This window comes from Lytechinus pictus, unplaced genomic scaffold (genome assembly GCF_037042905.1).
Source record: "Lytechinus pictus isolate F3 Inbred unplaced genomic scaffold, Lp3.0 scaffold_19, whole genome shotgun sequence".
Classification (NCBI taxonomy): domain Eukaryota; kingdom Metazoa; phylum Echinodermata; class Echinoidea; order Temnopleuroida; family Toxopneustidae; genus Lytechinus; species Lytechinus pictus.
In genome coordinates this window covers 4,993,826-5,138,004 of record NW_026974140.1, presented here as the reverse complement: position 1 = coordinate 5,138,004, position 144,179 = coordinate 4,993,826, and the positions used below count along the sequence as shown (strand labels likewise).

Genomic DNA, 144,179 nt, shown 5'->3' with positions numbered 1-144,179 from the left:
AATGGATCGACGCCCCTGGTTCTCGAACACTGTCGTGAACAAAAAGTGGGCATGATAAGAGCTTTTACCCCTCTGCTAACTGACTTGAAATAAAGTAAATCGCGAGTTGAATATCCTTGGAAGAATTGGACAAAGCAAAACTTACTGCAATCTAAAATAATTCTGTTCATTTTATTCAGCACTCCTTGAAAAAGCACGATTCAGTAGTGATGGCAATTCACACAGCATAATAAATAATACTCCATGTAATGCATCCATCAGTGACGGACCATTACTGATTCACTGACTAGCAATAACCTAAGATTAAAGCCCACACATCTTGAACAATTTGTACAAAATAAGCAGCACACATATACCCACCAACACAAATAGAAACCAAGCGAGCAAACACCACACACTCACACCCACCTATCCTCTCACTTCCACTTACCCACACACCCTCACACACGTACACCATCACACCCCCCCCACACACACACACCCTCACATACACACATATATATATATATATACTGTATATATATAAACCCTTCAGAAAAGTTAGGAAATCTGACTTTCATCAATAATAATCCCTCCTCGGTTTTAATGAATATTAATGTGTAATTGATACCAATGAATAGATCATCTAATTCTCTTTAAAATGATACCCTTTCAATATTGTGTCATTTTTGCAACTTTTAAATTTTGACGTTGCCCCACATTTCAAGGCACTGCACCTCCATGTAAACCATAATCATATCATGTAGGGTATCATTTTAAAGAGAATTAAATAATCCTCTGAATGATATCAAATATGCTTTGTGTAAACTTGGAAGTTTTGAGAAATTATTGGCCAAACTCAGATTTCCAAAAAATTTTGAGGAGTTTATATATATATATATATATATATATATATATATATATATATATATATATATATATATATATATATATATATATATATATATATATATATATATAAAAGAAGAGGGCCCTTTGCATAACGTGTATTACAGCGCGTCATGTTCTATGTACACTTGTAAATAATTCAGCATCAACGCAAGACGTAGCTTCCATGTATCTCTTTATTACAAGCTTTCGGCCAATGGGGCCTTCATCAGGCCTATAATGCATTGAAACAAACAGAACAAACCATACAAATAAGGTCGAAATAACAAAGTAAATGTGTAACAAAGGGTACAGAACAGAAGGGTTACACTAAGATAACAAAAATAACAGAAATTAACAACAGAGGGGGTTGAGTACAGAACAGAAGGATTATAGTAAGATAACAAAAAATAACAACAGAGGGGGTAATGACTTGAACGAGATGGTGGAATACAATAGAAACGATTGGGAAACTTAAGTGTGTGAAAGGACAAGGTATTTACCGGCATTGAAATTAACTTGGGATTCTGTTCATCAGGAGGAGTAGTGAGTCTTGTGTAGGTAATACTGTGAAAAAATGAGGATAATGTTTCAAGTAAAATGATAACTCGTTTCAATATTGTATCTTGTATTTGGGTACATAACTATATTGATCCGTTTACATAGTATTCAAGTAACTGGTGATACAAGTTGTAGTTTGAGACATAAAAGGGTACATTGTCATGCGCGGGGAAATATATACGTGTAATTTATATTGATGTTTGAGCGGTAAGCAACATAATAAACAAAATAACAGATTAAACATACAGCCATCAGGAGCAAAATAAACATACAGCCATGAGGAGCAAAGAAATTGTAATAATCAATCAAATAATCAGATATAATCAAGTGATCAAGATACTAAAAGCATACCAAACTGTATAGGGGTAAAGAGATGTGGCTATTAAACTATATGAAGTGGCCTGTTGGGGCGGGTGAGACTGTAAATTAAACAATGAAATAGGTCGAAAAGGTATGTAACGGGTTTAATAATTACCAAACATTATTATGCATATATATATGAATATGTATATACACAAGATCAGATATTACACAAGATCAGCTCCTGGCTGAAAGCCCGGAAAACATTGCTATGTATAAAACATTGCTCTGTAGGTAACTACTTTTGTATTTGAATTTATCTGATCTTGTGTAATATATACATATTCGTATATATATGCATAATAATGTTTGGTAATTATTAAACCCGTTACATACCTTTTCGACCTATTTCATTGTTTAATTTACAGTCTCACCCGCCCCAACAGGCCACTTCATATAGTTTAATAGCCACATCTCTTTACCCCTATACAGTTTGGTATGCTTTTAGTATCTTGATCACTTGATTATATCTGATTATTTGATTGATTATTACAATTTCTTTGCTCCTCATGGCTGTATGTTTATTTTGCTCCTGATGGCTGTATGTTTAATCTGTTATTTTGTTTATTATGTTGCTTACCGCTCAAACATCAATATAAATTACACGTATATATTTCCCCGCGCATGACAATGTACCCTTTTATGTCTCAAACTACAACTTGTATCACCAGTTACTTGAATACTATGTAAACGGATCAATATAGTTATGTACCCAAATACAAGATACAATATTGAAACGAGTTATCATTTTACTTGAAACATTATCCTCATTTTTTCACAGTATTACCTACACAAGACTCACTACTCCTCCTGATGAACAGAATCCCAAGTTAATTTCAATGCCGGTAAATACCTTGTCCTTTCACACACTTAAGTTTCCCAATCGTTTCTATTGTATTCCACCATCTCGTTCAAGTCATTACCCCCTCTGTTGTTATTTTTTGTTATCTTACTATAATCCTTCTGTTCTGTACTCAACCCCCTCTGTTGTTAATTTCTGTTATTTTTGTTATCTTAGTGTAACCCTTCTGTTCTGTACCCTTTGTTACACATTTACTTTGTTATTTCGACCTTATTTGTATGGTTTGTTCTGTTTGTTTCAATGCATTATAGGCCTGATGAAGGCCCCATTGGCCGAAAGCTTGTAATAAAGAGATACATGGAAGCTACGTCTTGCGTTGATGCTGAATTATTTACAAGTATATATATATATATATGAATCAATGGATACGAAAAAACAAAATGAGATGCAATAATCACCGATAAAATAATGCATTTATGATAGCGATTCTTAAAAGAGTGTATAGGCTGAGAAAAAGTTTGCTTGCCTCAAGATCACTGTCCCCGGTAGGCCTAATGACCTCCAACGAGAAAGCGTCGATAGATTCAAGTTTTCATCATTTCTTCATACTCTTTTACAAATCCAAATTTCAAAAAAGCAAATGGCGCGGTAGAACATCGTCCTTATCGTCATTATCTTGAGCATAGAAACAAATCACGTTTTGGGGTCTAATCCACTCTCTTAAATCTTCGTATCATTAAAGGGGAATGAAACCTTTGGAACAAGTAGACGTGTGTCGAAACAGAAAAATCAAAGAATAAGAACAAAGAAAGTTTGAGAAAAATCGGACAAATAATGAAAAAGTTATGAGCATTTGAATATTGCAATCACTCATGCTATGGAGATCCTCCTATTGGCAATGCGACAAGGATGCGTGATGTCACATGTGAACAACTTTCCCTTGATGGACTATAAAATACCCTGAAAGTGTCTATTTTTGCTCTTTCTTAGGGTAATACAAACTCTTTATCCATGATGTGATTTAAGAGGCAGTTTAAGTGAAATATATACTTAAGTAATGGGGAGAGAGGTTCACAAGTGACATCACGCATCTTTGTCGCATTGCCAACGTGAGGATCTCCATAGCATTAGTGATCGCAATATTCAAATGCTCATAACTTTCTCATTATTTGTCCGATTTTTCTCAAACTTTCTTTGATCTGTTTCTTTGATTTTTCTGTTTTCACACAAGCTATCTTGTTCCAAAGGTTTCATTCTCCTTTAAATGCATGATTCTATTGTATCTCAATTGGTATTTCCGGGGTTATTTTGGTCTCAAAATGCCTGATCGAAATGACACAACAAGGAGTTATGATTAAATAAATTGATCATTTGTTTATTCATTTATTAATTTACTGATTTCATTGATTTCTATTATGATTAATAAAGAACGTAAATGGTTTAAGTACTTGGTCGGCAGACAATATGTTACCTAGATAATCAGTAAAGAAAATTTGAAACATGGGATGCATCAGTGGTCAACTTTGGGTCCCATATTTTATTGTTCATCAATAACTTTAAAAAATATTAAAATTCTAAGATTTCACTTGATACAGACGATACCGTTTCTTCCTTAATTTCCATAACTCTTCTGAACTTAAACAGCATTTACAAAATGACCTTGATTTAATATGCAAGAACAAAAATTACAAAATATATACCTCTGCGAAATTAATTCTAAACAAGCATAAAGGCACACGACAGTGTATGCTTCATACAACCGTAACTTGGCAGTCGGGTGAGCAAAGATTGAAATGACATTGTTTTCAATAAAAATATCCATATAATACCTCCAATTACTTGATATCTCCCATTACTGATGCACCTTTAACTATTACAGTTCTCTTTTCGACCTTTAACTATTGTATCCGCTATTGTCATTAATATCAACAATTAATGAAAAATATCAGCATTCAACACGAAAGAGAATATAATAACGAGAATATTGATATGCTTCATGACAGTATTAATGTCTTAATTTGGTTAGATATAGGGAAAATACTTCCAAATGTATTCCCCGACATTGCGATTAAATGACACCAAAAAGCAACCTCCGTCACTATATAGTCACACTAGTGATACCGACTTCAATGCGCTCGCTAGCTTGCATAAATGCATGTCATGAGCGTCGCGATAGAAAAGTGTATATTACATATATATGGTATGAGGGAAAAAGGCGTTTTTTCATATTTAAGCAACTTTTATGTTAATGAAACCTCTTGGAAAAGTTAGAGGAGGGATTGCTCTGCAAGTCGCAATCAATTACATTCGGACACCTTAAAACATAGTCCCGCAAGAGCCTGTCGAAGGTACCCCACCCTTATCCGAAGCTTGACTATTAAAATATCTTACCTTTTGGAGCCCTCAATGTGGCAAAATGATGCTTCGGTTAGGTAAAAAAACTACTTTTATTTTCTTGAAATTACTTGCAGACGAAAGAGTAAGCTTTTCTCTATCAGCTACATTTAAATAAGTGAGGGCACAACACAGCCTACCCTCTCAGGGGGCTGCCCCAAGTCACCCACCCCCTTTTTTGCATTTTGCCAATTTCTTGGAAAATTCGTCATTTTGGAGCCACAACGATGAAAAAAGTGTTTCTACTATGTAGTGAAACCACTTTTATCGTTTTAATCACTTGAAGTCAAAAGAGTAGACGTTCTTCTATCTGCTACATATAAAGAATTACTGGAAAATCGAAGCCACCCCCGTCAGTGGGATGCCAAAAACACCATCCCCTTTTCCCGTATTTTGCAAATTTATGGGAAAATCTGCAAATTTGGAGCTCCCGCTGAGGCTAAAGGGTGTTTCTGCTAAAAAGCAATCCATTTTCATTGTCTTAAAACCACATGGAGACGAAAGAGTTGCCTTTCCTCTATCAGTTACATATAAAGACGTGCTGGTACAGCAAAGCCTACCCCCGTCAGGGGCTCCTGAAATTACCCACCCCTGTTCTGTATTTTTCCTTTTTATTAGAAAATCTGCGAAATGGGAGCCCACACTGAGGCAAAAAGATGTTTCTTCTATATAGCTAATCACTTTCATTGTCTCACAACCACTTGGATAAGAAAGAAGAACATTTTTCTATCTGCTACATATAACGAAATGCTGCCACATCGAAGCTCTTACCCCCTCAGAGGGCGGCTGAAGTCACCTAACCCCTATTTCGCATTTCAACAATTTATTGGAAAATCTGTCAATTTGGACCCCCCACTGAGGCTAAAGGGTGTTTCTGCTAAAAAGCAATCAATTTTCATTGCCTTAATCCACTTGGAGACAAAATAGTATGAATTATTCTATCAGTTACATATAAAGAGGTGCTGGTACAGCAAAGCCCACCCCCGTCAAGGGCTCCCGAAATTACCAAACCCCTTTCCGTATTTTACCTGTTTATTAGAAAATCTGCGAATTTGTATCCCACATTGGGGCACAAAGATGTTTCTCCTAAATAGCCAAACACTTTCCTTGTCTTAAAACCACTTGGATGCAAAAAAGTAGTATTTTTTCTATCTGCTACATAAACGAAGTGCTGCCACATCGAAGCCTACCCCCCTCAGGGGGCAGCTGAAGTCACCCAACCCCTATTTCAGATTTTGCCCATTTCTAGGTAAATTCACCGTTTTGGAGCCCCATTGAGACAAAAGACGTTTCTGCTTTGCAGAAAAGTAACTTTTATTGTTTTGTAACTCGTGGAAGACAAAGCGGTAGGATTTTCTCCATCAGCTTCATTTGAAGACGTGCTCGCACACAGAAGCCTAGCCCCAACAGAGGCTGCCGAATCCCCCTACCCTTTTGCCTATTTTCCCACTTTATTGAATAATTCGCAGTTTTGACCCCCTCGTTCAGGCAAATTAGCATTCCTGCTATATAATGTAGCCAATTTATTTTTCTGAAGCAACTTAAAGATGAAAGAATAGGCTTTCTTCTATCAGCTACATGCAAAAAACGTGCTGGCGCATCGAAGCTACTCAATTCAGGGGCTGCTGAAGTCACCCCACCTTTTTGCCTATTTTCCATCTTTATTGGAAAATTCGCAGTGTTTAGCCCCGTTGATGACAAAAGGCATTTCTGCTATGAAGTAAAACCACTTTTATTTCTTTTAACTCCCCTTGGCTTGGGGATGGAATAGTAGGCTTTTTATACAAAACAAGTGCTGGCACATCGACGCCTACCCTCTTCAGGGGCTGCCGAATATTAAGTCACCCCATCCTGTTTGTCCATTTTGTCTAATTATGAGAAAATTCGTCATTTTGGTGTCACCGTTGAGGCAAAGGGCGTTTCTGATATAATAGTAAAGTCACTTTTATTTTTTTCAAACCACCTGGAAATTAAAAAGAAGGGTTTTTTAATATCAGCTACATATAAAAAGATGCTGGCACATCGACGCCTACCCTCTTCAGTTTCTCCAAATTGGCAGATTTCCCCCATAAATTGGCAGAATACGGGAAGGGGGCGGGTGACTTCAGGAGCCCCCTAAGGGGGTAGGCTTCCACGTGCCAGCACTTCGTCATATGTAGCAGATAGAAAAATACTACTTTTTCCTATCCAAGTGGTTTTAAGACAATGAAAATTGTTTGCAATATAGAAGAAACATCTTTTTGCCTCAATGTTGGCTCCCAATTCGCAGGTTTTCTAATAAAAAGGTAAAATACGGAAAAGGAGTGGGTGATTTCAGGAGCCCCTGACGGGGGTAGGCTTTGCTATACCAGCACTTCTTTATATGCAACTGATAGAATAAATGCTATTCTTGTGTCTCCAAGGGGTTTAAGATAATGAAAGTGGTTTGCTATATAGGAGAAACATCTTTTTGCCTCAATGTGGGCTCCCAATTCGCAGATTTTCTAATAAAAAGGTAAAATGCAGAAGAGGGGTGGGTAATTTCAGGAGCCCCTTACGGGGGTAGGCTTTGCTGTACCAGCACGTCTTTATATGTAACTGATAGAGGAAAGGCAACTCTTTCGTCTCCATGTGGTTTTAAGACAATGAAAATGGATTGCTTTTTAGCAGAAACACCCTTTTTCAGGGTGTTTATTAACATTGAAATATCTCATGTCCCTGAGTAGGAATACATTTGGAAGTATTTTCCCTATATCTAACCAAATTAAGACATTAATACTGTCATGAAGCATATCAATATTCTTGTTAATATATTCTCTTTCGTGTTGAATGCCGATATTTTTCATTAATTGTTGATATTAATGACAAAACGGAAAGATATCAATGCAGCAAATTTTTGCCTAAAAACATGGAAATTTTGGCATAAATTCTTATGTTTTTCAAAAAATATTAACCGGACTGTCCAAAAAACGATTGCAATCGATTTCTACTGTCTAAATCATTGTGAAATGCGTATTCATTTAATATTTTCCATTGTTTGTGCACAAATATGAAAATAATTGATTTTCATGAAAAATCCAAGATGGCCGACAAAAAGGGGGTCCTCTTGGCCTTCCGTACAGGATATGACCCGGCAGCAACACATTTTCTTGACCACTGATATCATGCCAACATGTTGGGACCATCAAACCTTTTGTACCCGATCAGCTGAATAAACTCCCCCAGCCCCCGGACTATATGTAAACAACCCATATATGTAATACAGTCCGACCTCTCTTATCCGGCCTCCCCTTATCCGGATCTCTCTATTATCCGGACGCACTCTTGCCGAGATTTTTTTTTTTCAATCCAATCTATCATGTGAGGAAATGAGATTTCAATCTAAACTCAATCCTATGCGCAAACTCTCTTTGATTACATATATTTTCCAATATAGTCTACCTACAACAACAATATTTTTAATGAAAAATTCTTCCCCAAATCACCGAAAGGACTTAGACAGTAAATCAGGGCGCATCGCAAATATTTCAGCACGTTTTCTTTTTGTTTCCCGGGAAAATCAACGCATGTCTCGCTAGCTAACGTTAGGCCTCAATACGGACAGCGCCATCTATCATGTTTGAGCCTACAGTCAGTATAACAATGGCCGACATTGCGAAGCTGCGATACCCGCTGCGATGATCTAATTGTAAAACTTAGTTTTCATTGAGTCTCTCTCTTTCGTGGTATGCTCGATGTATACCTCAATCATTTTAGCAGGTAAATTATCCAACAGTTTTGGCCATCGACCGATATAATTTCCGTAAAAAATACCGCCTATAATTTGCACTGACACTGCAGTGAATACTGTCTGTATGCCCAATACAATAGATAACATGTAGCTACCGCCGTTGGGCCGGGGAGGCAGTAGCTTCGTGTATTTAATATTGGGTCTCCCAGATCCGGATAAATCCCTTATCCGGATTGGTGCTGGTCCCAACGTGTCCGGATAAGAGAGGTCGGACTGTATACACTTTTCTATCGCGATGCTCATGACACGCATTTATGCGTGCTAGTCACACCAACAAAGGCAAGACAAGACCGATTGAGTCTATTGTACTCTTTTGAAAGGCAAGCTAGCGAGCGCATTGAAGTCGGTATCACTAGTGTGACTAGTGACGGAGGTTGCTTTTTGGTGTCATTTAATCGCAATATCGGGGAATACATTTGGAAGTATTTTCCCTATATCTAACCAAATTAAGACATTAATACTGTCATGAAGCATATCAATATTCTCGTTAATATATTCTCTTTCGTGTTGAATGCCGATATTTTTCATTAAAGAGAAATTCCAGTAGTTGCAGTAAACACTGATTTCATGAGAAAGTCTGTAAAACAAGGCTTAATTGTCAGTATATCATCGAGGATCTAGATCTGGTACAGTTACATAAACTGAACTTTGTGAAATCTTGAAATTTACGCTGAAAAATGTACAGGCTGAAGATCCCCAACACAGATAAGCGCACGTGGGACAGTGTATAATTATTGCTTCGAATGTCGGGCCCGACGCTCTACCCGAATCCTGTGCTTATTTGCTGATTTCTCAGCAATTACACAATTTCTTCCAGAAACCTTTGGCACATATGTTTTATTCATACAAACAGACACTTTGGTGGTCATTTCAGTGGATTCAGTACGAACTCATTTTGATATCGTTACCAAAACTAGCATTTACCTTTAATTGTTGATATTAATGACAAAACGGAAAGATATCAATGCACATGCAAATTTTTGCCTAAAAACATGGAAATTTCGGCATAAATTCTTATGTTTTAAAAAAAATATTAACCGGACTGTCCAAAAAACGATTGCAATCGATTTCTACAGTCTAAATCATTGTGAAATGCGTATTGATGATTTAATATTTTTCCATTGTTTGTGCAAAAATATGAAAATAATTGATTTTCATGAAAAATCCAAGATGGCCGACAAAAAGGGGGTCCTCTGGGCCTTCCGTACAGGATATGACCCGGCAGCAACACATTTTCTTTACCACTGACATCATGCCAACATGTTGGGACCATCAAACCTTTTGTACCCGATCAGCTGAATAAACTCCCCCAGCCCCCGGACTATACGTAAACAACTCCAATGGGTGGAGTCGGCTCATCCGGCCAGCATCAGATCCTACCAAGCATTTCATGGGCCCAATTTTCTGGGGACAATATAGTGACTCTAATATGCTTGTGCATGGGTCCATACATTTCTTTGTCATACTTGATTCTGGATGTACTCGTCAGTAAGCTTCAATGGCGTGAATAGACCAGCTCGGAGTTACTTCGTGGACAATTTTGGTCGAATGACCTTTCATTTCTTTCATTATGATAGGCAGAATTCAAAGCAAGATATTACTTAAGCATGCCTTACAAGTCATAGCAGGATGAAGAAATTGAATAGACCTGGGGCCCGTAACACAAAACTTAGCAATGATCGTAGAACATTTTTCTACGATTGATTCCATTGACTACAGTGTACAATCAATCATGACAATCAAGCGTACGATTAATTGCTAACCTTTGTGTTACGGGACCCAGGTGTCTAGAATAGCAAATAAATGAACACTCAATAAAGGTATTTGTTGCATTTTTACCTTGAAGGCATATATCTTATCATGTTGTACGATATACTTGGCAAACTGTGAAATACCAGTCGTTCGTGGACGCATTTTTGTTTTTGTGGATGTAAATGAAAAACACAATTCAAAAGAATATATGAATAATCAAGACATCAAAGTTGGTGCTTATCTCATGAAATTTTAAACCACCATGTCACTTTAGTACACATTCGTCGGATCTTGCACAGAATCTTCTGATCATGCGCAGAGTAGAACTACGAACTGGCTTAACCATACACCAACCAGAGGATAAGAATACCTGACTGATGTGCAAGGTACACAACGTTTGCTTTTATCGACGGGGCAATACAGTAGACTCAAAATATAAATTTATCGGATATTACACCTTTTAATTAATGAGTTGACGTCGATCCTCGGACATCATTGTAAAAGCAAAGTAAGTATTCAATAACAGACACTTAATTTCTTCATATATATCATGTTATTCCTGTTTACAATGAGCATCTGAATTTCCGTGACATTGAATTCTAGGCACGAAATACATGGAAGGGGGGGGGGGGGGGGTAATACAGATATCAACTTCATGGGAATTACTCTTTGGAGTGAAATGTTTGTGCACAATGTGAAAACATGTTATCATGGTTAGAATACAATAATGTTGAAATATATCTATTCAGGAAAAACACAAGATCAGTGTAAAAACACTGTTTTACATCAAGGTCCTGAAAAGGTTAAAAAGTTACATCAAAATTCAAAAATCAAAGAATATAATATAAGAATACGATGTATAATGTATTGGTAATATGTGTTAAACTTTGATGTATATATATGTATATACATACCACTCGGTAGAAAATGCAATGATAACCGGTATCGAACTCATCAACAACGAGTCACACAACACTATCCTCCATAGGGAGTCATTTTGGATACACAAACTTGAAACGCTTCACCCGCATGGTATAAATGTTGAGGAATAGAGAAGCCCTGTCCCAATTTACGACTTATACTTATTTACGATACTAAGTTATACTTTGATTCGTATCAAACCTATTTGGTACGACAATGACAAGACATTGTTATCATCGGTATATTTTTTGTGAACATATATGTATATTTTGTGAACACATCTATATTTTTGTGAACATATATATTTTAATTAATGTACTGCATTACAATTTGTAATCGTATCTGGTCATTTGCTTGTATTTAATGTAACATTTCGAATTTCACAGACATGGCCATCTTATTTTACCGGCGTGATAACAATGTATTATTTAATTACCTATATAATCCACTTCGACCATTATACCTTTTCCGTTTCATTGGAATGAAGTTAAGTCACGCGAATTCTATATCACACCAGAAACCGAACACACGACACTGCACACCTCCAAGTCAGCCCGAAAGACCCCAAAGACCCAGGTAAAATTACTCCACATTAAGATACATATGGGCATTTTCACAGTAACTGACATTACACGGCACAATGTTTTCACACCTTTCATTGTGTGTATCTCTAAAACAACAAATAATGGGAGTTTTCTTTTGATAGAGTTAATAAAGTGAACCTTGCTGTATACTCTGATACTAAGTTTTCCTATGTAACCACATTTTTTAACGCATCAGCAAGCAAAAATGTGTCGGTAACTGACATCACGCAAAAGGGCATGCAATTTCAGGGTGTTTATTAACATTGAAATATCTCATGTCCCTGAGTAGGAATACATTTGGAAGTATTTTCCCTATATCTAACCAAATTAAGACATTAATACTGTCATGAAGCATATCAATATTCTTGTTAATATATTCTCTTTCGTGTTGAATGCCGATATTTTTCATTAATTGTTGATATTAATGACAAAACGGAAAGATATCAATGCAGCAAATTTTTGCCTAAAAACATGGAAATTTTGGCATAAATTCTTATGTTTTTCAAAAAATATTAACCGGACTGTCCAAAAAACGATTGCAATCGATTTCTACTGTCTAAATCATTGTGAAATGCGTATTCATTTAATATTTTCCATTGTTTGTGCACAAATATGAAAATAATTGATTTTCATGAAAAATCCAAGATGGCCGACAAAAAGGGGGTCCTCTTGGCCTTCCGTACAGGATATGACCCGGCAGCAACACATTTTCTTGACCACTGATATCATGCCAACATGTTGGGACCATCAAACCTTTTGTACCCGATCAGCTGAATAAACTCCCCCAGCCCCCGGACTATATGTAAACAACCCATATATGTAATATACACTTTTCTATCGCGATGCTCATGACACGCATTTATGCGTGCTAGTCACACCAACAAAGGCAAGACAAGACCGATTGAGTCTATTGTACTCTTTTGAAAGGCAAGCTAGCGAGCGCATTGAAGTCGGTATCACTAGTGTGACTAGTGACGGAGGTTGCTTTTTGGTGTCATTTAATCGCAATATCGGGGAATACATTTGGAAGTATTTTCCCTATATCTAACCAAATTAAGACATTAATACTGTCATGAAGCATATCAATATTCTCGTTAATATATTCTCTTTCGTGTTGAATGCCGATATTTTTCATTAAAGAGAAATTCCAGTAGTTGCAGTAAACACTGATTTCATGAGAAAGTCTGTAAAACAAGGCTTAATTGTCAGTATATCATCGAGGATCTAGATCTGGTACAGTTACATAAACTGAACTTTGTGAAATCTTGAAATCTACGCTGAAAAATGTACAGGCTGAAGATCCCCAACACAGATAAGCGCACGTGGGACAGTGTATAATTATTGCTTCGAATGTCGGGCCCGACGCTCTACCCGAATCCTGTGCTTATTTGCTGATTTCTCAGCAATTACACAATTTCTTCCAGAAACCTTTGGCACATATGTTTTATTCATACAAACAGACACTTTGGTGGTCATTTCAGTGGATTCAGTACGAACTCATTTTGATATCGTTACCAAAACTAGCATTTACCTTTAATTGTTGATATTAATGACAAAACGGAAAGATATCAATGCACATGCAAATTTTTGCCTAAAAACATGGAAATTTCGGCATAAATTCTTATGTTTTAAAAAAAATATTAACCGGACTGTCCAAAAAACGATTGCAATCGATTTCTACAGTCTAAATCATTGTGAAATGCGTATTGATGATTTAATATTTTTCCATTGTTTGTGCAAAAATATGAAAATAATTGATTTTCATGAAAAATCCAAGATGGCCGACAAAAAGGGGGTCCTCTGGGCCTTCCGTACAGGATATGACCCGGCAGCAACACATTTTCTTTACCACTGACATCATGCCAACATGTTGGGACCATCAAACCTTTTGTACCCGATCAGCTGAATAAACTCCCCCAGCCCCCGGACTATACGTAAACAACTCCAATGGGTGGAGTCGGCTCATCCGGCCAGCATCAGATCCTACCAAGCATTTCATGGGCCCAATTTTCTGGGGACAATATAGTGACTCTAATATGCTTGTGCATGGGTCCATACATTTCTTTGTCATACTTGATTCTGGATGTACTCGTCAGTAAGCTTCAATGGCGTGAATAGACCAGCTCGGAGTTACTTCGTGGACAATTTTGGTCGAATGACCTTTCATTTCTTTCATTATGATAGGCAGAATTCAAAGCAAGATATTACTTAAGCATGCCTTACAAGTCATAGCAGGATGAAGAAATTGAATAGACCTGGGGCCCGTAACACAAAACTTAGCAATGATCGTAGAACATTTTTCTACGATTGATTCCATTGACTACAGTGTACAATCAATCATGACAATCAAGCGTACGATTAATTGCTAACCTTTGTGTTACGGGACCCAGGTGTCTAGAACAGCAAATAAATGAACACTCAATAAAGGTATTTGTTGCATTTTTACCTTGAAGGCATATATCTTATCATGTTGTACGATATACTTGGCAAACTGTGAAATACCAGTCGTTCGTGGACGCATTTTTGTTTTTGTGGATGTAAATGAAAAACACAATTCAAAAGAATATATGAATAATCAAGACATCAAAGTTGGTGCTTATCTCATGAAATTTTAAACCACCATGTCACTTTAGTACACATTCGTCGGATCTTGCACAGAATCTTCTGATCATGCGCAGAGTAGAACTACGAACTGGCTTAACCATACACCAACCAGAGGATAAGAATACCTGACTGATGTGCAAGGTACACAACGTTTGCTTTTATCGACGGGGCAATACAGTAGACTCAAAATATAAATTTATCGGATATTACACCTTTTAATTAATGAGTTGACGTCGATCCTCGGACATCATTGTAAAAGCAAAGTAAGTATTCAATAACAGACACTTAATTTCTTCATATATATCATGTTATTCCTGTTTACAATGAGCATCTGAATTTCCGTGACATTGAATTCTAGGCACGAAATACATGGAAGGGGGGGGGGGGGGTAATACAGATATCAACTTCATGGGAATTACTCTTTGGAGTGAAATGTTTGTGCACAATGTGAAAACATGTTATCATGGTTAGAATACAATAATGTTGAAATATATCTATTCAGGAAAAACACAAGATCAGTGTAAAAACACTGTTTTACATCAAGGTCCTGAAAAGGTTAAAAAGTTACATCAAAATTCAAAAATCAAAGAATATAATATAAGAATACGATGTATAATGTATTGGTAATATGTGTTAAACTTTGATGTATATATATGTATATACATACCACTCGGTAGAAAATGCAATGATAACCGGTATCGAACTCATCAACAACGAGTCACACAACACTATCCTCCATAGGGAGTCATTTTGGATACACAAACTTGAAACGCTTCACCCGCATGGTATAAATGTTGAGGAATAGAGAAGCCCTGTCCCAATTTACGACTTATACTTATTTACGATACTAAGTTATACTTTGATTCGTATCAAACCTATTTGGTACGACAATGACAAGACATTGTTATCATCGGTATATTTTTTGTGAACATATATGTATATTTTGTGAACACATCTATATTTTTGTGAACATATATATTTTAATTAATGTACTGCATTACAATTTGTAATCGTATCTGGTCATTTGCTTGTATTTAATGTAACATTTCGAATTTCACAGACATGGCCATCTTATTTTACCGGCGTGATAACAATGTATTATTTAATTACCTATATAATCCACTTCGACCATTATACCTTTTCCGTTTCACTTGAATGAAGTTAAGTCACGCGAATTCTATATCACACCAGAAACCGAACACACGACACTGCACACCTCCAAGTCAGCCCGAAAGACCCCAAAGACCCAGGTAAAATTACTCCACATTAAGATACATATGGGCATTTTCACAGTAACTGACATTACACGGCACAATGTTTTCACACCTTTCATTGTGTGTATCTCTAAAACAACAAATAATGGGAGTTTTCTTTTGATAGAGTTAATAAAGTGAACCTTGCTGTATACTCTGATACTAAGTTTTCCTATGTAACCACATTTTTTAACGCATCAGCAAGCAAAAATGTGTCGGTAACTGACATCACGCAAAAGGGCATGCAATTTCAGGGTGTTTATTAACATTGAAATATCTCATGTCCCTGAGTAGGAATACATTTGGAAGTATTTTCCCTATATCTAACCAAATTAAGACATTAATACTGTCATGAAGCATATCAATATTCTTGTTAATATATTCTCTTTCGTGTTGAATGCCGATATTTTTCATTAATTGTTGATATTAATGACAAAACGGAAAGATATCAATGCAGCAAATTTTTGCCTAAAAACATGGAAATTTTGGCATAAATTCTTATGTTTTTCAAAAAATATTAACCGGACTGTCCAAAAAACGATTGCAATCGATTTCTACTGTCTAAATCATTGTGAAATGCGTATTCATTTAATATTTTCCATTGTTTGTGCACAAATATGAAAATAATTGATTTTCATGAAAAATCCAAGATGGCCGACAAAAAGGGGGTCCTCTTGGCCTTCCGTACAGGATATGACCCGGCAGCAACACATTTTCTTGACCACTGATATCATGCCAACATGTTGGGACCATCAAACCTTTTGTACCCGATCAGCTGAATAAACTCCCCCAGCCCCCGGACTATATGTAAACAACTCCAATGGGTGGAGTCGGCTCATCCGGCCAGCATCAGATCCTACCAAGCATTTCATGGGCCCAATTTTCTGGGGACAATATAGGACTCTAATATGCTTGTGCATGGGTCCATACATTTCTTTGTAATACTTGATTCTGGATGTACTCGTCAGTAAGCTTCAATGGCGTGAATAGACCAGTTCGGAGTTACTTCGTGGACAATTTTGGTCGAATGACCTTTCATTTATTTCATTATGATAGGCAGAATTCAAAGCAAGATATTACATAAGCATGCCTTACAAGTCATAGCAGGATGAAGAAATTGAATAGACCTGGGGCCCGTAACACAAAACTTAGCAATGATCGTAGAACATTTTTCTACGATTGATTTCATTGACTACAGTGTACAATCAATCATGACAATCAAGCGTACGATTAATTGCTAACCTTTGTGTTACGGGACCCAGGTGTCTAGAATAGCACATAACTGAACACTCAATAAAGGTATTTGTTGCATTTTTACCTTGAAGGCATATATCTTATCATGCTGTACGATATACTTGGCAAACTGTGAAATACCAGTCGTTCGTGGACGCATTTTTGTTTTTGTGGATGTAAATGAAAAACACAATTCAAAAGAATATATGAATAATCAAGACATCAAAGTTGGTGCTTATCTCATGAAATTTTAAACCACCATGTCACTTTAGTACACATTCCTCTGATCTTGCACAGAATCTTCTGATCATGCACAGAGTAGAACTACGAACTGGCTTAACCATACACCAACCAGAGGATAAGAATACCTGACTGATGTGCAAGGTACACAACGTTTGCTTTTATCGACGGGGCAATACAGTAGACTCAAAATATAAATTTATCGGATATTACACCTTTTAATTAATGAGTTGACGTCGATCCTCGGACATCATTGTAAAAGCAAAGTAAGTATTCAATAACAGACACTTAATTTCTTCATCTATATCATGTTTATTCCTGTTTACAATGAGCATCTGAATTTCCGTGACATTGAATTCTAGGCACGAAATACATGGAAGGGGGGGGGGGGGGTAATACATATATCAACTTCATGGGAATTACTCTTTGGAGTGAAATGTTTGTGCACAATGTGAAAACATGTTATCATGGTTAGAATACAATAATGTTGAAATATATCTATTCAGGAAAAACACAAGATCAGTGTAAAAACACTGTTTTACATCAAGGTCCTGAAAAGGTTAAAAAGTTACATCAAAATTCAAAAATCAAAGAATATAATATAAGAATACGATGTATAATGTATTGGTAATATGTGTTAAACTTTGATGTATATATATGTATATATGTATATATATATACCACTCGGTAAAAAATGCAATGATAACCGGTATCGAACTCATCAACAACGAGTCACACAACACTATCCTCCATAGGGAGTCATTTTGGATACACAAACTTAAAACGCTTCACCCGCATGGTATAAATGTTGAGGAATAGAGAAGCCCTGTCCCAATTTACGACTTATACTTATTTACGATACTAAGTTATACTTTGATTCGTATCAAACCTATTTGGTACGACAATGACAAGACATTGTTATCATCGGTATATTTTTTGTGAACATATATGTATATTTTGTGAACACATCTATATTTTTGTGAACATATATATTTTAACTAATGTACTGCATTACAATTTGTAATCGTATCTGGTCATTTACTTGTATTTAATGTAACCTTTCGAATTTCACAGACATGGCCATCTTATTTTACCGGCGTGTTAACAATGTATTATTTAATTACCTATATATTCCACTTCGACCATTATACCTTTTCCGTTTCACTTGAATGAACTTAAGTCACGCGAATGCTATATCACACCAGAAACCGAACACACGACACTGCACACCTCCAAGTCAGCCCGAAAGACCCCAAAGACCCAGGTAAAATTACTCCACATTGAGATACATATGGGCATTTTCACGGTAACTGACATTACACGGCACAATGTTTTCACACCTTTCATTGTGTGTATCTCTAAAACAACAAATAATGGGAGTTTGCTTTTGATAGAGTTAATAAAGTGAACCTTGCTGTATACTCGATACTAAGTTTTCCTATGTAACCAAATTTTTTAACGCATCAGCAAGCAAAAATGTGTCGGTAACTGACATTACGCAAAAGGACATGCAATAAGCCTGTTCACGGTTGTAAACTGCGCACGAGCAGAAAAAGGTCAATGGAGACAACCATGAAGGTGGCTTTCAAATTCACTGACATATAGGCATTTGTGATCTGATGATTATTCATGTATTCCTTTCAAAATATTTATCACATCCAAGCTGAAGAGTAATAAATAGAGCCTTCATAATCACTGGTATTTGACAGTAGCCTAAACAATAGTCAAATGTGCCAAAGGCAGACAATAAAACAGATTTCCAAACTTTATCCCTGATGTACTATTCTAGTCACCTGGTCTATACAATGCTTTTTGTTCTTAGAATTTGAATACTCTACCGGTAAAGCTTACGCAACATCTACATTTGAAAATGATAGTGCTTATCCTAATGAAAAATCACAAACGTCATTGGAGAAAAGTTGATCATGAGCTAACCGTGAACTGGCTTATTTCAGGGAGTTCATTAAAATTGAAATATCTCATGTCCCTGAGTAAATAGAGTTATAATTTGAATATGTAAATATACCTCCGTTACTAGGTTAAGATGTGTCAAAATATTAAACAATTCGTTTTTGTCTTTTGGGGGCTATGATAGTTTTTCCACAACCATGCTGGTAACTGACATTACGGTAACTGACATTACACTTAATTTGCCATAGAGATAACTAATGGAAGTCAAATGTGTGGAATCATTGCATTGTATCTTTTGTGCAGGGCTTCACATGAAAGTGAGCTTGATGTGGAAGTATACCCGAGTTTCTAGGAACATTTCAATGAAAAAACTTTTTCTTTTTCTTAATTCCTTTCTTTGATTTGAACATTTTTATCATTACTTGTCGGTAACTGACAATATACATTAACATTTACCAGTGCTATATGATTTTAAAAGGCATAATTTTCTTGGTACTTATATGTAAGGCTTTTTAAAATCATAAAAGTTTCAGAATACTTCACATTTTTTATTATCAAAAGATAAGAAATGTATGTTTTACTTATTCGGGGGGGGGGGGGGTGGGGGTCATAGCAGCTACATATTTTCCTATAGTAATTTAATACTGCATTGACTGTACACATGCATTTTTCTGGCTATACAACCATAATAAATTCATCAGTTTTATATTGACTTTTAAACCTTTTCCTTCTCCAACCTCCCCTCAAAAAAGGCAAAACGAATAAGGGTCTCATCCCCTACGCTACACGTACCCCTCCCCGAATCTCATGCAGCCATGTAGTTTTATTGATTTCTATTCTGGTCAGTGCAAGCAATGCTTGTTCATATCTGTCGGATTTCAATTCTCTTCATAATTTGTTTAATAATTTTCATTGCTAATTTCTTTTTTAAGCTGTCAACAAAAAAATAAACTCCAGCTTATAAACTGAAACTGAACTATTTGAAAATTAGAAGAAAAAAAACAGTTTTAGTAGATCCATGCAACATTGATCAGAACTGTCAAATTTCACTTTTCATCTATACTTGTAAACCAAAAACAAAATTGTATCACACATCCACACTACTAACAGACCGTGTATAAAACAAGGAATTTACTTTTAGCAAGGCAATGCTCAAAAGAATCCTAGAAACTAAAAAATGGACCCTGGAAATCCCCTTCATCACAATGTTAAGCTCAAAAAATGTTGCAGATTTAGGCAATAGGTTGGGAAAAGTACCCCTACCCCCCCCCCGAAAACCAAACAAAAAATTGTCTGATACAAACAATTAGGTACTTGGTAAGTGCATGTACAAAACAAGTTCCTAGTAATTTTTTGCACGATGGGAATGCAACTTCCTTCATAATTTCATATAGTATTCCTTGTGAACTATACCTTTTAAAAGCCAATAGCAAGCTCCTTCTGGTGTGACTTTTAAAGTGAAAGACTTAAATAACAAGTATACAATATTTCTTCACCATAAAATTGACCACATATTTGCATTTCAATATTGGTAACCAACGTTTTATCATGGTAACTGACATTACATCTCGGTAACTGACATTACATTTTCCACTTGGTAACTGACATCACATATATTTAATGGTACCCTATGGCTTCATTGTTAATTGGTAATCTTTAATTTTGGTGTAGAAGGGAGGGGTGTTACCTAGAGAGGAAATCTACCAAGTTTCATATAATATATCCTCTTTTCCAGGAAATGAGAAAAAAAGTTCACGTTTTCGGTAACTGACATTACATAACATATCACATACTTCATCAATGTTTTTTTTATCAGATTCTTTCTGTGGGATTTTAAAAAGTGTTATAATAGCAAGCTAAATCACAGGCAAAAACAACATGATCAAACCTGTTCTTTAAAAATCTGTCAAAACAAAATATGTATCAATATACTAATTTCAACACTAATTTGTATCCATACTTTGGCAGCCCTTTTGAAATAAAAAAATGGCTGCCAGAGTCGGAAAAAATGTTTGTCTCAGAAACTTCAGGTCTTGTTTTATTAAAAAACATAAAGCATTTTACATGAATATCAACTTGATTTTTTTGCCTCTGTGTCCATCTGTGGTGAAAATGCCCATATATATTCACATGTATATATTTGTATATGTGTATATAGGTGTATGTATGTATGTGTGTGTGTGCATATGTGTGTATATGTATGTGTATATATGTATATGTGTATATATGTATATATATGTGTGTATGTGCATGTATGTACTTGTATATGTATGTAGATGTATGTCCCATATGTGCATATATTATATACGACGTTGTTGTTACATATGTTATTATATCTGTACATGTATATGCCCATATGTCCATCTGTTGCTCCCTCTATACTATTGATATGTTTCGTTCGTTTTGTTAACATAGAACCCATGAAGAAGGCCTAAGGCCGAAAGCTCGGATTAAATTGTGGTCTATCAGCAATGTCCAATCGTCTTGTCGTTTTTTTTCGCCTATATGTATTTGGTGCAAGACATAGTAGTAATGTTAACGAGTAGATGCCTGGTTACACATGTATATATATGTATACAGTAATACACACCCACCTTCTTCCTTACCCACACAAACCCAATATTTCTTTAGAAATTATAATTATTAGACCACAGTTTAAGTGAGTTTAGTAGGAAAGTAGTCCAATATTTAATCTGGGCCATCACTATGAGCGCCTTCGGACGGCGTCTGTGCTTTATATGGTTGACCATGCAAAAAATCACAATCAGATGGTTATTTTTTTTTACACGTTTTTGTTCATCGTTTACTTTTGGAGGAAAGTGCGGGCTGGAACCCCCCCCCCCAGCCCCCCTCCTCTCGGGTTCCGCGGACACTAAATCAGTCACTGAAAAGTGGCTTTCCCAAAAGAAGTTGAGAAAACTGGATGTGTCATGTGACAACGGGTGGTTTACTGACTACTTTTCTGAAAAAAATGTCATATACTGCGTGTTTCTGTAAGGTGGCCGCCCCATGGAAAAACGCAGTATCTACATTTTGCACAACTTGAGATATTGAGCATTTTATGTTTTATCAATGCCGCTCAAAACCATTTTACTTCTCAGTATTGATTTAATATCAAATTGTAGAGTACATAATTTATGTGCCTATTTCAGGCCCCACCAAAACAAATATTGTTGATTTAAAGATATGAAAGAAAATGTCGATACTTTAGGGAATGTCGAAGCAAATGCTCGGTTTCTTCATGGAAAAACGCAGATGAAAGAGAATTTCATTCAGTTTTGTCATCCCTCATTTACTCAAGTCTATATATTGCTTCATTACCATGAAATAATGTACCAATGTGTAATTCAATAGAAAAATTATAGCTTAGAAACACGGAGGACGCCCTCTACCAACAAAGGCGCCCTATGCAGTAAAGACCCCCTAAAATCTTGAAAATGGTAAAAATTACGCAAAAAAATTATTGTAAAGTTTATAATTCACAAGTCTCCTGTGTCGCTGTGTTGATCTATTTTACCTCTCTTTGAGGTTGCACCTAGATTTTTTTAATGTAATACTAGCTTAGAAACACTGGGGTGCTCTCTACAAACTTTGGCACGTACCCTCTGTAGTAAAATTCCAACCTTCTCGAGCCAATACGGTAGGCACTTATGATGACAAAGTACGCCGAGGGTCGATGAAATGTGCAGCTCCTACGTCACTCTCAGTGGGACGGTTCGCCGATGAATATTCATTAGGTCGTGGTCGTGTGTGTACTGAGTGTGCATATACCATAGAGAGTTGTCAAATGGTGTGTGTGTATAAAACCACGTAGGAGGTTATTTACAGTAACAGAGAATGAGTAGTAGGTCCTATAGTGTAGAAAATAAAAGTGTATAATGAGGTTTTACAAAAGATAAAAAAATACAAATATATGGAGAGGACAAAGTGAGATGAGTTGAGGCAAGTGTACAGTGAGGTTTATCAAAGAATGTATATAATGATAAAATATATGTAGAGGACAATTTAAGATGAGCTGAGGCAAGTGTACAGTGAGGTTTTAAAAACAATCGATATTATAGTCTATATAGAGGAATAATACAAATATATGGAGAGGACAATGTAAGATTAGCTGAGGCAAGCGTAATAAATTGAAATTGAAATTGAAAAGGTTTTATTAAAATTATTGCACTTTGCAGCCAAAAGGCTGAATTGCGTACAATTTACAGGTATATATACATAGAGTGTACAGATTTGAAAACATCAAACTAGAAATGGTGACGAAAATATAATGCAACTTAATATATTATGTATACTAAAAGGAAAAGATGAAGTAAAAAAAAAATACAAACACTGAAAGTACGTGGTGGTGGTGGAAGGATGCTTATTGATAAACATCTTTAATTCAAACAATAAGAAACTTAGTTTTAAGCAGGAACAAAAACGAAAGACAGGAGAGTGTCTGGGGACGAGCGAGCAGTCAAGTCCAATGCACAGCTCCAGCCAAGGATTGCTAATCCCACACCATTCAACCTGAGCAACGGAATTGGTTATTCAAGTCCATCGCTCGGGTGGAACTTTGTAGGGTCAGCTAACTTCACCGGAGCTATGCATTAATAGGGCCGACAAACAATCACTTTCAAAACAAAACACACTCACCTTCATACCACGCTCCTCATTCGTCCAACGACCATAAAGACACTAAGTCAAACAACTGGACTCACCCACCCAGCAGTCACCCCTGGCACATTGCACTCATTAAGCATACGGGTTAAAAAAAAAGGGTATGCGGGGGGGGGGGGGGGGGGGGTGAGTGATCGCTCGTCCCAAGAATCCGTCCTGCTCAAACCTGAAAACATTTACTTGAAATATAAAGGATGACGTAGTTTTGTAAAATGATATAAATGTCTTCCACCACATACAGAAATATTGATAAAAATGAGTGAAATATTGGTATAAAAAACCAAACATCGTTTCCTTTTAGTTGTTACAATGTGAAATACATGCATTAAAAGCATTACAAAAACACCTGTAAACCTGTTCAATTATGTTTGAGTTTAAAAAGTTCTAAAAATTGTAAAATAGTAAAATTTTCGTCACAAACTTATGAACTAATAATAACAAATTGCTATCAGGCGCGATATATTAGCATAACACGACTTGCACAGCAGAGGTTTGTGTGTATATCAACCGGGTAACTAAATAACTAGTCAAGATCTGAACGCCGGCAGTCGTTCTTCGGCGGAACCCCACGGCCACCCGTCCCATACGGCGCGAGCACCAAACCCGCCCAATCCTCCCATCCCGGGGGGGGGGGGGGGGGCACTCAGTATATAATGCATAGTGGGTATGTGCCGCGGAGGGGACCCCCATTTTTACACTCAAATTTCCGTTCCAAGGCATAGCATTTTTGTCTCATTGAGAAAAAGAACAAAGAAAGCCGCTCCAAAGCATAGCATTTTCTTCTTATCGAGAAAAAAGAAGAAATAATTCCGCTCCAAAGATTCGCATATTTTTCGTTACGCCGTTCCGGTCGCATTGATCTGCTACAAGGACCCGGGTAAAAGGAGCTGCAATTTTGGTGAAAAGCGGCCGCAGAGCGCTGTCCGACCATCGCCTCACCGCGAGCGCACCCGGCGGAGGCCGCGCTAGCTGCATGCACGCATGCCCGTTCCATAGGGATGCATACGCACTCATCACACGCTGGCGATCCGTTCCAAGGACCCCCGTTTTCACAAACATTTGTAGTTCCGAAGCCTGTTCCGAGGACCCTCCTTTTTACAATTAGCCCGCTCCAAGGCCCCCGTTTTTTGTCTCGCCCGCGGCACACCCCTACCACTTTTTTGGTCGAGTGCCCCCCCGGGCCTCCCACCCCTCGCTCTCTGTCACAAGAGCGAAAAGTAGGAGGGCGAGGCTCCTGTGCACGTACCACGGGGGACCGGTGACCATGGGTCTCCCCAATGCCCAGCAACCAACAATCAGATCCTGACTAAGGAACAATACAAGCTTATTTCAAATTACCGTTTAGTAAATTTATAAAGTAAGATAATGGACTGTTTAGAAAACATTTGGTTTTCACAATGAAACTGACGATATTTAGGTCTTCTCCTCAATGAGTAATCAACATCGTTGTTGAGAGGTAGCAAATGGTTACAAAGTGGACTGTTGGCAAGGGATACAGCAAAGTTCATACATAATTGTTTTCGTCTTTCAGATAAAGATTGTAAAGAACACACTTCTAAAGCATCGGTATAATTAGTGTATTCTTCACCTCGCATAATTCTGCATGCTCTTGACTGAATACGTTCTAATCAGGAAATTTGGTTTTGTGTTAGGTTTCCGTTAAAAACTGGTACTCCAAAATCCAAAATTGGCCTAATGTAACCCTTATATACAGTCATTAAATCGCAAAGTGGTAATTTATACGTTTTGAGACAACGAAGCATAGAGTTTTTTATTACTACGACGTAATAGGTCTGAAATATGACTATCCCATTTTAAGTTCGACTGAACAATTATACCTAATATTTTAGCTTCTTGCACTGTTCTCAAGCATTCATTTCCAATGAAAATACGACTTTGATCAACAATATTTTTAGAAAAAGTTATATGCATGCACTGATATTTAGATGGATTAAGTGTCATGTTATTGCCAACAGACCATTGGTTAAATTCAGTAAGCGTATTTGGAAGTTTGGATGGTTGTAATTGTACGCGACTTTCAACAAGTGTGAGATCATCAACATATTTAAAATATGGAACTTGAGATTTTATACATGCATCATTAATTATTATTAGAAAGAGAATAGGCCCAAGTTTTGTACCTTGAGCTACACCTGCATGTGACACTGACCAATCTGAAAACTGACCAAGGTACTTGACTCGTTGTCGTCGATTTTCGAGGAAGTCCAAAATCCAAGAAATAAGACACGGTCTAACTTCAAGGTTAAGTAATTTTTTTGCAAGGATATTGTGATTAATTCTGTCGAAAGCTTTTGAGAAGTCTGTAAAAATGAGTGTTGATATAGATTGGGATTTTTCTGCATTTTCATACAATTGGTGAAGCAATCGAACTAGGTAATGATTTGTTGATAGCCCTTGTTGGTTTCCAAATTGGTTAACATCAATGTGATCTGATATAACTACTAATAACCATTTACATATGAACGACTCTGCTATTTTTGCAAAATAGCTAGTTAATGCTATTGGTCTTAAGTTCTGCACTGTTACTGGTAAACATTTAGGAATGGGTATAATCTCAGAGCGTTTCCACTGACATGGTACAACAGACCGGTAAAAGGAATTGTTCAAGATATCAGTTAGTGGTGAACACAATTCCAAGGCGAACTCACGAATGATTATAACGGGTAAGTCATCACTTATACCAGATTTTTGTTGGTTCAAAGTTTTCAATTGTTTATATACTTCGTAAGGTTGTACAATAGGGCAGGTTTTCTGAGATGGTAAAAAAACAGGTAATTCATTTCTATTTAAACTTTGTAGATCACTTGCCACGTTCAAGAAATGAGGTTTTACAAAAGAGCAAATAATACAAATATATATGGAGCACAATGTAAGATGAGATGAGGCAAGTGTACAGTAAGGGGTTTTAAGGAATGTATAATGATAAAATTGGCCTATATGTAGAGGACAATGTAAGATGAGATGAGGCAAGTGTAAAATGAGGTTTTATAAACGATAGTATAGTCTATAGAGGAATAATACAAATATATGTAGGGGACAATGTAAGATGAGATGAGACAAGTGTGAGGATTCATAAAAGAATGAATAGTGGATACAAATATATGTAGAGGACAATGTGAAATGAGATGAGGCATGTGTACAACATTAGGTTTTAAAAATAATTAATAGTATAGAGGAAATAATACAAATATATGAAGAGGACAATGTAAGATGAGGTAGGCCAAGTGTACAATGAGGGTTTTTTTTTCAATTGTAACACAAATATATTGAAAGGCAAGTGGAGGTGAGGCAAGTGTACAGGATTTTGAAAAGGTCTGCAGTCCACCCCAACAAAAAGTTGATCTGAATAAAAAGAGAAAAATCCAACAAGCATTACACAGAAAATTTCATCAAAATCACATGTAAAATATGAAGTGATGACATATTAAAGTATATCTGTATATTATAACACAGATTTCTTCCTTACGTTCCGTAATAACCATGAAATTAATCATTAATGTGAATAGGAATAAAACATGGACATTAATTTATCACATAAAAATACACAAATATTTACTGCAAAAGAAATAACAAACGACTGGGTAAGACAGGTCATTAGGACGATTACATGAAAAAGGTCTTGGAATGTTTAAAGGGATGATCTGGATTGAAAATATGATATAAATAGATACAGAAAAATCTGACAAACAAAACACTAAATATTTGATCAAAATCGGATAAGGAATAATAAAGTTATGGCATTTTCATGATTTGTATCATTCCAGTGTAACAGTTCAAGGCATGTCTTCATGAATATTCAATGAACAAATTGATGATATTGTATCCCCACTTGTTCTTTTGTATTTTAATATATGAAATTAGGTTTATTCAAGTTATTTCTACAAAGAACTGCAACTTCATTATAAAGGAGACACATTGTTCACACATGTAGGAAGAATGAAACAATTTTGATTTCATGTAATAACATAAGAAAAGGGAAAGAGGGGATGTGACGTCATCAGCCCAACTAATGAATATTCATGATGATGTGCATATAACTATTTCCACAAAATATTGCTAATCTTTAAAATTCAATAGCTTCTTTATTTGTCATCCGATTTTGATAAAATTTTCAGCATTTTGTTCAGTGAATTGTACTCTATTTATTTAGATAAAATTATTTTCAGACCGGAGCATCCTTTTAAGGCATCATATGAAGAGGAATAATAACAATTATTTCTGAAATATATATATTTCTTGGAAAAACCTTCTACACTCGCCTCCTGGCCCTACTTTTAACATTGGCATCTTTTCATTTGGGAAAACCTTGTACACTTGCCTTGCCTCCCCTTACATTAGCCTCTTGTCATTTAAATGCATTAGTACACTTTTTCTACATTAAACAATTTCATTTTGAAAAAACCTTTTACACTTGCCTCATCTCCCCTTACATAAGCCTCTTTTCATTTATTTGAATTATAACATCTTTTTTCTTAAAGGTCAAGTCCACCCAAGCAAAATGTTGATTTGAATAAAAAGAGAATAAAAATCCAACAAGCATAACACTAAAATTTTCATCAAAATCGGATGTAAAATAAGAAAGTTATGACATTTTAAAGTTTTGCTTATTTTTCACAAAACAGTGATGTGCAAAATTGACATGCAAATGAGTTTAGGTATAGGTATCTGTTTAGGCATTTTAATGTTCAGCAATATATATCATATATATATATATTCTTGTTAGTAAGGTGTTTACTTTTATCATTAAATTGTTGAGTATATGCCTATTTACTAACAAGAATATATATATATATATGATATATATTGCTGAACATCAAACTGCCTAAACAGATACCTATTCATGAGCATAAATGTTTAATGTTTCATTTGTGAACTGATGAGCTTAATTTCTTTTCATGTGCATGCATACTGTAACTTAAGATTGGAAGAAATCATGTAACTGGTAAACACTTTACTAACATGAATATCAGTATGTAGGACTAGAGTGAAATTTAATGGTATCTTTGGAAGAGTTTTAAAAGGTGAAGAAATGAAATATCATCATTGATTTTAACATATTTTGTCAATATCATACTAATAATTAACATACACGAAAATCAAGTTAAACAATTATTTGTCTGGGAGTCAAACTCAAGGTCAAAATGAAGGTCAAAGGTCACGACCTTATAAATCGCTTCAATACATTATTTGATGCATGTTTTGGATTCCTCTCTGAATTTCCTACTAAATGGTACCAGTTTCATGAAAATTGGTCAACACGTTACGACGCAGTGGCCATTGAAAGTTGAAGGTCACGCCCATTTTTGTCAAAACAAGGAAAAAAGGGCGGGCCGTAGCGCGAGAACCGACGGACCAATTGGACTAATTTTTTTGTTATGTGCGTGGGCCATGGTGAATTTTATGTGTACCAATTTACAACAAATTCCGAGAGGGTCGGGTGCAAAATTGCACATTCATTGGGTGAATTGGCATGGAATGACCCCACTGTACACTTGCCGCATCTCATCTTACATTGTCTTCCATATTATTTGTATTATTTCCTCTTGTAAAACCTCATTGTACACTTGCCTCATCTCATCTAACATTGTCCTCTCCATTTATTTGTATTATTTCCTCTTAATACTTTTGAAAAAACCTCACTGTACACTTGCCTCATCTCATCTTCCATTGTCTTCCATTTGTATTTGTATTATTTCCTCTTTTGAAAAAAAAACCCCATCGTACACTTGCCTTATCTCATGTTACATTGTCTTCCATATTATTTGTATTATTTCCTCTTGTAAAACCTCATTGTACACTTGCCTTATCTCATCTAACATTGTCCTCTCCATATATTTGCATTATTTCCTCTTAATACTTTTGAAAAAAACCTAACTGTAAACTAATTTCCCCACCTCGTCTTACATTGTCCTCCATATATATTTGTATTATTTCCTCTTTTGTAAAACCTCATTGTTTCATTATTCATTATTTATCTAAACATCACTGTACACTTGCCTCAGCTCATCTTACATTGTCCTCTACATACATTTTATCATTATACATTCTTTGATAAGACCTCACTGTACACTAATTGCCTCACCTCGTCTTACATTGCCCTCCATATATATTTGTATTATTTCCTCTTTTGTAAAACTTTATTGTACACTTGCCTCATCTCATCTCACATTGTCCTCCATATATATTTGTATTATTTCCTCTTTTGTAAAACCTCATTGTTTCATTATTCATTATTTATCTAAACATCACTGTACACTTGCCTCAGCTCATCTTACATTGTCCTCTACATACATTTTATCATTATACATTATTTGATAAGACCTCACTGTACACTATAGCCTCATCTCATCTTGCATTGTCCTCCATATATATTTTATCATTTCATCTTTTATAAAACCCCATCGTACACTTGCCTTATCTCATGTTACATTGTCTTCTCCATATATTTGTATTATTTCCTCTTAATACTTTTGAAAAAAACCTCACTGTAAACTAATTGCCCCACCTCGTCTTACATTGTCCTCCATATATATTTGTATTATTTCCTCTTTTGTAAAACCTCATTGTTTCATTATTCATTATTTATCTAAACATCACTGTACACTTGCCTCAGCTCATCTTACATTGTCCTCTACATACATTTTATCATTATACATTCTTTGATAAGACCTCACTGTACACTAATTGCCTCACCTCGTCTTAAATTGCCCTCCATATATATTTGTATTATTTCCTCTTTTGTAAAACTTTATTGTACACTTGCCTCATCTCATCTCACATTGTCCTCCATATATATTTGTATTATTTTCTCTTTTGTAAAACCTCATTGTACACTTGCCTCATCCCATCCTACATTGTCCTCTACATATATTTTATCATACATTCTTTGTTTAAACCTGACTGTACACTTGCCTCATCTCATTTTACATTGTCCTCTCCATATATTTGTATTATTTCCTCTACTATTAATACTTTTGAAAAAAAACCCTCGGTGTACACTAATTGCCTCAGCTCATCTTACACTGTCCCCTACATATACAGTGCGTTTCAGAAAAAAGGGTAATCCAAATCTAAAAGGCTGATATTTGAATCATATTTAATTTTGTGACATTATTTAGCATGAATATGAAAAAGAAACTCATCAGCTTTTCATTGATACCCTATTTGTGGAATTTGCGTCACGCAAGACCGAATTAATTGATGTTGAAGACAAAAGGTACAGAGACCACTTTTTCCAAGTTTTTGAAAACTAAATTAAAAGGCAGAGGCTGGTGTTAATACTTTCATCGATGCCTGAGCTAGCAAAAATCTTTTGATTGGACCTTTTTCTTCCAAAGGAGTGTAAATAGGTGAATGTAGTTGCACACCATTAACAAGGAGATCGTACCACAGTTGGACCAACATTTGAGAGACAGTTGTGAGGAGTGTACTGGCATCTTTGGTGGATTCAGGACGGCGCCCCTACCCATCGTTCCAACATCATTCGTGATATACACAGATAACTCTTTGGAGATTGAGTTGTTGCCCTCAACCATGGCATTGAACGGCCATCAAGATCGCCTGACCTCACGCCCTGTGATTATTTCTGTTGCAGACACTTAAAAATAAGGTGTTTGCAACTCCTCACCAAGATCTTGATGACTTGCAGGGCCGAATTCGATATAAGGTGGATGCTTTGCACAATGATCCGGCCGGCATTGCCATTGGTGAGACGAGCTGTCCAAGATGTCCTTCCACGCTTCCGGCTTTGTTTTCAAAGGAGAGGAGGACATGTTGAAGGTGTGGGTGAACAAGACCAGGTCCAGGAAAAGACATTAACCTTTCACTCATCATTTCATAGAAATGCCCCAAGTAACACTTCGGTCCAAAAATTACTTTGGAAAACATATTATTCTAACAAGTGCACATTTTACCCACTTTACCAAAACTTGGAAAAGCTGTTCTCTGCACCTGTTGTCTTCAACATCGATTGATTTGGTCATGCGTGGCACAAATGGTACAAATAGGGTATCAATGGAAAGCTGATGAGTTTCGCATTTATACCCATGCAGAATAATTTCACAAAATTAAATATGATCAAAATATCAGCCCTCTAGATTTGGATTACCTTTTATGGGAAACGCATTGTACATTTGTATCATATTCATTTTATTTAAACCTCACTGTACACTTAATCGTCTCAGCTCATCTTCTATTGTCCTCTCCATATATTTGTATTATTCCTCTATAGACTTTACTATTGATTGTTTTTAAAACCTCACTGTACACTTGCCTCAGCTCATCTTACATTGTCCTCTACATATATTTTATCATTATACATTCTTTGTTAAAACCTCACTGTACACTATAGCCTCATCTCATCTTACATTGTCCTCTAAATATATATTTGTATTATTTCCTCTTTTGTAAACCTCATTGTACACTTTTATTTTCTACACTATACTACTCATTCTCTGTTAAAGGGGAATCCAACCCAAATAAAACTTGTTTTTAGACAAGTTGATAGGTGAAAGTTTTAACATTATCAGACAAACAATCAGAAAGTTATAAATTTATAAAAAATGTAAACATTGATAATCACTATACCTATGGAGACTTCAAATTGGTCACATATGTGATGTCATAGTGATGTAAGGCAAGGACTACTCTCCCATGTACTCCAATACATTAAATTGCTAAAATGTCATTTTCTTCAAAAGTTTTACTTCAAATTATATTTTTCTTTCATGAGGACATGAAACAATATACTACTTGAGTTATATTTAGATTACTTCCCCAGGGGAATGGGTACTTAGGAGAAAGCCACAAATCCCTGATAATTATTGGACATGGCCTATGGGAAAGTTGTCCTTGCACCTTGTCATAATTTACTTACACAGTTACCAATTTGAAATCTCCATAATTTTAGGGATCTCAATTTTAAAGCAGCCATATCTTTCTTATTGATTGTCCGATTTCTTTCAAACTTTCACCATTCTGTTTTATTTATTTTTCTCTTTTCCATCACAACATTTTATGACCAAGGCTGGATTCCCCTTTAACTAACCTCCTACGTGGTTTTATACACACACACACACACACACACCCCATTTGACAACTCTCTATGGTATATGCACACTCAGTATTGTACACACACGACCACGACCTAATGAATATTCATCGGCGAACCGTCCCACTGAGAGTGACGTAGAGCTGCACATTTCATCGCCCCTCGGCGTACTTTGTCATCATAAGTGCCTACCGAGAAGTTCCCGTGGGTCTCACGCGCGTAAAACATTCCCCATAGACTTTTGTTTGAAAATGGCACTTAAGAAAAATTCATAAAAAATAAATGTGAAATTAGAGGGTCGAATGTTTACTACCTTTGGATAGGATATATATCTGACATTCCATATCTGACCAGAGAAGGGTATCGTAGCCAGCTCATTTTAAAAATAAATCGCAATTTATGAAGATAACTATGATGGGATCAAATTCATCAACTGAAACAGTAAAATAGCCCCAATTCATCCGCCAGTCAAAAAATAGTTCCAGATCATTGATATATCTTCCCAATTTGGGCAAAGGAAGTTCAGTAGTTACCATTTCTAGAATCAGTGTTAGATTTTGAATCATATTCATACACTTTTGTCAATCAGCAATATCAAATTTAAAAAATTCGAATGGGTTGGGTCGAACGAATATCTTTAGCCCTCCTGATGTAATTAGGCTCATGGCACCTATATTATATGACCTATGAATTTTATTTTTTTTAATAGCTACTTTGCTATTCTTTTATATCTGAACACTCACACTATCACAAAGAAATGCATTGAAAATGCCTATTTTCTATGCAATGACACATTTTAATGAGTTACTCATATATGTTATATTCACTATATGGATGTCTACATATCCTACCTGCATATAGCCCAGCAGTGAATGCAGTGACAATATATAAAGGCCCCTATTCTCCTGGTAATATAAAGGTGTATGTAAATTTTGTGTAGATATCAGGATACCAGAACTGCCCCAAACATAATTACCAGATATACATGAGATTGAATGAGGAAACAATAAAAGAATGAGAACATATTACTTTAGTACATTTGCATTTGACCTATTATATCAAAATCTTCCTAGGGCTATTGCCTATCAGATGTAAGAAGGAAGAGATACATAAATAGATAGAAAGAGAGAGAGAAAGAGATAGAGAGAGAAAGAAAGAAAGATAATTTTATAGATGACATGGTTAGACTAAGATTGGAGCACACAGCCACCCCCTCCCTCCTTAGTTGAGCACTATTAGATGCCTTACCTTACTCTGTGCCTTTTTCTAAATACCTTCTTGAAGGTACCACTCTAGTTCTCTTCAGTAAAGTTCACAAAGTTCTATTTCCTCTCTACCCCATTCCAAAGAACAATTTTAACATGAGCAATTTGTAAGGGTCTTTCTAACATTAAGTAGGTGCATGATCATACACTAGCACAAACCAATGATGAATCAAAACATAAAGAGGCCTAGACTCTCATTGACCAGTCTATATGCATTCCTAGGCTTACATACACATACCTACTAACTTTACCTGATATATAGCCTTGCTAAGCCATTAAATCCATTTTTGCACCACTTGATGACTAAACAAATTGATATCAGTTAGAAATTGTTTGCTACTGAGGAGTTTGGGCAGGTATTCCATCCACCATAGGGAACTCGCCTGTATTACCTATAGGTCTCACGCGCGTAAAACATTCCCCATAGACTTGTGTGTTAAAATGGCACTTAAGAAAAATTCATAAAAAATAAATGTGAAATTAGAGGGTCGAATGTTTACTACCTTTGGATAGGATATATATCTGACATTCCATATCTGACCAGAGAAGGGTATCGTAGCCAGCTCATTTTAAAAATAAATCGCAATTAATGAAGATAACTATGATGGGATCAAATTCATCAACTGAAACAGTAAAATAGCCCCAATTCATCCGCCAGTCAAAAAATAGTTCCAGATCATTGATATATCTTCCCAATTTGGGCAAAGGAAGTTCAGTAGTTACCATTTCTAGAATCAGTGTTAGATTTTGAATCATATTCATACACTTTTGTCAATCAGCAAAATCAAATTTAAAAAATTCGAATGGGTTGGGTCGAACGAATATCTTTAGCCCTCCTGATGTAATTAGTTAGGCTCATGGCACCCGTGAGGTTTGGGACTTCACCACAGTGGGCGCCCTTGTTGGTAAAAAGCGTCCTTCATTTTAAGCTATTAATTTCCCTTTGAATTACACATTGTTACATTTTTTTAGTAGTGATGCAGTATCGACTGAGTAAGTTAAAAATGAATTTAAGCAAGAAATTCTTCATCTGTAGATACTGCGTTTTTCCATGGGGAAACTGAGCATTGACTTCAAATCTACATTTACACCAATATCTAAAAAACAACAAGAACAGCATAAACTAGAACTACAATCGTATCAGAACGATGTGCATGCATTGACGCATGTCTACCAAATCGGAATGAATTTGGATGAGGAACGGAGGCAGGGGAGGACTAACAAAAATTACATGTTAATCAAATTGGATTTTGGCAGATTTTGCCTTCCATAGGAAGTTACATTCTCGAGTCAAACAGATTTTGTCCATTTTTAGACCATATGGCCGCTCAACAGAGAGAGAGAGAAAGACACACAGAGAGTGATAGGAATAAGCATACAAATTTCCCTGACAATTCATTAACGTAACTCAGTGTAAACATATCAGAACGATGTGAATTCATAATACGTTAAGTTCGTTTTTGCGTGAAACCGATGCCATAGACATTGTGTACAATTCTGTTGTTGATAATGTGTGCATTGTGAGTAGTATACCATGTGTTCAGATTGGCTTATCTTGAAATTTTCTGTTGTAACCTATGTCGTATTTGGTATCACTGGAAAAAACATTCCAATGCGGTGACATTGATACCACTTTTATTTGTGCGCAAGCAATAGACCGGAAGTAAATACCATATAAAGAAAGACATTAAAAATGAAAGTTTTGCACAATAATTTTAAGCTGACGTCAGCTCTGTCAGTTTCTGTTGCAAAAGGTTGACGAATGGTTGAAATATATATCAATACTCATATCTGCCAAGTTAGAAAGAATAAGCTTCAATTATAAGGAAATAAGAGTAAGTTGAAGTTGTGCTGGCATTATTGCGCATTTTGCTGATTTTCGTGAAAATTTTTCAGATATTTCGTCAGTGGTAAGGTATATATTTTTCTAAATGGCATGAAAGGGCATATCTTGAAAACCCTAAATTAAAAAAGGGTACGGGTTTGGCCATGCATGACGCAATGAGGAGCATTCAAAGGTAAGCGTTTTTGAAACTTTAGAGAGCGCTATTTCAATAACGAAAGGTCAGTGATGCGTGAAAACTAACTAGTTTGTATATGGTACCGTAATCAATTCCTGGAAATATGAGCTCAAAATGACTAAAAACAAGAAAGTTATGGCCATTTTACGATTTTTTTTACTTTACATTTCAATAAATATGAAGTTTTTGAAGGAAGACTATTTCGGATTTGAATTTAGGGCATGAAGATGGCATTTTGAAGGTCAGGTTATCCGTCGCAGATGATGGAGCAACTCTTTGACTATCTATAGCAATTTGTTAGAAGTCTGTAGCATGCAGGATAACGAGATATGAAAGAATAAAGAATGGTATGCAAATGGACAAAATGGCGCCTGCACGGTCATGCATGAGTGATTTTGGAAAAAGAAATAGGTGCACAACTAGGGGTGCTGGGGACTATGCCTGCCAAATTTGGATGAGGAAGGTGGCCTGAGCAGAGTTAACAAACTCTATGTGTTAAGTGAATGGGGCTTTTGGCGGAAGACGAAGAAGAAGAAGAAGATTGCGGAATAGGAATACGGAACAACAACAATGCATTGTCGCCATTGCTGGCGTCAATGCAATTATGTTTGGATTTTTGCCTAAGATAGGCACATATATAATTTACAATTTGATGATAAAGGAATACTTGAGAAATTAAATAGTGTCGGGCCACTTTGAAAGATTCAAAAAGCATGCTTATTGTCTCAACTTGTGCAAAATGTACATACTGCTTTTTTTCCACTGATGGAAATCAGGGGATGAGGTCATGCAGCCTTACTTCATTCCAACGTCCCTAACTTTTTTGTTTTGGTCCTATTCAGAATCATCCACAACTGCAGCTTTCAAACTTTAATCAAGGATGGGGGAACTAACGAGAGCTTACATCTACCGCTTGGCTATACTTTTCTTCTGCTTCATCGGTGCAGCCTTGAACTTCGCCTCGATGTTCGCAATGCTGTGTATCACAGAATTAAGAAAAGGGCGTCATGTCTTCATTTTCAACTTGGCTCTTGCCGATTGTGTTTCGGCCATCGCGATGTTCATCGCCAACATTGTCGACTTTCCAGAGGTGAAATATAGACTTATTACATTATTGTGGTGTTATCAGATGTTGGAATGCGTTCATGGGGGTGATTGTAGTCAAGGCAATTCAATACCACTGATGTTTAGTGACAGAACGCATCGATGACGTTTTATTTTATATAAAGATGTTTGTGTCCTCGGTTTCATAAGTTATAATTGTCGGGGTGTGTGTGTGTATTGTATTGTATTGTATTGTATTGTATTGTATTTATTTAATCACGATAAAACTTACATTCAGTCATAACAGACTGCTTTTCAGCAAGTCCGTGAACATTAAAAACATGTAAAAGTGAGACAATACGAAAATATTCAAAAATATTACAGTAACACATAAAATAGAGTGCGCGGTTAAATGAATATACATGTATTTGTGAGGCGTGCTTAAAGTTGTACATCAATGGAAGTAAAACAAAAATGGAGAAGCAAAATTAAGGTAATATAGCTTGATTATTTTTCGGAAATAAAAAGTGATAATGGCCTAAAAAGTTTCGTAAAGTGTTGGAGCCTATATCCGATTTTACTGTTGGGATGAAACATGAAATATTTAGTAATGGTGATAATGATACCGACATGTGAGTTTAAAGGCGCGAAATCCACTCTGTAGACATGGTAGAGGGCTGAAGTGCATAGAGAGTTATGAAATAAATACAAAGGTTCTGAGAAGATTTTGTTTTAAAAGACAAAACGGAGATATCAGTATTGATCTCATGAAAAGGGTATTCCACAAAGTGGGACATGAGTCAGGAAAAATACTTCCCTCTGGTTTGTGAAACTTTAGAATTAGGTATTAAAGAGTCTCTGTGATGAAAGTAAAGACTTTTGTGTAATAATTTATATTTTCATCAAGATTTTGATCCTTTAGAAGAGTATCACAACCTGAAAAAATACACGATCTTTGCCAGTGCAGCGAAATCAAAATAAGAGTAGCACCACCTGATGAAAGCGTTGGTGGGCAAGCAAATTGGGACTTTCGCAAATCTCACGGACGCTTATATTAGGGTCCCCTAACACAAAAGTTAACGCTTGATCATACACTTGATTTTTAAGATTGATTGTACATTATAGTCAAAAGAATCACACGTAGAAAACTGCTCTACAATCGATGCTAAGCTTTGTGTTACAGGGGGGTTACAGGCCCTACAGATCTGCTTTTCGTGTGCAAAATTCTTTCCCGCGACACCCGCACCATACACGCATGTACATTACGACTGATGGCTGGAGATATTCGACATGCAGGACCTACAATAGATTATGACATGGATAAGAAAGTGGTTTTTCAAACAAATCGAGTACATATTAAGTAAGGAAAAGGTTACTGAATTAAGGCTTAGATATAGATCATTACAGTCCATCGAATCGATATTGCATTTAATGTGGATTATTGGTGGATCTCTGGCAATTGATTCCATGGGTCAAATCACCTCTCCAGCCGAAACCATTTCGCATGCGTTGATTATGTACACAGCATGTATACGTCTGAACACGAACCAGCCGAATTTGCGGGTTTTTTTCTTTTGTTTACTCCTACACAAACGATATGCCTCTAGCACACAATGTAATGGGCATTATGCTTTACTTTCCCCAGAAATGGGGATCAGATTCGAATTCCCGGGGGGACCACTTCCATTGATGAGTGGATACCAGGCACGACCATGCGGTTTCGAAAAGCACCCTAAACAAGGGAAACAAGGCTTTTCCAGATTATGAAAACGCATCTCTTAACAAGTATTTAGCTTGTGAAACCCTACAAGTATTGAAAACATATCCTCCTTTTCAGTATTTTAAACATCGTTTTTGACACCCTTATAACGTTACATAGGCCTATATATACGTAACGTACTTGCCCACTCTTTTCCTTTTTACGCGTGGTCGCGACTGGTATCCACTCTTCAATGGAAGTGGGCCCCCCGGGCGGCCTCTCGAGCTCTGAGAGGAACCAAATGTGGCTTTGGAAAGTCGTCCTAAATCGGATATATCGCTGTTACCATAGTAGCAACCAGAATTTTGCACACGAAACGCAGATTGAATGTTTCCGTTCCAGATGCGAAACGATCAAAATCTCATGTCACACAATTTGCATTGCAGATCAGAGTTTTACGACCATGACGACGGGCCCAAAAGTCTCTTCCAAAATCAACTACCGTCGCAAATAAGCGTTCGCGTTCTCCAACGAAAGGTCGGGAATGGCAAGTGAGTCCGACGGTATACACACCCAGAATGTGTTGAAATGTGTGAAATATGATATAATTTTCTGAATATTATGTCAAATCTATTACAAACTTGGATTTTGTAATAAAAAAATGTCAGTTTTTGCCCGCTCGCAGCTTTAATTGATTTCACAAGATACGCCATATCGAACCCCTCAATTTTATTTTGGCTCGTTACGCCACTGATTTGGTCGAATGACCTTTCATTTTTTTCATTATGATGGGCAGATTTTAAAGCAAGATATTACGTAAGCATGCCTTACATAGCAGGATGAAGAAATTGAATAGACCGGGTGTTTAGATTAGCACACCAAGCAATAAACACTCTGTGAAGGTATTTGTTGCATTTCTAGTCTTTGAATGAATTTAGCATGTTATGACAATGTAGCTGGCCAACTGTACAATACCAGTGGCTAGTGGACGTTTTTCTGTGGAAATAATGAAAACACAATTCAAAAGAATTATGAATAATCAAATTATGCATGGTAAATTTACCGGATGCAAGGCTAGCCATGCATCGGTAATTACTTATGCACGGATGTAAAAAATAATTTTTCGCCCAAAAAAAAATCTACCAATCTATAAAACGTATAAATGTAATATATTGCTTTGAAATCTGCCTATCATAATGAAAGAACTGAAAGGTCGTTTACCATAATGAGGTAACGCCGAACTGGACTACTAGAGCATCTGGTTTGTCTTTCATTCAGAAGATGTAGTATATATTTTTTTACTGACACGCCGGGCTGACATGACACAGTAGACTATGGGTATACGCTCTAAATATCCTACAAAAAAATCTCTATAGGGCAAATATTTACTATTGATATCATTTAAATCATTCATTTCCCATTTTCTATTTTTTTCAATGCAGGTTCCATTTAAGAAAGAAAACCTCTCCGCGTGGTTGGAATGTCTGTTCACTTTCAGTTTGGTCATATCATTACTAAGTACACTTGCCATTGCTCTTGAACGCCTCATGATCTTTCGCGTTGACAACTACTCTCGTCAAACCTATACAGCAAGACACTCCATTGCTATCTGCGTGATCGGTTGGATTGTATTCGCGTTGTTATTTTTTCTCCTTCAAGCATTCCACGAGATCGCGTCACTCACGCTCCTTTATTGCGTATCTCCTAGTGTCATATTGGGGTGCATAATCCTCACGGCTCTATCCTACACCCTCATCTACAAGCAAATCGTCAATATCTCTAACAACGTCAGACCCGAAGACGCAGCCCTTGTACGCCGCGCAAAAAGCAGCAAGTACGTCATCGTGACCTTCGCTCTGGTTGTCGCAAGCACGACAGCTTGTTGGGTCATCATGTGCAGCGTGCTGTTGGTGGAGTATATCGCAAACTTACATGGCGCCGTCGATCCGGACACTGTGGATTCTGTTTGGTTCGGTGTCATAGGCGATTTAGGCAATGTGTTGGTGTGTATCAATATAATTCTCAACCCAACCATTATCTGGTTGCGTCTACCTGTGTTCAGAAGACAACTTCCCGCTTGCTGTAATAGACTCGGGTGTCGAAATACGGATGAATCCCAGGACTCAGCTGCCCTCGTATCATCAGAATCTCCGACCGCCGTCATGCAGCCCTCGATCTCGTTCATGAGCACTGTCATGCCGGATATGACATCAGCTCCTGAAGAAGATCAGATAGCGTGAAATATCGTTCGAAACCTATTTCAGAGAAAATCGACTTCTATAAAGTTTACGGTAATTTGGACATTTTCCTCCCAAGCCATAAAAGATATTTATTGCTAGAAAAATACATGGCAGGAAAGGCCAAGACAAGTTCTAACATTGATAATTTATTTTTTACACAAACAACTAGATTACGAGAATATATCGTAAATGAGTCCCATTCGGTTTGAGCGGTTTAGATTTTACAAAAATCCCACAGGGAAACAACACGATGTCCAGCGATTTCAATGCGCGCGATCTGTCAAAACGTCGTATCGCATTTTCACGTGCAAAGCTTTATTACTTAATGCGGATATTAAAATTTTATCCAAAGTCTTTGCTACTAGATTATGCAAAGCTTTATCTATACACAACAAAAAAAGTAAGTCCCCCCTAAATCAAATTGCTGTAACTTTTGAACGGAATTATTTTGAGATATGATATTTCGTAGGTGGTTTTCTACACTCGTTAAGCAACCTCTGGGGAAAAATGAGATTGATCGGGTGAGTCATGCATGAGTAATTAAAGATTGAATTAAAAATGACCATTTTTGAAAGTCACAAGAGTCGTTTTTCAGATTGTGCAAATACAAAGCTGGGCAAAAGTTGCTTTTAGGTGAATTTTATGGTGTTAATGCTGTTTTACTATCCATCATTTAGCCACTCCATACACAATTTTGATATCGTATGTTCATGGTTGAGTGAGCACAATAATGCAGGGGCCGCGGGGGGGGGGGGGGCTCAGCCCCCCCCTTTTTCCAAAAGCATGTACAAAAATGTAAAAATGACCATACGATTGTGATTTTTTGCATGGTCAGCCCCCCCCCCCCCACTTTGAAAACCGTTCCGCGGCCCCTGTATAGTGACGTATCATCAAAGGGGTTTATGGTAGTATCCTCTACAACTTGTTAGATCATGTTAAAATTTGAAAATGTTGGTGGCTCCCCCGATTATAGGCCCCTCCCCCATTTTAAAATTCTGGATCCACCACTGATTTGTCCATAAATTAAACTGATCATGAGAATTTGTAAGAAAAAATACATTTATGCAGTATAAAGAGTATTCATTCCTAAGTTTTCGAATGTGCTCGCTCAACCATGAAAATTTTAAAACTTCGGAAAGTGTGTGGTGATAGAAATGATGGATGATAAAAACAACAGCAATTAAAGTCACATTTGAAACCGAATTTGCCCCCAATATTCACTTTATTACCATTTAAAATGGGTCTGTGACATTGAAAATACCCAATTTCCCACTTTGATGTGTGCTCACTCATCCATAAATAAAAAAATCGATTTCATTTTTGCACAGAATTCTGCCCATAGGTTGATAAACATTACTGCCAAATGACATTGCTAAAGACAGCCTTGAAAAAAAGTTCCACCACATTGAATAGGGGGTTACTTATTCTTAAACATATGCACCCATAATGTACACAAGTCTATGAGAGAGGAAGTCAACATTTTAACAAATATGAAATGAGGGTTTGTTTCATGGACGGTTTTTGTTACTTCTGCCAACAGTTATTTCACGAAACTTCACACATTGCTTCAGTGTAACACTATCCAAAATGTGCGCACACCAAAATAACCATTTGATACGGCACAGAGTGGGGCCAGGGCCTTGAACTTTCTTCTCATTTGCATAATTTTCGAATATTGTGTGCTCACTGATGCATTAAACATCGGGATTTTCATAAAAATCAAATCAAATGAACCATGCAAGGAGGTTTGTGACAGATATCCATAGTTACAAATTGCATTTTTTCCAATAACGTAAAAAAGAGCTAATCACATTCCACATGTTCATTCAAGCGTGAATGTTTAATTAAACGCCTTTGAATCATTGAAGCATGTTAATTGGTCATGAACATAACGAAAAAGTTGAGAAAAGATCATTTTCAGTTACCAAAATGAAACAATACTTGCCTATGATATTTGAAAATCGTATCTTTTGTTTTCAATAAATGTTCATTGAACCGTGAAACAATGAATATTGTTAAATATACTCTTCCCAAAAATAACTGTCATCATATTCTATCATTTTTATTGATAGAAATGTGTACAAAATCCAATTATAGCAAATTTTGACTTGTGTTCATTCAACCGTGAAATTTTGCCAGAAAAGTTGTATTGTCTTTTAGAAAGTACCTTTTACAAGCCTTCTGACTATTTTTCATGATGAGAATGTGGAATTAGTTCCAATAAAAATGGAATCAAAGTCATGATATTTGGCTTGTGACTTTTGAAAAGTGACATTTTTGCCTTCTGACCGTGCTCACTGAAGCGTGACGTAAAATACGTCCATAACATTTACTCAGAGGGTAGCCTATAAAATTACCTACACGCTCATGTAAAAATATATTAAAAACTCGCATTGGTTCGGAAATTATTGATGTTTGTTTAAGGGGGGACTTTTTTTGTTGTGTATAGATTGATTCCAGACAGGCCTTATGAAAGACAGATTACATCGAGTCGAACTATTATAGATACTATGTTGTACACAAAAGAAAAAAGATATCCTAGTTCTGCTTTTATTTTAGATTATCAAAAAGCCTTCCACTCTTTAGAATGGAATTTCATTTTTTTCTACACTTGGTAAATTTGGGTTTAGCCAGATTTTTATAAAGTACATTCGGTCTTTTTTATACAAATAACTGTAGTTGCATATGTATAGTAATGACCATTCATCAGGATATTTTTATTTCAAGAGAGGTGTTAGACAGGGAGACCCTCTGTCCCCGTATTTATTCATACTTTGTATTGAATATTTTGTTTGTGAGATAAGGCAAAGGATGACTAAAGGTATACTTATAAATGATATGATTAAACTGGCCCAATATGCCGATGAAACGACAATGATTTTAGCTGACAAAGTCTGCAAGGATTGCTTTCTTAGTTATTGATAAATTATCCTCTTTTTGTGGTTTGAAAATAAACAAATTTAAGTGTAGAACTATGTGTTTAGGCTTGTGTAGAGAGTCTCATGATAATAATTTTGATATCGAGTGGCCCGATAACCCAATCAAGGGTCTTGGATTTTTTCTCTTATGATATTTAGTTAGCTTTAAAGCTTCACTTTGATGTATCAAGGAGTTTAAGGTAATGCCATATATCTGGCAAATCGTAATCTTACAATGATAGGAAAGATACAAATTTAGATTTTTTTTGTTGCAAAATTCATATTTTGCGCCTCAGTTTTGTCTGTCCCTGAACATGTGGTGAAAGAAGTCGATAAAATCATACACACCTTTTTAATTAAGGAATGGAAAAAAGAACTATATAAAGAAGTTTACACTGATTGTTCCTTATTCTAAACGGGGACTGAATATGATTGTTATTCGTTCAATGTTTAAAGCACTTATAATAAAATAGTAAGATTTTTTGATGGAGGACATTCTTCATGAAAAATATTTTTTTATCATTTTACAAGAAAATATGTGGAAAATGTTTACTCTATTTCAATTTTGATAAAAAAGATTGTTTAAAACTAAGATTTGTGCCCTCTTTCTGTAAAGAGGTTTTATATGCTTATTTTGAGATCTGGGTCACCATGATGCATTTTTATCATGAAAGCTTTATTTGGAATAATAGGCAAATAAAAATAGCTGGTGTGAGTTGTTTTGTCAGGGAATTGCTAGATATTGGAATTTTGGTTTGCTCAAGTTTTTTTTTTGATGAAAATGATCAACTAAATCCTTTTTTAAAAGTGGCAACATATTAACTTTAAAAACTTTTTATTTGTTTCTGGTATTCCACAGAGAGTTAAAGTTCACTGTGTCGAGAGGCGACATTTGTTAAAAAAAGTTACACATTTTTATATTTTATGGTAATGAAAAGAATGTATCGAATTTGTCAACCAAGATCATAAATATGACATTAAATGAAAATAAATATCAAACCCCTACTTGTCAAATATATTGAAGATCAAGGTATGATATAAATGAAGATGATTTCAATTTTATTTATGAATAGCCTTTTAAAGTTATTCCAGGCACAAGAACACGAATATTCCAATATAAAATAATTACAAGATGTCTACTAGTAAATGCAAAGTTAAAGAAAATGAAAGTCATAGACAATGAGTTCTTTTTGTAAACAATTGAACACCTGTTTGTAGAATGCTTGCATACCGGCGATTTTTGAACGATTTTTTTAAGATAGTGGCATACTTATTTTAAGAAAGAAATTATCCAAGTAAAGGATGAAGAGATTTTATTTGGAATTAAAAACAAGCAACATGTCTTATTGAATCATTGTATTATTGTAGCAAAGAAATGTTGATATCTATTTAGACATATTAATTTCCTGCCATGTTTCAAGACTTGTTTATCTGTAAATTAAAACAAGTATACCAAACAGAAAAAATGTATTGCTTATAGGGACACCACTATATATGCAAAGATTTGTTTAAAAATTTGGGGTAATTTAAACAAACCAATCTGTATTGCTTTTTTAAGTTTCTTTTTCTTTTTTTTTTCTTTTGTGGGTCTTTATATATATTTTTTTATAAATGTAACTTATCCATACTGTACACTCTTATTCTATATTGATAATATACTTGATTATATGTTACTCTGACAACTCTGTATATATGTATGAGATGGTTATACTAAATAAAAATGCATTGCAAAAACTCCGGTGTTGATTTAACACCAGCCCGGAATCTATATATGTCCACACCAGAGAAGTGTTAAACAACACCAGATTGGTTTTGGTCTAACACCAGATATGTGTTTATACAACACCAATTAGTATTAAAACAGCATCGGTTTGATTCCAAACTGGTGTTACTTCAATACTTCACTGGTGTGGATAGATATAGATTCTGGGCTGGTGTTCAATCAACACCGGAGTTTTTGCAGTGTGTTTAAAATTATTATTCATACATTGTACGCGCTATGGTACTTTCTGTTTTAAGCGCCACTAAATATCCATTATTATTATTGTTTAAAAAATCAAAGTCTATGAAAGGTCTATTTTATTATTTGGTTTAGAGAATTCTGTTGGTTATTAATAGTGGATGCATTTTACAGGTTTAAATATAACTTTCAAAGATACTGTTAGTTTGCTTTGTTATGTTTTTGTTTGTGTGAAGCTACAACCGGTTTCGTTGCCCCTGCAGAAATGAAAGGGCGCTTATAACAATTGCCTTATATTGAAAGACTGGAAATATTGAACAAACTAGAAAAAAAAGAAGAAAAGAGGTATTTATCAGAAATGGGGCACTTGCTTAGTGATGAAAAGGGGCACACTGCAGAGGGATAATTTTAATGTGAAAAAAAGTGAGCAAAAGGGGACAATGAAACATTTCAAACGTAATTTTTCAGTTAAGAAACTTGCAGTATAGTAGAGAACAGAACGCTAATTAAGGAAAACGGCATGAAATGAACGGTTTTAAGAAGACCATTATCCGATACGAAAATGTGAGGAAAGTGGCACAGCTGTCTAACTCCTGATTTAACGTCAAACTTTATGTCACTATTTCACTATTTGTAAGAATGCAACAAAATTAAAATGTTCACTTCACCCACATCCCCTTATTTTTCAGACTGTCCACGTTCCAATGTGGTCAAATCAATTTCTGTCGAAAGTGTCCTCTCCAAAAAATAAAACTTGACAAAACATGTCTTGTAATTAGAACATTGAACTTCTATAACCATGATAACAACAACAAAGAATAATAAAATACCTGAGTGACCTTATGCTTTACATTTAAAGCAATTTTCATTCCACCTGTTTACTATACATTCTATAAAATTTTGGGAAAAAAAAAAAAAAAAACTCTTTTTTTTTTTAAATGAGATACTTTGGTTACCCTGATTGTAAAACAACCACTTGAGTGCTCCACTGGCGTAAATCCGTGTTGATGGGTGGGGGGGGGGGGATGACTGAAATATTTTGGCATTTTTTTTTGCAATCATGTTTTTAGATATACAAGGAATTGTCATTGATATGTCCACAGTGGCGTATCGTGGGTCACGGCATTGGGGGCCCGGGCACCAGCAAAATTTTTGAATCACTGAGTGAGTGCGCTTGTGAGCGCGCGAAGCGCGCTCAGTTGCCAGTTATACTGACCTAATAGAGACATAAAAAGGACAATGTCATTAAACGGATATGTATCTCACTGATCAAATAATGCGAGCGCGAAGCGCGAGCTGAAATTTTGTTATATTCACACCTAAAAAGGGACATTATAATCAAATTTGTGTAATCATGATAGGTACCTGTCTCGCTAAACAATGCGAGCGCGAAGCGCGAGCTGAAAACTTAGATAATTCAGACCTGAAGTGGGGCATTCTAAGGTTTCTTTGTAGGAATTTACTAGGACCATACGTATTTCATTAACGAAATGATGCGAGCGCGAAGCGCGAGCTGAACATTTTTGATATTCAGATTAGAAGGGACATTTTAAGGACTGATTTTAGGAATTCATGAAGAGCAGACATACCTCACCAATCCACTAATGCGAACGTAATCACGGACAGGAAATGTTTCATATATACGAAGACCTTAACACTTTTTTGAGTCATGAAAAAGAAGCATATGTCACTACATAAAACAATGATAACTCAAGTGCTAGGAAATATATTTGGTTTATATTGACTTGAAAACGGGATGTTTTAGTACAACAGGATTATATATCTCGTTAAACAGACAATGCGAGCACCAGGAACAATGAAGACGTAGGCCCTTGTTAAATTATGTTTCATAAAGTTATGATAAAAATGTTTCTGTATAATGTAACATAAAATAATTATAATATATAACATTATAATGAATACTATTTTCTTCTTTCCCACTACGTTTCTCTTCCTTTCTCCCTCTTTTCTCCTTTTCCCCCTTTCCCCGTTTTTTTTTGGTCAGCCGATGGGGGGGGATGTGCCCCCCATGCCCCCCGTAGTTACGCCACTGTATGTCCATATGGCAAATACCCCTCCAATATTATTATATTTTTTACCCCATGATGGTTAATGGTTTTATTAGAGATTACATTAAAAATGTTTTGACATTCCATCTTAATCCCTTCCCAAAGATAAAGAAACGGGGGTTTCTCTTCAATGTCATAATAAGGACATAAGTATTTCGTTTTGGAGGTGGTGAACTGGTAGTCCAGTAGATATGTGAAAAAGATGCTCGAATCTGGCAGAAAGTGTAAAATTTGGCATACAGGGGTATTTTTGGGCGCTGATTTCAAAAATTGCCGGCCCCAAGCGATTTGACCATCGGGTCGGCAGCCATTTTGAAATCCAAGATGGCCGCCATGATAAATCATTAAATGTCAATTTCTTGGGTTTTACATGACATGTGACACTGAAATTCGGCATATAGGGGGTATTTGAGGCACTGATTTCAAATATTGCCGGCCCCCAGTAATTTGACCATTTGGTCGGCGGCAAAATGGCCGCCATCTTGAAATCAAAGATGGCCGCCATGATATATTATTGCAATCATTTTCTCGAGTTTTATATGAACTGCGGTATTGAAATTTGGCATAAAGGCTTAATTTGGGGTGCTGATTTCAAATATTGCCGGCCCCAAGTGATTTGACCATCGGGTCGGCCGCCATTTTGAAATCCAAGATGGCCGCCCTGAGAAATCATTAATGTCACTTTCTTGAGTTTTTCATGACGTGTGACACTGAAATTCGGTATGTTGGGGTATTTTTGGCACTGATTTCAAATATTGCCGGCTCCCAGCAATTTGACCATTTGGTCAGTGGCTAAATGGCCGCCATTTTGAAATCCAAGATGGCCGCCATGAAAAATCACTAAATGTCATTTTCTTGAGTTTTACATGATATGTGACACTGAAATTTGGCATATAGGCTTAATTCGGGGTGCTGATTTCAAATATTGCCGGCCCCAAGTGATTTGACCATCGGGTCGGCCGCCATTTTGAAATCCAAGATGGCCGCCATGAGAAATCATTAATGTCATTTTCTTGAGTTTTACATGACGTGTGACACTGAACTTTGGCAAATAGAGTACCTATATTTGGGTGCTGATTTCAAATATTGCCAACCACAAGTGCTCTGACCATTTCAGACCAGTTCAGCGGCAAGATGGCTGTCATGAAAAACCATATCAAAATAATTTTCTTGTATTTTACATTATATATGACACCAAACTTTGGCATACAGATTTTTGCCGGCCACCAGCAATGTAACCGCCGGGTTTCGGAAAAATGACCGCCATGAATTAAAAGCAATGATAATTGTCTTGAGTTTTACATGAACTCTGGCCCTGAAAGTTGTCATATAGGCATATATTTAGGCACTGATTATTGTCAGACCCCTGTTTGATTGCCATTTTGAAATACAAGATGGCCGCCATGAAAGATAATTTGCTCAAGTCTTACGTATGGCCTTTAACACTTTGAATTTGGAGAAAAACTTGATCTTTGCATCCTTGATCAATGAAAAAAAACATATTAGATAGATGCTATTTTGAATTCCAATATGGTTACCAAGTTTGAATGATGTACAACATTAGAATGGTGAGTAAAACCCATTGTATTGGCACTGAAAACAAATCCAACACAACCACATCTTTGTCCGTTGCAAGGATCATAATACTTTGTTTGGCACCCTTAATTGCTGATATAGATGTTACCTAAGTATGAAGCACCATGAATACAAAAATCAGCTAGCTTCTTCTGCAGTTCCACATTTGAAGTGGCTTTGGTTGAATAATAACCATCCGGAACAATCATTTTCTGTTGAGAGGCTGTAAATTATTTCTTTGAGTTTTATATGATCTGCAGTATTTGCACTTTGACATATCGACGGAGTGCGGGGTGCTTATTTCAAATATTGCTGGCCCTCAGCGATCTGATCCCCTGAGTCAGAAGCAAAATGTCAGCCATCTTGAAATCCAAGATGGCTGCCATTAAAAAAGATCATTGAAAAAATCACTTTATCTAGTATCACGTAATGTATTATTTTAAAATTTGGCATCTAGGGATATTAAAATTGCCCCCAGTAATCTGTCCAATAGATATGCTGCAAAATGGCCACCATCTTGAAATCTAGAGAGGATCGACTGTCATAAAAATTCATTAAAATCATTTTCTTGGTTTTGAATAATTTGAGGCACTGCATTTTAGACATACAGGCAGGTTTTTGGCCTGCTGGTTTCAGAATATTGCTCCAATAATTGTGATATTTTATTACAAATCGACATGAAGATAACTGCTCCAGACTTGAAGTACTGATGGTTATATAGTGGTATGATGATGATGATGATGAATTAATATTGATGATGGATGATAATAATACATATTCTATTGTTCAAAATAGAATTCAGTAACAGAAATGCTCCGAAAATTTATTTTGCCCATACCCTGTAGATCGTGAGCCCGGCAGCAACTTAGCAGCGCCACGTCGGACGTTGCTCTATCCCTTAAAAAGGGAAGTTCACCCCGGAGAAAAGTTTGTTGTAAAAACACAAGAAAATATGATATAAAAAAGATATTGGTAAATCCATCTAAGATATCAGAATTTTAAGTTTTTGGTTTGTGACGTCATATACTGTACGAGCAGCTGCCCGATTATGTTGTGTGATATAAAATGCATAAATTTCTGGAGCGGGTGTGAAATCATTTGTTTGTCGATATACTGAGGGTTCAATAAAAACATGTTCATTTTTTTTTTAGGAGGCTACATTTCATTGATTTTTGTACTATAATAAAACATGGGGGAACTGCTTGCATCTGACGTCACAAATACACTAAATGAAATTCCAATAGCTTTTTAAATATTTGATGGAATTTCCTCAAACCTTCAATATTTTTTCATTATTTATTCTGTTATTGTTTCAATAAACTTTTTGTCAGGGTGAACTTCCCCTTTAATTCGTTGACCGCCAAACAGGGTAGAAGCAACTCCCCTCTTTTAACATCTTTTGGTCTGATGCTGTCGGAGTTTGATCTCCCGAAAGGAGGCGCGATAGCTCAGTCGGTAGAGCGGGGGACTCGTATTCCGGTGACCCGGGTTCGATTCTCACTTGGTGCGCTAGTGCCCTTTGGTAAGGCATTAATCCTCAGTACCAGGTCCTTCGGAGAGGACCTTAAGCCGTCGGTCCTCTGGTTGCTTGCTTACAAGCATTCATGCTTTCTTAGCAATCAGGTAAAAAATCACCACCGAAAATCACCACCACCGATTGTGAGGCGAACATGCTCCCATTGTGAGATTGTCGAACACACGATGGTTATCAATTTAATCGTTCCAAAGTAATTCCTGGAGATCTGTAAGATTCACTGTCAACCGCCTAGCATATAAATGATTGATAGCAATAATAAATGGATTACCATCAGTTATACCATACATGAATTTTTATTCGTGCTATCATATTGTACTTATTTTCCCCCACAATAATCAATATTTAAAACTAAGCTAGGTAATCATGTCCTTTGTGTCATGATGGGTCATATGGGAATTTAAAATGGCAGATAAAGTGTGTTACATGTATGTGTTATATGTTCATTATCTATCCATATTTGAAATTAACATACAATATAAGTTTTTGCTTCATAATACCAATTTACAGTGTCAAAGGTAATGTAGAATTCAGGAAAACATTTTTGAAAGATATTTCGTAGTAGCCATCTTAGATGTCAAAGTGGCGGTCATTTTCAGCTGACCCAGGGGATCAATCACTGGGGCAGCAATATTCTAAAACCAGCAGACCAAAACCTGACTGTATGTCTAAAATGCAGTGCCTCAAATTATTTAAAACTCAAGAAAATTATTTTAATGAATTTTCATGACAGTCGATCCTCTCTAGATTTCAAGATGGTGGCCATTTTGCAGCATATCTATTGGACAGATTACTGGGGGGAAATTTCAATACCCCAAGATGCCAAATTTCAAAATAATACCTACGTTATAATTATGATACTTGATTTTTTTTAATGATTTTTTTTATGGCAGCCATCTTGGATTTCAAGATGGCTGCCATTTTGCAGCTGAGGTATCACGGGCCTAAAATATTTCCCATAGACTCGTGTGTTAAAGAGACGCTCTAAAAAAATGAGGATGAAATTCGAGAATTGAATGTTTACTACCTGTCCAGTGGATATGATATATGTCTGACATTCCATATCTGACCAGAAAAGGGTACATCGACCAACTCATTTTAAAGATAAATCGGCATTTATGAAGACTACACCTGACAGGATCAAATTTATCACTTGATACAGTAAAATGGCAATACTTCTCCCGCCAGTATAAAAATAGTTCCAAAGTGGTGATATATCTTCCCAATTTGAAAAAAGGAAGTTCAGTAAAGTTACCCTCCCTAGAATCAGTGTTAGATTATCAATCATATTCATTCATTTTTGTCAATCAGCAATATCAAAATTAAAAATTGAGAATTAAATGGGTTGGCTCGAATGAATATCTTTGGCCCGTATAACCCTGACTCAGGGGATCAGATCGCTGAGGGCCAGCATTATTTGAAATAAGCTCCCCACGCTACTTCTATATGTCAAAGTGCAATACCGCCTTTCATATAAAACTCAACGAAATAATTGCAATATTTCTAAGGCAGCCAGCTTCGAATTCAAGATGTGGGCCATTTTTCCGCCGACCAATTGTCAGATTGCTTGGAGCCAGCAATTTTTTAAATGAACTCACCCAGATACCGATATACTACAAATTTCAGGGGTACATATGTAAAATTCAAGAAAATGAGTTCAATGATTTTTCATGGCGGCCATCTTGGATTTCAAATGGCGGCTGACCCGATGGTCAAATCGCTTGAGGCCGGCAATATTTGAAATCAGCACCCCAAATTAAGCCTATATGCCAAATTTCAGTGTCACATATCATGTAAAACTCAAGAAAATTACATTTAATGATTTTTCATGGCGGCCATCTTGGATTTCAAAATGGCGGCCATTTCGCCGCTGACCAAGTGGTCGAATTGCTGGGGCCGGCAATATTTGAAATCAGTGCCTAAATATACCCCAACATACCAAATTTCATTGTCACACGTCATGTAAAACTCATGAAAATGACATTAATGATTTCTCAGGGCGGCCATCTTGAATTTCAAAATGGCGGCCGACCCGATGGTCAAATCACTTGGGGCCGGCAATATTTGAAATCAGCACCCCAAATTAAGCCTATAGGCCAAATTTCAATACCGCAGTTCATATAAAACTCGAGAAAATGATTGCAATAATATATCATGGCGGCCATCTTGGATTTCAAGATGGCGGCCATTTTGCCGCCGACCAAATGGTCAAATTGCTGATGGGCGGCAATATTTGAAATCAGTGCCTCAAAATACCCCTATATGCCAAATTTCAGTGTCACATGCCATGTAAAACTCAAGAAATTGACATTTAATGATATTTCATTGCGGCCATCTTGGATTTCAAAATGGCGGCCGACCCGATGGTCAAATTGCTTGGGGCCGGCAATTTTTGAAATCAGCGCCCAAAAATACCCCTGTATGCCAAATTTCACACTTTCTGCCAGATCCGAGCATCTTGGCCCTTTTTTGTCACATAACCGCTCCACTATGGCTCTTTATTTGCATTTTATGATTCAATAATTTTGTTTTATTTGTTAAGCGGTATTTTAAGAAGAATGTTCACCAATAAAACAATTATCTCTTGTCATTTTTTCCCCATTTCTTTCGTAAAAACTGGGGGGATGTTTGTACAGGCCACCCCCCGGGATTTACGCCAGTGGAGTGCTCATCCACAGGTGACTAGTAAATAAATACCAGGTACCAAAGTGCAGTCAGGCAAGAATACAAACAATGCATAATAATGCACTAGTAAGGTTACATATGGACTTAGCTTCGGGGAGAAGTTTTAAGAAAGTATGGAAATACATCAGTGTATATCCAACGTTCGTACGGCTGGACCCCTTATTCACAGTTATAAAGTGGGTGTGTACAACTCGGGTTAGGGTGAAGTCGGCTCAGCAACTGAGAGAGTGGTAGCGAACAAGGGGTTATTGTGAACGCCTCAGTCTTTCAATATAAAGGATACTTTGAATATAAATCAATATGTAAATGTCTTGTCACTCGTCAGCAAGCTTGAATGGCGTGAATCCATAAACCAACCAAAGGATAGAATACCTAAAATAATCTGATGTAGTACAAAGCTTTACACTGACAGGGCAATACAGTAGACTAGACGTCGATCCGCGGATAAAATTGCAAAAGCAAAGTAAGTATTCAATAACTGGACACTTATTTTCTTCATAAATTATGTATCATGTTTATTATGTTTATTCCTGTTTTAATGGACATCTGAAGTTTTTGGAACATTGAATTCTAACACGAAATGGAAGGGGGTGGAAATACAGATTTATTTATTTTGTTGTTGAAATGTTTGTGCACAATTTGAATCATGTTTAGAATACAATAATGTATTGGTAAAATGCGTTAACTATGGATTTCGTACTTTCCCTCTACCGCCTCCAGTTAATATCCCTACATAATTTTACACGAACAAACCCACGCACGTACCCTATTTCACCCACACTCAGACACACACACACACACACATACGCACCCTTATATAAATTATTAGGCCATGCTGTGAGTTTAGTAAGAAAATGCTCCAGTATTTTTTGGGTCAAACTGAATACATATGGAAATCTCGGCTATCACCATGAGCCCATTATTAGGACAGTTATTGCGCTTTATATGGATGACCATGCAAAAAAAGCACGAGCACATGGTTATTTTTACGTTTTTGTTAATTATCCTGGAGGAAAGTGGGAGCTGAAGCCTTCAGGCCCCATCTGATCCCCGAATCCAGATAGGGGTGAGGTCATGCAGCCTTAAACGATTCCGACGTCCTTAATTTTTTTATTTATATAGAATCTTCCACGGTTAATTTTATACTTCAGGATTCAAGGATGGGGGACCTAGAGAGGGCTTACGCCTACCACTCGTTTATACTGATCTTCTGCTTCATTGGTGCAGCCTTGAACTTCGCCTCGATGTTCGCCATGCTGTGTATCACAAAATTAAGAAAAGGGCGTCATGTCTTCATTTTCAACCTGGCTCTTGCCGATTGTGTTTCGGCCATCGCGATGTTCACCGCCAACATTGTCGACTTTCCAGAGGTGAAATATAGACTTATTACATTACATTGTTGCGATATCATATTTCAAAATGCGCTCATAAGGGTGTGTGTAGGCAGTTGTCATACCATTGACGTAAGTGTGACAGAACACATCGGTTTGGAAGCTAAAAGTGTCACCTAGATGTTTTAGATAATCATCTCGTCATGTTTACATCTTTCCGGGAAAACGATGAGATGACGAGATATTGGATCTCGTCAGGTTTGCATGTTGTAAAGGGGATGATCAGATGTGATCGTAGATATCGTTATATGTCTACATCCCACGAGAGAGATGATCAGATAACAAGATTTTGAATCTAATCATGTCTGCATCCCGTGGGGGACATGATCAGATGACAATTAAGATCTTGGATTTCGTCATGTCTATACATCCTTTAGTAGAGATTATCAGATGATAAAATCTTGGATCGAAGATCCTGTCATCTCATCATCTCTCCCACAAAATGTAGACATGGTGAGATCTAAGATCTTGTCATCTGATCATCTCTTCCGCGGGATATAGACCTGACGAGATCTAAGATCTTGTCATCCCATCATCTCTCCCACGGGATGTAGACATGACGAGATCTAAGATCTTGTCATCCCATCATCTCCCCCAGAGGATGTAGACATGGCGAGATCTAAGATCACGTCGATATCATCAACTCCCCCAAAAGATGTAGACATGACGAGATCGGAGACCTTGTCGATGTATGCATGACGAGGTCTAAGATCTTGTCATCTAATCATCTCTCCCACGGGATGTACACATGACGAGATGTAAGATCTTGTCATCTGATCACCTCTCACACGGGATGTAAACATGGCGATATCTGATATCGCATTGATTTGGGGCCCGTAACACAAAGCTTAGCAATGGTCGCAGAAGAGCGATTCCACACTAGAACTTCAAAAATATCATAAATTTCAACATGCTAGTGTAATATTTTGCTATGATACCTAAATTTTATGAAAATTATGAGTTTTAACCAAAAGTGAAGTCAGATATAGTTCTTTTGGGGGGAAACAATTTAATTTTCAATTTTCAATAATTTTGCTAAATAAATAGTCAAGTTCAAACACTGCCTGAAACGATTATTGACAAAGCACGAGAAGATTGAAAATATTGCGGGTCAATGGAATCATGTATCATGGATGGTTCCAAATAATATCTACAACATTTTCATGATCCATAATGGGGGCAGCCCTGATTTTTCAAACCTATTTTTGGCAATGTCCCGTACGACACATGAAAATGCAAAAGTTTTTCCTACAATTTTATTTTTGATAATGCATTATCACAATATCAGTTTCTCTATCTTTGACCCATGGGTGATCGATTTATCCCATAAGGATCTTATTACTGCCCTTCATTTTTCAATAATTGTCCTATTAAAAGTTGTCCGTACGACACACAATATATACTGCATTTAATTGCAGGATTTTGATTCAGAAACTATCAATAGTAGGCCTCTTTTAATGTAAGTAATTGATTTGACATTGAACCGAAAGAGTACTTTTTTATTTCCATAGAACATGAAATAGGCGATTCTAACCATTTTAATTGACTTCATGTAGGCGTATTCTTTTGTGAATCCCTTCAGCTAAACTGGTGATTTTCACTGGTCAGAGCAGGTTAATTTCTTTGTCATTGAGCATGAAAAGAAAACCTTTATAATTGATTCACCCTAGCCTGGAAGATGACTCTTTCTTGCATGCTAATATGAAATTATTATAAGATGTAAAAAATTGTTTTACATATCATCATCTATTTGGACTTCCCTTGATGATCACTGATTTTTTTTATATACAGTATTGAAACTCCTTACTTTTTTCAAGTTGTAAAAAAAACCTGGGAAATAAGACAAACCATGTTGTTCAAAAAGAAATCTGGAAAATAAGACAAACCATATAGTTTCATGAAATGCAGAAAGGTTTGAAAAAGTAGAATCGCATTTCTTTAGAAAAAAAAATATTGTTGTGGAATTTTAAGTGACAATTGTGACATATATCATGTATATATACATTTTATATGAAAAATCATAACATTTTAGCCCCATAATTTACACATTTTCATTCATTCATTGTTTAAATAGTGAACTGGAAATCATCAATTAATTCACTAATATATAACTTCACACAAAACCTCAAGTTTTTCAGCTCGTAAAAATGCTGTGAACCATTGTACATTTCCCATTATGAAAAAAAATGATAATATATTGCTACCTATTGTATATATTGAGGTTACTTAAATATATTGTTCTGAATGACTACTTATTTAGGGACAATGCTCCCCTTCTGATTGATAAAAAGTTAATTGTTTTATTCAGGCTGTCCAGTACAACACGCAAGTGTCTGTTCAACACAAACGTGTCCCATACGACACACAAGTGTCCCGTACGACACATTATTTTGTTTATGATATATTGACAGAAATATTCAGCCAAAAGCGGTTTCTAACATAATGAATGTCTTTAGTTTGATAGGATTATCATTATCATCAGCCAAATAAAGTGATCGAAGAAGTCAAAGAGACATAAAGTAAGAAAGTTTGGCTTCAATTTAGACATGTTAGAAATGTCCCGTACGACACATTTTGAGTGTCCCGCACGCCACAATGATCTCGAAAATTGTAATTTGCTTTATTTATTCATGAATGTTTATTTTGCTTTCTTTCATAGATGTGTTTGTTCTTGGGTAATTGAATATCAATTTGGGTTCAGTTTATATCCAACTCACAGACTTTAGAGTACAAACTTGAGGTTTCTACAAAAGGCACCTTTTCTGCGTCCGTACGACACATTACTATTTTAAATATGTATTATACAGGATGTGAATTCAAATCATTTTAAGTCTTGGTTTTCCTTACACTCTGGTAGTACTTTATGATCACCTTTAGTTACTGGATTTTTTTTTTCTTTCTTGTCAAAAAACTGTCAAATGTTCTCTAAATGTCCCGTACGACACGTATGGAATCACCCAGAACATGTTTTAACGATTTATTTATTTATTTTCATTCGGCACTCCAAACATATTCAAGATTACAAAGCAATATCAATCATTACATAATGACATAAATATTATACAGGTACGTGCAATATTTGATAGCAGTTTGCCCAGCTCATCAGTTGGTGGCCAGGGAAGAGGAGAGCAAACTTAATTACTGTGACCTGATGGTATGCACTGGGAATACTGGTAAAATATAGCATGAAGAAAAATACAATAACAATTGCGGGGATTATGATTCATAATAAAGGCAAAAAAATAAATATTACGCCTTTACAACGAAGAAAAAATATATTCAAGATAGAATGAAAACGATTGCACTAAATGTAGATGTCCGATTTCAACTAAATGTTATATTCAAAGGGGTCTAAGGATAAGGTAATCAGTATACAAGTAAGAAAATGTAGAATTAAAATTTAGGAATATATCATAATAACAAAAATGAAGGTAATTGTTGATACATATATATGTATAACATATCTATATTGGAACTGAAAGTTCATTTTTCATTTTCATTTAGGTTTTATTTCCACAAATCCGTTATGTTACAAAACTTGGATAACTTAACTTACATTAACTAAGCTGAGCAACCATTACACACGTAGACTATATAAGTATAAATAGCAAGCATTCTTAATACATGTTTAAGTACATTAAAAAACCGGAAAAGTGGAGGTAACCTTAGAAGCAGAATGCTTGTAGATAAGGTTCCCTTTTTTCATACATCACTTTTGATATAACTACTTAGTAATAATACACGTGACAACATTTTATCAATTAAATTACACCCACAAAAACAACACAACACAGAAACGTGACAAAAAACAAGGAAAGAAAGAAACGAAGAAATAAAAGAACAAAAGAAATAAAGTAAGCAGCTGCCATCCAACAGAATTTAAGAAACTTCTTGATATTAAGCTCTGTGGACAAAAATGCAATAGAGCATGCCAATAAATAGCAATTTCAGTTTGTTTCTTTATAACGAAGAAGATGCTTTGCTTTCAAGTGATGTTTGAAAATATCATAATTTTGTAGTTGATAATTTATGGCACTAAAAATACTGAAAATTAAAGGATGAATTTATTGTAGTAATGTAATGACCTTGACTTCAATAGAGTATAGATGACGATGGCAAGAAAGCAAACCAGTGATTACAGAATATTATAATTATTATAGATATACATGTATATGAAACCTTCCTTAATAAGTACAAAATATAATTGAGCTTAACATAGATATGGATTTATTGATTTGAGAAATGTCTTCATCAGATTTACATGCAATATTAACTAAATGAGGTCATGAGAAGAGATGTGAGATTTAAGACTGTTTTTCCAATTGTCATAGCTTACCAGTATAACGTCATTACGTAAGCCAACATGCAATCCGTCCCAAAGAATAGGAAATAGAAATAGGGCCGTATTAGCGAGTCGCTTTGTGCGAGCTCTAAGATGCCGAAAACGGAGGCCATCCAGACGCCTTGCAACCACATGGATATTAGCTTGAATTTCGTCACAAGAAGTGAGTCGGAGAAGAGACTTTACTACAAAGGTTATGATAATATAGGCACGACGAGAGTTAAGACTTTGCCAGTTAAGCAATTGAAGTCGATTTTGGTAAGACATTTGTTGCCTTTGTTGTAAGCATATGCTTACATCCTTCTAATTCCGTGCTACTCGATGTACAAACGTACCGTGTTCCTTGCGAGGATGTAATCCCCAGAGGAAGCAAAAAGGATAAAGTGGACGTTATACGGAAGATAACGGAAAAAAAAAACGTTTGTTGCTCTTACGTGTATGTGTCACGGATTTACATCGTACACGACAGAAAATTTCATCCCTTCTGAAAGTTTTGTGAAGCTCAAAACTTTTTGAGCGGATGAAAATCACAGTGGACGGATGCTCGATGGATAGAGCGTATGGAATACGTTTGCAATGAGTACGTAACGGATGCATAACGTTTTCCAACGTATGGCAAGATTGTTGTACCTTTTAAGGCTCGGTCCCACTGTACTTACGGATGCAAAGAGAATGTAAAACGGAAAAAAAATCTTGCCATCCGTTGGAAAACGCTATGCATCCGTTGTGCACTCATTGCATACATGAGGGGGCATTTCTTGGTAGAGATGGCACTTAGGGCACTTGGTAACACCTAAAATGGGTCCTCCTCAGGTGAAAGGGGCATAGTAAAAAAAAGGACACATTTTCAGTGCTTCAAAAAGTGGGGGCCGGGGGACACTGTGCACTCACAGCCCCCAGGATCGCCGCCCCTGCTTGGGCATAAATTGCTCGCAAGCCCGTGGATTTACCATTTCGTCATAAAGATTGCGGGAAAGATTGCCTGTGCCATCTGGTAGGTGTATCATGAAAGTTGTCAGCACTGACTAAATTGTCAGTGCTAACAATTTCAGTGAAATCCTTAGTTTTGATCGGCTAAAAGGCATGGCCTCTGACTGTTACTGTGGCAACTGTCGGAGAAAGACAACTTGTCAGTGCTGAAAACTTTCATGAAACGGCCCCCAGTTGTGTCTTTCATTCAGAAGATATAATAGAGTTGACATAGTGGTGTGTGGGTAGGCCTACGCTCTAAATATCCTACACAAACATTTATCTCTAGGACCAATCTTTTGAAATCTTTTCAATCATTTACTTTTCTGTTTTTTTTATGCAGGTTGAATATGAAGTAGAAAACCTCTCCGCTTGGATGGTATGTCTGTTCACTTTTACTTTGGTCATATCATTACTGAGTACACTCGCCATTGCCGTCGAACGCCTCATGATCTTTCGCGGTAAAAACTACTCTCGTCGAACCTACACGCCCAGACTCTCCATTGCTATCTGCGTCATCGGCTGGGTTGTACTCGCATTGGTATTTTTTCTCCTTCAAGCATTCCACGAGATCGGGTCACTCACCCTCCTTTATTGTGTATCTCCTTGTGTCATCTTGGGTTGCATAATCTTCACAGATGTATCCTACTTCCTCATTTACAAGAAAATCGGCAAGATCTCGGACAACGGCAACCCCGAAGACGTAACCCTAGCACGCCGTGCGAATCGCAACAAGTACGTCATCGTGACCTTCGCTCTGGTTGTCGCAAGCACAACAGCTTGTTGGGTCATCATGTGCAGCGTGCTGTTGGTGGAGTACATCGCATTCTTCCATGGCGCCGTCGATCCGGACACTGTGGATTCTGTTTGGTTCAGTGTCATAGCCGATTTAGGCAATGTGTTGGTGTGTATCAATATAATTCTCAACCCAACCATTATCTGGTTGCGTTTACCTGTGTTCAGAAGAGAGCTTCCCGCTTGCTGTAATAATCTGGGGTGTCGAAATACGGGTGAGTCCCAGGACTCAGACCTCGTATCATCAGAATCCCCTACCGCGGGGCAGCCCGCTATTTCGTTCATTAACACTGCCATGTCGGAATCGGCTCGTGATATTAATCTTAAGAAGTTCTGATTGCGTAAATTAAATGAGCTGATTGTCAGAACACAATTTTATTTTTTAATTTTTTTGCAGAAGTTTCTGAATTTTATTCATAAAACAATAACAAATGAACAAACTTGATACAATAACAATGACATAAATTAGTAAATTTTTGCGTGACAATCGAAAAAGATAAATAATGTACTATAAGACTAAAACTACATAAATGAAGCGTGTAAAATAGTAAGTTGGGTAAAAATGCAGGGGCCAGCTATAATAAGCAGGTAACTGCTTGAAACAATAGCAGCCATGAGGAAGGGCTACATGGGAACCGTAATAGGTTATAAATAAATTTCGATAAAATGATGTCACGAAATAAAAAGTCTTAAAGTTTAGATATTTAGTGGGGAGAGATAAGATAAAGTAAAGAAAAGTGCGAGTGAGTGCTAGTGGGTGAGTGCATGGGATACATTTAAGGATATTTAGAAATAAAAAACGTTTTCAATAAAGCTTTAAAAGAAATAAGAGACGCGGACTGTTTAATGTTATGTGGCAAGGCATTCCAAATATTTGACCATGGTGGCGTATTGTCTTATGAGTGAGCAATATTCTGGCAATGTAATGTGAAAGTGTACAGATGCAAAGTTCTTTTTTTAAAGACGAAATATCGTTACTATTCTCGACTTACTACTATACCCCCAAACAATGTTGCAGTAAGATAATTGGGATAAGATGAATGAATTGCAAAGCATAAATTAATTTTCTAAATGCATTCACAATGTCATTCACATACATAAAAAATAACAAGGGACCTAAAATAGATCCTTGTGGTACTCCACATTTCAACTTGCAAATATCAGATGATTTAGATTTAAAACAAACATAATGGTGCCGATTGCGTAATCTTTAAACCAAGCGAGAACCACCCCCCCTAACTCAATATTTTATTAATTTACAAAGTAAAATGTGATGATCCATTGTATCGAATGCTTTCGATAAATCCATAATTTTTTCATGATAGAAATGTGATCATTTGTAACAGTGATCAGGTTGTTTAAACCATGGACCTACTAGTAGGTCCATGTTTAAACTGACCCAGAAACAGGGTCCAGGCAGCGAATTATTAAGTTGATGGGGACGACCTGGAGTTCGCCTCATTTTCATTTTATATAGGGCCTAATGTAAACAGTTTCTTTCAAAGGCCATAATTATATCCAAATGAACTGGTGTTAAAATTCAGCCAAGGTTTCTTCATTTTCTCCATTGTTTTTCAATGTTTCTTTAGCCCCAAATTCTTATCGTTATTATATTAAAGTGCTTTTACAAGAGGTACCAAAATGTTAGGCATCTTACAAGCAAACATGGATATAAGCCCTTTTGCAAGAACATGCTCAGTAAACTCATTATAAAATCTTCATTGTTGTAAAAGTGTAACGAATGACAAGTCCTAATATCCCGCACCATGCAAGAACGGGGATATTTCTTGCCGCACATAGCAACATCTAGGCCAACCAGATTTATATTAAAGCATCGACACTGCGGTTGTACTTTCGTATTGTATTGGATATTCTCTGCACCATTTTAAATCTTCTTTTGGGGGCAAAGATCTAAGTTTAAGAAAACTTTCATGATAAAAATGTGATCATTGGTAACGTGATCATTATGGTTAGTATGTACTTACTTGTATCCTCACACGAACAGTGTGTTTCTCTTCATTGTGGGAACACATTCCATCAAGTGTATAAAATACATTTGCCGAAAAAAAAGGTTTTAGAACCGGAACGACTGATTGTGTTAACGTTCAATCAGTGTGTGTGTGTGGGTGTGTTTGTAAAGAACTCTAAATACATATTCTATGTGCTTACAGAAACTTCATCTGATTTACTATCTTTTCATTCCTGTCTGGTAAGCTAAGAGTTAAATCCGTTGAAATTTCCCTTTTCATTAAGTTGGAGCCTCGCCTAAAAACGATTTTAGCATTGTGTATGTTAACAACGCATGAAAGCCCTTCGCTCTTTCGACACAATAGGACTGTATTAACATGGGGGGTGTACGAAGACGCTAGATTTTAATTATTGTTGTCGATTTTTACTTTTGCTCTTACGTTGATATAGAAATTGGTATGGTTAAACTCGGAGTTTTCCTACCGAATGACAAAGGATGTCGTAGTGGTAATGGTTGTGAATCAATACTGCTTCGCCATGTCGACTGCACAAGAATGTCCGTTCATGGAGACACGAATTATATCCGACAAAGACAACTTCTAAAAAAATGAGCTATTGTTGGTTATCCATGGTGTCTTGATCTTTACTGCTCATGATCAAATCCCATCTCGGGCCTGGTGGCCTCAAGTACTAAACTAGAGCTTGCCCTTAAATTGTTGGTGAGCGGAGCAGCAAGCAAGAGGCCACCAGGCCTCACCTGGCGCAGCTGAAAATACAAATAGGTGATTCAGTTGAATGTCCACAATCTTATATATTTGTTGTTACTTAACATGCTTAAGATTTATATTCTATCTCTGACAATAATATTGTAAGCGCTGCCACACGTTTGTGTATAGCGCATATATAAATAACCATTATTATTATTATTATTATTATCATTATCATTAATATTAGTAGTATAGTAGTAGTAGTAGTATTAAATCAACTTTTAACCTTACTATGTCGTCTCAGTAAATTTGTCCATTGTATTTGTGATTACGATATGACGTAGTATCGACAATCCTTTGTTTTGCTTGTTCTGTTTTGTTTTTTGCTATGAGACGCACTGTATATTCTGAGAAGGTTGGCATATAACTATGTTCGTTCTGGCCGTGTAATCATATAAACTCCTCAAAAAAAGTTTGGAAATCTGACTTTGATCGATAATCACTCCTCAGTTCTAGTGAATATTAATGTGTGATTGATACCAATAAATATATCATTAATTATCTTTAAAATAATACCCTACATGATATAATCATGGTTCACATGGAGGTGCAGTGCCCCTAAATATGGGTCAAGGTCAAAATTCAAAAGTTGCAAGATGAAGCAATATTGAAAGTCACTGTTCTTTATTTTGCGTGGTGATGAATGAGTTTCTCAGTGGTTTCTCCTGTTTTCATGCACCTTAACCATGTTAACATCAACCATACACACCTCTGCACAAACAAACACATAAGAAACAAACAAACATGCATGGGTATTTCAAACCATGTTATCTCACAGAACCATCATTACATAAACCACAACAAAACATCAAAAAATGAAAAAGCAAGGGCTTGATTTGAATGAATTTCTATCTCTATTGACACACACACAAAAAAAAATATGTTCTTTGTGACTATTTGTGCTCGTTTTGCAGCTTTTCAATTCAGACCTCATCCAACACTTTTGAATCCTGCTCTTTTCATGATGATGACATGATCATAACAAGCACGATATCATTTTAAAGAGAATTTAAGGGTCTTTCGAATGATATCAAATATCCACTGTGTGAAATTGGGAGTTGAGAGAAATCATTGGCCAAACTCAGATTTTCAAACCTTTTTTTTTTTGGGGGGGGGGGGGTTAGAAGTTGAAGAATGAAACGGTTATCCTCTTCTCCAAAGCGGAACGGTATATAGGTGGCGCTTTTTGAACAAGAAGAGAAGAGTTCCTATCTGTATAATACTTATGAACTGAATAATAGACCTTTATTCATATCACAGATAAGAAATAGCTCTGGCGGGGAGCAGTGCCTTGGTCTCCGTATAGAGACGTGGTACCCGTTCCTTAAAGGACAAGTCCACCCCAACAAAAGGTTGATTTGAATAAAAAGAGAAAAATCAAACAAGCATAACACTGAAAATTTCATCAAAATCGGATGAAAAATAACAAAGTTATGATATTTTAAAGTTTCGCTTAATTTCACATAACAGTTATATGCACATCCAGGTCGGTATGCAAATGAGGGGACTGATGACATCACCCACTCACTTTTTCTTTTGTATTTTATTATACGAAATATAAAATATTTCCATTTTCTCCTTATTGTCATGAGAAACAAGGTTTCATTCCTCCATGAACACGTTGAATTGTCAAATCTAAGAAAATTGAAATATTGTATAATTCAAACAATAAAAAACAAAAGAAACAGTGAGTGAGTGACATCATCAACTCTCTCATTTGCATATTACTGAGTTGTGCATATCACTGTTTTGTGAGAAATAAGCGAAACTTTAAAAGGTCATAACTTTCTTATTTTACATCCGATTTTGATAAAATTTTCAGTGTTATGCTTGTTTGATTTATCTCTATTGATTCAAATCAACATTTTTCTGGGGTGGACTTGCCCTTTAAAGAGTTGCAACTAGTATAACTTTGCATTTATGGCAGGTACCATGGTAACAGGCAATCACAGTCAAGGATTCCACGAAAGTTACAACATTTGGTAAATTTACATTAGTTGTTAGTCTGTATGAATCTGGTAGGTGGAAGGTTGGAGCAATTATTGTTTTTGTTTTTTTACCTCACTCCATTTAACAATTGAATTCATTCCTTGTAATCTTATGTAACTACATTCTTGAAATTTTACTTGACATATCCTAACTGTATAAATACCAATGACTCTGTTTATAATTTTCAGGCTGATGATGAGGTGCGACACCTCGAAACATGTTCCGTTTATTAAAATGTTATGTTCTATTCTTTATTTTTGTCTTCAATTATTGTTGTAAATAATGTTTAATATCATGTCACTGATGGGAGGATGATACACGTATTATATTACATAAACTTTTTCAGCAATTTGACAGAAGTCCACATCGCTCGAACAAAGGTCCGTTTGCAAAAAGGAAAATATGTGGTAAATTAGTATACGGTTTAGGGCATCAAATTATTTGGTATTTTTTATTGCTATGGTTTCTAAACTTCGGTAGGTTATTAATGGCTGCATTTAACAATTTTTTCTTATTCACATATATCTTAAAATATGCTCTTAGTAAGTTATTTTTGTTTTTTGTTTTTATTTTGTTTCTTTGTTAATACTCCCTGCTTTCCTAACCCTCTCTTACTTTATTTTATATATACCTGCTATAACCATATTATTTTGTATAATTGATTTTTTATATAAATTATATACAACTTTAAAAATGTACATATCTTGTGTGTGTTATTTCACGGTTTATTGTACCTTTATTCGTAATTATTATCATTATGATTTTGGTCGGCATTTGAACAAAGATCAAGTTACAAAGCAAATAGATTCGTACAAAAAAAGGGAAAGAACATAAATGTCTACGTTACAATTTTTTATACAGGTTGCCTGGGAAAGGAAAAGGTGAAATATAATAATTGATAGTTTTGTTAAATGAGAAAGAATAACAAATAAGTGAAATGAAATTAAATGAACTAACGTAACACCTTTTATATTGTATTTGTCCAGAGACTTCATAATTGATATTTCAGTGATTTTTTAATGTCATAAACGGGGAAAAAGGTGCAAATTTGCATCCTTCAAAATTAATGCATCACTGGAAGGTCTTTGTACCTAATGAAGCTTTGTGCACAATAATGGTGCAGTTGCCACCATTATAGCACCTTCCTCAGGATGCAGAGTTATACCCTTTATAGTAAAGGTGTAAATTTGAAAGTTTCACTGATAGGCATGTAGTGTGCACAATCCCATGGTTTACTGAACCCCAAACTTCAAACCTAGTTTTCTTTTGATTCTCTTATGCTATTATCTATTTTACATTCAAACAAGTAATTGCGTAGGTTGCCGTTCATTTAGTTTGAAAAATTATATTTGTCCAGCTTAAATAAAATCTTAAAAATAATTGTTGGTAATTCATTGGTTTTGGGGAGGCAGGTCACTCACTAAACACATAAAAAGCGTGGAAATTTGACTCCCCTTTCGGGTTTATTTTGCGTCTCTCAAGTTTAAAATCAATAATTGTGGTTCCCCTAAGTTAGAGATAAAATCAGCCTCCATAAATGTTATATTCAATATCATATTGCCGCCCCTCATTCATCAATTACTTCGGTGCCCTTTACTTTAAGATTGCATAGATTCTCAATTGGTGGTCAATATTATTGTCTTACCTGAAGCGTATCTTCAATTCGAACTCCCCCTAAGTATAACATATATTATTAAGACCAATTTGCCCCCCCCCCCACCCCCGATTTTACGATCGAATTATATAGTGCCTGACTGAAAGTCAAATTAGCGCCCCTTACAATATTATGTCACTTTGGAACTCCGAAGTTTCAAACCAATTTGGCGCCCTTTTATTTACTTTGTGGTGAGTTTGGTGCCCGTCAAGTTGAAAATCAATATTGCGCCTAAGTTATTTTGGTAGTGCCCTCGCGATAAAATTTCATATGGCGCCACTTCCAAGTTGGAGCTTACGTATACGTAAGATCGTATCTCTGTACGGTGGTCGTACCAGAGGGTCGTATGTCAATCTGGCGCCACCTAAAGTCGAGATCAAATTAGTGCTCCTAATTATGCTACCATTTTGGCGCCTCTTTACTTTGAGATCAATTTGGATACTCAAGTTTCAGCACAACATGATACCTTTAATTTTAAGATCAATTTGACGTCTCATAATTTAAAGTAAAAAGGACCAATTTGGCGCCCGAATGTAAGGTCGAATTTGCGCCCCCTATTGGACTTGCCGAACTTCAGGTTATTTTGGCGTTAAAGGACGCACACCACTAATGGGTACCGGCGATTTCGGGAATCCCCTTTAGACCCGTACCTAAAATGACGTAATGGTTGGAAAAATATTCATATAAAATCAACGGTGCATATCTGAACAATTTTTGTTCATAATGGGCATAGAGAGGGATTACTACTGGATTTGTTCAGTCCCATGGGAGAGCAGTAATTTGTCAATGCTGGATTTTATGGGAACTTAATTAGTTGCCCAAGAAACCCTGTGAACACTGTAACTGCAACCAAGTTTACATGTAGTCTCGGTTTAAGCCCCTGTAGCGCGAAAAATGCTGAAAATCCCTTTTCATATTTTTAACGTTTGAAGGATATTGGATGAACTAGCAAATCATAAAGGTGTGGATGATGTCTTTAATAAGACTTATCTTTGGCGATTTTTTTTCAAATCTCATTTTTAACACATGAATCTATGGGTAAATAGTTAGTGGTGTGTGCCCTGAAAATGTCAAAACCTATATGTTGCGCCCTCAAAGTTTCGGGTCAGTTTAGCGCCCCTATACACAGCTCAATATCAACATGACGCCTCACAGTTTAACATCAATCCCCCTATACAAGTTGAACATCAAAAGATTTTCCCCCAAGATTAAAGTTAAGAAAATTGGCGCCACAGAGATATTTGTATAATTTGTATGATTGGCGCCCCGTTATAGCGCCCTTGTTTTTAAAATCATTTTGACGCCCCTTACTTTCGGGTTAAATTGGTGCCCACTATATAGGTTAATATCAGAAGGACGCCCCGCGTCAAACATCAATTTCTCGTCCCCCACAAGTTGAACATGAATTTGCCGCCGCAATGAGGTTAAGTTCATATTTATAAGTCATGTACACAGAATCAGTAAAAAAAAAAAAAAAGGGGGGGGGGGAATAATATACTGATGGAGAAAGAGTTATTGTCTACAGTGCGAATAACAAAAATGTTACACTTGGAAATAATCCTATGAAATAATATAATTGTAATGTCCAGAAAGCTTTTCTCGACATCATTTTGATACAGGTCTCTTTAAAAGAATGACCATAATATAGCTCGAAGAATCTTTTCGCTTGAGTGAGGCCAATTAATTTTGAAAAGTTGGTGCAAAATCATGATTTGCGCAGAATGTGGCAGTAGTTATATGAATATAAGTAGGCGTTAATTATGAAGAGAACATGGACTTTAGCTAAAACTGATTTCAAGATATCTCTTTGCCCTTTTCACTTGTTTCTTGCCCAAAACACTCCACCGAGAGCCAAATGCCCCCCCCCCCCCCACATACACCGAGGCCATCGTGTTTAAATCTGCTTTACATGACTGTAGCAGTGCTCCGCATGAAAAGGCTATAGGATTTATTTTCTTTCTGTTAATCATTGTCATGCTTGGGAAAAGTGTTGATAAACAAAAATTACATGAAATATTGAATGTAGGCACAATTTAATTGATAACTTAATGTAACAAAAAAAAAAGCTGGAGATGTCTGAAATGAACGGTTGTTTACGTTCACTTATGTCCTCAGATCCAACTTGCACTAGGGTAAAAGATGTGCTTACCTTGGGTTAAAATGTTAATTTTTGCGGACAGAAGGTAGATCTTTTTTATTTCCACTGGCTAAAAATGAGGAAGAAATATATGGGAAATGCACAGCACGGTTAGATTTTTCACCTCTTTTCCTTGACACAGCAGCGTGAAAGATTATTTCTGTGCAAACAGATTTAAGTGAACTGTTTGAGAAATGGAGAATGCTCCGTCAAACATAATAGTGTTAACCGTAACGGATCTCACATCTAAATTGATATTACCCTCGTCTACGACTCGGGCGATATAATTTGGGCGATATATGTCGTATCGCCCCGAGGCCAGTCAATATTGCTGTAATAATAATGTGACTTGTTAAGCGCCAAATCCAGAGTACTCAATGCGCATAAAGAGCTAAGCGTTATGTAAAAAAGTTTCCAGAAGATTTTTACACGTCTCGATAGAGGTGCATTTGTTTGTGTCTTCAGGAAGGATATTCTACAAATTTGGGCACGCATAAGCAAATGATCTTTCCCCCCTAGTTTTTGAAACTTTTGGAATAACAAGAAGTGGATGAGCGCAAACAGCTGGGTAACATTCTGGCAAAGAATTTATTTTCATTCTGATAGATGAGACACAAACTCAAGTAAACATGTGAAAAACCCATTTTGTATTTTTTTTTCAATTCCAAGGACTCTTTCCAAAGTGTAAACTCGTTATTGATACGCACATAGAACAGAAACGGGCTCTCTCAAGATATTCTGCATGCTTATAATAGTTAGCCCCTTGTGACTTATTACTTTGTACTGTCTTGTTTAGATATCTGCATGTATACGAATGGTGTCTATTATCTATTGTTATAATGTCACATTTTGTAAGTTTGATCATTTTGTATAATATGTTTTTTTAAATATTATGATTACTGTGATTTCTTTAAATTAATAAATGCAGAAGATTCTCCAACACTCCTTTTTTTAATCTGTTCGACTATTAATTTATATATTTTTCCTCTTGAAACCTAATAATGAATTTAATTATCCCGATTTTAATTGATTTATATATATTCGCATTACCATTGGTAAATCATATCAAAATATTGCACTAGTATTTGGTTAATTTTTTTTTACATAACTTGGTTACATACATGTATATTTCATTTTTATACAACAGATTGTTCATTATCTTGTATTGCTTTTTCCTCTTTCATACATAATTTTCAGATAGCATAGGCCTATTTTGATTTATTTTTTAAAGTAATAGGTTAAGCAAAGAAAATCTAGATTCGCTGACGTTAAAATCAAATACAAAAAATGTCTTCCATAGAAAAGTATATATATTTTTTTTAACATTGAAACAATTTATGATTAACGTGGTCACGAGGTTGATGGCAAGTGTGATACACTCAATTTCTTTTTTATTTTTAAGTTAAACATGACGATGAAGAAACCATTGATTTATTAATTAATTGAACAACATGAATTACAGAAATGATGAGTCAGCATGTTCGAGTCATGAAAGTAGAATAAGATTATCACTAAGAAAGAAAATCAAATTGGCATATTTTGTATTAAATTGCCAAAAAATGAGAGTGTGGTGTCTTGGCCTCCGTCATTAATTGCATAGTACCTTTGTTAAGGGTTTTATGAAAAGAAGTGAAACTTAAAAAAGCCATGCATAGCTATCTTATTTTACTTCCGATTATGATGGATATTTAAAAAAAAGGTAATATGCTTGTCTGGTTGTCTTGAACCTTCTTTTGGAGTTTCAATGCTAGCGCATAATATTGACGAGGCGAATTAAGTCTTATTACCATGATTTTATGGAACAAAAAAAGAAGAATTTCAGTGATTAAATTAAGTGAAATAAGCAAAATATTGGTGCATGAATCAACCGTGCATGTAGGCCTTTCAGAGAGACTGTGATTATTTTCATTCCACCCCCTCCCCCCCAAAAAAAGAATAATATAATAGAGAATTGAGAAACTACTAGTATGAGAAGCGCCCGGGAGAAGAGGGGGAGAGAGGAAGAGAGGGTGAAGGGGAGGGTGAAATTAAAGCAACGAAACATGCGACGATATTATTTTTTTGATGACTAGCTATAAAGTCTAATTCTTCAGAGGGCGCAATCGAAAATCTTGCATTCAAGTTTCGCCACGCACGGATCCGGATGCGATGCGAGAGAAATCTGCAGCTGCATAATATGCCCTGCCCACTTTTAGCTCCGTGCATGCCGGGCTCACTCACGTGTGGTTTCATTCGCATTGGATACACGCTCCGGATACACACAAAGAATTCGCATTCTCCATTAATTCTCGTACGGTGGAGTCGAGTGGCATCCTTTTGAGGAGGAGAAAAGAAGATGGCTACTTCAGACGATGCATCTTTACCTCGAAGCACATCTGCTGGATTTCCAGATTCCCTCACTCATTTCTTGCTAGTAGTTGTTGGAGAACCATTAGCAGAGGACAAAATTGATTTGATCTTGGCGGAAGTAGAGAAAGGTGAGATAGGGTCTTTTATCGATAAGAATATCACAAGACACAATTGATTAATCCAGCCAATCAATTTCATGTCCATTGAAAATACACAGATAGATCTGCATGTACATGTCAGACTCATTGTTCATCAATAGATTTATCTGTTCTCTTTTTTTCTCAGCATATGATGTATGAACTATGATGGGTAATTATAAATTGATTAACTCTTTCTCTCTGTCGTATCAACTATCAAATGAAGTAGACATATTGGTAGACCAAAACTAAAAGCTTCAGTCTCTGTAGACTGTAAGACTGTATTTTGGTTGTTCCGCTGAACTGCGTTGGCTCCACTCACCTATGCCATGGGGATGATAGTAAAATGTCAGAAATTGTTGAATAAATCCCAAGAAACGACGGTTATTCCTGTCTAACATATTGGTAGAACTAGCAATTGGTAGAACAAATAGGCCTACTGATAGGTCTAGGATCTAACGTTAGTGACAAGATGGGCATAGATCTAGTCTACCTAAGTTCGACTAGATTGTCTATAGACTGCACTCCTTCATTTGAATTGGATCTTAGTTATAGATCTATATGAGCTGAATCCCGGGGGGGGGGGGGGGGGGGGGGTGGGTGAGGCAGGCAAATATATTGCTGTACACACACGTGACCCCAAAAACATGTTTAAACTAAAGGGGTAATTTTTCAGTTTTGGACGCGTGCCGCACGTGCACTCGTTCGGGGTATCAAAAACACACATTTTCAAGAAAAAGGGCACTCATTCAATGAACAAGGTTATGATATTGCCTTGTTCTCATTTACATCTCCATGTGTGGCAAAATAAGGTTAGCAATGTTAAGCTTATTTTTATCTTTTTCTTTGGGAGAAATGCTTGATTTTTTTACACTGTCAGTTTCCATTACAGCTATTCATCATATAACCTGGCTCTTAAGTAAATTTGAATCTTTAAATTATTTTTCTTAATTAAAAATAGAGATTTAAAAATGAAAAATTTTCTTGCCATATTACTGTCCACCCATAGAGGGCCTATACAAAAATATGCCAAAAATTTAAGTTTTTGAGCGCTCTGATGAATACAAAAATTATTCCCAAGTTACTAATGAAAAAGAAATTGCAACTGGATGGAAATTATTCATCTTGGTCACAAAAGTGATATTTTAGTTATTTTTTTAAAAAGTTTGTGCTCTGTACAGCATTGGCATACCATAGTCCTACCTGTAGATTCCCTACAGGCAGGATGGTTGCAGTGAGTGAGTGAAAAAGGGGTAGTTTTGAAAGACTGGTTTGGTCAATCGCAGGGTCAAACGTATTCAGGGTACATGTATGTTTTTTTCCAAAGCTTTTTTTTTAAACACTAGCCAAAGCCCATAACACAAAGATTAGCAATGATCGTAGAACACTTTTCTACGGTGAAAATCAAGCGTACGATTAATTGCTATTAAACCTTTGTGTTACGGGACCCAGTTTAGGGTATGTTTTTTATGGCAACAACTTGTTTAGGGGCCAAAATGTGAAAATAAAGCCTGCGGAAAACTTGTTTAGGGGGTTATTTTGCACACAGAGAAAAACTTGTTTAGGGGGTGTTTGGAAATAATTTGTCCACGTGTGTGTACAGCAATACATTTGACTGCCCCCCCCCCCCCCGGGCTAAATCCCTGGTAGACTTCAAGCACATTTGATGTGCACAGTACCTGTATGTATCCCTATCCCGTCTTTTAAAAGGAATCTTTCTAGCGCTAGATGTTATGCGTCTTTTTAATTACATAGTGTTTTTCCTGCATTCCCCATTTAAGTGTAACTGAGAGTTGGTATTTTAAAGGCAATGTTCATTTTTCCAGCACAAAATACACAGCTCTGACATTTGACAAGATGTATTTGGATGGTTATTTCCAATTCGTCCAATTCATTGCCAACTTGTCTACGATCATTTGGTCTACCATCGGTTCATCCACTATCCACATGGTCTAATTGCCAATTTGTCCACCCACCATTTCATCTAATAACCAGTTGGTCAAATTGCCATTTAGTCCAGACTCCATATACCATTTGGTCTGTATACCGTTGGGTCTAATTGGACTAAGTGTTAATTGTGCAAAATGAATGAAAATGAAATGGACATATTAGACCAACTGGTTATGAGGCAAAATGGTCATAGATGAAATGGTGATTAGATGAAGTGATGATTGGACCAAATGGTTGTTAGACAAAATGTTGATGGCTGGAATGGAATTTAATACCATGTGGTGAGTGGACGAGTCGACGGTAGAAGAATTGGCAATTTACCATTTTGACATGATGGAGAGACCAGTAAAATAAATCAATTGCAAACTTAAGGTATTTCTCCGAGATGCCTGAGTGCCTGACTTGTTTTATACATCAATCACACATTGCAAAGTGAAAAAAATTAAACTTAGTTATAGTATTCAATGATAATCCAGGCTGGATATTAGCAGCGTCCTGGTGGCCCAAGGCAACCAAAGATGAGAGTGAATCCACCAAATTTTTTAAAAGCCCACACTTGGTGGCCCAGTTAGGCTACCAAAGGTTTGATAAATTTATATTGTAATGTTTTCTCTTTTTTTTTTTTTTGGGGGGGGGGGGTTCCCCCATATTTGCTTATCCAGCCAGCAAAAATATGAAATTGATGATTTTGGTGGACTGATCGGGCCACCAAGAAAAAAAGTTAGTGTGGAGCCGTGGATAATCATTCTGCATGTTTGACAAAATGAAATTGAAAATGAAATCTAAGTTTTCTTCGCGAAATATAAAAAGTTTTATAGGAACTGCAAGAAAAATTTTACGATGTCAGATGGATGCGCTGCAATCTTGGCTTTTGTGATGAAAAACAATGTCACAATTTTTAGGCCGATTGCCAGTGAGACAATGCAAGCCATGTGTTTATTTAAAAAAAATATTGGCCCATTGATATTTGTACATTGTATCCCTCGACATTGGTCAGATCAGCACAGGAAATACATGAGGGTGAAGAGCGATTTCGCCCTCATTACAGCGTAATTGGCCCATACAATTCTCCCAAAATGCATGTTTTGGGGTGACCATTCTTTCTAGAGTGGCCCCAAGATCTGTCACAAATGATATTGAAATTCTGCACTCATTCTAATGTTAGAGGCTTGGAGCGCCTGTAAAAAAAATATATATATATTTCCAACCTGGGTAGATCAAAATAACAGCAGCAGTTTCCTGTAGTATGATGTACATGTAGCCTTGTAGGGGATTCTAATATACTGTGCATTATATCAGCAAATGGAAATGAATTCACAAACTATGGAATGGAGCAATTTTTTTTAAAAGGATAATGGAGAGTGCTCCACTTTAGGTCATTTGAAATTTGTCCCATTAGGGACACCATTATTTGAAGCTATTTGATTATATTTTGTTTTTCAATCTATAAATATAGCAGTATGTGTATTTACCCTTTGAATTGCATTTTTTCTGTTAACTCTTGGTAAATCAAATTCAGAGAAAAATACAAGAATATGACAAATTTAAAAGAAGTATTGATATATTTTGGCAAAATAAGCACTTTGAGCTTTCATGACTCCTCACGCAAGCTCATGAAGAAGTAGTTTTCAGCAATATTAATCCTACAAGAAGCGACCGGGAGTAACAGGCTCACGCCTTCATACCATACCAGGTGATGATGAATTTGGTTTTTATACCGTTTTTTAGATTAGTAATTTTCCATTCTTTAAATTTTTATATAATTTGCACTGGGAAGAGAAGCTGTTTGATTGAGAAGAGATGTACAAAGTATATGTAATGTAGTGTTTAATAGATGGCACATTGTTGTACAGTGTACTTAGTTTAGTAGTTGTACCAAATTAATCTTCCTAGAATTCTTAAATTGTAAACGAATACACAAGTACAAGGTTCTGAAATACAATCACCTATTTTGTCACTCAATCTTTCCCAATATCCAGTGATAAAGTTGCAATATACTACACTGGCTATTCTCCAAATCTCACTTAATACAAGAATTTACGTTTTCCTGTTGGGAGATTCTAATACCTGACTTCCTGTTTTTGGCCCCCAATTTGTTTTCAAAATCAATAATAGAAGTGGAAACATAGTCGGATATCATTTGTGCACATCTGTGCCCTGGTTAGGCAATGATTATTGTTACAGAGGAAGTGATTCTAGTCCATTGTCTGTCTTACTATTTTCTGTGATGAATCTTTCAACAGTATGCAGTTAAAATCAAGGCATCTCGAAGGCATTTGAAGCCCTCGCAGTTCCACAGATCAATTATTGTTCCAGTTCCCCTTTCGCAAAATGAACGTCGGATTTGGCGATAGCTCATTTGCCCTTACTTCCCTAAACTGTGGAATTAGCTTGCCGGTTGGCAATACAAAAATGTCCAGCTCTAATTACTAGTACCTTCAAATCTATTTCAGTGCTTTGTAGCTCTTAACCATTGCAGATGAATAATAATATTAAATTGGTACTTATATAGCGCATAATCAATTAAAATTGCTCTATGCACTATATACAAATTGCTCTCCAATATTACAATTACACTGCAACAAAAATAATTATGTTTTCAAATGTCTTTTGAAAGATTCAACAGAAGTACATGATCAAAGGTGAATTGGTAAACTATTCTATAATTTGGGACCGCAAAAATCAAAGCTAGCTTCCCCCCTCTTTTGAAACAACTCTAGGAATGTGTAAAATTGTAGTATCTTCACTAGAATGAAGTCTGTAATGTGGCCGGTGTGGTGATCTATTAAAGTAAACTATAGACTAATAAACTAACAGTGCAACTTTACTTTGTAAGAAATTCTTTTGTCAACTGGTAACTAATGCAAATGCTTCAACAAAAGAGTGGCCCGTTCATACTTCTGCGCTTTCAAGATGATCCAAGTGGCGCGATTGGAATGCGCTGCAACCTTTCACAATCTGTTTTCACGATGAGTAAACCGTATGTACTATTATTACTATTATCATTATTATTATTACTAGTAGTAGTTTCATCATCATTATTGTTATTTCTATTTATCTGATATGTCAAAGTTGTTGGGAATGCTCTATTTCTTCAGGCTTCTTTTTTGTATGCATGCTTGCACTGGATCATCTACAAAATTATGTTTCTGTTTATTTAATATTAAAAATTTTATGATAAAACAATATTGATTCCTGATGGACCACTTCCAAATCCAGTCAAATGTTATTCCAAATGTAAGATGAGATGATATGAGTCATTTGTTGTGCATCTCAGGGTTGCATCCCTCTTTACATGTACCTGCTGACTGTACCAGGGGCCCATGTACAAGAGAGAAACATACAGAAGGTGCTTTCAGACCTACTCCAAAACTGAAAATTCTCTGATGGAAAAATCTTTCCTGATGTACCCCGAGTAGAGTATACATGTACCAGATGGGTGTTTCATAAAGCTGTTCGTAAGTAACAGTAAGACTTCATGAAATCAAGAAATTGGAAGGAGGAGAGGGGCAAACAAGTTTTTTAGGTAAAACTTTACGCCCACAACAAGGTATGTTACAAGGTATGTAAGAGCAACTCTAAAAACGACTGGTAATGCTTTCCTTTGTGCTTGATAATCACCAATGAACATTTAATGTTGAATATCATTTCCCACAAGAAAGGATCACCACTCGTTCTTAATTAAAGTCGCTCTTAACTTTAATATGAAAAGCTTTATGAAATGGCCCCCTGATGGGTGTTTAGTAAGTTATGACTTTAATAACGACTGGTGAACCTTTCTTCGGGACTAAATCAACGCTAATGGAAATCTGATGTGTATCACTTCAGGATCACCAGTTGTTCTGAAGGCTGCCCGTAACTTACGAACAGCTTTTGAATGCAAATTACTTGTAATATCCCTGAAAGAAATCTATCCATATTGCTTTTCAAAATTATGAGATCTATTGCATTAGGATTTTTCCAGGGTCATGGGCATTCTTACAATGTGGACTTGTACATGTAGCATGGACCCTTGTATGAAGTATGTAGGCCTACTGTAACAAGAACTTTCCCATCCCAGCAAGTATGCTGCTCTCTGCTCGCTCTGCTTGTGATTTTGAATTTCGTGCCTTGTCTGCTACCTAAGTAGTCAGACCGTATTGCACATTCTCATGTTCATCAAGAATTTTTTTTTTTCGTCTTTGGATTCAATACCTGAAGTGATCTGATTCAGATAAGTACGAATGTATGAATGTGGACGACAATGTTCTATATTTCAAAGCATGAAAAAGTTTTTTTGTGGTAAATATACAGGTATTTTTGTGATTGACTTGATCTGAGAGCACCTTGAAGGGCTGCTTGAGCATGGCTGTGGATGGCTGTAAAGCAGAACCTTGTGTCTACACCTTGGATGCGGGCCAACTTTACAAATTCTTCAATCCCTGGGAAACTAGTTTATAAAGTGCAAAAATAAAAAAGATCGCCAATATGCAAAACTCCAATCCATTCTATTCATGACCAGTTTTGAAGATCATGTCCTGGTGGGTGTTTCATAAAGCTGTTCGTATTAAAGTAAAGAGCGACTTTAAGAATGACTGGTGATCCTTTCTTGTAAATGGCGATGTTTGAGCATGTAAGGGAGGTTCATGAGTCATTCTTAAAGTCGCTCTTAACTTAATACAAATAGCTTTATGAAACGGCGCCCGGTACAAAATTTGACAGATTTCATGATAAAACTAAGGCCTAACAGAACTAATGGAAAAAATGGGTCGGTCAGTGCATTTTTTTTTCTTTCCAATGTCACAAATAGTTCCCCATTCGCATTAAAAAAGGTACAGTGTAGGCAAAACCATGAAAAGTAGGGTCATGTGCCACTTACATTGACGAGTGGATACCATGCGCGACCCCAAAAAACACGTAAAAAGGATGTCTTTTTCAAGATAGCGCACGTTATGTACGTAACGTGATAAGGGTGTCAAAAACACAAAAATATTGAAAAAAGGGTATCTATTTCGCTCAGAAAAATATACGTGTTTAGGGTCAAATATGCGGGGATGATAAAACAAAATCAAAATGTTTTATAAAGGATGTACTTTTTGCCCCAACACTACGTGTTTAGAGTCCGATTTGCGCGAGGTGTGATAGGTGGGGCCGTACTAAACCAAAATAAAATGGTGTGTAAAGGTAAAACCGACGACCGACGGACCCGTGACATAACAATAAAATATCGCTGTACTTGTTTAGGGGTTCATTTCAGGAAATACTTGCCAAGAGTATCGTTTTGTTTCTAATACTTGTTAAGGGATGCATTTTCAGAATATATGGAAAATACATCGCTGTACTTGTTTAGGGGCTCAATTCTGGTAATACTTGCCAATAGTATTTGTTTCCAATACTTGTTAAGGGTAGGGTTTCAAACGCCAACACTTGTTAAGGGGTGCATTTTCAGAATATGGAAAATACGTGTTTAGGGTGCTTTTCAAGACCCCGTGGTCGCGCATGGTATCCACTCGTCAATGGAAGTGGCCCTCCCCCCCCCCTGGGTCATGTGATTATTGTAGGCTGATGAAAACAGGTCTCGTAAATTACTGTGGAAACATCTGCTTAAATAGCATGATTGAATGGTTTGCAAATCTGCAGGCTTTGTAGTACCCAGTCTGGGACACAGACAATGTGAATAAAAGATTCCTATTATTTGAATCAACATGCCAGTGTGTGCCTTTCACAGTACCCACAATAGCTTCCATGATCCCATGGTCTTTGGTATGAGTCATAGGGCTACCCTACCCATGGCATAGACCATAACCTTTGTACTCTAATTGATCAAATGATCAATTATTTATTAAAGGGCTTTGAGATTAGTTCAAAGAAGTGATAAGGGTGGATATATTCATAAGCAGGGGCTCTCTTGGATTCTGATGACCTTAAGTTAAGGTCATGAAAACATTGGTGGAATACACTCACAAGTGGCACCAGCTCGATTGGCAAGATCATTTCTACCAGCAGTGACAATCTTTGTGCATGTCATTTACCATTGGAGTTTTTTATTTTTATTTTACATTGGAAGGGGGGGGGGGGGTTGGGAAAGGTTAATCTCTGAATCTTCAAGGTTCTTTTCAGGTGGTTTAGGAAAAACAGGGAATAATTTTGCTTTACAAATCGATTAGAATAAGAGAAAAGCTCTACATTACGTTCTGTACAGGCCTTTACAATTAAAAGAAAAATTGCCACAAATTTTGTTTGTGTGTGTAAGCGATACTAGGATGCCCAAACATTAAAAATACATGTATGACGCCTTCGAGACATGGAAACAATAAGAAAAATGTTTTGGGCAAACATCTATGTTTTGCCCTAGACATTATGTTTGTACATGGTTTGTAGTGCTGCTTGCCTGTGTGTGATTCATCAACTGAATTGCCCTGCAAGATCATCCCTTTTCCAGCCTGACCAACTGATGTGAAACTATCTGTAATTTACTATGGTCTATGGGCATACATGTAGATAGACTCTTGTTTATAATTTTGTTAATGTTTGAAAATTCTTGAAGATTATCTGTGAAGATGAATGAAAATGAAACTAATTGGTCCTTGAATGGATTGTAGGCGATTAGTGATGTTGGATTGTTTGGATCCATGGCTTGTATTTGCATTATGGACATGACAAGTCAACTACATACTGTTAGTATGTGTCTTCTCTTTATAGTCTCAGGACAATTGCTTTAATACTAGTATGTATGTTGCTCTTGTATGGAGGAAAGAAAAGATGGGATCAGCTCTAAAATAATGTCATACTATGTAACGCAAGTCAATGAGCTCTTGCTGCATCCACAATGCTTTTGACTCAAGTTATTTCTGATTTAATTTTCCTTTTTTGAAGTCAAGGATATGAGCTGTTAAGTATAAACTTAAAAATAAATGATTCTTGGATCCTTTGCTGATCATAATGACTTGGGCCTATTTCTTGTTACGATGTACACTGTAGAGCACTCGCTTGATCTAGGCATTACCTGTAGGCCTATATTTTGTTTTCCTGTAAATTTTGACAATGCTTGTGCTTTTATTATTCATACATCTACCTTGGAAATCTTACCTTAGATGTACATTTAGGCATAAAAGTTATATTTGCCTTTATATGACACCTAGATAGATCCTTGTCATTTGATTAGTTGTTTGATATCGATCATTCAGCCCATTTTACAATGTCATCAACCATGCAATTTTGGATCCATTCATCGTGCAATTTTGGATGATTGGATCCATACGATTTTGTCCATTGCACACGTGCACTGAGACTGCAGTCACTACAAGTAAAACCACTCTTGTTTGCAGCTTGCATGCTGTAAACATGTACGCGACAATCAAAAGACCAAGCTCGCATATTTTACATCGAAATTCATAAAATTCATATGAAAATGAATCTTTTCTTAGGTGTCATATTAACCAAATAATGAATGTTATTTCCATTCGTGCAATGGACAGAATACTTCATTCGGTGAAAGATGAAATGAATGATCCATTCAACTATGGATCATTTCATCTTTCACCTCATGAAGTATTTTGTCCACTGCACTCATAAACATTCATTATTTGTATATTGTGTGTCTGCAGATCAGCAATAAAGAATAAGGGCCGTGCTGTTGTTTTGACTGGGTCAAACCAGTCCTCCTTCTGTGACCCAAAATTTGTCAAGCTTCGATTTGAAAGTGTTCAATGATGGACTTTGTGTGCAACATACATGGGACTTTTTAAGGTAAAAGGAAACCAAAACCCAAGAAGAGAAGCAATCTTATTGGAAAGAGTGAAATGAGAGGAACAATTTAAAGAAAGTTTCATCAAAATCGGTTATAAAATAAGCAAGTTATGGACGTTTCAAAAGTCTTGATGTACTTTAAACATGTATGGGTATCCTCAAATTGGCAAACATGCTTCAAAATGGCTGATTTTGTGGACAATTCTCCATTTGTGTTGCACACAAATTTTCCCCTTTATTTTACATATCTCATATTATCTTTTCCTGACATTGACATACTATTTGGTGGGAATTATATTTTCCCATGACATATGTTGTGCTCAGAAGGAGGCAAGATGCAATTTGAAAGATAATGTGGAAAAGCTGATAATTTGTGTACAAAACAAATGGAGAGTTGTCCACAAAATCAGCCATTTTGAAGCACGTTTGCCAATTTGCTTATTTCATAACCGATTTTGATGAAACTTATTTTAAATTGTTCCTCTCGTTTTACTCTTTCCAATAAGATTGCTTCTCTTCTTGGGTTTTGGTTTCCTTTAATGTTGATTTGCCAACAGCTGTATTTTTAATGTGGACATGTTTGTCGTGTTCTGCAATATGGCTATACTTCCTTGTTTAATAAATTTCAATGTAGTCGTGATTCATTGTCGTAACCTAACCTTTGAAGTGATGAATTATAGGATTAATGGTTTGGGCAATCTACAATTATATGATTGCCAGCAATTCTTGATTTAATCTTCTGGCTATTTTTAGCGTTAAGTTGAACTTGAAGGATGAAATGAATCCTAGACTTGATTAATTACTTTTCATGTGTAATGGAACTTTAAAGGAAAAGATTTTTGTTCTTTGACAGATTGCTGTGTGAGGGTCACTTGTATTTCAGAATGTGCATTTTTTGTCTCAAAGACAGAGGTCATTTGAGAACAAATTTATGTCAAAGATGTTGCCATACATAAGTGCTGGAATTTACATGTATATTCATTGAAAGTCAGCAAATTCTATACTAATACCCCTTTGATAAACCAAATTATACGACTAATAGCAGCATAATTTGGTCGTAAAATCAGAGGAGGACCAGAGTTATCCGCATTATTTTGATGCTGCAATTATCCGCATAATAGCGGCATCGGGACAAGATTTTGACTTTATGAACGCATTTCGAAAGTAATGCGGATAATTGCCATGGTGCGGTCACAAGGTCACCCTTTTCCAACACAACCGCATCGGAGGGGGTGTGTGCGGTTGCCATGACGATTATCCGCCTTTTTCAGGACGGGCGCTCATAAAAATAGTGCGGATTATTTTCGGAGTTTGTGAATGCAATTTTTATTGAAATATCCGCATTACTCTTAGGCGGCTAATTGGAGGATGGGTTTATGAAAGGGGTATAAGTTATTATTGCTTTTCTTTTTATTGGGTTCCCAAAGCTGCCATTGCTTTAGTTATTTGCTCAGTTTTCTGGGTAGAATAACAGTACGTTCAATATTGCCCTTCCTTTTGATAGCCAAAATTGACATAAATTTGAGGTAATTTTCCATTTCTTCACTTTCAAATTTCTACAAATATACAGTGATTTGGGTAAATATGCTTTTCACACTGTACTTTTTTCCTTAACCCCGGGAAATTGGTGGGGCTAAGGGGGGCCTTAGCCCCACCAATTTCTCGGGGTTAAGCTTAGCCCACTTCGTTTTCACACTACATGTACGTTTTAGCAAAGTGGGCTAGCACGGTAAATAGTACCGTACTATCTGGCCCTGCAAAAAAGCAGGGTTAGCCGGCTTATTGTGGTGCTAGCACCTCAATTGCGATGCTAATATGCTTTTCACACTGTACTTTTTTTCCTTAACCCCGGGAAATTGGTGGGGCTAAGGGGGGCCTTAGCCCCACCAATTTCCGGGGTTAAGCTTAGCCCACTTCGTTTTCACACTACATGTACGTTTTAGCAAAGTGGGCTAGCACGGTAAATAGTACCGTACTATCTGGCCCTGCAAAAAAGCAGGGTTAGCCGGCTTATTGTGGTGCTAGCACCTCAATTGCGGTGCTAAGAGATGCAGTGTGAAACGAAACTGGGCTTAGGAAAAGTGGGGCTAAGCAATAGCCAATCACAGAAGTCGAAATTGCACGTTAATCACGCGCTGTATGGTAAAATCATCCATATTCGTGAGCTGTGGGATAGTCCGGGGTTAAGGCGTTAACCCCGGCTAAGCAGATAGTATGGGGTTAAGAAAGACAGTGTGAATCCAAAAAAAGATAGTATGGGGTTAAGGATAGTCCGGGGTTAAGGATAGTACGGGGTTAAGGAAATGCAGTGTGAAAAGCATATTTGAAGACATAACCACTACCAGACAGCTAGCTAGGCTTTCAAAACTCTTGTCAGAAAATGCAAGAAAAAAGAAAAACAATTTTTTTTTTATATCATCAGAAACTTTCGCTGTATTAGGGCAATTCCATAAAATGATCAACCTTTTTGTACGTCCGACCCCCATTTTCCTCAAGTCTTTCTTCACTTAATAAACTAACCAAGTCATGGTCCCTTAAAACATTACAGACTGTCAAAAGAACAAGAAATCAGAGACAGAAAATTTCAAGGTCCCACATATCTTCAGTTTTACGAACCGGCTCAAACCTAATTTTCGGTCAAATTTTCGAAAGCTGTATTTTGCATGTATTCTGAAAGCCTGTGATTTACTCTATTGATATGCCAAATTTCAGATCAAAGTTTGTATTATTTAAAGAATAAGGGCATATTTAATATTTTTGCGAACCGGCTCAACCCCCTCCTTTGATTTTATGAACTGGCTGAAACCATTCTTTGTGTAGTACTATTTCTCTGGAATGGCGCGCACAGGTCAAAGCCCCGATCTAGATGCGGTGCGTATGTGGTTTTCGCAGGGTTTGTGCCTCTAAAGAACATGCGCATGTCATGAATGATTTTACGAATGGGCTCAAACTGTGGTTTGTGCTGCTAAAAAAACAGTGCGCATGGTGCGCATGATTTTACCATGGATTTGTAATAGGTCCATGATTTTACCAACTGGCTCACACACCCCGTTTTGGGTAAAAATTAGCAGCTTCTGAAATGCATACAAGCGCTTCCTTTCAAATATTAAAAAGTGGGGAATATGAATTGCCGACAAAACTTTGTATATCACAAAAGAATAGAATGTATGCTTTTTATATCTGGTTTCTTTTGAAGCGCGAAGTTATAAGCGTCTGAAAAACATCAAGAATTTGAACGCGATTATCTCGAAAGCATGTTTTGGAGACCAGCAAAGGTTTGAGCCAGTTCTAAAAATCGCTGACGATTTAAGGGCCCTGGGTCAGACGTACATGTTTTATGGAATTGCCCATTACGGTACTTGCTCAACGACGATAAAATGTACATGTACAGAACAACATGGAGGCCTTTAGAGTTTCCAATATAAGATTTTTTTAAATCAAGACCTTAACTTTCATGCCCTACATTTAATCAATTTCTTGCTTAATGGCTTTGCTTTAGCAAGTTAGCAACAGGTTTAATTGTTTGGTTACCCTCTTGTGGGTAGGAGCTGCAGCTTGACAGTCTATACATTGGCTCCACTCTGGCGAGTAACTGCAACAATTGGCAGCTTTACAAGTATTTGCTAATGAGGGTTTGTTAGCGGTTTGATGAGCTCATACTATCACCTGTCTTCGCTGCAGGTTTTGTAGCAATACCTGACTCACAATAATACAGTTTTGTAGTGGCCTTCCACCGCTGCAGATTCGGGGTCTTGATATATGCTTTTCACACTGCATTTCCTTCCATACTATCCTTAACCCCGGACCATCCTTAACCCCATACTATCTGTTTTTGTTTCACACTGTCTTTCTTAACCCCATACTATTTGCTTAGCCTTAATCCCGACTATTGCACAGCTCATGAATATTAATGATTTTACCATACAGAGCGCGATTAACGTGCAATTTCGACTTCTGTGATTGGCTAATGCTTAGCCCCACTTTTCCTTAGCCCACTTTTGTTTCACACTGTATCTCTTAGCACTGCAATTGTGGTGCTCGCAACAATATTTTGAATTAAAGAAAGAATCAGCTTTTTAACAATTGTATGATGTGATTGAAGTGCAAAATAACAATATTAATGGGTGAATGAGTGAGCAGATGGATGGATGAATAATTGATTGAATGGATGAATATGAGCAAAGTCTTAATCAAGTTCAGATGTCTGCCACTGAACCATTATCAAGGAAGTAAATGTTTATGTGAGTAGATTTCTATCTACCATATTCATTTTGGTTTCACAAGCTGGGAAAAGGAGACCAGGACAAAAGTAAAGCTTGCTCGATGTTAGTTTTTATTTGAGCATTGACCCTTGGGTGGGGAAGTAATACAAGCCAGCAAAAACAAAAGGAAATCAAATTGATGCCATGCATTCACAAGTCTTGTCCACATGAGATTGATTGAGAGATCCTCAGAAATACATATTTTTTGTGGAATGCCATGGGTCATATGATTTGAAAAATATCTTGGTCAGTAAGAATTTATCACAGGCTTATCTAATAAAAACACTTTAAAATCAAGAACATTTTGATTGAAACAGATTATGGGTAATATTCTCACAAGGAAGAAAGATAAAAAAATTAGATGTTCGAAGAATTTTATTCTTTTTATACTCCCGTCTCGACGGGACGTATTATGGTATCACGCTCGGTGTCTGTCCGTCTGTTAACTTTTCCTTGTAAACGCGATAACTTCAGTTTGACTTAACCTAGGCTCATATAATTTGGTATGTATGATACTAGCATAGTCCCCAGAAGCCTATTGATTTTGAGGTCAAAAGGTCAAAGGTCAAGGTCACAGTGACATGTTTTCACCTTACCCTGCTGCAGTCCTTGTAAACGCGATTACTTCAGTTTAACTTAACCTAGGCTCATATAATTTGATATGTAGGATACTAGCATGGATCCCACAAAGCCTATCGATTTTGAGGTCAAAAGGTCAAAGGTCAAGGTCACAGTGACATTTTTTCACCGTATCCTACTGAAGTCTTTGTAAACGCGATAACTTCTGTTTAACTTAACCTAGGCTCATATAATTTGGTTTGTATGATACTAGCATAGATCTCAGGAATTCTATTGATATTGAGGTCAGAGAGTCAAAGGTGAAGTCGCCACCTTCCACTTTTCTTGCTTGACCAATATTTCCATTTTCCGCTTTACAGGCGGGCGTATAATGTGCTCGCCTTAGCGACGCTCTTGTTCAAACAATTTGTGTTTTCACTTTTTATAGATCTATACAATTCGAGCCTTTCATCCTTTTTAAAATATACTTGTATATTCGTCATTCTTTATACCGTTTTCAATTTACTTTCCTGTGGATTAAAAAAATTCTAACAAGGAAATTGAAATAAATGTCATAAGAAACAGCTGTTGAAGAAGACTGAATAATGTTTTGGAATATTGGCTCTGATTTTTCATGATCAGTAATAAGGGGAAAAAATGGATCTGAGACCTACAAATACAATACATATAGTTTCAGACTTTGAACCGTAAAACATACATGTGTGAACTCTTTTTTATGAAAAGTAAATTACAAATTTATATCAATTACAAAAAATTAAAAGTGTAATCAATCATGGTTTACAAATGTAGGCAAAAAGGCTACAGGTAAAATTCCTGAGGCCATGGCAAGGGATTGATGACAATATTGTGAATGCTTTGCAGGCAAACTTATGAAATCTGCACAACCACTTTATTCCTAGTCTACATAACTCGATATTTCAATTGTGTGATTGTACATGCTGAAGCTGTGCTGTGCATAGAAGAAGGAAACTTTATGCTAGCAAAAGGTTAAAGTTGGAACCTCATTTTGAGGCGAGAGCCTAAACTCATATTGATCTTGAACTACATGTAACTGTAAAGTATTGGGATAAGCCTAATCTTGAATGTGCCAATAGAGATTAAACATGTCTGAGTGATTAGCTCATAGGATTAAATCCTTGCAGGATATGCTGTGTGGTATTGGATTACATTCATACGTGATGTATCCTCTCATCATGCTCATCGCCAAGTTCTTGATGGCTGCCCAAGTTTGTTTAGAAACCTCAAAGATCCCATTCTCATACTGTCTTCATAAATTAGTTTTAGTGGAAACCAATTTAACAAGTAATGGGAATGCTCAAGCGATCTTGGATGTGAGATCTCTAAAAATTATTAAATGGAGTCTTTCCTTCACTAAATGCGAGATGTTGTACCATTGCTCAAAGATGAATTTACTCCATTTATGCTGTACAATGCCTTGGAAATTAGTGAAAATATGGAAAAATAATCCTTTTTTTCCTATGTTAACCTATGGTAATGAGGGAAGAACCAATGAAAGCAAAAAGCAAATCCCTCAAACATGCATTGTATCAGGTGCGCATCTTATCTGCAGCAGCGGTGTGTGCAGTTAGCCAGTGGCTAGAATTAATTGTCCAATATCTTTTGTTTCTACAAGGAAGATCAATGTGGATTTTTGTAAAGCTATAACAGACAAGATAGAAGGTCAGTTTACATAGTGGAAGCAATTTACAATGACCTTTTCCTGAAAGACAACACAAGTACTTCCTCGAAGCTTAAATCTGAATATCTATTATGAAAACGATAATTTGTTTGAGTTTAATTACTTTTTGCTGATGTGCAAATTAACACCCATTCGTTTCTTTTAGGTCAAAAGGTGAGATGTAAAGTGACGTTGTCTTGATGACAGTGATATTGATTACAGTGATGTGAAGAAACATTAAGAAATCTGTCTATCCTCCATTTGAAAATAAGGTCATTTTTTAGTTCAGTAAATTTTAATGGAATGTGTAGGCCTACTCTTTATGGAGTGAATTTAAAAAAAATTGAATAAATAATATTAAAAAGTTATGAGCATTTGGAGTTTAGATCATTATTGTCATATAGATCCTCCTATTGGCAATGCGACAAAGATGTGTGATGTCACATGTGAACAACTTTGCCATTACATTTGTGAATAAACTGCCTCTTTTATGACATCTATCAGTAGATCATGTATTCTTTCTTTAGGTGGGCATGTAATACAGATTTTCAAAAAATACATTATGGATAAAGAGTTTGTATCACTAAAGAAAGAGCAAAAAGAGACATTTTGGGGGCATTTTGTACATGTACATGTAGTCCAATGGGAGGATCTCCATAGCATTTCTGATTGCAATTTTCAAATGCTCATAACTTTCTCATTATTCGTCTGATTTTTCTCAAACTTTCTTTGATTTTATTCTTTGTTTTTTCTGTTTCCACACAGGCCCACATGTTCCAAAGGTTTCATTCCCCTTTAAACTGACGTAGGGCCTTTTCACACGTGAATCTTGAATCATCATTGCAATGATGATTGCTATTGTAATCGTGACTGTGATTAGCGTTCGTGATTCTAATCATGTTCTAGTTTGGTTTCACACGAGCTAAATATTCGTCATTAGCCTCATTTTTCACTGGAATCATTCAAATTATGATTGTGAAAGGGCAGATAATCTTGTTGAACTCTGTCTCGATAATGAAAGGATGAATGCAAGTTCAAAAGTTAGTACAATAGCCCTCTACTTCCACTATCAAACACTCCCAGTAATTTTTTGCTCTAAACAAATAGTGCCAGCTGAAAATCCTGTCACTAGAAGAGTGTCATAAAGAGTTGAAATTGACTGGGAGTGGAACCTAGATCTGTCAAAGCTGGACATTGCTTGATTTGCTTCCATGGATTTTATTCCTCTTTTTTGTCAGCCCACATGTATATTGTATAATTTGTCTTCTGTATAGTGAATCCAATATTCATCAGTGGATATAAAAAAATATTGTCAAGTTTACAAGATAATTAAGCAATGAGTTTTGATATTCCACAACTAAAGCCTTTCACAGTACCACTGATATTCAGTTTCTGAACAAAAATCATTTTGCTATAAAAGGGGAAGTTCACCCTGTTGCTAAATTGATTTTGATAAAAGCAGAAAAATACAGAAAATTATTGATGAAGCCATGAAGGCATGATGAAAGTCCATCAGATAATTTATTTTAATGTGATGTCATATGAGCAGCAAATTTAAACATTAATATTTTTTTAAAGAAGGGAGTAAGAAATGACATGCACATGTATGTCTGATAACAGTATATATCCACCATGCAAATCATTATCAATTTTTGAGATGGCATTTTTGGGGACTTTATATCACACAACATACATGTATCGAGGGGCTGCTCGTCTGTAACATCACATAATTAAAACAAAACAAAAAACCCCAAACAAACATAACTTTGATTTTTGACTGACATCAAGCAATAATATTTATTAGTTTTTAAATTTTATATTAAAACCAACTTTATTGTCAGGGTGAATTCAATTTCCACCCACTTAGAAGTGGAGAGGAGCTTTGAATGGTTTTACCACCATTGAGGCCTTGAGTGTGGTTAGTGGTTGAAATGGCAATTAACCCAATTTATACCTATTATACAAAACTCCATGCATACACCATATCTTTTATGTTTTAATGTGCAACAAGTTTTGTGGCTCATGGGTGGTACTATTTCCATCTTGGATCGAGCGCTAGAAAGATGTTATCCTGTTCTAGAGATATTTTAAAGATATTCTGCTAGAACTACGCTTTACACATTTAAAGGTGATTCTAATGGAGCTACTTGTACATGGTCCACTGTGACATACAAACAGATTTATTTGCATCAAAGGCTGGCATAGGGGGAAGGGTATCAGGATGACAGGAGTTGAGGGAGTATGATATACATGTAGGAGCAAGAAATGGGGGGGGGGGGGGTAATTGTGGCCAGGAGAGCATGCAAGAAAACAATGTATTAAATATAGGTATGTCAGAATTTTTCAGTGAATAGTTGTCACAATGGTTGGATCGAGCATTTTTATTCATATTTTGATATCACATTGTGCTTTAATCCTAATTGAATTTCTTGTTATTTCACCTTCATGGGGAGTGGGGAAACATTCAATTATCAAGTTGCTGGGCATGCTGTGAGGAGCTAGATGAATGATAATGAATGGGAAATCCTGGGCTTCAGATATATCACGGGTATTGTGCAGTAGTACAGAACTTAAGAAGAATCCATTCCATGGATGGAAGGGAATGTCTAATTCATGACTAAATTCAGAGAACTTGATGTGAAAGCATTAATCGAATTAATATATTTGAAGCTTTCCACCAATGCACAGTTGAGAATATTTAAGTTTTTTTCTATCAGAGTGAAGAGAAAGTGCTTGCGCTAGATAGCACTCATGTATCATCGCAATCACCACCATCACCATCATCGTTATACATGTTAATTATATGCTTTTCACACTGCACTTTTTTCCCTTAACCCCAGGAAATTGGTGGGGCTAAGGGGGGGTGGGGGGGTCTTAGCCCCACCAATTTCCCGGGGTTAAGCTTAGCCCACTTCGTTTTCACACTACGTTTTAGCAAAGTGGGCTAGCACGGTAAATAGTACGGTACTATCTGGCCCTGCAAAAAAGCAGGGTTAGCCAGCTTATTGTGGCGCTAGCACCACAATTGCGGTGCTAAGAGATGCAGTGTGAAACGAAACAGGGCTAAGGAAAAGTGGGGCTAAGCATTAGCCAATCACAGAAGTCGAAATTGCACGTTAATCGCGCTCTGTATATGGTAAAATCATCAATATTTTTTAGATGTGTGATTGCCCGGGGTTAAGGCGTTAACCCCGGCTAAGCAAATAGTATGGGGTTAAGAAAGACAGTGTGAATCGAAAAAAAGATAGTATGGGGTTAAGGATAGTCCGGGGATAAGGATAGTATGGGGTTAAGGAATGCAATGTGAAAAGCATATAATAGTATGGGGTTAAGAAAGACAGTGTGAATTGAAAAAAAGATAGTATGGGGTTAAAGGTAAATTCCAGTTTTGGGAACGATCTCAAAATGACTTTTTACAGAATTCAATGTAATGATCACCAAAGTGTCTGTTTGTATGAATAAAAAATATGTGCCAAAGGATTCTGGAAGAAATTGTGTAATTGCTGAGAAATAAGCAAAATAAGCATGGATTCGGTCACTTCCGTCGGGTCTTTATTCCAGCAATAATAATACACTGTCCCACGTGTGCCTATCTGTGTTGGCGATCTTCAGTGTGATCGTTTTTAACTAGATATTATGATTTCACAAAGTTCAGTTTATGTAACTGTACCAGATCTAGATCCACGATGATATATCAATACTTTACCTTGGTTTTACAGACTTTCTCACGAAATCAGTGTTTTACTGCAACTACGTTCATTTAGCTTCAAGGATAGTCCGGGGTTAAGGATAGTATGGGGTTAAGGAAATGCAGTGTGAAAAGCATATTAGTAGGCCACTTTCACAAACCCAATATGGATGTACAGGGAAAAATATGATATACCTGTAGGCCCTACCACAGGAAGTGGACATGATGTACATGTAGGCTCTATAATGTTTATGTTAAATCTATGGTGAGCCATGGCCATCCTATGTCCGTGAAGATCAAGGACGCAAGCCTGTTCCAACAAAGTAACAGCCAATCGGCATGCTCCAAGCTTGTATGCTGGCGCTCACCTGGCCAAATTGAAGTTGCCCAAAAAAAAGGCTGTAGGAAAAGAGATTTTTTCTTTGAAGCATTGTCAATATCCTTTATCATCTTTGCATTCCTGAATGTCTTCTACATCGCTGAACGACAACCCATTGAAGCATGTCTTCTCGTCTTCAGTCCCCACATGTCTTATGTTCACTGAAGGAAACAAGACGTACCGGTTTCTATTTTTTGTTCGAAAATAAAAATGACATACTGGAATATCCCGACGTCATATTCTGGAAGAATTGATAGGGGAAAAAAAAGAGAAAAACAATGTAACTTTTTGGAATCCAGCAAAGCTTTTATGGAATATAATAACCCTGAATATGTGCGATGGATTCAGTGTGTACGATGTAGAATTCCGATACAGCATACAGCCATGTAGATGTCAATTGACTGTTTACTTCAATTATAAACACAGCAGGAGTGCCTATTTTGTAGGTACTAACTGCATGCGCATGTTTTCCTTAATTTAAAGTGTTTTATTACATGTATTCCATTTTAGTATTAGGTTTTTGTCTCGCCTGCATAGCAGAGCGAGACTATAGGCACCGCTTTTCCGACGGCGACGGCGGCGGCGGCGGCGGCGTCAACATCAAATCTTAACCTAAGGTTAAGTTTTTGAAATGACATCATAACTTAGAAAGTCTATGGACCTAGTTCATGAAACTTGGACATAAGGTTAATCAAGTATTACTGAACATCCTGCCTGAGTTTCAGGTCACATGATCAAGGTCAAAGGTCATTTAGGGTCAATGAACTTTGACCATGTTGGGAGAATTATTTTCAAAATCTTAACCGAAGGTTAAGTTTTAGAAATGACATCATAACTTAGAAAGTATATGGACCTAGTTCATGAAATTTGGACATAAGGTTAATCAAGTATTAGTGAACATCCTGCCTGAGTTTCAGGTCACATGACCAAGGTCAAAGGTCATTTAGGGTCAATTAACTTTGGCCAAGTTGGGGGTATTTGTTGAATTACCATCATAACTTTGAAAATTTATAGATCTAGTTCATGAAACTTGGACATTAGGTTAATTAAGTCCCACTGAATATCCTGTGCGAGTTTCAGGTCTCATGACCATGGTCAATGGTCATTTAAGGTCAATGAACTTTGGCCGTGTTGGGGGTATTTGTTAAATTACCATCCTAACTCTGAAAGTTTACGGATCTAGTTCATAAAACTTGGACATAAGAGTAATCAAGTATCACTGAACATCCTGTACGAGTTTCAGGTCACATAACCATGGTCAAAGGTCATTAATGGTCAATGAACTTTGGCCGTGTTGGGGGTATTTGTTGAATTACCATCGTAACTCTGAAAGTTTATGGATCTAGATTCATAAAACTTGGGATATAAGAGTAATCAAGTATCACTGAACATCCCCTGTGAGTTTCAGGTCACAAAACCAAGGTCAAAGGTCAGTTAAGGTCAATAAACTTAGGCCATGTTGGGGTAATTGTTGAATTGCCATCATAACTTTGAAAGTTTATAGATAGAGTGAATGAAATGTGGACATGGGTGTAGTTGACAAGTCTTAAGTCACCGTTCAAATGTCATTTATGGTCAATGAACGTGGTATTATGTCATTATATGAATGGTGTTTTTGTGAATGATTATTTTATAGTAGTTTTCAAAGTTAGCACTGCTGCGATATTAAAATCGCGTAATGCAGGCGAGACTGCCAGAGGCGTTCCACTTGTTTTTAATTTCCCCCGTTTTTTCCCTTTTTATTCCAGATAATTAAAAAAGAAACTTTATTTCATATAAACAAAACAATGAATATGTATACATACATAAAGTTACCTACAATAAACAAATGCAAGAAGTGGCATTCCTAGTATATATCCTTTATTAGATGTGTAGATGCCGATGATTGTTCAGTGCTCAATGCTATATAGCAGAGCATATAATCATACCTGTTGAAACGTCTGCTACCGGCGGTTTCACGCCCGAACTTGAGGTGATCTGATTTCAAAGTGCAGACACCGAACGAGACCGAACCGGAAACCACCGAAGCGTCAAATTGACCCGCCACACCACACAAATAGCCAATAACGTCATTCTGCCTGAAGATCGCCTCAAGTTTGGGCGTGCATGAAACCGCCGGTAGCAGACGTTTCAACAGGTATGATTATATATATATGTATATATATTTATATATATATAAATTAAGGACTAATAAATTCATCATTTCCTGATGAAGCCCTATGGGCGAAAATTTGATCTAACTTTACTCTCTACGGTTGTTTTATTCACCTTGTATTTTGCTATATATATTTATGTATATATACTGGGAATGCCACTTCTTGCATTCGTTTATTATAGGTAAATTTAATGAAGATGCCAGAAATAATAAAATATCAAAACATATAGGGCCTACAGCCCTACACGTATCTTTCTGAGCTTCTGACATTGAATCCTTTTTTTTCTTCATTTCCTTTTGAAGAAAGAAATGTATGAGTCATACCAAGAAGTATTTGTTTGAAATCAAGAAATACACCACCAGGAATGTTTACATATTATCTGCCTGTTCAATTGGTGTCGGATGAATGCTTAGGATTTATATGTACATTTATACAATTTGATAAGAATTGGGGGGGGGGGGTGGGGAATAGTGAATCATGCAAGTTCAATCTTGTTCACAGTTAAAGATACAGTAGGCACACTTGTAGATTTTATATTCTAAAAGAATTATTTGATCTTAATCTCTTACATTTCAAAAGAAAATGAAAAATGTTTACTTATAATATAATATGAAGATTGAAGAAAAATATCAAAGTTTCACTAAACAATACCATGAAAACGGTTATCATGTACTATTTTGCGATACTGAAAAATTACTATTTTTTTCTGAATTAAACTATACAATGTACACAAGAGATTATGAAAAATATAAATTAGTTTCGTGATTGTTGAAATCACTTTTCACAATTGTTTTTCTTCCTTAAAAGTGAATAACATTATGGTACACTATTTAAAAAAAAAACTTTGTTTTTATTATACATGTATCAGCACAACACAACAGAAGCGCTGAAAAATCTTGCATACAAAACACTTATTTTTTTATTGAGAAAATTAATTATTCATATTCAGCTGGAAAAGTCCTTGTACTCATATTATGATTCACTACTGAAAACAACAGATAATGGTCTGAAGAATATGAAAGATCTACCAATTTATTCAGAGGTTGTAATTAATAACATGATGCCGCATACAACAGTACTGTACAAGACACAAGGTCCTCTTTCGATCCTTTGTGTGGAGTAAAGTATAATGCTAATTGGCATTCAAGCTCGTAAACTCTATACAGACATATCTTTGCTTTCATCACCCATGAGTCAGATGTCTGGAGTAGTAGCCTTAGGATGTATTCTTTTACAAACGTCTTCTAAACATAAGCTAGATACAGGGCTTTGGCACATTCTGGTAATAAATTTCCAGTGTTTAATTCATATCCTGTGTGCGTGTATTCTTCCAGCATTATAAATTAAAGAGAACTGCATGTCTAGCGCTGACTGTCATGTTGCCCATCGCTTCCGGGCAGTGAATGTGTTGTGGAGAGAATGTCTGTGTGAATATAAAGAATTTGATGATGCAAGAGTTTCCTTGTCCTCTACAGTGGGAAGGAATGTGAGATGAACAGCACATACATGTATGTTCTGTTGTAAACCCATGAAAGCTACCCTGATGCCTGTGCTGTTTTGGAAGGATTGATAAGATAATTCTTTGAATACTCTGAACAGGAAAAGAAAAATAAGCCAAGTAATATAATAATATTTAATAGAAATAATAATGATGAAAAATCAAGAAGATTTGATATGCTGAGCACTCCAATTTACCAGCCAGTATTATGTAAGGACATTCACTGGTTCTTCATGTGGAAGATAATTGAATATTCACCCCATGTTTTTTCCCCCAATCACATGGTAATAATTGGATTCCAAATATACATCGATATGTGAGACACATGCTGTCGCCAGGTGTGTCATGTCACATGATCATTTTACATCATTCCATCTCACCTACCAAGGAGGAAGCCCCACTGCTGGGTGAAAGGCGTAGAGGCACTCGGGCGTGACCACATCGCGGCATCATTAGTGGATTCTAAGGAAAATAAGCATAGTGTCCAAGTACGTCACTATCTCATGGAGATACAGTAGGAGATTGCTCCCAGCATCTGAAGATAGACCATGTGTTGTTTGATCCAGGTTTCAGTTGATTTGGTTTATCTGCAAAGACACTAATGACTCCATCATGCTATAAAGGACAGGTTTAAGGCAGGAAACATATGTACATGTACATGTACCTGCAGCCTACATATTTTGTTTGACAAATGGGGATTAACATTCCTTATCAATTTTACTGATAATAAACAGTTAACTACCTTATTTTTCTGAAATGTAGCACATCCTTGAAGCTCAATTATCCTTTTGGTTTTAGTCTATTGATTATGAAAAATGGATGATTTATGAATAATGACTTAAAGAACTACCGTAAAATGTAGTTAATCTGATATTATATGTCAAAATAATGCTGGTACTTAATTTTAGGTGAGTGAGGCTCATATGCCATAAATTACCCACACATTTAAGTTCACATTAAAATGATTAATGATTCAACACTTTTCATTGTTGTTTTATATGGTACCTGTAAAATATTCTTACACTCTCTTGTTTCAGATAATTTCCTCCTTCTTCCCTGCCACCTTTCCATTTCTCTTTTTCGTCTATCCCATCTTCCCTCAATCACTCCCTCCCCTCCCTCCCCTTTCTTCTCCCCTCCACTTTCTTCCTCTTCCCTTTCTTCTTTTCCTCCTCTCCTCCCCCCTCCCTCCCCTTTCCTCCTCTCCCCCTCTGCCATCCCCTCCTGCCCTACATGTACATGTATTTCCCCTTTACCACCTCCACATTCCCTCCTCGCCTATATTAATGTACTTCCTCCTTTTCCTCCGTGTGTCAACCCTTCCTTCCCTCATCATCTTCTTCCCCTTTCCCCCTCTCCCCCCTCCTTCCCACATCCACACCTCCCCCTTCCCCTCCTTGCATGACCTTCCCCTCCCCCCTCCCCTCCTCCGTCTCCCCAGTCTCCCTCACTACATACCCTTCACTGCTTCCGCCACACCCTGTGATGTTGAGGCTCTCAACACATTGCAGTAATGCCCGAATGTAATCTTAATGAGATGTAGACCTAGTCTGGCTGCTGGAGTACAATGGCGTGTTCTGTCTGGATGATGTATTTGGCTTGTATATATTAAAGGTACATGTAACATTCATGTTCTAGTCACCACATGTAGATACTGTATGTGACTCGTAGAGAACCTGAATGCAAAAGAAAAAGGCACTAGGATTTTTTTAAAAGCATAAGCCAAAGTTGGATAACCATAGGGGTGAATTGTTTTCATTGAAACTGTATTGTTACCTCTGTATTCTGAGGCAATTTATGATAAATGAAATTGCTGACCACTATTGTAGCAGTGTTCTGCATTCTCTCTCTCTCTCTTTCTCCCTCTCTCTCTCCCTCCCTTTCACCTTGTCCCAACCCCTTTCGGCCCATCTTTCCATCTCCTCTTTCTCTTTATTAATCAATGGAGAAGTACAAAACAGATATATTAGTATTAAATAATGTGATACCTAGAGGTAGTTCAAATTGAATGATAAACTCCATAAGCTGAATTTTGAATTCATTCTTTTCATTTTATGTACATGACTACATGTAATCTGCCTTTCTTCACATTGAATACATGGACCAGTACACACTGCTATCTTTATGAACATGCACCCTGTATAGATTGAATGATTACATAACCGGAAGCCATACACCCAAACCTGTATCACTATCAAATTAATTAGCTGCAATCAGAGTCCTAATCACAGAGACAATCATAACACAATGAATAGTAATGAGCTATCTACATGTAGTCTGCTGTATATATCTAGACAAGCATTTTACCAAAAGTGCATCTAGGGTGGTTTTCACTCGATTTGATATTGATTTTTTTTTTCGTTAAGCAGGGTTTTGTCTTTTTACATTGCTGTTTGACGAATTGTTTAATGATCTGCACACTGTATCACACAGGGTCTATTCTGCTGCCATTTAACTGGTCAATACATGTTTGTCAATTTACTCTCTGGATGTCACACACTTGCATTAGTATACACCAATTAAAACAGTAAATTGTTTTGCATTATAATCTATTTATTTGTTGGTTATTAAAGGAAACTGAGTTAATATCACTATGCAAAGTTTATGAGTACGATAGATAGGTAATAATGGATTTTTTACAACTGATTAGTGCTCATTCATTGTGCATCATGCTTTGCATTCATGGCAAGTTGACACTCTTAACATTAACATACATTGTTTGATAGAATAATAATATCATAATGATAATAGTGGCTATTTTATGATGAATGGTAAATGCTGATGATTTCTTACCTCATTGCTAAGAAAGCATGAATGCTTTATAAGCAAGCTACCAGAGGACCAATGGCTTAAGGTCCTCTTCGAGGGACTTGGTAATGAGGATAAAATGCCTAATACCAAAGGGCACTACACTGTAGCGCACCAAGTAGGAATCAAACCTGGGTCACCGGATCTGAACCCCCGCTCTACCGACTGAGCTATCACGCCTCCTTAATGAGCTATCGCACCTTCCAATTCTCATGGCGCTTCAGAACATTGCATTAACTTTGAGATCAAATTTGAGGTCAAATGATTCTATGATAAGTAGACCTATAAAGTATTTCATGTGCAAATAACATGCCAAATAGTATTCTGTTTTAAATAGGCCTCTGTACTATGCAGTGCATGCAATGCCTACTTCGACATTGAAAAATCTACCTACATGTATAGGCCTATATGTACATGCAGATGTATCAATTTATATCAAGTGTGTTTTCGCAGCCAGCATGGCAAAGAGATGTGTAGAACCTGTATAAAATTCAGCCAAGTGAAAGCAGATTAAAGACCCTCTATTACACCTGTCCACCTGCTTTATATAGTGAGTGTGAAAATACATTAATTTTGTTTGAAGTGGCATGTGTGCCTAATGCCTTCCTACATGTACATGTACCTGTACCTCAAACTTGTACGATATACAGGCCTGTATTTCAGGTTTCGAGCTATAAGGACTTAAAAATCAATGTAAAAGGATATTGGGTGCCTACATGCATTTCAATGATGGATTTTGGTTTTTGTTTATGTCGAGAGTTAAAATTGCAATCAAGGGACTTAAAAATTTCATCTGGGTGTCAATTTTTTTGTAATTTTTTTTTTTTTTTTGTATAAAACTTTGAAAGCAGTAAACTTGAGAGGAATATTAATGAAGGTTAAATTTGCAAATCCATAGAAGAGTATTGGAGTTAAAAAAATATATGAATCTCTGATTCGTTGATGTCACATGAGCAGCTCTATTAAATGGTCCTACATGTAACAGGAATGTAGATTCCATAAAATGGACATCTTCTTTTGAAACTTCCAGGTCCTGTACCCATTCGATAATCATCAGAGTCAGACACCTTTATTAATAGGCCCATATTACAAAGAGTTACGATTGATCCAATCAACCTCAACTTTATGGAAATCCACCAATGTCATAATTTTTTCTAGTACAGGATACTTGCACAATGTCCTTTGTAAAGAAAGAGAAGCACAATGAATTTTCAAGAAAATGATGAATGTAATACATTGTATCTTTTGAACAATCATATGTTTTAATTGTTGACGTTGCTTGCTTTCCACAGGTGTGGTTGATCCAATGGCTTGCCTTTGTGTCTGACTCCATGCTCGGGAGCATAGAGAATACATTATCTTCTCATGGTGTGCTGCGTCTTTATGCTTTCATCATGGTAGGAACTGGGAGTTGGGAAGAAAAGAAGATGAGATTTGTTTTGATCTGTGAACCAAGTGTGTAATTTGAATTGACCTTTGACATTGGAGGACTGAAAGTGAGAAGCTTGGCGAAAGATAAACCTCAAAGGGAGGGATGAATCGATTTGCAGAGTTTGTACATTGTATATTGAACTTCAAGTTGATTCATAGTATAGCTTTTAGGCCTGTCAGTGTATAATAGTACTTTACAGCATGAGTAGTAGTTGTGTTTTCAGGGTGTGTCGGTAGAGTGCCAGATACAAGATTTAACGTTGGCTTTTCAGATTCCCCCATTGGTTTCTAGGCAAAGAATAAAAACACCAAAGTTGCTATGAGATTCTGCTTAACAAAAATGACTTCTTTTCATGGCTCAGAGTTTTGGGAAGGTTCCCTTTACAATATAAATGTACAATAGTTGAGATCTTGAAGACAGTGTTGATACAGTGATTCAAAATGTTATATTTTGTTTACTTTTTGTTTTGGCTTTTGAATGGGAATTACTGTACAGTTTCTGGTGTTGAAAAAAATTGGATAATTGACCAATTTTGAAGTGGTATCCATAACGTTATGTACTCACACCATTCTTTTTGAAAATAACAAAAAAAGGAGAAAAAAAGAAAGAGGTTAATAAACAGAAAGTGAATTTCTTTTGAATCTGTAACATTGCTTTCTGTTGTGCCTTTCTTGTTTATTTCTTTGATAATATGCTAATTGGAGTCTGTACTGTTGCTTTCTGCCATGTTAATTCTGTTCTGGTTAAATCTATTCTTGGACTTTGCTTTGTAAAGACCCTGGATATTGTTTCATATAAATACTGTATTTTTTTTTTCCTGTGATGATACTGAGAGTCTGTAATATTGCTTTCTGTTATCTCTGTGTAACATGATTCTGTTTCCTGTTCTATTTCCAGCTGCAGCTTGGCTTGTCTTAACCTCTTCCTTTCAGTCATCAGGATCTCCTTTCCCTTTGAAAAAAAAATTATAACCCCAAATATTATATTGGTCTTATATTAAAATCAAAGATTGGGATTAGGAATCCAGTTCTTGATTTCTATTTCAGTGTCAAAACTGATTTGATTCTGGACAGGAGTATTCTTGTGGATTTGTCATTTTGGTATGATTCCATTCAATACTTGGAAACTGGTCAAAACTGGGTCACAGCAAGGGATAACAATTATCTGGTCACAACAAAGTTGTGTCTTCATCAGAACGAAGTCAGACTGAGGTTTGAGTTTCAACCTGAAACTTTCCCACGTATGTGCGCATGGGCATGATGCTTTTGCTGCGTGTCTGTGAGTGATACCCCTTTCATAAACCCAATTATGCGGCTAATAGCAGCATAATTTGGTCGTAAAATCGGAGGAGGACCAGAGTTATCCGCATTATTTTGATGCTGCAATTATCCGCATAATAGCAGCATCGGGACAAGATTTTGAGTTTATGAACGTATTTCCAAATAATGCGGATAATTGCCATGGTGCGGTCACAAGGTCACCCTTTTCCAACACAACTGCATCGGAGGGGGCGTGTCCAGTTGTCATGACGATTATCCGCCTTTTTCAGGACGGGCGCTCGTAAAAATAATGCGGATAATTTTCGGAGTTTGTGAACGCAATTTTTATTGAATTATCCGCATCACTATTAGGCGGCTAATTGGAGGATAGGTTTATGAAAGGGGTATGACATGCTTCATATTAAAGGCATTATGGGTTCTGGTTTAATTTTTGCCGGGATGCTCAGAGAAATAGCAGGCCAATTCAAGATTAAGTTGGCTAGTAGTAGTACAGAAATAAGTCCAAGATGCATCGGGCTGATTTTTTCAGGAAAATAGCCTGATAATCTCTGCTCTGAACAGGCTAATTCAGTTCAGCATTGCTGTTTGTTCTGGTGAAGATGCACCTCACGATAAGTATAGGAACTGAACTGGAAAATGAGACTTCAAGTAAAAACAGACCTGTGTAATGCAATCATTCATGCTGTCAATGTTCCCTTTTCATTTGAAAAAAAAAAAATTCTTCAAAACGTACTTTGAATTTCAAACAACCACAGAAGAGTAATAAAACAAATGTAGCAAAACACTAAATGCTTTTATTGATTTTGTGAAATTGAATTTTGGTCATTTTTAAGGGAAATGGGTGACACTCTGTTGTAATTTTTCTGTTTTGCTTTTTATCTCTGCAGATGAAGACTCTGCTATTGTTAGAGGCATAATGAATAATTGATGTATATTGGGTTGATAGGTTTGGTACTGCTCCAATTTCATAAGCCAGCAGCCATGCATGGTATTTGTGAGGTGATGTTTAACATACAGTATTGTAATATCAGATAGGGACACCTTCCAAACCAAGGTGAAGACTATTAGATTTTAATGAAAAATACATATTGTAACTTGAGTAATCAACAAACATTAAAATCGTTTGTTAAAAAAAAGATCATATGTCATCGACGCCTGGTGGGTGTTTCATAAAGCTGTTCGTAAGTTAAGAGCGACTTTAAGAACGACTGGTGAACCTTTCTTACGCGCTAAATAATTAATGATGAATACCATTTACCACTAGAAAGGATCACCAGTCGTTCTTAAAGTCGCTCTTAACTTACGAACAGCTTTATGAAACACCCACCAGGTGTACATGCCCATGTCACATGAGTGCCAGCCATTTGATCATACATGTACAATGTACCCCAAATAATCAGGTCATCATTTCAATTTTTTACTTTAAACCAATTCATTCAAATACAGTCTTCCACAACCATAGAAAAATAACCCAAGTTCTCAATCACAGACAGAATGCATTCATTTGGTTACAAGCCAAGTTATAGTTTTGTTGTGTGAGAAGACACTAGCAATAAGGAAGAACGAAATTAGTCTTTTTTTCCTGATTACCTCTGTTTTTCTCCCAGGGTTCTCCATGCTTTCAGGAAATTCTAACTTTAGATAACTCTTGTCTTTTACAGCTTTTATTTCCTAAGGTTTCTCTCATGGTGAACTGTGACTTAAGATTATATTTCAAATGGAGTGAATCATGCTTCTAATTGACTTGTATTTGCACTAACAAGTTGTACAAACTCGCTGTACTTATGTGTATCATATATTTTGTTATTTACTACTTCAATATTAAGTGGAAATTACTTTCAACAGCACCCTTTTCAGTTGCATGTTCATTATAATCCTGACCAGGATTTTTGAAAATACAATTTCTAATTAATGAATTTCATGTGAATTTGGATTAAAAATATGGATATTCATAGATTTTGAATGTCTGCAGGATTATTCCCAAATTGAGTTGAAATACACATTTTCACTTAAATTGACTCATCTTAAAATATTTTCCTTTTCGAGCGAACTTTCTCAGTCACTTCTACCTTTCCTTGAAGATTTGCTGCACATGGCAGTGTTTAATATAAAGACAAGCTTACTGGACTCTTTCTAAATCACAAAAAGAGAGCTCCTTTCATCACAATTCAATATTTTATTGAATGAAACCATAGTAAGTTTTGACAGGACAATTTTATGACATATCCTCCTTTGAGATTACCGATTGTCACCAGTGTGAAAATTTATCACAAAAGTTATCCCCTTAAGAGGAAGAATAGCGAAACCGAAAATGTTCGCGGCCCAGCTCTGATTACATCTAAAGATCTTGAAGAAAGCAAGGATAATCTTTGAGAATACCAATTGATCTGGTATGGTTGGCTGGGATATCCTGCTATGTTTGTGACACACCATGTCCCTTGTAAAATCATTCTTAGTCCTTAGGCCAGTACGGAAATGAGTTCAAGGAAAAGAGGATCTCCTTTGCTTTTTTGCAAACAATTGAAAACATTTTATTGCCATGTTGAATTTAATATTTGATTGTTTTAGATTGCACATGGAGGTTTATTGTGAGCTCAGAAAGGAAAGAGCATTCTGCATAGACAATTGATTTGTCATGCTCTCCCCAAAAATATATTTTATATTAAAATGCAATTTTTTTTTACATGAAAACATAGGCCTACATGTATCCTGTGTGAAAATGGACTTATTTAATATGAACCTTATTTTGCATACATGCTTTTCATTTTCTGAAATCTTTCAGCGTTATTGCTAAGCTCTGCTAAACTTACTACTAGAGTACAACATCTTGAAGAAAACAAATGATATTAGATTTAAAATTTGAAGAAAAAAAATTCCATATTTTGTGATTTTTCTATTTTATTTTATTTTATTTATTTTTTTTTTTTTGGGGGGGAGGAGGCTAATGCTATTATTTTCAATGCTTTTTAGAGAAGCCATATGATTTCATGTAATACACAGTAGCTGTTAAACACTCAGACATTGTTGTTCTGATGAATAAACAAAAGTGGAAGTTTCATTTTCCAGGTACTTTTTTCAAGACAGTGTGATCTGAAAAAGATTTCATAAATCAATTGTCTGAAATGTTCCTCTTATGAAGGACAGGCAATTATCACCCTTGGCAATTATTTTTCCCCTTTCTTTATAATGAATATCAAGCAATATCTTTGGTTGTTATGGTTTCTAGACGATTAACTCTATCATAATGCTAAGTGCTGAATTCTGTGCCTTGGGAGCTTGTACACGTATAAAGACTGCACTTTGGGATCCTAATTTCAATTTTGGGGGTTCTACTACATTATGTAAGTACAGCACGTGGTTTGCTATCTTGAGCACTTACATGTAAGGTGCTGTTCTTAGTTCTCCAGATATACTGAAAATTAGCACCCTGAATTGCATTCATTATGCTAGCTCATGAAGTGTTGAATTTAGCACTTGATTTTTTCTTTTTGTTAAAAACAGAGTTCCTCCATGGATTGGTCCTTTCTTAGGAGTTTTTTCAGACGTGTATCAATCAGATATGATTATTTACATGTATGTCTGAGATTGACCTTTAACGTCACCATCCAAAAGACATGACCAGGGATTGAATCTCAAACCTCTGCATCAATTGGTAACTTCCCCATGTAGCTTGGATTACAGGCACACACCAGAATGCCCGGTTTAATCATAGAGCTATAATAGCTCTATGGTTTAATCTTGGGGAGAGGTGCATTACTGCACTTTTTTAAACATTATTCATCATGAAAAGGATATTGATCTGTTGTGTAAAAAGAATGAGCACATGGTTGAACAATCCGCATGTGACATAGGAGAGGGTGAAGATTGGCACCCCCTGATTCCAAGGCGTGTTTAAATGAGTAAACATTCAATTTTCAATTCAATTCAATTCAATTCTGGTTTTATTGTGAAAATGGTACATGACAAAAGTCCGAAGACTCATATTATCATATTTACAAAGTAAAAATGTACATGTATATTATTAAAAGATTACAATATATCACAATTCTAGTGCTAGACAAATAATCAACAAATAAAGCCAGAAAAAATAATTTTGGACAATATCAAAAAAAGATTAAAATTGATTGAAATTAATACATTGTAAAACTATGATCGTCAAAATTAAATCAGCAAAGTTGCGAGTATTAAAAACATATATAAATTAACATTTACACTTTTAAAATATCATCATATTCAAAAGAAGAAAATATGTATATAAAAAAATTTGTAAATAGCAAGACAAATTGAATAATATAATTATAAGACCAAAAAATATAAACCAGATCAATGTAATTTGTGAATAATTGCAATTTCAAATTAGTTTGAGAATACATGTATGACAGTCATAAAACTAAAGAGAAATAAATACGATGTTACAATAGATTGGTATGTGAAAGCTAGGGCATCTGGGATATCACTTCCTGTGCACCGAGCTGATGAGTTCAAGGCCACTCGAAGCGTTCTGCTGACAGGGGATAAAAGATGCAAATAAATGGGAATTTTCTTGAAGATGAATCAATTGTACAGAGATGGGATCTTTGTTATTAAAGAAAGGGAAATCACAGAGAGAATGACAAAGAGAACAAAATTTGATTTGAAATGGAATGACATGGGCCTAATACATGTAGTTTTCAATTCTCAAGGCTGAGAAAGTTAACCAAGACTACGTTCTCACTACTGTCCTAAAACTAGTTTAGTGGAAACTAGTTCAACATGTAATGAGAATGGTCAAAGCGGTCTTGGAAGCGATCTTCCAAACCGGTTCAGAAAACCACCTCGCGATGTAGTCTTGAAGATCGTTTTGCCTTGTAAAATTGGTTTTAGCATAAGTGAGGACACAACTGTTCTTTGGGAAGCGATCTTCGCACATTTCGAGCGCGCTACTCCACACACTGTATGTGGAATGCCTGCGCTGCGGTTTCAAATTTCATGTGAAACATGTCAGCCCACTAAGAGTGTTCCCATAGCAACAAGACCGCTTTACGTGAAGTGGTTTTGAAAATCACTTTCGGCTGATCAAATGGGAACGCTAGCAAAGCGATCTTCCAAACTGGTTTCCTGAACCGATTTTCAGTAAACTAGTTTTTAGAAATAGTAATGAGAATGGTGTCTACGATTTAATTCGACAGGGATATTATTTTCATATTTCTTTCAATATTCCCCAATGCCAGTCCATTTCCACGATACTTCAAAAGGAATGGTGGTATATTCTCATGAAGGCCAAAATGCAAGACTACATGTATTTATTCTTTAGTTAATAGGTGAAGTGAGCTATTAGATTTGCAATATTTACTCATTACATGTAACTTCATTTGTTTTATTTACCATACAGGTCTGAAGAACTGGAATATAGATGGTGATGCAGTAGATTACAATGATGTTCTCAAGTCTGTAGCAGAGGCCAGTCCAATCAAGACCGGACTAGGTTTGTAGCCAAATGTGTTCATCCACTTTAGTTTAATACTGGAAGAACAGTACAGTGGATTTTACATTACTTATGTATTCTATGTGTGGTATTACCAAATGGGACTTGGTCAGAGAGGACTAATTTTGGGGATAAAAATCAAATTCTTTTCTGAGATTCTATAATTTTTCATCTGGACTGTTGAAAGGATCCACTCGCCAAGACACAGACTTCATTGGCTTTCAGACCAATTTCAACCAAATTGCATTTTTAGCCTTTTTTGGCCTTCATGTATGGTTCTATTGGGATGTGGAATAATAAGAGGTTGGTAAAAAAAAAGAGAAAAATGCAAACAGATTTTGTCTCACCTGCATAGCAGAGTGAGACTATAGGCGCCGCTTTTCCGACGGCGGCGGCGTCAACACCAAATCTTAACTGAAGGTTAAGTTTTTGAAATGACAGCATAACTTAGAAAGTACATGTACATGTATATGGACCTAGTTCATGAAACTTGGCCATAAGGTTAAACAAGTATTACTGTCATTATAACTTTAGTATATGGGCCTAGTTCATGAAACTTGGACATAATAGTAATCAAGTATTACATAACATCCTGTGCAAGTTTCAGGTCACATGATTGAGGTCAAAGGTCATTTAGGGTCAATGAACTTTGGGCCAAATTGGGGGTATTTGTTGAATTACCATCATAACTTTGAAAATATATTGGTCTAGTTCATAAAACTTGGACATAAGTGTAATCAAGTATTACTGAACATCCTGTGCGCATTTCACGTCACATGACCAAGGTCAAAGGTCAATGAACTTTGGCCATAATGGGGGTATCTGTTGAATTACCATCATAACTTTGAAAGTTTATGGATCTGACTCATGAAACTTGGACATAAGAGTAATCAAGTATCACTGAACATCCTGTGCGAGTTTCGGGTCACATGATCAAGGTCGAAAGTCATGTAAGGTCAATGAACTTTGGCCATTTTGGGGGTATTTGTTGAATTACCATATCTCTGTAAGTATATTAGTCTACATGTAGTTCATAAAACTTGGACATAAGAGTCACTGAACATCTCATGCGAGTTTCAGGTCACATGACCAAAGTCAAAGGTCATTTAAGGTCTTTGAACTTTGTCCATTTTAGAGGTAATTATTAGATTGCTGTCATAACTTTCAAAGTTTATAGATATAGTGTATAAAATGTGGATTTAGGGGTAATCAAGTATCACCGACAAGTTTTAGGTCACATGATAAAGGTCAAATGTCAATGAACGTAGTATTGTATCATTATATGAAAGGTGTTTTTGGTGAATAATTATTTTATAGTAGTTTTCAAAGTCGGCACTGCTGCTATATTGAATCGCGTGATGCAGGTGAGACCGCCAGAGGCATTCCACTTGTTTTTAATTATAATAATTATAATAAGAGGATATAATAAATTTCTAATTCTGAAAAATGTTGAACTGATCATTTAGAAACCTTCCAAAAACATTAGTGGTATTTTGATTTTAGCATCAGATTAATCTCCAATATTTGTTAATTATTGTAACATCTTCCTATCTACTTTAGATAGCAGAATGAGGCTTTAATCCCCCCGTAGATCCCTTCCCATACACCCTTCCCCCCTGTTACCCCCTTCTCACCTCCCATTTTGATCCTTTCCTTTAACCCTCCCTTTTCCTCTCTGATTCCCCTTCCCATTTCCTTTCCCAATTACCAAATTGAACAATCGGAGTGTAAGTTTATCTCTGCAGAATGTTGAATGTGTTTCCTGCTAGGACACTCCTGTGGTCATAAAAGGCGGTGCTGCACCATCCCGAGTTTGCTCAATCTCGAGATTTTAGCCCGATCAGCCCTCTTCGCGATTAATCTCGAGATTCAAGAAACCCCGTCTGCACCATCCCACGAAGAGCGATTCCTGCTCGAGCGAGGCAACAAGCCCGATATTACGAGCATGCGCACTTTCGGATCTTGGAGTTTCAACGGCCCGCGCTTTTGAATAACTTCCCGCGATATGCAAGCAATGTACTCCTTTCACTAGCACTTTCGTCGAATTCAACCGGTGTTATGCAACAATCCTCTCAGCTCAGCGAGTGAAGAAGTGATGTATTCTTCGTTAAATATGATGGCGGAGTAGGAGGCAACGACAGAGAGAGAGAGAGGGAGAGAAGGAGGAAAGAAATGCTATTTGCTCACATTTTGCGAAGGAATAAGACAACACTGCTGTCAGTGTTGTTATTGAATATGACCATCGTTGATGAGCGCCTCCCCCTTCGGTCTGGTCTCTCCCAAAATCCATTCACTGGTGGGACACCATCGTTGCTTATGAACGCTATTCGCATGTATAAAGTTGACTTTCGCACGTGTTTATGTTTTGACCAAGGCGGAAGTGGAACGCGAAGTGCATTATGGACTGACGTCATGAATAAATTACCCCGAGTCCAATCTCGAGTGCGTCTGCACCGACGAATTAGCGGGATAATTCGTAAAATAGCGCGCTATTTTGCAAATAAACCCGAGTTGACTTGGGATTGCAATCTCGAGATTAATCCTACGAACTAGCGCGATAATTGCGTCTGCACCGCCAACTATCTCGAGATTTTTCAGATCGGGATAATTTGCCGGATCAGAAATAGCGCGCTAATTTGAAAACTCGGGATGGTGCAGACGGCCCTTTAGAGTGTGTTTGTTCCCCCCCCCCATGAAGTACAGATAAAGAGGAAAACTGTTATAACAAAAGAAAAAGGGAAAATGAGAAGAGAGAGTGAGGATGGTGAGACTTCTTTCACAAAATAACCTTTATTTAGGTGCATCTGACCATGGAACCTACATGTATGATCTGACGAATCTCCCTCCTTGCCAGTCAAATCTCTACAAAAAGCTTCTTCTGACACGCATGAATGGCAGTCAGTTATAATAAGGTTAAAGGTCATAGAATCAATGAAGATGCCATGTTGTCTGTATGTGTTTCATAGTGACTAGTACTGATGGATAACCAATGAAGATATAACCACACAAAGGTCACATACTAACCCTGAGATACTCCTTTCATCCTCAGTTGAGAAGCAGAAGGGCATATCTTGTCATTTTACTGATAAAAGTCTATGAAGCATTTTCTCATCTATCCATCCCATACACATGGATGACTTGAGCCTGAATTGTGTATTGGTGTGCCGCATCTCCTTTATCATACATGCCAGCTAAAAAGTCTAGTTAGGTTTTGGTGCTGTTTTTGTATCGCCTGCATAGCAGAGCGAGACTATAGGCATCGCTTTTCCGACGCCGGCGGCGGCGTCAACATCAAATCTTAACCTAAGGTTAAGTTTTTGAAATGACATCATAACTTAAAAAGTTTATGTACCTAGTTCATGAAACTTGGACATAAGGTTAATCAAGTATTACTGAACATCCTGCCCCATGTATGTTCCACAATCTGAAACCCTTTGGTATGGCTGCCCACTAGTTTCAGTGTTATGAAGTTTGATATAGGGATATGTTGGTTTGGATAACAATCTGTTCCTAGGATAAGATTTTAAATAAAGTGAAGACAAGTCATCTGTTTTATACACATTATCACATTTACATACATGTAGGTGAACAATATTTTTATTCTTCAATATACATGTACATATAGGCGAACATACAATGTACATATGTCTGCCTATTTAAAAGTACAATACATTTTCTGCAGGGAAGAGAGATTGAATGACTTCTCAGTTACTTTGCCTTTTGTCACACTCGGCTATTAATATACAGACATTTTTTTATAATTATGATACTGGGCAGTGTTGACCAATTTCCACCGGGGGGGGGGGGGGGGGGGGAATGCTCTATAAATAATGAATTTGACATCAGCTGTGATAGCCATATTACAGAAGTAATATATCAATTGATACTTGGTCACCATGGTAACATGAATAGAACTCCCACGTTGAAATAGGCCTACTGGTAGCCTACATGTAGGTGTTGATGTTGATTGGCAGTTATTCTGTTGGTATCCTGGGGGGATGGATGAAGGATTGGGGCCTCGAGAGGCCCATGTATTTTACTTCAATACCAGTTTGTTGAATTATCAATTTTTTATTTTTCACAATTACATTAATTATCAAAACTGTAATAACATTTAGAATTTTTAAAATGGTGCTTGGTCAATATCAAATTGATTTGAATACATACAGTACATATACGCACTCAGGAACAGAAAAATATTCATTTTGTTTACATGTACCTCGCTCAGTCTACACTGTACCTGTAATTGCGCATGCATGAAATTTATATTTATTTATCTTTGAAATGTGCCAGTGAATCCTGGCATTCCAAGCATATGTGTGATATTTTCATGAATTTATTATCATTTTTCCCTCCTGTTTAAAATGCTTCGCCAGTGTTGTGTGAAATGAATCCCAAATTGATTTTCACTCTACATACAATTTATTCAAACAAGATCAGGGCTGTAAATGCAACACATGCCATCAGAATCACATGCATTTTTTGGTTGAGTTTTTTTTTTTGCGTTGGGGATGTTGTTTGATTAAAACAATGATGGGATATCCAAGGAAAGGAACAGGGCGTAAACATCCCCTTACGGTAACAGGCCTGCATGTAGGCACAGATTAAATAGGCAGGTCTATAGCCAAATTAGAATATACTGTAAAAATGTCTGGATAATGGATAATATAATATGAGCATATTGCAGGGCTCCACGCACACTAACCTTTTTCATCTACTGGTCCAGCCTGTTCATGTCGCACCAGTAGATACCCAGTTTTTGTCTCGCCTGTTGCAAAGAGAGACTATAGGTGCCGCTTTTCTGACGATGGTGGCGGCGGTGTCTTCAACATTGAAATCTTAACCACGGTTAAGTTTTTGAAATGTCATCATAACTTAAGTATATGGACCTAGTTCATGAAACTTGGACACAAGAGTAATCAAGTATTTCTGAACATCCTGCCCCAGTTTCAGGTCACATGACCAAGGTCAAAGGTCATTTAGGGTCAATAAACTTTGGCCATGTTGGGGTTATTTGAGGAATTGTCATCATAACTTTGACATTTTATGGATCTAGTCCATGAAACTTGGACATAAGAGCAATCAAGTATCCTTGAACATCCTTTGCAAGTTTCAGGTCACATGGCCAAGGTCAAAGGTCATTTAAAGGTCAATGAACTCTGGCCTTGTTGGGAGTATGTCATAATGTGTCCCATAACTTTATGTTAATATGGATCTCGCTCATGAAACATCAACATAAGGATAATCAGGTATGAATGATTGTTTTACACATGTCTTAGGTCTCATGATCATGGTCCAAGGTCATTTTGGGTCAATGGACATAATATTTTATTATCACATTAGTGTTTTCTTCTGCGAATAATTATTCATTAGCTGTTTTCAAAGGCAGCACTGCTGGTATATCAAATTGTGTAATGCAGGCGAGACTGCCAGAGGCATTCCACTTGTTTTCCATTTTTTACTAGTCCACACGTAAAATTTACAGGCCCCCCAAAATAAAGAAAAGCTCATACAAACAAACAGTGTACACACACACAACAGTATTCATGAGAGCCATTTCTCAATTTTGGAGAGCCATTTTTATAAATCACAAAAGAGGAGAAAATACCATTTGTATCAGTTTGATATATTTTTTACTGGTCATGTCAGACCAGTAAATCTGGCTATTTCTGAAAAGTTACTGGCCCAACAGCAATTTTTATTGGTCTGGGACTGTCGGTTTGGCGCAAATGTCGCGCTCTGCATATTTCCGGTCTCCATCTTCTTACCCCTTGTATGTACAGCCACTCGGGCAAAACCAACTCCAGACAGACAAATGCTCATGTTTTATCGATATTTCCAACGGCATATGATAAGTTGGTTTGGAGTCTGCTATGTTGGTGTGATTGCAGCATTGCCTGGTGGAGGGGGGGGGGGGGGCACTTCCATTGACGAGTGGATACCATGCGTGACCAAACAAAGACGTAAAAAGGATCTCTTTTTCAAGATACGGCACATTACGTTACGTACGTAATGTAATAAGGGTGTCAAAACACTGACTAAAATAATGAAAAAGGGTATATATTTTGCTAGGAAAACTGTGTTTACAGTCCAATTCGCGAGGGTATAAAAAGACTAAAATATACTTTATAAAGGATGTCCTTTTGCCAACACACTACGTGTTTAGGGTACGATTTGAGCGAGGTGTGTTGGGTGGTACTAAACCCAATGAAAGTAAAGGTTTTAAACAGCCGATGTCCAAGACATAACAATGAACATAGCATTGTACAGTTTGTTTACGGGGTCAATTCAAGGAATACTTGTCAAGGGTAGTATTTTGTTTCCAATACTTTTAAGGGGTGCATTTTCAGAACATGGAAAACACTTGTTTAAGGTGCTTTTCGAAACCCCATGGTCACACATGGTATCCACTCGTCAATGGAAGTGCCCCCCCCCCCCCCCCGTTTCGCGCAAAATCTGAAACAGCGTTTGCATTCTGGACACAGTGGCCCGTATTCTGATAGCAGGTTTAACTTAAACTCAGGTTTAAAGTTGTGGTTTATGTATGGGAAGCCAAAATATGTTTCTTATGTTTACTGTGCTCTTTCCTGAGTCATCGATGGTGAAGACAATCATCTATTTATACTTCTTAAACAATTATGAATGATTTGAGAGCCAAATGAGCTGAAGTATGATATCTCTTCTGTTAGTGATTTATGTAACAATTGGCTATCCACAACTTTTAACCTGAGTTTAAGTTAAACCTGGGCTCCGTAACACAAATATTAGCGATCAATCGCTAAATGAACTGACCAATTTATATCAATGTTACACGCGCATTAGGTTTAAAATAGTGACCAGGGACCAATCAGTGCGGTTCTTTCATATTTGCAATTCATCGCTAATCTTTGTGTTACGGAGCCCTGCTATCAGAATACGGACCAGTGTGTGGAGAAGCGCTCTCAAAATGTGCGAAGATTGCTTCCCGAAGAATGGTTGTGTCCTCACTTACGCTAAAACCCGTTTAACAAGGTAAAGTGATCTGGAAAACTACATGGCGAGGTGGTTTTGTGAACTGGTTTGGAAGATCGCTTCAACTATAAATCTCATTACACGTTGAACTAGTTTCCACTATTAAACTAGTAAGGAAGGTAGTGAGAACAGTGTTATAGTCTCATCTTTATGTACCCCCCTCCTATCTAGCTCTCTTTACTTTTCTTTCTCCCACTCCCTCTTCATTTTTTTTCTGCATATATACCCAACATGTATGCCTAGCATATGGCTTCTCTCTCGTCTGAAGCTGTACATGTATGACATCATTGTTGAATATAGACCAAGATCAGTTCATGCCTGCCTTAAAGGGAAACGCTGTGTGGAAAAAAAAGTAGATGAACACAATGACTGTTGTGAGCTCTGAAGTAGAACTTCTCCATCGTATATTTTATAATCATATAGAATATTTTATAGGTCAAATGCATATGTTTGTTCAATTGCCCTCCAATTTCAGGATGATAGAAAGCTGATATACAGTTGTATTATTAAGTCTGAACATCATATATCCATCTGTGCTTTTGACTATCTGCAAACTACATATTGTCAATTCCTTATCATTTTGATGATTCCTAAATCAGAGTTCTTTGGTATATATCAAGAAAAAAAAATCTGAGTCACCTTTGAGTACTTATTCCAGGACATGAGTCTCAACTATTCAACCCCCATTTATACCAGAACCAAGGTTCATCTTTAAAGCATTGCATCAGGCGAGGAAAGGCAGACAACGACTCAATTAGATTCATGGCTTCTGTCTGGTTTAACGTTCCCATCACTGCAATTTGCGTGGAAACAAAAGTGCTTTCAGTTCTAATAGGATCCATGGTTACGTGGTGCAGCATATTGGAGAGTGAAATGAGTGTGGTTACATGAATGGCAGTTATGTGGCCTCTCTTCGATCATCCATCTTGATAAGATTAATTGAAATAATTAAAACCCTTTACGATCTATGACTATGGACGATATGAATCTCGCTGCTATTCACTTGCTCCTACATAGCAAGATATGTACACGTACTAATTATTTTTTACTATTGTGTGACAGGGTAGAAGTACATGTGGGCCCCCTAGGCCCTACATGTATGTATTATCAATCACATTCAGTATTTTGATAGAAAACAATCAATATTATCATGAGCCTAACCCCTTCCAATGCATGACATCACAAATAAAAGAGAATGAACTTGGCTTATTATGGAACATGGATATTTTGTCAGCCATGCATGCTTGCATGAGCACTCTTTGCTCTGCATTTTTTAGGTTTGGCAAATATAGCTGGAGATTTTTTTTAAACAAATAAAACACAATTTAATTAGATGAATACAGTGAAGTCATATTCTTTGTTGAAATAAACTCATGTATAAGTCCTTTGTTGAAATGAACTCATGTTATATTTTTGATAAAGAAAAGAGAATATTTGAATTATGAAGCTATTTTATTGTTAAGGAATTAGGGGCCAAATAATTTGATGGCATTAGGGCCTACATGTATGTCATTAGAAAAAGATTTCATACTTGTCATAATTCATTCTTGATAGCGAACTAAAGAGGAGCATTATGTATAAAATCAAAGCAAACGATAGTATTGTATGGGAGTACTGTACCCCACCCCCCAAAAAAAATTGTGATGTGTATTTGAACAGTTTCAAATAATTTTCAATTACTTGTAAATATTGTAATTGTATGTGACTGAATACTAATAAAACTTATAAAAAAAAAAAAAAACTAAAGAGAAACATGGATAATAAACCTTAAAAACAAAGGAAACCCATATGTATGCTTCCACTTAAATGAAACGATAACCATATTGATTTTTACACTCATTCCATAATGCATCTCTGCTTGGAGAAAATGAAATGTGTAGCTTTCCATGAACAACATATTTTGTTCTGTTTTGTTCTGAGGCAGCTGCCAGATGTGAAGCACCTGGGGGTTTTCTGATTGCATCCATATCTATGAATCATAACTGTGGTATTTCATTGATCTGTATGCATTTCTTGCTTGGCTGAGCAACCGTGACAGGCATAAAAGAAGATGTCACTTGCAATCCAATTGACTGAGTTGATAAAGGGAGGAATGCGCGACCCTGTCATTCAAGCATGTCTGACCTTCCACTAATAAATACAATTCTCTTTCATTTGTTTGTCTGGGTCTTGTATTTGTTTTGAGAAAATACCTTTTGTTTTAATATGCTCAAGTATTTTCACTGCAGAAGTGACATTGTTATTTCCAGTAATTCTTTTTTTAATTCTGTGGTTTCTGTACTAAATGCAATAAAAGAACAACAAAACATTGAGTGCGAGAATTCTAGGCAAGCTAAATTTATAGAAAATTTTGACTTTTCTAACTAGATTTTTTTGTGTTTATTGTATATTATATTATTTTAATAACAATAACATAAAAGTTTCATCACAATTTCTTGTATTTTCCACCTTCCTACTGGGGGGGGGGGGGGGGGGTGCATCCTCCATAAACCCCTTCCCCCCGGCTGTCTACGCCCTTGTCTCCGTCATCTTCATCACCACCACGTCCATTTCCATCATCATCATCACCATTACCATTGTCTCAACCATGGTCATCATCACCATCATTATCAAAGTTCTGCAGACTGCAGTATTATGTGTATCATCATTTCTACACTTTTAGAATAATGAAAACATAGGCTAATAATTGGCTCATAGTCAATTTTTCATTTTACTCTACTGTGTGGTGTCAGAGATGGGCCATGCCCTCGTTCAATTTTACCCTCTTCTATTATTAATATGATCAGTGAATAGAGAATAAAGCTGATGTGTATTACATGCCCAGGTTAGATATCTTATCACTTTCTCACAAACTATAACATAATTATATCGAGTTCACCATCAGTTCATTCTATGCCTTTCCCTCGTCAGTGGAGGGGAGGGTCATAAGAAAAAAAAGTGCAGTGTCTTTGCCACTGCCTACGCTTCTCAACACATTTTCAGATGTGAATTGCAATTGAACTTTGATTTGAAATTTAATAATGGTCCTCATCGTCTGTACATGTATGCAAAAAAGCCTGATATCTGCGTGGAGCCACACTTAAACCTTGCATGAACATTATGTTCCCCCTGCACGTGCATTCATGTGCATTGCCTTACACATAAAATGCTCTCCCATTTACATGTAGATAGTGTTGTGCTGTAATGGCATTGAACATTTGGATGTGAGAATGTGTGACATGGCTTAATGAGATTGCTGTGGCGTGTTTGACTATCCTCATGAACGTTGGAGAGTTAGATAGAAAAACTGTTCACATCTTGAGCAGCATATATAAAAGGATGGTTGGGCATGCTTTAATTTTCTGTGTATCTTTCAAATTCCTAGTATGAATGTAAATACAACTCAAAATACAAAAACATATAAAACAAAGTCGGACAAAAAAGGAAAAAGAATCTGCTGAATATTTGGCAAGTCCTCTTTGCTTCCACTCATTTTTTGAAGTAGGGAAATCAATAAAAAAGTTACTCCTGCATGCATACTTCATGGTAACTGCAGTGATTACGGTACTTATTTTGAGAATACTATATGAACAGAAAACAGGCGGCAAAATTGGAGGAAGGGAGGCTTTAATAAACATTCATCACAATGAAGGCCTACATCTGAAAATGAAACATGATTCTGCTTCGATAGTATTGGTGAATTTGATATCATATGTCCGCGATAAGGGGGTTGTGTAAATATGTATAGCAAATCTATAGTATGGAGGGTGATCTAGTTTTACTCACAGCAAGTGGATGAATATATTTTTTCATACCAGTTTTACATGAATGTTCTTGACAAGTACTGTATACTATAATTTGGAAATGATATATTTTCCAGATAAAGACAACTTTGAAGTATGGTTGGGTATACTTGATTTTGATATTTTGAATGTTTACATGACACAATTAAGAGGGGTAGTAAATAATTAAGGTATTTGTCATCCAAAAGTTCTGCCAATGTGTGGATGTGGTATTGATGAGGGTGGGGTGGAGGTGGTGTCAGTTCTGCATTTGAGCAGACTATATTCATCAACACTTTTTAAAGGTTTTTTGCCTACAGAGTGCATCAACTTGTTTTTTTTTGCCCACAAAACCAAATGAGCTATATGTTTCACGCCGTGCAAATTAAAGTAATTCTTAAAAAAGGATGATGGTTATGACCTATATTAATAATGATGGAGATATTGATGTTGATGAAGATGAGGTTGATACTATTACCACCACCACCATCTTCATCACCATCATCATCATTGATCATCATTTTGGTATATTATCAATTTATAGATACATTTATGGCATCATTAGGCCAAACGGTAAATTCACCAAGAGGAGGAAGAGGAATTAATAATTACTGTCTTCTATACTACATGTATATAGTCTTATCTGATAACCTCTCATGATTACACCGATCATCCTTCATTTCCGATCTAATGATGATGGGTATATAGGGTAATGAGGACCTGACAGACCTGATGTCAGGTGAGGGAAATATCTACATGTAGATGCTTGATGATACCACTGTCTAGCTGTTTGTGGACTGTGAGCAAATTCACTTTTTCTGTAGACTGTATTCTGTTTCAATCACAAGTTTATAACTTTGATGAAACGAAACCATGCAAAAATCACAATCAGATGGTAATTTTTACATTTTTGCACATGGTTTTGGGAAAAGTTTGGGCCCTCCCCCCAATCCCCCCTCCAAGGCCCATGCACATGTATTATTTCCATCTTTAACAATATTGATTAATCTCCCCCAATTGATCATCAATTATAATAAATAATTCTGAAATTGGTCACTTGACACTGTTTGTATTGCTTTCGTTAGTTTCAGTTTAGTTCATTTTATTCCACTTGTAAACAAAACGTGTGCGAATGCACACAATATCACAATGGTAAAATGCATCATATACACTGATATCAATATTCAATATAAATGTAAATGGTGATCACATACATGTACAGACAGGGGAGCAACTCTTCGCTTTTCCATTCTCATCGAGAGTGTAGAATTAAGGGGATGTGCATTTTAATTTTAACAGTTAATGACAGTCCTCCCAAACCAATTATTTCTTGCTTTCAGCTTCATGAAAAGGTAATCTTGATTAATTTATACTGAACTGTTTAACATTTCAGTGTAATGGACATGGCCTTGTGAAGATGGAATGAATGTAGAATGTTATATAGTGAACTACAATCTATAGACCTTAGGCCAAAGGTCACAGCTCATTAAATATGCGAGTTTGTTTCCGCATGATAACTTATGAAATATTCAACAGATAAAAAAAAAAAATGGGTGTGTAGATAGATGACACCAAAATACAGGCTAAATTTGAATTCGGAGTCCGCAGGTCTAAGGCCAAAGGTCACAGGCCATTATTCGAGTTGGTTTCCGCATGATAACTTTGAAAATATTCACCAGATATAAAAATGTTTGGCGTCTGGGTAGATGAGACCAAAATACAGTCAAATCACATCATATGACCTGACTGTCATATCTTCTTTCAGAGATATTATGGAAAGGGTGAGTCTTTAGGTCAAAGGTCTAAATTTGTTCATTATATATGCATATTGGTTTCTGCACGATATTAAGTTCAATCATAATATTGAATGAATTTCTGATTGCGTTAAGAGGGGGCATCTGTGTCCTTTGGACACGTCAAATTTCTAGTTCCACTCTGCATAATAGATCATGGATCCCAAGACCCTGTAGTATTTTACATCTCGTAGTCAGTTCCTTTGACCCTCATTTCAAATATTAGTAAGGCACACCCCTGTCAAAATAAAATGTGAGCCCCCCACCCTCCATCACAGGATTGTATAAGTGAGAGATTTTCTAAATTTTCTTTGATTTCTTCTTGTGTAGGGGGTAAAAGCCCAATGACATACGTGTATAATTTTCAGCTCTTCCTGCATGTGTGATTCCAGTTGGCCCTATTTAAATTTGCAGCACAGTTTTGTATCAGGTTCTTAATTCAAAACCCTTAAAAAAAGACTTTAATGATTATAGAGCTGGAATATGGACTTTGACATAATTTATTGAATTATAGACAAATACAAAAAAAAATTGTATAAAATGAGCACATCCTTCAAAATATTTCATTGAATTGGAGCCAAATTGGGAGAAAACTTGTGATCTCTGTTGAGGCAGCTCTTCTGCAATCACAATTACCTCGTTGCTTGATGATAATGAACTAACAGGAAAGCCAAACATTCCTGTTTTCTTTGAAATGTTTCACAGGAAGGGGTCTTAATGAGGTTGTACTGCATATCCACTTAGTAGCCACTGTCTAGCTGGGACAGACAGACATGTACATCACAGGGGAACGCAATCTGCTACGTGTTGGCTTTGCAAAATTATCAGGATGAGTGAATTCTTCACGGTCGACCATTAAAAGCATGGCATGAATGTGCTCATGGGGTTAATTTCAACCACAGCGGTATAGTGAAGACTCAAGTCTGTCTGTCTGTCTTGTTTCCTTGTGTTTCAGATATCTATCCATTACCACATTGATTAATCATTGGCAATCTATGATCACATAGTGATTTGAAAAAGCTCATTCATCTAGCTGTCAGACAAATGACCACAGGTTTCATTTCACTCTGGTATATGACCATTAATTGTGTCTAGATGAAGGATCGTATGTTATCCATGAGTGGAATTAACGTTGAAATTATTAATTAATTTTTTTAACACTAATCCTTTTAACAGTCTGTTCCCTTGGTGTATTATTAATGAAAGCCAAGATCCTAATGCATACATCTTAGCAAGTTGCCTTTGATAAATGAGTGGTTCATCTAAAAAAGAAAAAGCCTATTGGATTATTAGAATTCTGCATTGAATGGTCCAATGATATAGCAACTTGTGGAAACAAAATTTTAACAGTCATTCAAAATCAAGATTTCCTTGGAAGTTTAATGCAATAAAGGCAAAGTTATGAATGTAGTAAGTTTTTGTCAGGTATTTCTCTAACAGAAAAATTGATACAATTTTCTGTTTATGGTTTTAGGTATATATATGACTCCTGGGTTCTGTTAATAAAGGTTGCTATTAATGGCAATTTTGCCATCCAGTGGAATACTTCATGATTGGCTGATGAACATTGTTACCATGGTAGTTACCATTAGATGGCAAATACCATAATAGTAACTTTTATGCAACAGAACCCTGGGTATAAGTTTTTAACTTTGCAAAGTTAGCAGAGGATTAGTAAGGTATGAGGATCAAAGAGTCGTTCCAGCAGCTAATTCAACAGTCCAACAGTTTCAACCCTTTCTGAGGTAGAAGGGCATTTAATAAAGAGTTATCAAGTCATTAAGATACTAATTTATTGGCTTATTCTATTCTCCAACTTCTCTTTTCAGTCCATGTCAGCTTTGGTTATGCCGGTGCCCATCTGGGTATAGTGGTCCTCATCAATCCTACATCAGAGCATCTGTCTCAGGAGCTACGAGGTCTCCTAGCCCATCCTGCGGCCAACAAGCATGTCTCCTACGGAGGACATTCTCTGGAAGGTACCGGAGATTGGGTTCTTCATGATGATACCTACACTCTCCATGATATCGCTGAGGTCTTCAGTGAACCTGACGTGGATGCAGCATTACTCAAGGTATTGACTAGTCGGATGGAAAAGGTTTAAATGGCTGAAGTCCTTAAAGTACTTCTTTTGCTGACTTAACCCCTCAAATATGTCCTCTAAAAGCCTCTTTCAGATTTGATGCAACAAATCTGAGCAACATTGTCCATGGATTTCAGACATGGTGAAACAAATTGCAATTGTTAGATGCCTCACTTATTGAAAGGAGCTTTAATCATATAGAAATTTAAGAGAACGAGAATTGTTTCAAGAGGGGTCAGGATTTCGTCCTAAAATGTAGATACTTCAATGAAAGTTAATTAGTCCTATGGTTGTGTTGCTTCCCTGAACGTCCACTGTTTTATCTACAGAAATTGAAAGATTGAAGAAAAAAAGATACTGAGGTCGATTGTGCTGAAAGACACAAATTTATCATGGCTTTGACTTTTTTAAATACCTTCAAAGGAATTTCTTTTTAATGCAAGTGCTGCGCTTTATAAGCATAATTTAGGTTAGTAAGAAGTTGAAGAACGTTTGATTTCATAGTTCATTAGATTGGTCATGATTTTGTTTCAATAATTACATTGCAGACTGTTCTTTAGAGGAAGCTTCATCACTATAATCCTCTGAAAAGCAATACATGCAAATCTTATTTTTACTGTCGAAATACAAATATAATAGTGATATCCAGGACTTCTCAAAGATGTATGCATAACTAAGTCCGATATCATTGAAGTTTTATTCAAGTGAATCATAACCGCACAATTGCAAATTAAAGTCCATATTGGTCATGTTTGCTCAAGCTCGTGGCTGTTTGTTCTAGAAATAAAAGTATACTCTAACCGGATGAAATGTGCAGACTTTGTTTTGTCTGATCAATAAGAAACATCAATATTTGAATTTCACATTGGTATCTAATGGCTGATGTGATCATTAATCTTTGTTCAGTACCTCCATTCTGTGGCTAGGGTTCCTTAGAATTAGTATTGGCACAGTCACCTTTGCAATGCTGAGGTGATGAAGAAGTTTACACGTCTTTGGAAAGATTTGCCGTGCTGATAAGGTCCTAAGGGAATGTTCTGACAAATATGGATCATGTTCCAAATTTAAATATTTACTCTTTGTTTATACACAGTGAGAAAAAATAACATAGGATGATCCTGATGAGGTTTCTTTTGTGACAGGATTCACACACAAGCAGCACATATAGCAATGATTCTTAAAAATTGCAAGAACAGTATTAATACTGGATTGTGATCACCATGATTCTTCAAATTTTTTAGTGCACATGTGGAAAATATTTTTTTTAAACAAATTTTATACAATTTTCAGTGTATTTGAGGCAAATATAGTATAAAAAGAGTGTTTAGTATTCAGTATAAAAACAGGCATGCAAAGTTACTTGTAGTACACTCAAGGTTTTGGCCCTATATGGTGCAAATACAACTTTAAGAATTTTCCTTTTTTTAAAGTCTGCGTTGGTGTACAGGCAATGTGTAGAAAAAGTGTGAACCTACCCGCTATCCTTACTTACAGTTTATACAACTAATAATGAGGTGTGTACATGTATGTAGGTTAGGTACATAGGAATGTGTATGAACATGGCCCTATTCCACAAATTTGTACAATGCCCTAGCAAGATGTAGGCAAATTTTTGCGGCCAACGTTTTGTTTTTCTTGTTCTAATTAGCTTGCATACACCTGTCATCTTTGGAGTCTGTAATCCTCCTGTTTGAGGCACATGTAAGGGTTGGTGTTATGAAGTACATGAATACATGAATGACATCTAAATTGTGTTGCATTCCCATCCAAAATCAGCACATGTTAGTTTTTGTCTTGCCTGCATAGCATAGCGAGACTATAGGCACCATTTTTCCGACGGCGGCGTCATCGTCAACATCAAATCAATAACGAAAGGTTAAGTTTTGAAATGTCATTATATGACTTTAGTATATATGGTCCTAGTTCATGAAACTTGGATATAATGGTTATCAAGTACATTACTGAACATGCTGCCAGAGTTTGAGGTCACATGACCAAAGTCAAAGGTCATTTAGGGTATTAAATGAACTTGGACCATGTTGGGGGAATCAATATCAAAACCTTAACCGAAGGTTAAGTTTTTGAAATGTCATCATAAATTTGAAACTATATGGTCATCAAACTTGGACATAAGGGTAATCGGGTATTACGTACTGAACATCCTTTCTGAGTTTCAGGTCAATGACCCAAGTTCTAAGGTCATTTTGGGTTAATGAACTTTGTCCATGTTAGAGGTATTTGTTGATTTCCATCATAACTTTGAAAGTCTATGGATCTGGTTCATGGAACTTGGACAGAAGAGTAATCAAGTAGCACTGAACATCCTGTGCGAGTTTTAGGTCACATGATCAAGGTCAAAGGTCATTTTGGGTCAATGTAAATAGCTTTTGTTGTTGTTCTGCTCTGCAGCGCCTTGAGCATCTACATGTAATCAAGATGAAAAGTGCGCTATACAAATCTCATATTATTATAATTAAACTAGGAGAATCAAAACAAAATCTTAACCAAGGTTGAGTTTTTTAAATGTCATAACTCTGAAAGTTTATGGATCTAGTTCATGAAACTTGGACATAAGAGTAATGAAGCACCAATGATTATTCTGCTTGAGTTTCAGGTCACATAACCAAGGTCAATGAACTTTGGCGGTGTTGGGGATATTTGTTGAATTGCCATCATAACTTTGAAAGTTTATGGACCTACGGTAGTTCATGAAAATGTGGATATAAGGGTAATCAAATATCACTGATTGTCTTGCACAAGTCTTCGGTCACACGATCAAGGTCAAAACATCATATAGGATCAATGAACATAGTATTTTATCATCATATGAATGGTGTTTTTTGTGAATGATTATTCTAAAGTCGTTTTAAAAATCAGCACTGCTGCTGTATTGAATCGCGTAATTAATGCAGGCAAGACTGCCAGATGCGCTCCACTGGTTTGTATAAAGAGTAGTGTGCATTGCCTAAAGAAAATATCTTGGATGCCATGAATATATCATAAAATACTAATGTATGGGATAAATAATAAAAAAACTGCTACAAGAATATCTTGACTGGAACTGATTAATATTCTTGTATTTGACTTCTGTTCGTCTGCGTGTTTGTGTCTTTCTTTGTCATTTCTTAGTTCTGACCTGCATTTCCATTTTGTTGCCTACATCTTCTTGTAGTGGATGATTTCTGTGTTTTATTAACCTTTCCCTTTTCATTCTTTTTCATATATTTTGCCTCACCCTCCCCTGTCTTTCTCCCAATACCCTTCTCCACCTCCCTCTCTGCTCCCACCCTCCCCCTACCTTCTCCTGCCTTTATACCCATCCACCCCACCCTACCTCTCCTCCCCACCCTCCTATTCTGTCTCCCAGGTCTCCCAGGATGAGAAGCAAACACTATGTCTCTCTGGATGTCATTGGTCTACCGCAGCTGTTACTAAGCAACCATTTAGCAAGAGTCTCAATCTCGCAATCAACCCTCAGGTATTAAGAGAACCACTCTTGTAGCTTTAAAGGGCAAGTCCAAAGTTAATTTGAATAAAAAAAAATTGAAAAGCGTAACACGGAAATTTGATCGAAATCGGATATGAAAAAAGATAGTTGGCACATTTTAGAATTAAGGAATCATTTTGCCCAAAAGCTAAAGCTAATCAAAAGATTATGCCAATTTGATTTTAGGGGAACTTTCTAATTATTTATAACTGTTACAATAGGAATATTTTCAGCAATACTCCAACTTTTTCTAATCGTTCCTACGTCTATCTGTAGGTAAATCTTACAATGGGTATCTAATCTATGATTGATTGTGTGATGAAGAAATTATCATTCTTGAAGCTAAGGTCAGTTTCATCATACTCTTTCACTCACAAAATAAGAATTGAGTGCAGATATATATTATTTATACCCTTTGGGGTTTGAACTTTCTGTTGAAGAATCCAATATAATCTTTTGAGAAGATGATACAGTACAGTTTTCTTGCTATTACAGTGCACTTCGCATTTTCTCAATTAGATATACATGAGTAAAAGAAAAGTGTAGGGGCACATGTATAACTATCTGGCTTCACAGAATTATCAGTAACATTCAAAATGTCTCAGCATACAGATATGATAGCTACACTTCGATTATATGGCATTAGTTACCCAAATTAGTTTGCCTAAATTCTTGGTGGATAACAAGACAATTTGTACCTTGGTGTAGTGCCTCAATTATCAAGAAGAGATCATGTCAAAAATTACATTATATTTTGTGTCATTGCAGGATGCAAAGCATGAGGTTGATGGTGTATCTGTACTATTGGAGACCATTAGGTCAAGGATTGAGGTACCATCGCCCTTTGACGTGATGGAACCACCAACTATGGGCGTTGGCATAAAATGCAAGATCACCAAGCCGACTGTCCTCATCTTCCCTGCAGCTAAGGGTGACTGTGCCTTCTTTGCAGTCAGTGACTTCAGTCTGTTTGTTGGAGGAGGCTACAGCATCAAGAGCTGCTTCTGGAAGTTTGCCAAGCACCTACACAGGGTAGATGCCGTGATCCTTCCACACACCCGACCGGACACCGTCATTGGTATCAATAGCCTTCTCAAGAGGAAGATTGCAGAAAAGAATCTGGAGGCCCCTGAGATAGGTGCAGAGGGCTATGAAAATTGGCAGATCAAGTGTAACTCACCAGAGATTGGTGTCGTCTATATGAATGTTCCTGACAACAAACAATCACCAAATAGTCTTGTCTTGAAGACCGTTAGTCAAGGGAACGAGACCACAAAATTACTTCAGCAGCTGTCCATTAAGCCATTCCCTTGCACAGCAAATGGTGGTAAGGAAATCAAGCCCATCACGCTCTACCTCAAGGTTGGCATAGGGAAGCTGGACATGTACATCTTATCTCCTACCCAAGATAGCAAGGAGTTGAAGGATTTCCTACAGCAATGGAGTGCAGGAAAGGCTTTCAGTAAGGTAAAGACAGGGGTTAAGGTGAATGGCAAGGAATCTGAAGTCCCCCTTCCCAATGCCTGCTCCATATGTGCCCTGATGGTATGGCAGCCTGCTAGTCCTCAAGAGAACATTGTCCGTGTACTGTTCCCAGGAAACGCCCCACAGAGCAAGATCATAGAAGGTCTAGATAGAGTCAAACATCTAGAATTCTTGAAGTACCCAGATGCTGTCCAAGCTAGTTCAGGAAAGATAACAGCAATGAAGAAGAAAGATGTAACTGCCATGAAGAAGGCAGCAGCTAACGCACTTGGAGCAGCTAATGGTGTTGTGAATGGAAAACCCTCTCAGACGAAAGAAGTCAACGCATGTACAGATGGTGTTCACTGTAACACACCCCCACCTTCTCCTACAGGGGTTTGCATTGATGGGAAGAACTGCAATACACCACCTCCTGCTAACATATGTGCTGATGGTGCACATTGTAACACTCCTCCTCCAGAAAACATTTGTTACGATGGTAAGAATTGTAACACACCACCACCGGATAATGTCTGCCTGGATGGTGAACATTGCAATACTCCGCCTCCAGAAAACATTTGTTATGATGGTAAAAATTGTAACACTCCACCACCGGATAATGTCTGCCTGGATGGTGAACATTGCAATACTCCGCCTCCAGAAAACATTTGTTACGATGGTAAGAATTGTAACACTCCACCACCGGATAATGTCTGCCTGGATGGTGAACATTGCAATACTCCGCCTCCAGAAAACATTTGTTATGATGGAAAAAATTGTAACACACCACCACCGGATAATGTCTGCCTGGATGGTGAACATTGCAATACTCCGCCTCCAGAAAACATTTGTTATGATGGTAAAAATTGTAACACTCCACCACCGGATAATGTCTGCCTGGATGGTGAACATTGCAATACTCCACCACCAGAGAAAGATGTCAACGAAGATGATGCTGCTAATTTTAATCAGAATCAACAGCCAGTTAAATTCAGTTTTGATGGAGTTAAGGGTAATGATAATCCAGATAACACCTGTTATGATGGTGTTAATTGTAATACTCCTCCCCCAGAAGAGGACTATGAGCAAAATGGGGTCAATGGTAATGTAGATGGTATAGCAGCTGTGCATGGAGGTGACGAATCCTATGTTGCTTCTGGCAACAGTCAGCTACCTGAGAGTCAACAGGAAATTGAGAGTGATGTTAACCTGAACCCGACTAGTCCAGCACTGGCGAAGATCGACACTACTAGACTTCATGGTAGAGATTCTCCAGAAAGACTTGCTTCTGGCGAAATTACTCCTGCAGACCTTGTAGAGTATGGCATGGATGAAGAGTCGGATGGATTTTCATCAGGTCATGGAACTGTAGGGAATACCCCCGATCAGCCAGAGCCGCCTAGTGATCCAACGCAAGATGACTTTGTTGCAACTGCTTACAGGCCATCAGATAGGGATTCGCCTGAGATTCAGTCAGAGCAGCCATCATCAGGTGTGGACATGGAAGACGCGTCAACACCAAGTGATCAGCCACATCCCTGGGAGCCTACCATTGAGCTTTCAACAGATAGTACAGTTGACAGTGCACCTGCTCAAGATACCCTTTTGGGCTCCCCCGAGATACAGGTCACAGAGCCTGCAGAAATGGTTTCAGAAGCACGGGATTCAGAGAATAATGTTAGCCAACATGGTGCACTTGAGGCAAACTGTGAGCTTGATGAATCATCTGAGGAAATTTCCCAAGCATCTGAGATTGAGGTGAAGCCGAGTATACCAGAGGATGAAGCTGAGGACATGTCAGATCCACAACCAGAATTAATGCAATATGATAGTAGACTAGAAGAAGAGAACACCAAGCCAGAATCTTTCTTGCCAGAAGCAGAAGGTAACTCTCAGTCTGAAATGGAATCAAAGGAGCCCCTGCAAGCAGAGACTGATGATGCATACTCAGTGAGTAATGCACCTGAGGCAGAGCAAGAACTTGATGTCAGTGAGGATACCACAGACTCCAGGGTACCTACCACTGAGCCTGAAGCAGATCAACAAGATCTTTCAGAAGAAAGTCATCTAATAGATAGTCAATTTGTAGTACCTCAGTTTGCGGCACCACAAGATTTTGGAGATGAAGTAGACATTACTGATGAAACGAAACGTTTTGAAGAAGAGATCCCCAAGGAAACTGATCTGGATGAAGCTATCAAAGAAAGAGACCTTGATGAGGTTCAAGAAGGGGAAGAGGTTGTCCAGGAAACAAATTTGGATGAAGTTGAACCAGAAATGACGCAAGAAACTGACCTTGATGATTTTGCAATGGGTGTTCAGCAAGAACTGGAAGCAGATGTTTCACCCAAGCAAAAATCATCTGAGCAATTCAATATGGATGTCAGTGGTGCAGTAGAAGTAGATCAGATTCAGGGCCCAGTAGATCCCATCGGTGACATTATGGAACAATGGAAACAACCCAACACCAGTGACGTAGAAGAAGTCGCACAGAGCCTTGTTGAAGATACCAATCTTGTACCAGAGGAGTTTGACCAGACTGAGCAATTGAAAGTTGAGGAAAATAGACAAGAGATTATTCAAGACAACAATGATACAACTGAACCCATGCTTGGTCAATCAGAACTACCTGGAGATGAAGTAGAAGAAATCAGACAGGGCTTAGGTGAAGACTTAATTGCTCCATCTGGGTTTTGTGAGCAAACAGAATCTGAAATAAAGGAAGTTGGTGACGTTATGGAGCAATCGGAACAACCCAACACCAGTGACGTAGAAGAAGTCGCACAGAGCCTTGTTGAAGATACCAATCTTGTACCAGAGGAATGTGACCAGGCTGAGCAATTGAAAGTTGAGGGAAACAGGCAAGAGCTTATTCAAGACAACAATGATACAACTGAACCCATGATTGGCCAATCAGAACTACCTGAAGATGAAGTAGAAGAAATCAGACAGAGCTTAGGTGAAGACTTAATTACTCCATCTGGGTTTTGTGAGCAAACAGAATCTGAAATAAAGGAAGTTGGTGACGTTATGGAGCAATCGGAACAACCCAACACCAGTGACGTAGAAGAAGTCGCACAGAGCCTTGTTGAAGATACCAATCTTGTACCAGAGGAATGTGACCAGGCTGAGCAATTGAAAGTTGAGGGAAACAGGCAAGAGCTTATTCAAGACAACAATGATACAACTGAACCCATGATTGGCCAATCAGAACTACCTGAAGATGAAGTAGAAGAAATCAGACAGAGCTTAGGTGAAGACTTAATTGCTCCATCTGGGTTTTGTGAGCAAACAGAATCTGAAGTAAAGGAAGTTGGACATGAACTTGACCAAGCCAAGAGTGATTCTCCTGTCATCATGGGACAATCAGAACAACCTGAAGAAGATGAAGTAGAGGAAGTAAGACAGAGCCTTGATGATGACACTAATATTGCTCCTGAATTCTTTGAGAAAACAGAACAACCCGATGATGCTCTTATCCAAGAATCTGCTCAAGAGATTGTTCAGGAGGCTGTTGGTGCAGCGGTAGGTGTTGTTGAAAGGGATCAAATTCTGAGTGAAGACACATTTGAAAAAGACGAAATTCCACAAGATACAGTTCTAGATTCTCAAGAAGACTTTGGAACAGATGTTGATGCTGGGAGAGACAACATTCCACCTGTTGAAGAACGCTATCTGTTAGAAGAAAATGATGTGAAAGAGGAAATGGTGTCTGTTACAGAACCAACAATTTCGGATTCTTTGGAGCAAAATGCAACTGATTCACTAGAGGACTTGCAAAATGACGTTGCTTCAGATGTTGACATCCCTCCGGTTATTGAGGAAGAAGTTACTGTACATGTTGAGGAAAAACAGGAAGTAGTAGCAGAGGAAAGTAATATGCCTGATGTTACATTAGCTCCTACTGTGGATGTAGGTGAGGCAGCAGACATTGGGGAGGAAAATGTAGTTGTCCCGGGGGTAGAAATTGAAATGAAACCTGAACCAGCTGCTGAACCAGTGATTTCTGATGAAGCAGTAACCCCTTCCTATTCTTCTCCACCTATTGAAGAACAAAGCATGCAAGAGTCTAAAGAATCTGATACAGTACTCAAAGAACCAGATCTCTTAAAAGAGAGTCTGGGTAATGTTCTTGAATCACCAACAGTACAAGAAAAACATGAAATCCAAAGTAAAACGGTGATTGTTGAAAGTTCATCCATTTCTGTTAGTAAATCAACCAAAAGCTCAAATGAGTCCAGCGGAAAGCGTACACCTTCACCAGTAAAGTCATCAAACAAGAATCTGAAAGATAAGGACAAGACCAAGAAAGCAACTGATAAGACAAAGGCTTCTGATTCCAAGGCAAAAACTGGAAATAAAAGTCCACTTTCATCAAAAACAGCAGAGAAAAAGACAAGTGTGAAGACTTCTACAACTCCTGCTCTCAAGAAAGCTGTATCTGAGAAGAAAACTCCATCTGAAACAAAGTCAACAGTTAGGAAATCACTCGTTGATAAGAAAGCATCAGAAAAGAAACCAGCTGAGAAAAAGACTCCTTCTGAAAAGAAGACTGCTGCTGAGAAAAAGATTCCAGCAGATAAGAAGCCCCCTCAAAAATCGAAGTCGCCAACTTCTAGCAGAGGGACAGAGAAGAAGTCATCATCTCTTGCATCCAAAAGCAGTCAACAGGAGTCATCAGTTAGCACAGATGGTCCGTCAAAGAAAGTAAATGGAGTTTCCTCAAAGTCAACAACTCAAAAGAAAACTAGCACCCTTGCATCAACACCAACAAGTAGACCAGGGGCCAAGCAACCAGATTCACGACCATCAACAGGAGGAAGGCCAACCTCGGGTGCAAAGAAAGCGGGAGATTCAAAGAAAACAAGTGACAGACCAACAAAATCAGCACCTTCCTCCAGAGGAGATGCCAAGTCAAATGGTGTGAAGAAGGCTACATCCAAGACATCTCAACCATCAAAAGCAACAAGCATTCCAGCCAGCGGGCCTGCCGTCCATCTTGACCTTGCCTACATACCCAATCATGCCAGTGCAGATAGCATCAATTCTGAGTTTTTCAGACGGGTTAGAGCCAAGAACTATGTCATCAGTGCCAATGACAAATCAAAGAACCAACCTGCAGTAGCTGTTCTTGACGCTCTTCTTGAAGGCAAGATGAAATGGGAAGATACCGAGGCAGAGGTCACTGTTATTCCAACGTATGACTACTTATCTCTACGCGATTGGGAATTAACAAAACATCAAGAGCTCTCCAAAGCCAAAATAGAGATCTCGCAGCCTGCATGCAGAAGCATTGTGCAAATGAAAGATGAAAACTTCTTCATGTACAAGGTAGAGTTGTAAAATTGCTAAGTGATAATAAATCTTGAGAGAGAGTATTGGAATGTCCAATCCACTTTACGTATGACTCTATTTTCTATTTACAAAAGTGTCCAAGATGCTTCATGCAATGTCTGTTACTCTATTCTTTGTATTTGTGTATTGTATTTGTAAAAATCAAATGTATAAAATAAACCAAAGTACATTTAAAATATAACGGCATAAAATGCCTTTATAAATTGCGTAAATTGTGTACAGTTTGTTTTTGTTTTGTGCATGAAGAGTAGAGCTGAAAGATGTTTTACTCATCAAAGAAAATATGTGATCAATTAGATACTAAAGGCTTTTCAAAGCATGTTATAAAGTTGCTTGATTGATGTGATATATATTTATATATATAGTGTATAGTGAGCATAAATGAGTTAAAATGTACTTCGATTGGGAAGCCTTCCTTGGTAATCCTGAAACATGATGAAATCTGAATATGGATATCCTAATTTCAGATCGTTCATGTAGTTTAATGAGGATCAGAGGAAATCCTCTGATGTGTTTAACCTTTACAGTAATGTATTACACTAGTAGAGGTCATTGACCTATTTTACTTTATCAAGTGGTCGTTGACCTATCGTGCGAAGAATCATGCAACAGTGATAAAGTCATGTGCAACAGGCAAAAACAAAACTTTCTTATATATAATCAAACTGGGTCAAACAAAAGTAAAGTTGTAGTAAAGAATGCTTTATTCATGCATTGTTATTATATATTATTTTTATGGTAATCATTGTTCATTTTTCCTTTTGGACAAATGCAATGAAGTGTATGTTTTAAATTCAATATTGATAGTTTTACAAAATTTTGAAAAATAATATGGGCATGCATTCTCATAGCAGATTTTTTCTGCATTCCTCTAAAATATAGCCATGATTCATATAATGTAATACGTTTTGTACTTTCATTGAAAAAAAATAATGCGTCATATAATGAGAAAAAGTAATCTAGCATTTTTTATCTCCTCTAAATGCTGTTATAAATATGTACAATCAAAAGTACATAGCTTGATTTAAGAATGAAAATTCCCCTTCTAATTTTTTTCTTATTTTTGTTCAAGAATCTGGATAAGATTAATTTGCATCATCATTATGTTATTGGATCATATCTGAGGATGTGGAAACCTAGCTCTCAATCTGATGGAACATATATGCTACTTGAAAAATCCATATGTATTGCACATTTTTTTGTAACAAAAGTTAAAATTCTGTATTAATGTAACTTGTATGAAATCACAGTCAATGCTCTACATCAGATATGTGTTTTTGTTATAATCTCAGTGATATGGCAATTAATTTAAACTGTATTTCCACTTTTCAAAATATTCCCCTAAATGATTGTTGCTGTATGTCCAGTCCGACTATTTATCCTAATAATAATTTATTCCTTTTAAATGAGGGTTCAGATTTCGATGTGATTGTGTGTATAGGGAAACATTATGGCGGTTCCCTGCTGTATATAAATTCATATGTACAGTTATGACCAAATATTTTATGATAGGCATTTGCAGTTAATGGATTTCATAGACAGTTTGTAAAAAGTGTTCATAGGAAACATCTACGGTAAATCATGGAATAGGTCCATAGGTAAATTAATATAGGGCTTGTGCATTCATCCATACTTTCTGACTTAGGATATATTACCCTCCTAATCCAAATTTGTGCAATTCAATGGCTTTGCGATAAAGCTTCTCTACTAATACTTTTAATGCAAATCATGTTTAATTTGAATGATTGTAAAGACTTCAGGCTTTCATACTTGTGTGATTTCATATTGATAGAAAGTACTGATTTTTGATAAATGATTTTTTTTGGTTGCATAATTAGTCTGATTTATTTTATTAGGTTACAATCCAGCTATCAGCGTGAATCTTGCCCTGTCATATTGAAATATTTTCATGCCTATATACAACTTTACCAACATTTTAACGTATTCACCCTGATGCATGAATCACTCAACTCTATCATAATATCATCTTGATAGTCTGTATCCAAATCTCAGCTAAAATTACTGAATATGCAAGGTTTAGATGCTGTACTTAACTTTGTGCGGGCACTTTGCACCCTAAGGGCATATGTTTAATTTGATGAAGATTATGATAACAGGAACAAAAACTTAGCACTGCCCTGTTAAGCAAAAGTGGGCTTTGAGTTTTCTCTATTTACTTATAATGCTGTATACTTTTGTGTTATATTTGTGTGAAAACTACCCACTTACTGATCAGAACTTGTCGAAGTCAAATCTCATAATTCGTAGCCAGTGGGGTTTTCACTCTCATAGGAGGAAGCTTAATAATGACTTATTTGGGATGACTATTACTGTAGATGCATATTAAAAATAATGTGTTTGACATTTATTATAATCTATTTAAATATGTGAAAGTATATCAACATTTCTTTAAGAGTAATTTGGATTGTTCCTTCTCCATCCTTCATTTATATCAATTGCCAATATATGCCAGTGTTTAAACTTATCTACAGTAACTGTGTAAAAGAATGACACAGTAGTCTATAATATCCTAATTGTTTCTCTTGTCCAAAAGCTAACAGCGTCCTGAAATATATATGAAAAATCATATATCTGCCAAATCCTTGCCTGACCAAGCAACAAGCAGCTTGTACAGTATCTTTCTGTCTTTTGTAAACACCTAGTCATATACAGGGATTGTACTCAAATTTTCCTAACAAACAATGAATTTTAAAGAAATGTGGCTGATTTGCCAAATATTTTGAGGATGGGGCAAGAAGGATTATTCATGCTATAATAATTTTACAATGAAAAAAAAAGAAATATACCTTTTTAATAGTAATCACGGTAGACTATGCTTATTTTGTCCGATGCTCTGAATTACTCTTTCATGTATTTACATTTATATATTATTCATCAAATTTTATTGCTAAATTGTAAGCCAGTTGAAGGAACAAAACTAAGCCATCAATGATGCTCTATCTTTAAAATTTGTTGTAATTTGTGAATGTGATATCTCTTTAAAACATTTTGTTTATTTTTTTATCCAAATATTTCTTTTCGAAATGTGATACTACTATCCCAATTTCTCATGATCTTATAATATACAAGATGCAGGGTTTTGTTGTTCCCCATTGGTATTTTGAGCTCTTTTTCCCAGTTGTGACTGTTTGTGGCAGGTAAGGTGTTTTGGTAATTACCGAGAGCATTTACTTGTCAAGTTCCTCTCTGAGTTCCATTGCTTTAACACCTTTTCTCCCTTTAGCCAACCAATCCATTCACAAGTTGTAATTGTTGTCATATGTTCTTATCTATCTGTACTTGCTGGTTTTCCCCCCGACTGCTTCTCTTTCTCTTCATATTTTGCTTTTCCACCCCCCCCCCATTTTCCCCCCTCCCCCTCTCTCTCTCTTGCTATTTCTGTTGACTATTTTTTTTCTTTTGTAAAACGATCATGCATATGATGCCTGTAGAGATGTGTGGAGTGTGAATGCATGATATTATGCATTAGCATAATTTTTATGTGATAGATGTTATGCACCTGTCACGTGAAGACTGCTAATTAGGCATCCCCGGTATCTTATTTCATTATGATCTGATTACATATTGAAAAGAGAGATGTAGTAAACTTGATAAATGATATTCTATTTGAATATCTCTCAGAGAAGTGACAGGAAAGAAATCATTCATACTTTACTGATGTCATGAATTTGTAGAGGAAATGCAGTGTTGTGTATTACTATGTTGCTATTTAATGTACAGATGGGGTTGTTCTGTCAACTGTCTAGTTTTAGTAGGGATTGATTCAAAGTGGTTTTACATTTGTAAGGACACATTTGGTGACTTCCAAGTTGTAATCGTAACTGATTCAAACATGTTCAAACTTAAATATAAGAAGTAGAAAATAACTATTTTACAATTTAAGCATGGTAATAAGATATGTTGAGATTCATGCTCAGATACATGTAGTTTGATTCCTACTTTCCTAAGTGCAAAATCATTCCTATCTATTTTGTGGTTTTCATTTGATTATTTAATTGATGTATTTGAAGAGAATTTGTAAAGATTTCAATCATGTCATGAATAACTTGATTGACATTACATGGAGACTTTGTTATTAGGTTTGATGTGTTTTGGCCTTACTTACAGCATAGCATAGGGAGAGTATGCAAGAGAGTGGACTTTCAATGTTTACTTCAAGACACCATTTTAAAACTTGTACTATTGATACTACATGTGCTTCCGTTTTCTTCAATGATCAAATCTGATTTTTTTCTTCTTTGTAGCATGTGCCTGAATCATCATGATCTAAGTCTATGTAGAATTTACTTTGACTATCTGAAGTCTAAGTAATTAATTATTCTGTAAATTGTTTTTAGATAACAGAGTATTGTTTTGTTTGACTGCAAATATATATCTACATGTATGTATAAATGAACAAAGCTAAATTTTGTTTTAATGTCATCTACAAAATGTCTGCATTTACGTTAGTAGAAAGTAGCGAGTCGTATCATGCTTAAGCTTAGGTATATATACCAATTACATGTGGTCTCTGCGTACTCTCTCATTTTGCTTGATTTAAGAGTACAGGTGGGTGTTTCGTAAAGCTGTTCATAAGATACAAATGACTTTGCGCACGACTGGTGATCCTTTCTTGTGCTATGTGATATCCCTATGTAATTGAGTTATGACCTAAGTACATGTTCCAGTCGTGCGTAAAGTCGTTCATAACTTTACGAACAACTTTATGAAACACCCACCAGGTAACTTTGCCCAAGTCAAATCTTTTACGACCACAGAAATATGTTTGACTGAAGTAAACTTTGATCTACAAGATGTAAATAAGTCATGTTTTGCATTTTCCGGTGTGATATAATGCTTCAAGTTAGGCGATTATTTAACTTATGAATGAAAGGTTGACTTGTGCGGAGTCTACACATTTATTGAGAGTGCAACAAAATGAACAAATAAAAAAAAAATCTTGAAAGAAAACAGAAGAAGCTTAGTGACAGACAACTCACTGCATAAGCAAACAGTAGCATAATACAGTAGTGTCTAAGATCAATATGATTTTTGCATAGTCTCGTCTTAGTAGATGTTTATGGCTCAGTGTTTAGTGTAGAAAAGTAGTTAAGTAGTGCTAATTATTTGCTAATCATTCTCTTGTAGAAGTGTATTTGTAGTTGATGCAATATGTTATTCTATATGCAATGAAACTATATTAACACATTGCCTACTGTAACTGCATGATCCTGGTTCAAAGCCTATTGGAATATCAGAATTCAGAAGTCAACTGGTTAACCCATTGGAGGCTTGATCCACATTAGGGTGTAGTCGGCTATGGAAATGTGTTTTGTACCGTCTCAAAAGTGGTCAAGTAGGGAAAAATAAGGTGGCTATTCTTTTGGTCTAGCATGTATAAGTATACATCAAAGAATCTCCTTTGTGAGGCATTAAGTTAAAGAGTCAATATCTGTAGTCAAGTTACATTGCAAAACTAACATGATGTACCGTTAGAAGGACCATTTCACCTTCAGTTATCACTAGATTTTTTTTGTTATTGAGTATATACAAACACAACAATATTATACATATTCTGGATTGGCACCAAGGTATCCAGAATAATTCTATCAAGACATCAAGTGTGCATGTCTTAAAAAAAAAAGATAAGTCGGAATTGTGGTGGACAACTTTTTTTTTTACAATTAACAATCATGTAAGTTACATTGTGCATGTAATAATTCTTTATTACCACATTAAACTGAAGAGTGATAGCAAGGTTTATCATGTGATAATGCGTGTAACATCGAAAATAAAAATGTATGTTGTGATGAAATATTTGATATTTAAATGAAACAAATAAAAAAAAATTCTCACAAAATTTTAATAAAATGTAAAGAATTTTGTCAGCAATTATATCACAAATTGAATTTGAATTTACTATTAAAACTAGGAACTAAAATAACAATAGTATGTTATTGCTTTCTGTCTACATTCTCCGAAACTATTATCTAACAGAATTTAACTATAGATGCTGTGATCACTATCATTGTTTGCTAATTGAGGCTATTGTCTTGTCAATGTAAAGCTGCTCATTTTTGTTTCAAGTATGTTATGCTCGATATATGCTTGCATGTTAAGAAAATTAAATAAATATTCAAGGAAAAAAAAACTTTTGTTCCTTGTCTTTGTAAACATGGGCGCTGTGGGTTTGATCATTGTATGGACAGGAATTAAATTTGACAATGCAATAAAATTGTATTTCTCTATTTTGGATGGATTTATTGAGATGAACACAGCATGGTCCATGTTGTGACATAAGTTAGTTGCATTTTATAGCAAATTAATGCAAAGGATGGTGGTGGTGGTGGTGATAACGGTGAAGGTGATCGTGATGGTAGTGATGATTGTGTTGGTGGAGGTGGCCGTGGTGGTGATGACACTAATGATGATAATGAATACTGGATTGTGGTTATGGTGATATAATAGTGTTGACTAAGAAGAAGATTATTAGGAAGAAGGGAGGAGGATAATTTTTTTTATAATCATGATGATCGATGATTTGGTGGTTAAGGTCGCGATGGGTGATGGGTTGCATGTTGATTCACTTCACTTCAAATAGTATAAATATTTTTTTCAACTTGAAGAAAAATAAATGAAAGTAATTCAGCTGTGAACCTAATGATAAGTCCTTTTCCTTACCAAGAGAGCGCCATCTTGTAGTGACTTTATACGGTGCGGTTTGACGTCCCATGGGGTTACACGGGCCTAATTAGTTCTGGCAGACAAAATATATTCATTCGAGCCAATACATTCTCATTTTTTAAATTTGATATTGCTGATTGACAAAAGTAAATGAGTATGATTGTTCATTTAACACTTATAAGATTGAAGAGCGCCATCATATTCAATAACAACTACTACTACTAAGCTTCTACTACTACTACCACTACTACTACTAGGCCCCCTCCTACTACCACTACTACTACGTGCATGGCTGTACGCAGAGGGGGGGGGGGCAGTTCCCCCAGAAATTTTGAAAATTTACATTTTTGTTTTAAAAACTGAAAACACAAAATGAACAAAAGTGTGCACAAAATCTTTCAATTTCACTTTATAAGCAAAGTGCTAAAGCACACGAATTACAAGCTCGGTTGACTCGCTCCCTTGCTTTCGAGTTTCTTCATTTGTTTGTTTCTTCAATCTTCATTTCTTTTACACGTCATGGGGCCCGTTGCAGAAAAAAAATCATGCGCAATTTGATTTTCAACCAATCAACAGCGCGCATTTGGGACTTGCGATTGATTTTTTGACTTAGGTTTAAACGCAACTCTTTCCGACCTCTGCCCCCAGAAAAAAACAAATCTGCGCACGGCCATGATTCCATGGACCTGGAATTTTAGTATTTTTGATACATGTAAGGAAGGAAACGCCCCCTCCCCCATCTCTCTGTTGCTCGCTGGTATGGCGGCTTTCTTTCGATCTCTCCCTCATCCTTCGGTTCATCTATTTTATGTCTTTCCTTGCCCCCCCCCCCCTCTCACTCCCTGCATGTTATTCCTGTAATTTATACACTCTTTCCTGTATACCTTTGTAGAAGACCGCAGTGAAATTTACAATCACTCTGTAATTATGGTTATGAATGACAAATTCATGTGGTCATTCAACTCGTGAAAAATAAAGAATACAATACAAGAAACCTTTTTGATACATGGTTTTTATTGGAAAACAAAAGATTCATAAATCTGAGTAAATAGATAATCTTATGCATAAAAATGTACATCTATTTAGTACATATTGTGAAAGGATTATTTACATAATATCAGAAACAATGCCGCGGGCATGCAGCAGTGCAATAGTAATCATAACAACATTTCACATTCATAAAAAGCGAATTTGACGACAAGCTGAAGAGATAATCAGATAATGATCATCAAACATGACAGAAAATTCATGAATATTATCAACAATACGGCCGAGGCAAGCGAATTTTCTTGGCAGCCGTTGCAATGGTGGAAAACAACTATAATGCTACTACCTAATACTGAAACGGCGTTGCTATCCACGGATGATAATAATTATAAACTACATGTAAATTCAAAATGCGATGTATTTTCTATCTAGGCCATACATGTACGGCTAATGCGATAACGCAACTGACCATTATTTCAAGTAACCCAAATAAAATATGTTATCCAAGCAATTTTTTTTCTCCAACTGTAACCTATCCGTGCCTGATACGCCTACACGTACTTTCCACATAACTGTCTTGAATAATCATAGAACGTGTCATCTTTTCCCCTTTTTTTCAAATTCAATTTGGTTTTATTATCTATCTATCTACCTACCTATTTATTTATTATTATTATTATTATTATTTTACAGACAATTGCCCTGTTAGGCTGCAAATGCAATGAACATGCACGGGTCAATGTTAATGGTATTGGTTGTTTTACATTTTGTCGGAAAGATCGTGATCGATCGGTTGTTTTACATCTTGTTGGGGTGATTGCCCAGGTGTATTCAACTTTGAGAAGTTTGTTAACGTATATTTCATTTTTTTTCATGTAGGTTGCTCAAAATAGCTTGCCATCGGATTTGAAATTACAGTACGCCTACTTTTAATGACGTACACAACGCAATTTCTTATTTCATGATTTTAAAACAACCAAAAGGCACAGACCAGAAGCGGATCTAGAGGGGGGGTTGCAACCCCCCCCCCAAAAAAAAAAAAATCCGGGGACCATTTTTTTTAATCTTATCTTTTTTTTTAAACTTGTAATTTTATTTTATTCTATTTCTATGTATTTATTTCATTTATTATTATTATTATTATTATTATTATTATTAGATGCAAGAAAACGCCATTTTCACACACAGATTTTCAAAAATGTTCCCTACTGTGGGAGGGGGGACACCCCCCTCCCACACCTTCCCCCCTCGCTCGCTCCGCTCGCTTGGACTCGGTCGCTACGCTCCCTCGCATACCACCCAACCCCCCCCCCTTTATAAAAAGCTGGATCCGCCCCTGCAGACCTAGGCCAAATCGTTATTTAGTTGATGAACGATGAGGGAATGGGAGTCGAACCTCGGAACCTAAAATTCTAGACTAATACTTTCACCAGTCGGCTACAAGAACGCTTGAACACACTAACATGCTTATCTCGGCATATATGTATGCCACTCCCCTTGTTGAAGTGTCGGATATGATTTACATCAATTTTTAAATCTTGCCTCGAAAAATGTTTTTGTAAAATTTCCCTTTCAAAATTAACTTTCACTTCCTCTTCATAACATGGGAAATTTAATGTGTCATCTTGGCACTCGTAAAAGCCTACTTGACAAGAAAGCGAAATATTTATCTTGCCATGTCTACTTAAGGACGTTCCACAGTTATGTTTGTGCGCATCATGATCTGCGCATATTTTACACTCTGCGCGCTGACGTCACAATGGATGAACTGGTGATTTAATCAGCTGTAGGTAATGTGAGCTGATTTTTCTCCTTATCTGCACTAATAACTGCATATCTGATGTGTTATTTTATGAAGCTAATAAACTGGAATTATTCCATGGACCAATTTTTTTATTCCTCTACAATTTCAAAATAGTTTCTCTGTAATTCTGCAAAGTATGATGAATATGACCCCGAGTTTGAATAAATGGAAAAGTGGTTCGGAATTTTTCGTCACATAGATACTGCTTTTGGCGCGTTTTTCGGGTGTTTTAAGAAACAAATTTGCTCTAATAAGAGTGCTGATAGTTTGAAAACAAGCTCTTGAACCCATATTTTTTAATGTTTGCACCTCTTAGGTATACCTTCCTCTACAACTTCTCAAGTTTGTTATTGAAATTTTTTAGGTTGAATATCTTTCCCGCAATTTCTGAGAACTGAGTGTTGTTAGACTTAAATGAACAAACAATTGACAGCAATATAGATAGATTATTCATCTTACGGATACAATTATTAATCATATTGCAAAATTTGATGAAATTTTCATGGATTTTGACTGAGTAATAGGGCTTTAAACTCATTGTTGTGATCTCTTGAGGTCTAAATAGGCCAAATTCTTTTGGATGGGCAATTCTTAAAGACATCGTCCATTTTGGGTTAACTTTAAAGCTATATAGCAAAAAATCAAGCACATTGACCCATGTTGATTTTTGCATATTTGGAATATTTAGGTGCTAAAGTATATATGTGCAAGGTATAATGAAAACGACATGGATTTTCAATGATTGGGAGCAAGACTACGGAACCATTCGCATTTTAGACGGTATTAACAGACTTTTGCTTGTTTTCGGCGCATTTTGGGCTGTTTCAAGCCAACTCGCAATAGTTTGGACACTGATAGTTTAAAAACGAGCACATGGACCCCATGTTTTTAATATTTTAACGTCATCAGAATATATTTCTCTGCAAATGTGGAGAGTATGATAAAAATGACATGGATTTTGAATGTTTGGGAGCGAAATATGGAACCATTTGCATTTTAGAGGGTATCAAGAGACTTTTGCATATTTCCGGCGCTTTTTAGGCGATTTTCAAGCTACACTTGGGACACAAATAGTTTAAAAACGAGCACATGGACATCATATTTTAAATATTTTAATGTCTCCAAAATATATTCTTCTACAAATCTGGAGAGTGTGATGATAATGACATGGATTTTGAATGTTTGAGGGCAAAACTACTGAACCATTCGCATTTTGGACGGCATTATTAGTCTTTTGCACGTTTTGGGCGCATTTTGGGCGATTTTTATGCCAACTCGCATCACTTTGGACACTCATAGTTAAAAAATGAGCACATGGACCTCATATTTTTAACTTCCCTACACCTTCGATAAGCATTCCTCTACAGTTTAGCCGAATTTGATGAAAATGACATGGATTTTGAAAAAAGTGCAGCTTACAAAATACTTTTTAAATTTTTGAGTAGATTCACGTCTTTGAAGATTTATTTTTTCCGAGTTTTTGCACCATTCTTGCCAAATGAGGGCGCTGCTGACTCCAAATGGATATAGTTTTACCAATTAAAAGACTTTTTCTTACTTTGGTATACACTTTGTTATATATCTTGAAAATTTGATGAAGTTTGATGCGGTATCCACTGAGTGAAGAGGATTTAAACTCATTTGGTGAATTCGTGAGGTCTAAGAGTGGAATCATTTAAATACGGCGAATTTGAAGACCCTTGGAAAAAAAATAAGCACATGAACCTATATTATTTTTATGCATTTTCATAATGCATAGATACCAAAGTAGCTCTCCGCAAAATTTGGTGAAAATGACATGGACTTCATTTCAACTGTGGAACGTCCTTAATTGCCTTATGTTGTCGACATTGTGAGATACGTTATATTGCTAAGTCGAAGTGAAGTTATTATGTCATCAGGTATGTCTCATGTCTCATGAACGGGAGGTCGTTCGATTCCTGGCCGAGTCATGCCAAAGACTCATGCCAAACTGGGACCTTCTGCCTTCTTGCTAGACGCTTAGATTGGAGAAGGGTAATAATCATTATGCAGGCTGGAAGAGCATTTTCCTATGTATATGTATATATAACACGTATGTATGTATATATTATATATATATATATAATTATGTATGTATATGTGTGTGTGTATATATTAACGGAAGTAGGTACCCTGGGTCAATAAAATATTATCATTATTATTATTTACTATTATCATTACTTTGATTATCAATAATGATAATATTATCATTTTTATTTGTCGATTAAGAAAGATAGTATCTCGCTATATCGACATATAACTTGTTATAAGTCGACTTAGTAAGACACCGGTTTAAACCTTGTGGACAAAATATGGCAAGAAAATATTTCTTCCGA

At 36.5% G+C, this 144,179-nt stretch overlaps 4 protein-coding genes across 8 annotated transcripts in view; 3 read left to right on the top strand and 1 right to left on the bottom strand.

Moving 5' to 3' along the window:
- The first annotated feature begins 10,257 nt into the window (after positions 1 to 10,257).
- LOC129260019 (uncharacterized) lies at positions 10,258 to 46,334 on the top strand. 3 transcript variants are annotated; one of them, XM_064114304.1, is made up of 7 exons: positions 10,258 to 11,013; positions 11,944 to 12,002; positions 14,644 to 14,877; positions 15,776 to 15,864; positions 17,398 to 17,606; positions 37,112 to 37,359; positions 40,455 to 46,334. In XM_064114304.1, the coding sequence occupies exons 6-7, from the start codon at positions 37,150 to 37,152 to the stop codon at positions 41,250 to 41,252; spliced, it is 1,008 nt and encodes a 335-aa protein (XP_063970374.1). In that variant the 5' UTR covers positions 10,258 to 11,013; positions 11,944 to 12,002; positions 14,644 to 14,877; positions 15,776 to 15,864; positions 17,398 to 17,606; positions 37,112 to 37,149; the 3' UTR covers positions 41,253 to 46,334. The 3 variants fall into 3 exon arrangements, with proteins under 3 accessions (XP_063970374.1, XP_063970373.1, XP_054754091.1); XM_064114303.1 differs by lacking the exons at positions 11,944 to 12,002; positions 15,776 to 15,864 and having other exon boundaries at positions 14,669 to 14,877; XM_054898116.2 differs by lacking the exons at positions 11,944 to 12,002; positions 14,644 to 14,877; positions 15,776 to 15,864; positions 17,398 to 17,606.
- Positions 46,335 to 54,103: 7,769 nt separating this feature from the next.
- LOC129260994 (mu-type opioid receptor-like) lies at positions 54,104 to 64,970 on the top strand. 3 transcript variants are annotated; one of them, XM_054899021.2, is made up of 3 exons: positions 54,104 to 54,456; positions 55,145 to 55,363; positions 61,039 to 64,970. In XM_054899021.2, exons 2-3 carry the CDS (start codon positions 55,154 to 55,156, stop codon positions 61,825 to 61,827), a joined length of 999 nt encoding a protein of 332 aa, XP_054754996.1. In that variant the 5' UTR covers positions 54,104 to 54,456; positions 55,145 to 55,153; the 3' UTR covers positions 61,828 to 64,970. The 3 variants fall into 3 exon arrangements, with proteins under 3 accessions (XP_054754996.1, XP_054754995.1, XP_063970396.1); XM_054899020.2 differs by having other exon boundaries at positions 54,129 to 54,456; positions 55,116 to 55,363; XM_064114326.1 differs by lacking the exons at positions 54,104 to 54,456; positions 55,145 to 55,363 and adding an exon at positions 59,805 to 59,984.
- A 7,370-nt stretch (positions 64,971 to 72,340) lies between these two features.
- On the top strand, positions 72,341 to 136,756 carry LOC129261179 (microtubule-associated protein futsch-like). The gene is made up of 5 exons (XM_054899241.2): positions 72,341 to 72,482; positions 107,301 to 107,393; positions 121,788 to 122,032; positions 125,409 to 125,519; positions 126,297 to 136,756. The coding sequence occupies exons 1-5, from the start codon at positions 72,341 to 72,343 to the stop codon at positions 132,333 to 132,335; spliced, it is 6,630 nt and encodes a 2,209-aa protein (XP_054755216.2). The 3' UTR covers positions 132,336 to 136,756.
- A 4,607-nt stretch (positions 136,757 to 141,363) lies between these two features.
- Positions 141,364 to 144,179, bottom strand: part of LOC129260020 (D(2) dopamine receptor B-like) — a 5,314-nt gene continuing 2,498 nt past the window's right edge. The window contains exon 1 of the mRNA XM_054898117.2: positions 141,364 to 144,179. This exon is cut by the window's right edge and continues 2,498 nt beyond it. The gene's annotated coding sequence lies outside the window, so the exon portion shown is untranslated.

What these genes read in the sequence shown, in the direction of transcription:
- LOC129260019 (XM_054898116.2), top strand. Translation starts at nt 37,150, where the DNA reads ATGGGGGAACTAACGAGAGCTTACATCTACCGCTTGGCTATACTTTTC. An exon ending in ACATTGTCGACTTTCCAGAG is followed by an intron (nt 37,360 to 40,454) that starts GTGAAATATAGA and finishes TTTTCAATGCAG; the next exon opens with GTTCCATTTAAGAAAGAAAA.
- LOC129261179 (XM_054899241.2), top strand. Translation starts at nt 72,341, where the DNA reads ATGGCTACTTCAGACGATGCATCTTTACCTCGAAGCACATCTGCTGGA. An exon ending in TCCAATCAAGACCGGACTAG is followed by an intron (nt 107,394 to 121,787) that starts GTTTGTAGCCAA and finishes TTCTCTTTTCAG; the next exon opens with TCCATGTCAGCTTTGGTTAT. An exon ending in ATCTCGCAATCAACCCTCAG is followed by an intron (nt 125,520 to 126,296) that starts GTATTAAGAGAA and finishes GTGTCATTGCAG; the next exon opens with GATGCAAAGCATGAGGTTGA.
- LOC129260994 (XM_054899021.2), top strand. Translation starts at nt 55,154, where the DNA reads ATGGGGGACCTAGAGAGGGCTTACGCCTACCACTCGTTTATACTGATC. An exon ending in ACATTGTCGACTTTCCAGAG is followed by an intron (nt 55,364 to 61,038) that starts GTGAAATATAGA and finishes TTTTTTATGCAG; the next exon opens with GTTGAATATGAAGTAGAAAA.